General features: G+C 43.6%; 1 protein-coding gene and 1 non-coding gene across 2 annotated transcripts; one reads left to right on the top strand and one right to left on the bottom strand.

Moving 5' to 3' along the window:
* Positions 1-24,160: 24,160 nt before the first annotated feature.
* LOC126285351 (UDP-glucosyltransferase 2-like) lies at positions 24,161-129,729 on the bottom strand. Its single transcript, XM_049984668.1, has 6 exons — positions 129,644-129,729; positions 81,225-81,474; positions 66,768-67,351; positions 50,159-50,381; positions 39,986-40,205; positions 24,161-24,693 (listed from the first exon to the last, which is right to left on the bottom strand). Exons 1-6 carry the CDS (start codon positions 129,647-129,649, stop codon positions 24,393-24,395), a joined length of 1,584 nt encoding a protein of 527 aa, XP_049840625.1. The 5' UTR covers positions 129,650-129,729; the 3' UTR covers positions 24,161-24,392.
* On the top strand, positions 74,426-74,500 carry Trnas-cga (transfer RNA serine (anticodon CGA)). The gene has a single exon. It is a non-coding gene; the product is annotated as a tRNA-Ser (tRNA).
* Positions 129,730-144,179: the final 14,450 nt, after the last annotated feature.

Raw genomic sequence — 144,179 nt, 5'->3', positions numbered from 1 at the left:
TGGTTTCACTGTAGGCTGATGGTTGGAAATGCTTGAAGATCATGGTGAGAAACAAGAAGACACTTGCAAGGGTCATTTCAGACATTGTAACAGATGGACTAGGATGATTATGCAGAAGACAGTGCAGCAAAGCGACCAATGCTATGGGCAGAAAATATGCATGTGTTTGAAAATGGGATAACAGCTGAACAGGCAAGTACTGAAATGACTCCACATGAGGGTCTTGCTAGGTAAAAAGCCTTATGGGACATTTAAAAGTGTTCTGTGTTGCATGCTGCTTACGAAATACCGGCAAATGAGAATCTAGAACTCATCATCAAGAATGCAAAGAAGAAAGACAGGATCTCATGATTTTGTAGTACTCCCATCTGTACAACACAGAGAATTTGGTACTGCTCAAGTAACTACGGAAATTGTATAAAATTAGCGAATACCGCCTAGGAATTATCAAAAAAGTGGCTCTGAGCACTATGGGACTTAACTTCTGAGGTCATCAGTCACCTAGAACTTAGAACTACTTAAACCTAACTAACCTAGGGACAACACACACATCCATGCCCGAGGCAGGATTCGAACCTGCGACCGTAGCGGTAGCGCGGTTCCAGACTGTAGCGCTTAGAACCGCTTGGTCACCCCGGCCGTCAACACTGGTCATTTACGGCTGCTAGATCCATTACATTTGTACGGAAGGCAAAAGGTCAGCTTACTGACTGTCTCCTACACGTGCATGTATTTGCCGTTTGGTCAAGAGAACCAACCACTCATTTAGTTTTATTATAGAATTAACTACCTCTCGCTTCTTGGTATGAACTTAATCTACAAGTGCCGAGAATTTTGGCAATATGACACATTTTTGGGTACGTAACATACCAATTGTCAAATTGTGTGTGGAGCCAGATGGGTGAGAATAAAACTTCTGTGATCGTGGAAACCTTAGTTTCATCTCTGGCTTACGTAATCAAAAAATCGCGAAGCCATAATATTTATATTTTATGGTTTGCTTTGACTATATTAAATGAATATGTAACGGCCTCTGAAGTGGACAGAAACTTTATCAATAGGTAACATTTCATCAGGATACATCCTTTGTTGGCAGTTTTCTATGTAAAGTTCCCAAATGAAGCGTACTGGTTCGCTCGCTTCACTTGGCCTCCCCAGTCCGTTTCTGTTTGAATCTCACGATTGTGTGTATCTAAAACTCTGCGAACTGAAATTGTGGACAAGTGAGAAGGATTGACGAAGTTGTCGTGCTATGGTGGATTAGAACATTCAAGATTCTGCCTACACAAGTAATAATCAGGAGTCCATAAACTGTATTCATTTCCTATAACGTAACACTCTGCCATTTTTTCTTGATGTTAGCGGCGCGCCTATTTTTAAATTAGTACAACGTACGATCTCCTTTATCATTATTTGAGAGATAAAATAGTCCCATGCTTTCTTAGGAACGACAGTTACAGTCTCTCTTACTGGACCAGTTTCAGCACTGCTCACTACATGTTCGTATCTGTCTTGAGCTTAGATCAGCGCAAAATCGCAGCTTTTCCAAAGGCGTAATTCGCCCTTGGTGGCGGACAAAAATGGAAAAATAGTTTATGCAGCGTTGTCGAGAGCTACAGTAATTTTCTCTGTGGTCGTCCACATTACGCTGGGATTGCTTAAACTATTAACGGAGCGATAGACAATCATTCCTGTGTGATTACAAGAAAGTTTGTAATCCAGGGTCAAAGGTAAAGGCGCGAGGACAAATGTCCGCTCTTACCCACCTTTGCTGACTCCTATTCTCCAAAAACAAGGCAATGTCTTGTGGTGCAGTTCTATTATACTCTCGCTTACGGTATATTACACGGTCACATTGATACGAGCACTCAGTCCTCCCAGTTCAATTCCGTCTCCCAGATTAAAGAGACAACTAAAGCGGAAATGCAGCGTACTATAGTTTAATCCGAGTGTTAGTTTAGACAGTCGCTTGAAGAGGAAAGGCAACATAGTATTCAACACACACACACACACACACACACACACACACACACACACAATTTTAGCTTTTGACCGGGACTATGGTCAAAATGGACCCAGAAATATTTACAATAGTTCCACTCTCCTGGTTCCAACCAGGATTCAGGGAGGTTTCTTTTGATTGTAAGGCGAATGCCGGAACTGCAATTCTCTCCCTATTATTCCCAGTTCGGAGTCCACTACCTGCCTGCTGATACATTTGGCTGAAAATAAGAAAATTTCGTCGACAACAACGCTCCTAACCCTCAGGAGTAAATAATGAAAGATATGAAAATAAACGCAATTCTACTTGACTTGCACTAATCCCTGTAATATTCAATCACATTGCCGGAGTGTTAAGAAATGATAAACTATGCGGAGATCATTATCTGTATAGAATTAACCCCTGGGTTCATAACAGGGATCTTCTGGAACCGGCAGCTTTTGTTTTATCAATAAACTACATTAAAAATTGTTACTTAAGTTCGTGTACAGTGAAGTTCTTCGCAATACAATTGACTTTCTTTAGGAAAAATATTATTTAGTGCAACACTGTTCAATTATTTTTCTTTACTAATCATGTAATGCTACATGTTTGTGGAATAGTTTACTTCTCTTTAGTCTGAACTGCATGTTATACTGGAAAGATTGCTGACAAAAATTAACAGTTCGGCACTATTATGCGTGAAAAGTCAGAACTACAGTAAAAGGTGCAGTCAAATCTTGTTTTGAAATGTAAGCGTGCTTCTTGACGACAAAAATGTTTCTGATGAACACAATTTAATTTCACAAACAGAATAATTATGCAAGATACTAACATCTTTTACTTATAGCAGGAATTCCGCATTATCTGTTAGAAGCAAAAGCTCATCATCTGAAGTCAGCACAAGTGATCATAATTTTGAATTACATCGACAGTTTCTAAATGGGCTGAAGACGCAGCTCTATTTGATCACGAAGAAAGTTGTTGTTCAGGAACCGACGGTTCTCACGATAATGAATCCACATCTTCTAACGTCCCACGTGAACAAAACAGCGAAGAATCAGCTTAAACAGATTAAAAAGTGCTTATTTCTTGATCGGTCGTCATGGGACTCAATGGAGTAAAACATCACCACCAACCAGCAGAATTCGTGTACATCATGAAAACTGCACCTGTATCCATTACCGTCACATACACGCTCTGTTCGAGGAGACTATTCAGGGTGACACGGTATACAGCCCGCTTGACTCCCAAAGAACTGGGACTTTTGTATGTTACGTATGGTTGTTTCAATCACAGAAAAGACTTTATCCAAAATAGTCTGTAGTCTGGAAGATGAGATATATTTTCTGAATAGTATTCGGAACAGTGTCGATTTTGTTCAAAACTTCTTCTAGGTTTCGAGAAAAATCTGTGTTTTAATATTTGTAAATCAATTACGGTTTTCTACATTTTACGATTTTTTGAAGCGGATAATTAGGTTGTATTTTGCTCCAAGCAGCCATTTATGCCGGTCGATGATAACCAGAACATGCCGTAGGCTAGGTCTCACGGTGTCTTCTGACGTGGATGGAAGAAACGTACTCCATATCTTCCTCAGCATTTTGCGGACTCCTGTAGGTAAGCTTGAGACAATTATTTCGATAAAAGAATCTTTGTTTTACTACACAGTATGCCAGTGTAAAAACAACAGTGTATACGCACCCAGAAAAGTCTACCGGCGAAGTGACTGATGGAAATAGCTGCGTCGATTGAAATCGAATGCCGGCAGTGGGTACCAAATTTAGAGAGGAGACAATACCTCAGTATATGATTACAAAATTAGTTATTCGTAATATTTCAGCTATCGTTCGCTTAGTTTATTACCATTGCTCTAGTAGATATTGGTGCACTGAACAGTGTTGTCTCCTAGACCACGTTAGCAAGGGTCAGAAATCAGTTAATTATAAGTCCATGTCATTTGGTTTCTTTCGATTTGCTAAGACCCGTCAATCCCCTTGGCATGACTTTTCTGACAATGAGCTTATAATTCGTGCACAGCAAGCAAATCTTTCGATTTCACTCTTGTGAGTAAGGTTGGTTGGTTGGGTGTTTGGGGGAAGGAGACCAGACAGCGAGGTGATCGGTCTCATCGGATTAGGGAAGGATGGGGAAGGAAGTCGGCCGTGCCCTTTGGAAGGAACCATCCCGGCATTTGCCTGGAGCGATTTAGGGAAATCACGGAAAACCTAAATCAGGATGGTCGGACGCGGGATTGAACCGTCGTCCTCCCGAATGCGATGTGAATAAGGAAGAACCTTGTTAAATACGTAGTCAGACGCAAATTTAAGGTCACAATTAGACAATTTAGTCTGTTGTCCATTTCACATTTCCGGAATATTATGTACCGGGTGGGAATAATTAAAGTGCAGCTACTCAAATGGGTCCAATGTGGGCTGTAGTTATCGTATGGCAGCGAAACCTGGTAGATACTCTGACGCGTTAATGAGGAACTGATTTACGCTGAAAAAATAAAATAGATCCAATTTTGGCCTCAAGGTAAAAGTCTAGCGAAAAAAATAGTTCCAATTTTGGTCACAAGATAAAAATCTGGTGCTTGGAATGGAAGTAAGACATATAGAAATGTATCCGAATGTAATAGATTAAGAACGGGACGTGGACAGAAAACGAAAAGAGATAATGTTGATTTTAGTTCCTACAGCAGTCCACACTGCTCTCTGGTCTGAGATTCTCTTAAAGCTTACACATCGCAGGCAGCGCGAGAGCAATCTATCGAAATTACATCTGCTCAAGTGCGCTAGCGACAAATTCCTTAGTCATGGACCTCTTACATAACGCTCCACTGGGGGATAAAAATTTGGCAACGATGTAACCTCCCCACACACACACACACACATATATATATATATATATATATATACACTCCTGGAATTGGAAAAAAGAACACATTGACACCGGTGTGTCAGACCCACCATACTTGCTCCGGACACTGCGAGAGGGCTGTACAAGCAATGATCACACGCACGGCACAGCGGACACACAAGGAACCGCGGCGTTGGCCGTCGAATGGCGCTAGCTGTGCAGCATTTGTGCACCGCCGCCGTCAGTGTTAGCCAGTTTGCCGTGGCATACGGAGCTCCATCGCAGTCTTTAACACTGGTAGCATGCCGCGACAGCGTGGATGTGAACCGTATGTGCAGTTGACGGACTTTGAGCGAGGGCGTATAGTGGGCATGCGGGAGGCCGGGTGGACGTACCGCCGAATTGCTCAACACGTGGGGCGTGAGGTCTCCACAGTACATCGATGTTGTCGCCAGTGGTCGGCGGAAGGTGCACGTGCCCGTCGACCTGGGACCGGACCGCAGCGACGCACGGATGCACGCCAAGACCGTAGGATCCTACGCAGTGCCGTAGGGGACCGCATCGCCACTTCCCAGCATATTAGGGACACTGTTGCTCCTGGGTTATCGGCGAGGACCATTCGCAACCGTCTCCATGAAGCTGGGCTACGGTCCCGCACACCGTTAGGCCGTCTTCCGCTCACGCCCCAACATCGTGCAGCCCGCCTCCAGTGGTGTCGCGACAGGCGTGAATGGAGGGACGAATGGAGACGTGTCGTCTTCAGCGATGAGAGTCGCTTCTTCCTTGGTGCCAATAATGGTCGTATGCGTGTTTGGCGCCGTGCAGGTGAGCGCCACAATCAGGAATGCATGCGACCGAGGCACACAGGGCCAACACCAGGCATCATGGTGTGGGGGGCGATCTCCTACACTGGCCGTACACCTCTGGTGATCGTCGAGGGGACACTGAATAGTGCACGGTACATCCAAACCGTCATCGAACCCATCGTTCTACCATTCCTAGACCGGCAAGGGAACTTGCTGTTCCAACAGGACAATGCACGTCCGCATGTATCCCGTGCCACCCAAAGTGCTCTAGAAGGTGTAAGTCAACTACCCTGGCCAGCAAGATCTCCGGATCTGTCCCCCATTGAGCATGTTTGGGACTGGATGAAGCGTCGACTCACGCGGTCTGCACGTCCAGCACGAACGCTGGTCCAACTGAGGCGCCAGGTGGAAATGGCATGGCAAGCCGTTCCACAGGACTACATCCAGCATCTCTACGATGGTCTCCATGGGAGAATAGCAGCCTGCATTGCTGCGAATGGTGGATATACACTGTACTAGTGCCGACATTGTGCATGCTCTGTTGCCTGTGTCTATGTGCCTGTGGTTCTGTCAGTGTGATCATGTGATGTATCTGACCCCAGGAATGTGTCAATAAAGTTTCCCCTTCCTGGGACAATGAATTCACGGTGTTCTTATTTCAATTTCCAGGAGTGTATATATATATATATATATATATATATAATGTAACCTACCAACAGTTTATTATTCCGTAACCTCACAATAATAACGTGACTAACCTCTCAATAAAATTGTGGGTCACTTATAACCTTTCAATAATTGACTGTGAATCTAAACTGGTAAATTTTGACGTCAGCAGCGCTGCGTCATGGCCCTGAAAATACATTCTGAATAAATTGAAAAATCTTACCTCAATGAAGTCGCCGGATAACGCACATATATCTGCTCCTATAAGAAATTTTTGTGGCACAGCCCAGTGCAATGCTGGCCGATAGATTTGTCATGTATAAAAAGAAACAATTGATTTTTCTTTACAATAATCGGGATGACCATGGATTGGAGAAATTAGTGAATTCTTTAAATGAAGGTGAATGTCTAAAGTTACTTTTTAAGAGAAAGATTATTATTAACAGATTTTTAAAAACATTTACATGGGACTTGATATAACAAGTGGTTGCGTGAGGCTGCTTTAACTTTATACTACAACGCTCAGGCACCGCTCCCCACGACTGGCCCAGCCAACTCCATACACACGACTGCTAGCTATTACTTACTCCTACTGGCACAGTTCCTACTGCATACAACACTACTATTTGGTCTGAGAGTCTCTTATGGCTTACACATCGCAGGCAGTGCGTGAGCAATCCATCGAAATTACATCTGCTCGAGTGCGCTAGCAACAAATTCGTTAATCACGGACCTCTTATACGGGACGTGGACAGAAAACGAAAACGACAGAGAAAGAGATAATGTTGATTTTATTATTAACCGACGCTTATACAATTCATTCAGCATGAGCACAGGAAACGTCAACGAGATACTATCTGTAACACGACGTTATCAAAAATTGCTCGCAGCAGTTCCAGTGGAATTTTTGCATCGTTTTCCGGTGTCTGTCCTTCAGAGGAGGTAGAGGACGAACGTGTTCCTCGCAAATGCGTTCTTTTAGAGATCCCCGGCGTCGAAATTCTCATGGATCCAGATCAGGTGATGTTGCAGACCGTGCACCAAGAAAACCTCTAGAGGTAACACGTTCGTGGAAGCTCGCATTACGCCGATCTTTCACTGGGCTAGGGACACCAGGTGCTGCCCCAGCTTGCACGAAAACAGTGCTTTCCACACTGTTGCGCTCTTCCAAAGCAGGAATCGCTTGCTGTACAAGAAGGTCTCGATAACGCTCAGAAGTCACCGTACTTCTTACAGGCCGTATGGGTGTATTTTCTTCAACAAACGGCAAACCGAGATTGAAGATGCTTGTCAACGCACACTGCATAGTCACATACGGTAAGTGCCTTGGCTCTTCTTGCACAACACGGGGTTTAAGAACACCACAACTTCGGCAAATCTGTGTTTACACTGCACCCTGTAGAGTAAAACGTACCACGTCACTCCATAAAATATTGAATATTGCCAGGGCACATGTCGTCAATTTTGACACGTGTCAGAAACTGAAGAGAGAATTCAGAAAGCTTCTGTGCATCATGAGGTTTCAGTTGCTGCCCGCCTGGATGTCTTACGGTTAGTAGAGTAAAATATACCGCAAGACTTTCCATATTGTTCACCATGGAATGGACAGTTGTCTCGTCACAACACGAGCACTACCTCAACCCACAACACGCGGTGCACGGTCAGTTGCAGCAACAACATTCTGGTCGACAGCTTCCATGGTGACAGAATGCCTTCCTCTTCCAGATGCTACACCAAGCTCACCCACGTTTTCGAATTTTAGTCTCACCCTCCTTAAACCTTTTAACGACGTCGGGCCTTTCCACGGACCTTTCAGCCGGTTATAGGGAGCACAGATACTGCTGCCGCTTATGTAAAACAGTTTCACTAACAGCGCACGATCTCTCTTCTCGGTTGACAAAAGACAGCGTGGATGTCACACAGCCATGAAAACAATGTACAGCCTCAGATTTGCACTTCATGGCCACATCTACATCTACATCTACATCAACGTGATTACTCTGGCAGAGGGTTCTATGAACCACCTTCATGCTGTCTCTCTACCGTTCCACACTCGAACGGCACGCGGGAAAAATGAGCACTTAAATTTTTCTATGCGAACCCCGATTTCTCTTATTTTATTGTGATGATCATTTCTCCCTACGTATGTGGGAGCCAACAGAATGCTTTCGCAATCGGAGGAGAAAAATGGTGATTGAAATTTCATGAGAAGATCCCGCCGCAGCGAAAGACGCCTTTGTTTTAATGATTGCCACTCCAATTCACGTATCATGTCTGTGACACTATCTCACCTACGTCGCGATAATACAAAACGAGCTGCCCTTCTTTGTACTTTTTCGATATTATCCGTCAGTCCCACCTGATGCGGATCCCACACCGCACAGCAATACTTCAGAATAGGGCGGACAAGCTTAGTCTAAGCAGTGTCTTTCGTAGACCTGTTGCACCTTCTAAGTGTTTTGCCAATGAATCGCAGTCTTTGGTTTGCTCTACCTACAATATTATCTATGTGATCGTTCCAGTTTACGTTATTTGTAATTGTAATATCTAAGTAGTTACTTGAATTTACAGCCCTCAGATTTGTGTGACTTATCGCGTAATCGAAATTTAACTGATTTATTTTAGTACTCAGGTGAATAACTTCGCACTTTTCTTTATTCAGGGTCAACTGCCACTTTTCGTACCATACAGATAGCTTATCTAAATCGTTTTGCAATTCGTTTTGATCATCTGATGACTTCACAAGACGGTAAATGATAGCATCAGCTGCAAATAATCTAAGACGGCTATTCAGATTGTCTCCTGCGTCGTTAATATAGATCAGGAACAATAGAGGGCCTATAACACTTCCTTGGGGAACGCCGGTTATTACTTATGTTTTACTCGATGACTTTCCGTCTATTACTACCAACGCCTTCGACAGGAAATCACGAAACCAGTCGCACAGCCGAGGCGATATTCCTAGGCGCGCAGTTTGCTTATGAGACACTTCTGAGGAATGGTGTCGAAAGCCTTCTAGAAATCTAAAAATATGCAATCAATTTGACATTCCCTGTCGATAGTAGAAAGAGCCCCAGCTGGAACTTATTTGTTCCCCAGCGTAAATCGGTTCGGCATTATCTCATTAGCGTACCTATCAAGTTTCGCTGTCATACGCTAATTACAGTCCACACTGGATCTCTATGAGTAGGTACAATTTAATTATACGGCCCTGTTAATGGACGTTTCATCTGAGCCGGAACATTATATCATTAGCAGTCAGGCAAGTTTCCAGTCACAATTGAATTGAAAGGGTGAGCAAACCACATATTAATATGTACAAATAGGTTTCCGAGCACTTTTGATCAGATCGTTCATGTAGTACTGATTGCTGCTGGTTGAAAGAACGCGTAATCAAAAATCAGTAAAATGTATCATTAAAACATTGAAATATAAGCTAGACGTTTATGTAAGAAGATAGAAACAAGAAAACGGAAAGTTAGCTGTCTGCGCACTTAAAATTACAATACTACACATACAGCAATCCAGATGTACAATGTACTGATGCGATTAGATTGTTCAGGAAGTATTTTACTTTACAAAAAAGATACAGGTTTGAAAGACATCCGTACATAGTACTTTTTTACGTAGCCTTAGTAATTTCTGGTTTACACTGACGTGACAAAAGTCGTGGGATAGCGATATACACATATACAGATGGCTGTAGTATCACGTACTCAAGGTACCGAAGGGTATTACATTGGCAGAACTGTCGTTTGTACTTAGGTGATCCACTTGGAAGGTTTACCGATGTAGTTTTGGCCTCATGACTGGAATTAACAGACTCTGAATGCGGAATGCTAGTTGGAGCTAGACGCATGGGATATTCCGTTTCGGAAGTCGTCAGCGAATTCAACATTCCGAGATTCACAATGTCAAGAGTGTGACGAGAATACCAAATTTCAGGCACTACCTCTCACCGTGGATAACACAGAGACCGACAGTCTTCATTTAACCACTGAGAGGAGCGGGGTTTGCGTAGAGTTGTCGGTGCTAACAGACCAACTTCACTGTGTGAAATAATCACATATATCAGTGTGGTAGCCTACAGCGCCTCTCCTGGGCTCGTGATCATATTGGCTGAGTCCTAGACGACTGGGAAACAGTGGTCTCGTCTGACAAGTCCCTATTAGTAACAGCTGGTGGTAGGGTTCGAAAGTGGCGCAGACGAAGCCATGGGTACACCGAAGTTGTCAACAACGCACTGTGCAAACTGATGGTGGCTCCAAGATAATGTGGGCTGTCTTTATACGGAAAACTGAATGGAAATGCAAACAATCCTGTCAGAGGAACATCTGCAACTGAGTATTACACCAGAGGCTGAAAATGCCGCTACAGTTGTAAATCCGTGAGATGGCGCCTGAAACCATGCGGCCACTCCGCGTGGCTGTCAGGAGATCTCCCGAGTCTCTAGTCGCTATCATTATATCATCTTTTAACTGTTAGTGGTTTTGTGTGTCAGCCATAATTCATTGGGTCGACAGTGTAGCAGACTGTGACTAACAGTGCTCCCTACAACGCGAAAAGATAAGTACCCCATATAGAAATTTATGAAAAGTGTTGTCATTTGGGTACCAACTACCTCCCGACATGAACGTGTCGATGAAATATTGGAATATGGCCTGGCTAATTTATGTAGTCCTGGCTGAGGTGAAATTAATGGCTCTCGTTTTGTTATTAGTTTCAGCTCTTAGAGTCTTTACTTTTTATAACATGGCATATATAAACAAAACAGGCTAGAGATTTTGACAGCCGTCACTGTACTTAATTCCACGATTTCTCACTATACGGAAATATTAGGGGAGACTCCAAGATTCTCCAAGGAATGTAGTAACGGAGTGAAGCAAGTCAATGTTTGGAACACTGAACCTTGGGGAATAGTGAGGTTCGAATCCCAGTCCAACTATTCCAGTTTAATATTTCCGTAGTTTCTCTTAAAACCCGTAAGGCAAAATCAGGTGTGGTTCTCTTAATAAATGAATACTACATACCGACTCTGGGAGAGACTCTTTAGAATGGATGATGGTGGAGAGAAGAAATTCAAGAGCCTTTCTGACTTAGCATGTACAACAAGATTACCCAATTCTTGATGCTGTTGAGTGGATTTACACCAGCATTGGCAAGGGCAGGTGATCTTGTCATTTCATAGAATAGTTATTCAAAATACCCAGAACTCTTTCCTACATAAACGCATCGACTATCTGAAATAAATGCAAATTGAAGCTATTAATGTACTTTGTCGTCTCACATGTTTAAGATAAATATTGTATAAAACTTGGCATGCGGCATAATAAGCAGTTTTTGTCACACTAGAGCTAAACAAATGGAGTCATACCTTTTCCTCTTCATCATTTTCAAGAGTAAAAGAAAAGACGTGTCTTTTACGTACTTTTCCCATAGCAAGAGAACTGCTGGATAAACACATAACCTTTAGTCAATACTAATATTTTTACAGTTAAAATAGGCTGTTCTCATTTCCAGGGTTTCCTCATTATTTTACTTGTGCTGCTAAAAGTTACTTGGTTTTGTGCCCTGCTTTATCGTTTTAGCCACAGGGTATGCTTTATAATGCTTATACTTTAGAATGATCAAAGCGTGTTCTATGTTTTATGGAATACGCTACTATCATCACTCCTTGTAATTTCGAGAGTAAGCGCTGTAGCCGTATCAACTATCTGATGCTGTGTTTGAATATTTATTTAATCTCTTTGTGATATACTGTGGACTATTTGCTTATACTTTTTTGTTACTTTGAAATATGCTCAGAAAGAAACCCGCATTGTTTCTTGCATGTCCCGTGTCCTCTCTGACAGATTAATATGTGATCAGGAGATGGTTCAAATTGCTCTGAGCACTATGGGACTTAACATCTGAAGTCATCAGTCCCCTAGAACTTAGAACTACTTAAACCTAACTAACCTAAGGACATCACACACATCCATGCCCGAGGCAGGATTCGAACCTACGACCGTAGCGGTCGTGCGGTTCCAGTCTGTAGCGCTTAGAACCACTCGGCCACCCCGGCCGTCTAATCAGGAGACCTCGACGTTCTTTTTTCTTCTCGCTGAACTTTAATTATTATACCAAATTTTTCTTTTGTTTCCTTTGCTGCTTGCTCAATGTAAAGATTGAATGACATTTGGGATGGGCTACAACCTGTCTCTCTCTTCGCAACTACTGCATCCCTTTCATATCGTTCGACTCTGGTTTCTGTGCAAGTAGTAAACACTGTTTTTCTCCTTGTATTTTATTCTTGCTACTTTCAAAATTTCAATGCGCATAGTCCAGTCAATAGTATCAAAAGTTTCTTCTATGTATGCAAGTTCTTTAACCGTAGGTTCGTCTTCTTTTTACCTATCTTCTAAGATAAATCTCACGAGTTTCTACATGTCTCCGGAAACCAAAACTAAACTCATCTTTCCCAAAGTCGGCTACTACGTCTTTCCATTCTTCTGTAAATAATTCGTGCCGATATTTTTCAACCACGACTCATAAAACTGATGGAGCAGTAGATTCACACCAGTCAACAGCTTCCTTCTTTGGTATTTAAATTATTTAATTCTTCTTCAAGCCGGAGAGTGTGTTCCCTGTCTCACATCATTTGCGCGCCAGATGGAATATGATTGCGATCATCGTCTCTTGCAACTACCTCAGTAATTCTTATGGACTGTCGCTCTTCAACATAGGCCTTTCAGTGCTCTGTCAAATTCGTCTCGTAGTATCATATCTCCCACCTCATCCTCAGCTACACCTACCTGAGCTCTCGATATTCACTCAGCTCCTTCTCTTTTCTCTGAAGGTGCCTTTAATTTTCCTGTAGGTGTTATCTTTCTTTCCTTCAGTTATCCACTTTTATACAGCTTTGAATTTGTCCTTCAGGCATCCCTACATTGGAATTTTGCATTTTCACACGTCTGGATTCCATTTCACCTGCTTCATTTCGTGCCTTTTTAGGTTTTCTGCCTTCACTACTTGTTCTCCAAAACCTACCAAGTGGTGTTCCGCAGTGTTGAGACCAACGTGACCTAAAGTTTCCTCCGAAATTCAGGACCCTTTCGTTCTTTCAGTCTGTTCAGCCCCATCTTAATTTCCTGCCTTTTTGGAATTTCTTCAGTGTCAATCTGCAACTCAAAACCAATAAATTATGCGCTATTATGTGCTATCTTGCCAAAAACAGACATTTTGAGACCTTAACTGTGTAGAAAAAGTAGGTTGCTTCTTTCAGAGAATAAGAAAGTAATCAGCCACTATTAATAATGCTGTGTACTTAAGTAAACAGCGCCGTAACCGGTGTCGAACAGACACGTTCGTCTTCAGACAACTGTTTACAAGATGCACGTTTGTTCGAAGTTCGTGTTTTACTATTTATTTGCCCGTTTGGTGAAGTGTTCTCGGGGAGGTGGTGCCCTACGGTAAAAAAAATAAAAATAAAAAATAAAATAAATAAAAAATTAAAATAAATAAATAAATAAAATAAAATTAGAAACGACGTATTTAAACGAAACTATCATAGCGATCTAACACAATGTCAACAAATATATACTACTCAACAGTAGTAGTACTTACGTCGATAATGCCACGTAACTTCATTGGAGCGTTGTTTGTTTGCATTCACGAAACACAACACTTGAGTACATATAGCACTGAGGTGATGCGTATATAACCACACTGTGCAAAACTCCACACGCATATCAGTAAGTTTTGCATATGGGAAATCTTTCTGCACATTTCTCATATAACAAAAACGTTTTGGTGTGTGTGGTTTATTTTGCTCTGAAAGAATCAAACTACAATAAATTACAGTAAGAGTCCACACGCTGGTCCTGGAAATATCTCACAATTTGAAACTGGTTACGAAATCTCTTTATTACCGTTGTACAAGTAACATGAAACATTTCAGTGTCCACACGTCTCTACCACATAAAGTCTTGTTTCATGATTCTCAAACCAAATGTTAGCGATTATTAAATTATGCTCTGTGCAAAATCCTAACAGCTTCCTCTTAAGTAAATTTTCTCAAGTCCATATTCATCTACAAATTTTCCTTCTGTTTCTTTTACTGCTACCGAATTCTACTCTCCCATCACAATTAAATATTCCTCTCCATTAACTACTTGAATTATTTCTTTTATCACATCATATATTCTTTGAATATCTTCATCATTTGAGGTACTACTAGGCATATAAAAGTGTATTACTGTGGTTGGTACTGGCTTCATGACTGCCTTGGATACAATGATGCATTCGCTATGCTGTTCGTTGCAGCTTACTCACATTCCTGTTTTCTTATTCATAAACAGGCTTCCAGCTGCATTATCCCAATGTCTGGCCTGTAGTCACTAGGCCAAAAGTGCTGTTCTCCTTGTCACCGTTCTTCACTAATTTCCACTACGTCTGATTTCAACTTATCCATTTCCATTTTTCAATTCACTAACCTCTCCATCCGATTAAGGAATCCAGTATTTCAAGCAATGTCCCGTCTTTTGCGAATCTTTCCATATTCACGCATCTGTTGCACCCAACAGCCTCTATCATTTTCTGTTGCTGTCTGTGTTTGCCTCTTCAATGTTTCGCCTCCTTTACTCCTCCTGGTGCAAGGTTAACTATTCCTGGATGCCGTAGGAGAAGCCCTGTTAATCTGTACCTTCCTCTGATAAGCGTTTTCTACAGACGCCTTTGCTCACCTATGTTGTTTAGTACTTATTCACTTCGTACTTCATGTACCCAATAATTTTTAAAATTCGTCGACAGCAACAGACTTCAAATTCTTTCCGTTTCTTATTCCATCGACTCCTTTCTGTTGGCATAACGTACTTATAAATACAATAGTCGTATGACATGACTGGCTGAGAGTCCCCGCTAGTGGCAGCAGCGGTGGTTATCGATATGTAGTGACTGTTGCCCTATCTTTGGGGCGACGTCGTGGTTCTTCCGGGTCGTGTGAGTCGGCAGTTCAGTTGGGGACTCAGGAGGAGACAGATCCGTGCAGTGCCAGAACACGCCGGGTCCACTGGCGGCACTCATGGACTGTCGGATGGAAGGGCTGTGGTCACGAGGGTGCACGGCCTCGTGGTAAACCGGATCCTGCAAGCTTTAAGATGAGTGCACTAGAATTCAGGTAGTGAAACCTCCACCATTTTGATATCTCGTGATTCTGCAGTGACTTGGGTTCGTGTTGCTGGTCGTAGTGTCGCCGAGGCGAAGAGCAGCGAGTGGAGTGCTTGGGGAAAGCGGATCTCATTAGCTTTCCTCGACTTCTTATTACAATTTTCTGCTTTCAGCTTGTTACAGCTTGTTAAGTTCAACCAGCGGTATTTTTCCTGCCTGGTGGCCGCTAAAGCCACAGTTACATGCCCGGGGGGTTGGTGTATGTAACGGCAGTGTAAGTTTCCTCGCCTTGACGCTGCTGTTCGGCAAGGAATGTAGTTTTGACAGCTTTCTTGATTGTAGGCCGGTTGGTGATTTTTCTCTACTATGGTAGTAGTGATTCCTTTCTCGTTCCGGGCGCTCTAAACACTATTCTGGGAACGTAGTGCAGACCGCCGGTTTCGGCTTTGACGTAATGTTCCATCGTTGTATTTGGTTTGTCGGACGTCAGGTAGCTTTAGCAAGGTATCATTAGTCATTCGTTGGACTGCCACTAGTCTGAGTAACCGTCTTGTGAAGTGAATGCTACTCTTGGCTGCGTATCTCATCGCTCAAGAAAGTGTTGTTCTCAGAGGTTGATTCCTGGAGCACCGTCTGTGACTGGTCCTTGTGTTTTATTATTGTATTTTTTGTTATAATACCTTGTAATGCCTACATTAAAGGTTATGATGCCATCTGCTGTGTTTGTGGTTACGTACCTGTAATATTTTAATATTTGTAAGTTGTTAATTGAAGGGAGTTCTTAAACATTCTTAATTTATTGCCATCCCTGGGGTATAAGGCCATCAGCCGTGATCACAGTGGCTTGTTTTTAAAACGTTATCTGTTGTATCTGTATTTTAAGCATAAGGACTGTCTTACAAGGTTTACCATTAGTTTATTTCACCCGTTTGGTGATCAGTTGCTCGTTTTTTTTTTTTTTTTTTTTTTTTTTTTTAAAATTAACCTTTGCTATTGTGTTTCCAAATTTTTTTAAATATAATTGCCGTTCCAAGCGTGTAAGGCCTTCAACCGTAATTGTGGCTATTTGCCTTAAAATTTTAATTTGGCATCGGTATTTTTAGCAGTAAGCTTTAAAACCTTGTTTACTGCCATGTGTGGCGTCGGATGCCTTCTGCTGTGTTTATGGCAATTTACCTGTAATATTTTAATATTTGTAAGTTGTAAATTGCAAGGAGTTCTTAAACATTCTTAATTTATTACCATTCTTGGCGTATAAGGTTGGTTCAAATGGCTCTGAGCACTATGGGACTTAACATCTGAGGTCATCAGTCCCTCAGAACCTAGAACTACGTAAACCTAACTAACCTAAGGACATCACACACATCCACGCCCGAGGCAGGATTCGAACCTGCGACCGTAGCAGTCGCGCGGTTCCAGACTGTAGCGCCTAGAACCGCTTGGCCAATCCGACCGGCTGGTGTATGAGGCCTTCAGCTGTGATCGCAATGGCTTGTCTTTAAAATATTATCTGTTGTATCTGTGTATTATGGTGACAGCTAATTTGTAATGCCCTGAAAACGTTATTATTTTAAATAAATTATGAATAATCCGCCTCGATTGCGAAAATTCCCGGTGTTTACCCAGGTTTCAACGTGGATAACCACGCCTTCTTCAGAACAAAATAAAAAACAGCTTGCCTAAATGGGCATAGTCAATTTCTAAAATGAACACCCACAACGGCAGGTTCCCATAAAATTTATTAACATTACACGGTACATCCGTACCAAGTCAATAACATACTTGAGTTAAGTAGTGTTATTGACTTTCCAGGCGTAATAATTGATAATATTCTTCTCGGGTATGCAGCCGGATCATAACGTCTTCATGACACAATATTTCCTCGGTCCAACTGGCCGCCATCTTCAGGTGAGAGTGCTGGTGCACGATCTCCATTTGGCCAGCCTAGATCCTTGGAAAAGAGCATGGTTCGATCTGAGCCATCTAAAGATGCTCGTTCGATTTTGGGTGCTTCACTGTCCCAGTCAGACCAAAACATCCACCCCTTCTCTGGCGCCACAGCAGTCGCTCTTGGTTCACCTAGATCTGCATACCCGAGAAGAATATTATCAAGTGGGTCGTTTGGTAAAGAGTATGCTAAATTGTCAAACTCGCTGGTTCACTTATTGCGAGGCCTCATTGATCTTTCTACGGAGTAGCTTACCTATGTTTAGAGTCTTTTGTGGTTAACAGTCCGATTTGAACACAATGCCAACGCGTTAGGCGTTTCACAAAGTGTCATTATGGAATTATTATACCCATTAACTCGCGGGTTGCTGATTAGCATTTTTTGATGGTACTCTCAGATCTTCATTAAGTGCACTTCGGAAGAGAATAACACAGCTTCAATTATGTCCTCGAGTTAAAAGCTAACTTGACAATAAATGTTTTTGACGAGTACAATGTATTGATGGGAACTTACCTGATTATTTTGAGAGGGTTCGCACCGCTGCGATCCCTTAGAACTTCCGATCACTGAGTTACTCATTGTTGGCAATGTTCTTGATGGGTAAACCCGAGGATCGTTCACTAAACTCACTTCGCTGGCGTACCTTGATGAACTGCCTGTTTCTATTGAAGGGATGAGCTTAGCCGATTAATGGCGTAAGAAAACAGAGAATGCTCTTCCTCATTTTTATCGGCATTTTGAGAGTTCATAAACAGTCCCTTATGTTGAACCCAAAGTGATGAGCCGTTATCAGTTTGGTAGTACAAGGCATGTGGTGCACGGTCAAGCGGGTCAGCATTCGAACAACTAACGCCAGAAGCTCAGCATTCTGAAATTTTCATGATCTGTTAAGTTGGTGGGTGACGTTCTTTGCGGTTAACTTGCTCTTGAGGTGAGATTTTATACACGGTATTCGGCTTGTTCTTCATTGTGGGAATAACGTGTTCTGTCCCAGTGTACGTATTGCTCTGTGTTACTGGCAGGGGACTTCTTTTGTTAATGTAGCGAGGGAACAAAGTCACTGGCTTGATCTTGCTCATTTGGAAGCAGAAAAAGGTAGGAAGCTGTTGCACGTACTTCATGGTTCCCTAATGTTTTAACCGACAAATTTACTAGTAAAACTGAATAAAGGATCCTTTTCTGTTAGGAAGGCTCCCTATAGGTTACCCCCTCCCCCCAGAAGATGAGGGTCCGTAGGGGAATAATCAATGGTATGAGCCGGCTGCTGTGGCCGAGCGGTTCTAGGCGCTATAGTCTGGAACCGCGCGACCGCTACGCTCGCAGGTTCGAATCCTGCCTCGGACAAGGATGTTTGTGATGTCCTTAGGTTAATTAGGTTTAAGTAGTTCTAAGTTCTAGGGGACTGATGACCTCAGAAGTTAAGTCCCATAGTGCTCAGAGCCATTTGAGCCTTTCAATGGTATGGTTCGTGAAGGGGTTAATATGGCCTCCGCCTCGTTGCGACGGAATCTTCTCACGAAATTTCAGTCACCAACTTTCTCCTCAGAATGCGAAAAGATTTTGTTGACACCGACCTACATAGGGAGAAACAATAACCATGATAAAATAAGGGAAATCAGGGCTCATACAAAAGATATAGATGTTCGTTCTTTCCGCCCGCTATACGAGTTTGGAATAATAGAGAATTTTCAAGGTGGTTCGATGAACCCTCTGCCAGGCACTTATATGTGATTTGCCGAGTATCCATGTAGATGTAGATGTAGATGTAGTAGGCAGTACAGTAGAAGAGGATTGGACATGTCTGGAAAGGGCCATCACTGAAGTTGGAAAAGAAAACATAGATAAAACGAAGGAAACTGCGAAGAGGCAATGGGTAACAGAAGAAATACTTCAATTGATTGATGTAACGAGGAAGTAAAAAATGTTCCAGGAAACTCAATAATAGAGAAATACAAGTCGCTGAGGAATGAAATAAATAGGAAACGCGGGGAAGCTAAGGCGAAATGGCTGCAGGAAAAATGTGAAGACATCTAAAAAGAGATGATTGTCGGAAGGACAGACTCAGTAAACAGGAAAGTCAACACAACCTTCGGTGACATTAAAAGCAAGGGTGACAACATGAAGAGTGCAACGGAAATTCCACTGTTAAACGCAGATGAGTGTACGGATAGGTGGAAAGAAAGCACTGAAAGCCTCTATGGGGGCGGGGGGAGGGTGATTTGTCTGATGTGACAGAAGAAGAAACAGCAGTCGATTAAGAAGAGATGGGGGATGAAGTATTAAAATCAGAATTTAAGAGAGCTTTGTAGGAGTTAAGATCAAATAAGGCAGAAGGGATAGATAACATTCCATCAGAATTTCTGAAATCATTGGCGGAAGTGGCAACAAAATGACTATTCGCGTTGGTGTGTAGAATGTATGGGTCTGGCGACATATCATCTGACTTTCCGAAAAGCATCATCCACACAATTCCGAAGACAGCAAGAGCTGACAAGTGTGAGAATAACCGCACAATCTGCTTAACAGCTTATGCATCCAAGATGTTAACAAGAATGATATACAGAAGAATGAAACAGAAAGTTGGGATGCGCTAGGGGACGATCAGTTTGGCTTTAGGAAAGGTAAAGGCACGACACAGGCAGTTATGACGTTGCGGTTAATAATGGAAGAAAGACTAAAGAAAAATCAAGACACGTTCATAGGGTTTGTCGAACTCGAAAAAGCGTTCGAAAATGTAAAATGGTGCAAGATGTTCGAATATCTGAGAAAAGTAGGGGTAAGATATAGGGGAGACGGGTTATATACAATATGTGCAACACCCAAGAAGGAATAATAAGAGTGGATGACCAAGAACGAATGCTCATATTAAAAAGGGTGTAAGACAAGGATGTAGCCTTTCACCCCTACTGTTCCATCTGTACATCGAGGAAGCAGTGATTGAAATAAAAGAAAGGTTCAGGAGTGGAATTAAAATTCAAGGCGAAAGGATATCAATCATACGATTGACTGATGACATTGCTATCCTGAGTGAAAGTGAAGAAGAATTACATGATCTGCTGAACGGCATGAACCGTCTAATGAGTACAGAGTATGGACTGAGAGTAAATCTAAGAAAGACGAAAGTAATGAGAAGTAGTACAAATGAGTACATCGAGAAAATTAACATCAGTCTTGATGGTCACGAAGTAGATGAAGTCAAGGAATTCTATTAACTAGGCAGCAAAATAACCAATGATGGAAAGAGCAAGGAGGAGATCAAGAGCAGACTAGCAATGGGAAAAAGGGCATTCCTGGCCAAGAGAAGTTTACTAATATCAAATACCGGCCTTAATTTGAGGAAGAAACTTCAGAGAATGTGCATATGGTGCATATCATTGTATGGTAGCGAAACATAGACTACGGGAAAACAGAAGAGAATCGAAGCATTTGAGATGTGGTGCTACAGAAGTATGTTGAAAATTAGGTGGACTGGTAAGCCAAGGAATGAGGAGGTTCTGTGCTGAATCGGAGAGGTAAGGAATATGAGGAAAATACTGATAAGTAGAAGGGACAGGATGATAGGACATCTGTTAAGACATGACGCAATGACTTCCACGGTACTAGAGGGAGTTGTACAGGGCTAAAACTGTAGAGGAGGGCAGAGTTTGGAATACATGCAGCAAATAATTGAGGACATAAGTTGCTAGTGCTACTCTGAGATGAAGAGGATATCACAGGAGAGGAATTCGTGGCAGGCCACATCAAACCAGTCAGAGGACTGATGATAAAAAGAAAAATCTTTAATGCATTTATAATTTTTGAATCTTACTGCGACCACATGTGTATTTGCCTTAAGTGTGGTATCGAGGAATGGGGCAACGTTGTATGGTTGTATCCTTGCAGCTTGTGAGAATTTTCTCCGGCCTACTTTTACATTTGTTAAAGTGGATTAAATACTTACTATGTTTAATGCTTTAATAATTTTAGAATTTTGCCAAACTTACATTTGTATTTGCCTTGCGTGTGGTATTCTGGAATTGGGCCAAAGGTTTACTGTTGTCCTCGCATAGTCTAAGAGGGCTTTGTTAGGTGTTTTGTAGTTAAATCACTCCTTTGCTCGTCTCATTGTCTGTGGACTGGCGCCTAAGGTCTAGCTCTGAATATTTTGTTCCACCTGTGCACTTGCACTATGATCTGATGTCTGCCTCACCAATTGTAATTTTTTTCATGTTTGATGTTCTGACTTCTTGTGAAAGGAAAACCTTGAAACGTGATTAAAGATTAACTTGAGGTTCAAGTGGAATTTTATTCCTTTAAGTTTGTTGTTTCAAAGAAAAAACATTTATGGTTGGTGTTCTGTAAGGTTTGTATTGTTGTAAAGCAAAATAGACGTTTATGAGTGGCGTTCTTTAAACTTTGCATTGTTATAAAAAAGAGACAATTATGCTGTGGGTTCTTTAAAAGCTTGTGTTGTTCTAAAGAAAAGAGAGACATTTCTGCTTGAACCTTGTAACATGTTAGCAAAGAGTTTTGACGTTCAACGAATTTGGTTATTAGGATAGGCCTTGAAAAACTGAACACAGATCACTCGAGAAAACAGGAAGAAGTTGTGTGGAGCTATGAAAAAAATTAGGAAAATATACAAACTGAGTAGTCCATGCTCACGATAGGCAACATCAAGGAAACTATGAGTTCACGACCGCCGTGGTCCCGTGGTTAGCATGAGGAGCTCCGGAACGAGTGGTATGAGGTTCAAGTCTTCCCTCGAGTGAAATGTTTAATTTTTTATTTTCAGACAGTTATTTTGCGACGCTGCACAGGTACACAGATCAGTATTGTTTACGTGATCGTGTGTCAATTATCAAATTTAAGGCACTCACACATAATCAACTTCGCTCTCCAAAATTCCAGCACATATTCAGATTTGCTTATACGGATGCAGGATTTGACGGTCTATACAAGGAAAAATTTGAAAACGTTAAAAACATGTGTTTTGGCAGAGCACTGAGAATACTGTGCGACTGTAAAACTGTTTCATTCATTTGTTCCAGTTTATGTGACAAACACTTGTGTTTTCATCACTTTTTTTGGGAGTGATTATCACATCCACAAGAAAAGCAAAATCGGGCAAGGTAGAAGAATCTTTTTACCCGTTCGCCAAGTGTACAAGTTAGGTGGGTCGACGACATATTCCTGTCATGTGACGCACATGCCGTCACCAGTGTCGTATAGAATATATCAGACGTGTTTTCCTGTGGAGGAATCGGTTCACCTATGACCTTCCGAGCAAATGTTTTCGGTTCCCATTGGAGAGGCACGTCCTTTCGTCTACTAATCGCACGGTTTTGCGGTGCGGTCGCAAAACACAGACATTAAACTTATTACAGTGAACAGAGACGTCAATGAACGAACGGACAGATCATAACTTTGTCGAAAATAAACTCTTCACTTTTTTTCTTTTTCTTTTTTTTTCTTTCGTTTTGTTCGATATAGTTCGTTGCCTTTGGTCTCGGCGGGACGTCACATGACATCCCTTCAAGTTTATCGTTGATTCCTTAACTCATTTTTTTTTATTACAGAGAGCACGCAGCCCTCTAACCGAACACGCTGAGCTACGGTGCCGGCGTTTTATAATGAGCGTATGGCATTGGTGGCCGGGAGACCCCTCCCGGGGCGGTTCGGCCGGCGCTCCACAAGTTCTTTAACGCCACTACGGCGACTTGCGAGTGAAAGAGGATTAAATGATGATGAAAGACACACAACATCCAGCCATCTCCAGGCAGAGAAAATCCCTGAGCCCGACGGGAATCACTCGAGGGAAGACTTGAACCAAGGACCTCTCGTACCGCAGCTGCTCACGCTAAGCACAGGACCACGACACTCCTGAGCACACAGTGTCCTTGATGTTGCCTATCGGGAGCATGGACTACTCACTTAGTATATTTTGCTTATTTTTTTCATAGTTCCACACAACTTCTTCCTGTTTTCTCGATTGATCTGTGTTTAGTTTTTCAAGGCCTATCCACTGTGCCAACTTACAACTAAATCTGAGGGGGGTGCGATGGGGAGGTTCCCTTGTAAGAAACAAGCTACATTCAATAAATATAATTGAAAGGAGAAACAGCCTTGGTCGTATTTTTTTATTATTCGCAAACTCGATTTTCGGTCACTAAGTGACAAAAAATGGCTCTGAGCACTATGGGACTTAACATCTTAGGTCATCAGTCCCCTACAACTTAGAACTACTTAAACCTAGCTGACCTAAGGACATCACACACATCCATACGCGAGGCAAGATTTGAACCTGCGACCGCAGCAGTCCCGCGGTTCCAGACTGAAGTGCCTAGAGCCGCATGGCCACCGCGGCCGGCCCTGTAAGATACAATTAAAATTGTTAGGCACTGGTATTAACAATTTTAATTGTATCTTACAAATCGGTTTCCGCTCACTTAGTGACCATCCTCCTGACAAGTCAGTCAGCTCTAAGCTTGTTGATACCAGTGCCTAACAATTTTAATTGTATCTTACAGCACTGAGGATGGTCACTAAGTGACCGAAAATCGATTTTACGGATAATAAAACAAAAAAATACGACCAAGGCTGTTTCTCCTTCCAATTGTATCCATTACCTGGTCGTGGTGCACAGAACACTCCATGGAGTCGCCAATCAATACATTCAGTGAATCTCCCAGCCCTTCAACTTCTACCTGACTGTTTGTGCCCTTTATCTTGGTACCTATCCTTTTGGCCATATCAGGCAATTCTGTTGCATAAATAGAAACTGTTACGTTTATTTAGTTTATATCATTCATACACACAGTAAATTTTGTTTCTTGAACAATAGGAGATGGATGAGTAATAATGACAATACAAATAATGATAAAAATTAGCTCCACTGCTTGTCCGTTAAGCAGTGCACACCTCTTTGTTATGGATGATGTAAAGCTCGTTGCCGCTTGTGTGTGTGTGTGTGTGTGTGTGTGTGTGTACAGAAATGGCGGCCCTAGTCCCTCTTGGGCCTGTTCTTGCCCGCTGGCTGCGACCCCAGCGCCGCCCTGGCGGCCCTGTACAGAGCTCTGACAGAGAGCGCCACGAGCAGCAGCAGCGCCCCCAGCAGCAGCACCAGCGCCGCGATGACGTCGAGCAGCAGGTACTGGTACCACGCCAGGTCCAGCGAGGCCGACCTCATGTGGTACGCGCCCTTGTGCCGAATCACGTACTCCGTCCAGTGCACCGCAGTCTCCATCGGCTTCTCTGGCCGGTCGTGGAACAGCACGGAGCGTTTCTCCGCGTTTTGTTTGTACCTGCCAAATATTTCGAGATTAAAGATGACACCGTCATCAGCAGACTGTTCTTGGAGTATGTAGTACTGCAGATTGTGTAAGGTGTCAGGCAAATCCAACACATTCCATGAAAACCCTGACATGGTGGCAAATCCGGCAGTATGTCACATAGCTCCAAATAAATCCTGACATTAAATTAACCAAAGTAATACGATCAACGAGTGAGCAAACGGAATACCAAAGACTAACACAACAACGCCTAATGCATGTCATACCTTCAAACTGTGAAACAGATGCAGTTCCGAGGGGAGAAACAAGAACAGAAGCAGAGAGCAGAGTCGTGTAGGCTAGAAGGCCCTACGATAAGGGACGGACACCCACGTCGCCAGCCAACCGCCAGGACCACCCCCCAGCCCGTGTTAAAAGATAGAGCCCTCCAGAAGAACAGTATAGATCTTATGATAACACTAAAAGGGAAACACCAGTGTGAGACTATACGCGTCTGTTACTTTGCAAACATTAAAAACATTGCCCCACCATGAAAAGTATAACGTTTCTCATTGGATAGACAGAAGTTTTGTAGGTGTAGGTTAAGGTTAACATCTCTTTTATGAAACTTAACTTAAACCTAGATTATAGATGTGATATGGCATAGGTCATCCTTTGATCCATTGTAGATCTTGGAAACCCATTCATGGAATATTTGTTCACATTTTTGTTGTGCGCAGTTGGTTTTTATCATCCTGTATTAATATATTTCCTTTTATCAACAGTACAGTTTATAAACAATGTTTTGTGAGTAGAATACAAATTTCAATGGTGAACTTAACTGCTTTTTCGATGTTATTTTACCAGCTAACTAAAAATAGGAAAGCCTTGAACCCCTTCCACTAAATTTAGTTAGTATTAAGATTCATTTACAGGGAGTGCAGTGGAGCTGACGCTGAAATCATTAAGTATTTGATTATATCATCGCTAGTCTCACTGAACTCTTCTCAACTCTACATGTCATGTGTGGTCTGGCGTCTCCTTACCAGCAACAGGTCCCAGGTTCAAACTAGTCAATTTCCTAAAAATAAAAATAAACGCTCAGAGCGTCGTTGCGCGAAAGTGGTAGGGAGAGACGACTTAGAACAAACAGACACCATGCGTAATGTTAGAGATGGACGAGTAACATCGTTTCTGAGCCTCGTTGTGTTTCCATATGAAGAAGGGGTTGGTCTCAAGATACAGAGGGAAGAGGCAGCTCACTAGGCGATGACTCTGCAGGCGTCTTCTAGAAAGCCATTCCAGATGATGATCTAGGGACCAGACTGCAGGCTTGTTGCCCTTTTACGTCAGCGTAATGTACACTAGACAAGCATAAGGTGTAGAAAATTTATGTCCCAAAAGAAAATAATATTGGTAGATATCAGAAAACTAAACGTACACAATACTACACACAAACTCTTTTAGGAAGGAATACTTTGAAACGTTTGTTTTATGGAACAACAATGAAGATTGCTATCAACAATTTGATTGGAGAGAATGCGAATCTGAACTGGCCACCCACAAGTGTGGATAAGAACATGGCGAAAGCAAAGATTTCAAAACGCTAGGGAAAGAGTCTCCAAGTGTGACACACTTCACTCTGTGACCTGTCCTTCAGACAACGTCTAGAATGTCTCTCAGTGTTCTTCCAAAGGAGTGGCCCGTTGGTGGGCGCTGGTCAGCATTAATTGGATAGCCTTCGGCGTGGTGGTACGCCGTTTCTGAATTTTATGCTCCTCAAGGCGCCCTCTAGAATCCCTCGTAGTTTGCTGCCAAAGGGGTGGTATAGCGGGAAGTGTTGGCTACTGTTGGAGGCTCTATGGTATCGCTGGATGACGTTTCCGAGCAGTATAACCCACGAGACACCTTATACAACCCCCCGCGCCTGCCGGAGTGGCCGAGCGGTTCTAGGTGCTACAGTCTGGAACCACGCTACCGCTATGGTCGCAGGTTCGAATCTTGCCTCGGGCGTGGATGTTTGTGATGTCCTTAGGTTAGTTAGGTTTAAGTAGTTCTAAGTTCTAGGGGGCTGATGACCACAGCAGTTAAGTCCCATAGTGCTCAGAGCCATTTGAACATTTTTGAACAAACCCCCGCAGCTTGTCGAAACTGAGAGAAGCTAGAAAAATCGTCCTTACCATCTACAGGCAATGACCTTCCCCAGTAGCTAAAAGTCTGATTCAAGGTAGCCTAGAAGTACGTAAAACGAAGGAATACAAATTACCTCTACATAGTGCGTGCTAGGGGGTTACGAGCAGAATCGTAAGTCGTTCGGTAAGAGGAGTGATTGGAAGTAAGAGATACGAAGCTGCAACCTGTAAAGTCTACGAAATTGCTGTGCAGCATCTCCTTCAAGCCCCTGAGGTGTTATGTTTTCCTGATAACACCCTTATGGAATGAGTGTTGCCTTTTTACTCACAGAGATTGGAAACAGGTGGCAGCACTTGCAAAAGTTTTGACACTGTGTCTGAATGACTAACATTAAAATTTTCAATGAACTCGTGAAATATTGCAGTCCCACATCGTCCAGGATCCTTATCCATCCTATTTGTTTTGAATAGGTATATGATTTACACAAGTTATGAATGTGGCACCATTGAAGGTAGTCCAGGTCACGCAGTGTGTATTTGATTGCTCAGTATGTGCACAAGCAGTCTCTGTGGGAAGGCAGACATTGATAAACAGAAACATAAGTGAAAGAGCTAGACAAAACTGAATACTTAATATAACAGCAGACGAAGTGTTTTAGTAAGCTCAAGAACACCTTGACAGACACTGAAATTAAGTATTGTATCATGAATGATAAGTATAGGTAGTTTTATGGTGGCTCCTTGTCAACCAATGAACGCGCCAAATTAGTCAGTGGAGGGATGTGAACAGAAATAACACCACGTGGCAGGCTGGAACCACGAGAGATGATCTGGATCTGACTGTTGGTCGATTTGGCGTCAGATGTGTCACTGACGACTAATGATGTACTACAGATGACAGTAGATTTAATTTTATGTATTATAACTGGGTTTGCTTCTATAATTTAAAACTGGTACTGGTATGGCGTTAGGTGACAGAAGAATACGATGCAGTGGCAGTAACTTGCGTAAGACGTCATGGTCTCCTGACCTTCATTGCTTACATATTCCGCCCTCACAATCATATTCCGCACATCAAGACGCTTCATTCGAACGCGAAGTCGATAAGATCAAGTCAATGTTGTATGAATTCATGTAAACGATATGCAAATAACAAGTGCACACCGGGGTTGAATTACTCGAGGCTGGTGTACACACATACATTCCAGACACGATGGTCACAGGAGCTTTTTGTTCAAAAGAGGCAGACCACACACCGGGAGGCCGGTCCCATCAGAGGATGAGTCAACCTCGGCCGCCCATGGAGCAGACAGCGTGTGCCCAAGTGAAAGGGGGAACAACCCTGTGTTCGGCTTAAAAGCAAATTCTGCTACATTGTGTGAGAGTGTCTAACCTGCACATTCTTTACACATAGCACGCAGTTTCAGAGATTTTAACAGGGAGACAGCAAACGCCAAATGCAGATACTACAGTTTCTGGATTGGTAGCCTTAAACGAAACGTCATTCTTCTGTTTTAGAAGAGCAATGCTGATTGGAAGACGATATTTCTGACGCCTTGAGCTGAGGGAGTAATGGAAGAGACCGAAAGATATACCCCTTCACGTCTGGCGTGGAGAGGCGCCGTTCCGTTGTCACTTTTCACACACGACAGCCTTGACCGTGCCTAGCAACATTCTAAAGGATAATTATTCAAGTTGACTAGGCGCGCCTCTCAGCCATTCTGTGAAGTCAATAACAATCTTAAACTTTATATAGAAACTTCATTAGCGAATCCTATCCTTGAGAGGTAACTTAACATTCCGAAAAGAACCAGGATATAACTTGTTCAATTCGTAACTGAAATGAAATGGCGTGTGACGAGGGCCTCCCGTCGGGTAGACCGTTCGCCTGGTGCAAGTTTTTCCATTTGACGCCACTTCGGCGACTTGCACGTCGATGGGGATGAAATGATGATGATTAGGACAACACAACACCCAGTCCCTGAGCGGAGAAAATCTCCGACCCAGCCGGGAATCGAACCCGGGCCCTTTGAATTGACAGTCTGTCGCGCTGATCAGTCATCTACCGAGGGCGGACAATTCGTAACTAAAAGTGCCATTGTGATTTCTCAGAATTTTTGCAAAATAAATAATAATTTTCGTTAGTTTCATGTCTTTCTTACACTAACTAGCACTACTCTAGTACCTAAGCATGCCACTAGTAACCTAAGAAATTGTGAATTTTTGTGTCATTTCCTCACAGTGGATGACTCCAGAAGAAATTTATTGCTGAAAGTTTTTCAGGGAATTTCTCTGTAGAACGTTAGGAGCGTCTGTCTGACTTCTGTAGTAGTGTGGGGGTGGAAATTGCATCTTGCAGGAGCCACAGAGTAAAGGGTACATCGCAGATTAATCCGTTGCACAGAATAACAGAATAGCATATCAACCCCATGCACACTTGTAGTAGATGCTCTCCTTGGTGGGGGGTTGGATACCTACCAACTGTGACGAAAACTGACCGTAGGTGTAGATATAAGACAGTAATTACTTTTGCAATAAAGTAGATGAAGTATGTCATTAAAAGTTAACACTGTAGAAAACCACACTCACTCAAAAATAATAATAGATAATACACCAGTTGAGCAGGTCTCCAATTTTTTAGGATGCGACATAAGCTATGATATTAAAATTTTGTAAAATCATGGCTACGTCTGTACTGCTATATGGAAGTTAGTCATGGATCCCTAAAGCGCCATAAAAATAAACTACAAGCAGCAGAAATGAGATTTTTTAGGAGACGGAGAGTGGTATTATGAGGGAAGACAATATAAGAAGTGAAGATATTAGGAATGAACTATATATTTATAATATTAACGAAAAGATTGAAGAAAATAAAACATTATGAAAACATCACCTATAAAAAATGAGTGCCGAGAGGATCCAACGTCTGCTCATGCTGTACCAGCCAAGAGGACGAAGGGGAGTTGGAAGACACATAACGAGGTGTCCGTGAAAAGCGAAGACGGAACAGGCAGGCACAAGTGCCTAAACCTTCAAGTGCAAAAGACGAAGAATTGCAGCATTGTCACAGCTTGTTTTAGGGATCTAAAAGCCTGAAATGAGATGTTCGTATATTGAATAGACTCGCGAAATCACGACCTTTTTATATCGTATGGACACCTTGGCATATATGGATGTGAATGTTCTGATGAAAAAAATAATGATGGGATGATCACAAAGGAGGGGGCTGACACGTGTTTCGAGAAAGTCAACCGCTTGGGGACAAACTCCTAAGGGCCCTGAAATTCCATCGGGTTTCCAGCCGTAACATAACGCCATTTTGACGCAATATTTCGGCGGTGACGAAGACCAGAAGAAGTGCTTCACTATTTCATGTATAACAAGACATGCTTCCAGAATGATGTGGCGCAACGATGGAGGTGAAAAACAGCAGAAAATTTCACATCTGTGTAGTTTCTGCAATTTGACATACCTCAACGTTACCATAAGACTTTCATAAGCTCTTATCGATTTTCTGATTCCAGTGTCATTTCTCCATACACACGATGTAATGTACTGCAACAATCCAAAGGATGTCTCCTCGTCCTAGCTAGTTAAACAGTCCTATTTTTTAATTTTTAGTTCCTTCAAAAGATTAAGATAAGAAAGCGTTACATGTTTTAGAAGCAACCCTTATGTGCGCCCGCCCCGTGCCGATATTTTTCTTTTTATAACTTCCGAAATAATAGCATTAGACGGAATAATTACCTTACAAGCAAATATAATTAATTTGGCTACGGTCAGATAATATTCTGCCGTATCGGACTACTCATTTACGACTCTGGGAAAGATGCGTTGTGGTTGGAGGTGTAAATGCGACATAAATACTGCAGACCAGATGTGCAGACATTCATTGCGAACACGGTCTGCGTGTAAAGGGCCCTTTACTAGTTGCTAGCGGTGCAGACCTCCACTGTGTGACAAGCAACCTGCGTGGATTTTGATGTGTCTTCCAACACAGACACACACACATAGGTGATAAATATATGCAGACTGAAGTGACAAATGAAAATTTAATTTGTACCAAGACTGGGGTTCGAGCACATGTCTCCTCCTCACTAGGCAGATGCGCTAACCAATACGTCATCCTGGCACAGTGGCTTCACACAACTGCAGGAACTATCCTAGCATGGCTCCCTACAGAACGAGGTGGGGCAGTGGTTAGGACACCGGACTCGCATTCGGGAGGGTGACGGTGCAAGACCGCAAGTGGACAACCTGATTTATGTTTTCCGTGATTTCCCTAAACCACTTCAGGCAAATGCCGGGATTGTTCCTTTGAAAGGACATGGCCGATTTCCTTCCCCATCCTTACCTAATCCGGTGGGACTGATGACCTCGCTGTTTGGCCCCCTCCCTCAAACCGACAAGCCAACCATGGCTCACTTCTCAGTCTTAATTTCGATTCACGCCTCAGCCAAGTTGGTGTTCCCCCTAAACTGAACAGCATTTTAATTAAACCACCTATGCCTGGCTTCAGTTAAAACTTCCAGGCTGAGAGGCCGTGGTCGATGTATAAAATTTGCACCTGACGTTTCGTCTCCATCTGCGGGAGACATATTCTGAGGTCGTCTGGCTACTGCCACTGAGGCTCTTTTTTTCCCTTTATTGTTGTTTTCAAACTTGTTTACAGGCAGGCCTGCAGCAGCATACTACGCCGCTCTTCGGCCGCAGAGAAACATACAAGACAGAAATGATGACAATGTGAGATAAAAATACGATAGACATATAAACGGAGACAAACACATTTGAAAACACATGGAGCCGTTCACGGGCGTAGAGTCCAAGATAAAAGTTGTTCGGACACTTGGACACAGACATAGACCAAAATAGTCACACGCAAATGTAGGTGCACAAAACGAATATCACTGAACCACTTAAGCACAAAACGACGGCACACACAGAAACACGAGGCGTCGATCTCCGGCTCGCAAATGTTCACTAACTGTGTATGAGTCCGGGGACCTGCCAAGAAAGGAGGAGGGGGGTGGGTGGGAGAGTGAGAGGGGAGAGCAGGCAGAGGAGAGAGGGGGAGGGGAGGAAAGGGGGGAGCCCGGGGGAAGAGGGGTGGAGGATGGGGACGGGGGAAAAGGAAAGAGAAGGGAGGGAGGGTGCCTAAAGGAGAGGACACAGGAAGTGGGGGTGGGGAGGATCAAAGTTGATAGGAGGGGTAGATGGAGGGGAGGAGGACATCATCAGGGAGGGGGAGCTGGCAGAAGCCACCTTGGGAGAGGTTAGGAGGGTGGAGAGATGGAGATCGGGTGGGACATGGGAATACAGGCACGGCAGTGGGCGGGGGTGGGAGAGGATGGGCGAGACAAGTGGGTGAGGAGGGTCGAGTTTTCGGGAGGTGTACAGGATCCGTATCCTTTCAAGGAAAAGGAATGAGATCGTACAGGATCCATTTGGGGGAGGGGAGATGGATGCGATAGGCGAGGCAGAGAGTATGGCGTTCAAGGATTTTATGGGGTTTCTAAAAGATAGGGGTGGCGGAGATCCAGGCCGGATGGGTGTAACAAAGGATAGGGTGGATGAGGGATTTATAAGTGTAGAGGATGGTGGAGGGGTCCAGACCCCACGTACGGCCCGAAAGGAGCTTGAGGAGACGGGGTCGGGAGTGTGCCTTGGCTTGGATTGTCCAGAGATGGGGGTGTCCAGGAGAGGCGACAGTCGAGGGTCACACCAAGGTACTTGAGGGTGGGGGTGAGGGTGATAGGACGGCCATAGACGGTGAGATAGAAATCAAGGAGGCGGAAGGAAGGGGTAGGTTTTCCTACAATGATCGCCTGGGTTTTGGAGGGATTGACCTTGAGCAACCACTGGTTGCACCAAGCAGTGAACCGTTCAAGATGGGATTGGAGAAGGTGTTGGGAGCGCTGCAGGGTGGGGGCAAGGGCAAGCAAGGCGGTGTCTTCGGCAAACTGGAGTAGGTGGATGGCGGGTGACGGCGGCGGCATGTCCGCCGATTACAAAAGGTACAGAAGGAGGGAGAGGATGGAGCCTTGGGGCACACCGGCAGAGGGAAAAAAGGTGTAGGAATCCGTGTTATGGTTGGCCACTGAGGCTCCAGGTACTCTCGCATTTATAGAGCGCATAGTGGCCACCACAATGCGTCACGTGATGCCGACAGTATGCCTCTCTTTGGAAGGCGTCATCATTCTCGATTAAGAGTAATCATTCTGCTGGCGCAATGTCGACATCCAAATTTTGTCTACCTTTAAAACTTCCTCTTTTCTATTAAAATCGTTATGGTGTTTGTGAATCTCTATTGCTTCTCTATACGTGCGCGCACGATGATGGGCTGTTCGTGCTAGAACACTTGTTTCATTAAATTTAATTTCGTGGTTCACATCTCGAAAAACATGCCCGGCTATGGCCGATTTTTCAGTGTCCTAAGCGACAGTTTCTTTTATTTTCGGATAAGCGGGTGTTTACACTTCTTTTCGTTGTTCCAATATAAACTTGTCCACAACTACATGGAACTTTGAATACCCCAGGTGGTGCTAGGGGGTGTCGGGCGTCTTTTGCAGTTCTTAAATATTCATTAATCTTCTTGGCGGGTCTGAAGATTGTTTCGATCCCATAATTGGCCAGAACTTTCCCGAAACGGTCCGTGACTTTATTTATGAACGGTGAGAAGACTTTTCCAGTAGGTGAACATTGTTGCTCTGGACTTCTAGCTTCTTTTCTTCTTTGATGGAGGGCTCGATAAATTTTCTTGCTGGTATATCCATTTTTCACGAAGGCTGACCGTAAGTGATTTATTTCATCTTGTAAGTAATCCGGCTAGCAGATTTTGTTGGGTCTGTCCACCAAGGTTTTCATGACACCTGTTTTTTGCCTCGGATGATGGTTAGATTGCTTGTGGAGGAATCGATCCGTGCGAGTGTTCTTTCTATATACCATGTGGCCCAGCGTACCGTCCACCCGTTTAATTACCGACACATCCAGGAAACTGAGTTGACCGTTGCTCTCTTTCTCCATCGTAAACTGTATCTTCGGGTTGATACTGTTCAGATGCACCAAGAAGACATCAAACTCTTCTACACCATGACTCCACACTACAAATGTGTCATCAAAGTAGCGGTACCACTTAGCAGGCTTTTTACTGGCTGTCTGCATCGCTCGCTGTTCGAAGATCTCCATAAATAAATTGGAAACAGCTGGGCTAATAGGGCTTCCCATCACCACCCCGATCTGTTCGTAAAACTCGTTGTTCTACTGGAAATAAATTGTCGTCAGGCAGTGTTTTAATAAAGCCATTATGTCAGTCATAACAATATCTGCTGTTTATGAAGTAGCTTCGTTTACAGGCACCATGGTAAACTATGACACTACATCGATGTAGCAACACCTGGGATATACAAAATTCCATGCAGTTGTGGACAAGTTTATATTGGAACAACGGAAAGAAGTGTAAGCACCCGCTTAGGTGAACATAAAAGAAACTGTCACTTAGGACACTTTGAAAAATCGGCCGTAACTGAGCAAGTTTCTCGAGATGGGAACCAAAAAATTAAATTTAATGAAACAAGCGGTCTAGCACGAACATCTCATTATCATGCGCGCATGTATAGAGAAGCAATAGAGATTCACAGACACCATAACAAGTTCAATAGAAAAGAGGAAGTTTTGAAGTTAGACAAAATATGGATGTCGACGTTGCGCCAGCAGAATGATAATCGATTACTGTTAATCGAGAATGACGCCGCCTTCCAAAGATAGGCATACTGTCGGCATCACGTGACGCAATGTGGTGGCCTCTATGCGCTCTATAAATGCGAGAGTACCTGGAGCCTCAGTGACTCCAACAACCAGGCCCATTTCACCTTCTCCCGTCTTGACACCCTTGTCTAAGTCCCTGTCATGGCGCGACAGCACCGTATCCTTTTCAACAACATCCACTCCCTTCCCGCCAACAAGAACCTCTTCGTGCACACCCTTGCCACCCACCGCGTGGATGCCTTCCTCCTCAATGAAACTTTCCTCCAACCCCATCACACCGTCCACACGTCGCCCTACCTCCGTCACCGCTCCGATAATCCCCTCCCGATTGGGCGTGGCGGAGTTGCCATTGGTCACCACCGCCAGATCCCAGTACGGCTCCAACCTCTCCTTCCCGACCCCACCGAACACCTGATCCTTAGTTTCTTCTTCCCTGGCCTAACCGTCATCTGCGCCACCATCTATGTCAGCCCTAACGTCCCTATTCCCTTCGACTTCCTCTCCCACACTGACCATACCTTCTCCTCCTCCATGATCGCCGCCGACCTCAACATCCATAGTCGTTCCGCCACCCAGTTACGGCGGTGGCATCGATTCCTCTCCTCCCTTCAAGGGGACCTCATCTCCATCCCCCAGCACACCCGTCCCGAATCCACCTCCACTCCCGATGTTATCCTTTCCTCCCCTAACCTCCTTGGCCGCATAACGGTGGATGTCCTGGAACCTATTGGTAGCGACCATCTCCCTGTCCTCCTCACCGTTTCCGACGGTCGTCGCCCCCACCCCAACCCTCGTAATGACCCTCCCCCAAAGTATATCCATGACTATTCCCGTGCCAACTGGAATGCCTACCGGGATACCCTCTCCACCCAGGTCGATAGCCACCCCTTCACCTACCGCCACCCTTACGATGTAACCCATGCCGCCTCCTTTCTACAGCAGACCTTGTCTGAGGCCGTGGAGGCCCACGTCCCTACTGTCGCCATCCACCCCCACCGTCCTACCTTACCCCCACAGGCCGTCCTCCTCCTCCATGAATCCCGTCGTCTCTACCGTGCCTTCCTCCACACGCGCGACCCGGACACACTCCGACGCCACCGGCAACTCCAGCGACACATTCGTAATTTGCTCGCAGCCAAGAAACGCCGGGACTGGCGACAGACATGCACCCGTTTGAATGCCACCCTACCTACCAACTCGTTCAAGTTCTGGTCAGCCTTCCATCGCCTTACCAGAACTAAGCCCTCCCCCTACTATCCTCTCCTCCATGATGATCACCCTTAGTAAGGCCAATCACTTTGCCTCCTACCTCTCCGATGTCTTTTCCATCCCCGACGATCCCCAGTTCAATTATTCCCTCTTCCCGGATGTCCGCGATCGAACTGACACCTCTGTCCCTCCCCTAGCGCCTAGTTTCTAGTACTTGGACAACATTGCACACACAGAACTCAATGCCACTATCACTACACAGGATCTCATTGCTACACTCCGCACGAAACGCAACACCGCTCCTGGTCACGATCGTGTCACCTACCCTCACCTTCGTGAAGCTCCTGTCTCTTTCCTCTCCACCCTGGCCAGGCTCTACAATGTAGTCTTGTCCACCGGTTACTACCCCGACCTGTGGAAAACCTCATGTATCCTGATGTTCCTTAAACCTGGTAAACCGCCATCTGCCGTCTCCTCCTACCATCCCATCAGCCTTACCTCGGTCTTCAGCAAGGTCCTGGAATCTATCCTCACCCTCCGCATCCACCAGCATCTCCGCCAGCACTGCCTCCTTCCCATCACCCAGTGTGGCTTTTGGCCATCCTTCTCTTCCAATGACCTTCTCCTTCACCTCACTCATCTCCTTTCTGAACAGCTTAATTCCCGTCGCTCTGCAATCTTCCTCTCCCTGGACCTTGAACGTGCTTATGACCGCGTATGGCATTCCGGTCTCCTCTTCAAGCTCCAAACCTTCGCCCTTCCCATTAATTACGTCCGTCTGATCGGTTCCTTTCTCTCCCGCCGTCCTTCCTACGTCACCATCCATAACACATATTCCTACACCTTGTTTCCCTCCGCCGGTGTGCCCCAAGGCTCCGTCCTCTCCCCCCTTCTGTACCTTTGGTATACGGCGGACATGCCGCCGCCGTCACCTCCCGTCCACCTTCTCCAGTTTGCCGATGACACCGCCTTCCTTGCCCTTGCCCCCACCCTGCAGCGCTCCCAACACCTTCTCCAATCCCATCTTGACCAGTTCACCGCTTGGTGCAACCAGTGGTTGCTCAAGGTCAATCCCTCCAAAACCCAGGCGATCATTGTAGGCAAAACCACCCCTTCCTTCCGCCTCCTCGATTTATATCTCACCGTCTATGGCCGTCCTATCGCTCTCACCCCCACCCTCAAGTACCTTGGCGTCACCCTCGACCGTCGACTCTCCTGGACCCCACATCTCCGGACAATCCAAGCCAAGGCACGCTCCCGTCTCCATCTCCTCAAGCTCCTTTCCGGTCGTACGTGGGGTCTAGACCCCTCCACCATACTCCACACCTATAAATCCCTTATCCGCCCTAACCTTTGTTACGCCCATCCAGCCTGGATCTCTGCCCCCGCTACCTTTTACAAATCCCTCCAAATCCTTGAACGCCATGCTCTCCGCCTCGCCTATCGCATCCGTCTCCCCTCCCCCATGCGGATCCTGTATGATCTCATTCCATTCCCCCACCTCCTCCTCTTCCTTGAGAGGCTACAGATCCAGTACACCTAACGCAAACTCGATCCTCCTCAGCCGCTAGTCTCGCCCATCCTCTCCTGCCCCCGCCCGCTGCCGCGCCTGGGGTATTCCCACGTCCCACCCGGTCTCCATCTCTCTACCCTCCTTACCCTCTCCCAAGGCGGCTTCTGCCAGCTCCCCTCCCTGATGATGTCCTCCTTCCCTCCATGTACCCCTCCTACCAACTTTGATCCTCCTTCCCTCTTCCTGTCTCTGTTTCTTTGTCATCCTCCCTCCCTCATCACTTTCTCCCCACTCCTCCCCAGGGCTTCCCCTCCCCTGTCCCTCTACTCCTTCTCCCATGTCCTCAGTCATTGGCGTCTTTGTTCTCCCCTCTCCACCCCCCCACCCCCCGCCCTTCTTCCCCCCCATTGGCAGGTCCCTGGACTCGCACACGCTACGTGGACTCTCGCGCGCCGGAGATCATCGCCATCAGTGTCTCGTGTGTGCCGTCGTGTTTAGTGTTCAGCGTTCACCGTCGCACTCCATCGTTCACCTGTGCCATGGCCGTCTTCCATGTTTGTGCGTCGTGTCACCAGTTTTAAGTGTGGACTATCGTCAAGTGTGAACGGCTCCGTGTTTGCCTTTCTGTGTCAACTGTTTTCTTGCCCACCGTTCTGTAACCTATGTGTAATCTTTTTCTCATCTTGTATCCTCTGGCTGAAGAGCAGCGTAGAACGCTGCTGACAGCCTGCCTGTTGTACAGGCTTTAAAATTACAATAAAGAAAAAAAGAGCCTCAGTAGCAGTAGCCGGACGACCTCAGAAGATGTCTTCCGCAGATGGAGACGAAACGGCAGGTGGAAGTTTTATACATCGACCACGGCCTCTCAGCCCGGAAGTTTTAACTGAAGACAACTCCTGCCGTGAAAGTCTACATTGTGTCACCTATGCCTGGGTTTCGGGCAGAAGCCCCCTTTCATTCGATGCTGAGGAACTGTTCCAATACAGTCAGAGAGCCTCCGTACGGCTGTTTGAGTTTAGGGGGTGATATCAAGTGGGCTGAGGTGACCCGCCAGGATAGCCAAGAGCGCTAACGCGCTGCTTCCTGGACACGGGTGGTCGCGCAGACCCCAGATCGAATCCACCCGGCGGATCAACGACGACGACCAGCCTGGATGTGGTATTTTATCAGTTTTCCACATCCTCCTAGGTGAATAACTAGGACCACGTCAGTTACACGACTCGCAGACATTTGAAACACATTCACACTATTTCACGATTTACGCTAGACGCAGAGAGCTGGGGTACACTAATTCCGTCCTGGGTGGGGGGGGGGTATAGGGTGGTGGCAGGAAGGACATCCGTTTACCCCTTAAAAATTAACCATGCAAAATCCGTCCTTAATCCTGCCGACCCTGCGCACAATGCGGGATAAAGGCAGTAGCAAAAGAAAGAAAGAAAGACCAAGTGCGCTGAGGCGTGAATGGGTTCAAAATGTTTCAAATGGCTCTGAGCACTATGAGACTTAACTTCTGAGGTCATCAGTCGCCTAGAACGTAGAACTAATTAAACCTAACTAACCTAAGGACATCACACACATCATGCCCGAGGGAGGATTCGAATCTGCGACCTTAGCGGTCGCTCGGCTCCAAACTGTAGCGCCTAGAACCGCACGGCCACTCCGACCGGCAGGCGTGAATGGGAACTTGGCTTGAGAAGGGAGTTGTGCCAGCGTATTCCACGCAGTTGTGCAAAGCCACTGTTCCAGGTTGGCATACTGGTTAGCCCATCTACCTAGTGAGCGAGAGACCCAGGTTCGAATCCAGGCTTTGATACAATTTGTTATTCGTCGTATTCGTGCACATATACATCAACGTGAATTTATACTCCAATTTGGGACCACACATAGACACAGAGTGTGTAAAATTTGTAGAGAAAGTTCACAGACAGAAGCGTGTAGAAGAAGGTTGTTGTTTCCAGAATGAGATTTTCACTCTGCAGCGGAGTGTGCGCTGATATGAAACTTCCTGGCAGATTAAAACTGTGTGCCCGACCGAGACGCGAACTCGGGACCTTTGCCTTTCGCGGGCAAGTGCTCTACCATCTGAGCTACCGAAGCACGACTCACGCCCGGTACTCACAGCTTTACTTCTGCCAGTATCCGTCTCCTACCTTCCAAACTTTACAGAAGCTCTACTGCGTAGAGCACTTGCCCGCGAAAGGTAAAGGTTCGTAAGTTCGAGTCTCGGTCGGGCACACAGTTTTAATCTGCTAGGAAGTTTCAAGGTGGTTGTTGTTTGTTGTTTTTTTGGGGAAGGAGACCAGACAGCGAGGTCTTCGGTCTCATCGGATTAGGGAAGGACGAGGAAGGAAGTCGGCCATGCCCTTTGAAAGGAACCATCCCGGCATTTGCCTTGAGCAATTTAGGGAAATCACGGAAAACCTAAATTAGGATGGCCGGACGCGGGATTGAACCGTCGTCCTTCCGAATGCGAGTCCAGTGTCTAACCACTGCGCCACCTCGCTCGGTCTGTGTAGAAGAAGGTACCTTCAGTTGTAGCTGAAAGTGATCGGAGATGCCTAACATTACTTGTACTTTCAAATAGTTGATTAACAGAAAACTCGTGTTTTCCACAAAGGAGTTTTCTGCCAGTTAATGATATTCATATAAACAGAACCTGCAAATACAGTGCAAGTATCCCCACACTCCTGAATGATGAACTACTTACTTGGGGTTGGTCAGAAGTTCGTTGAGAGCCCTCCCGAAGGACTCTTCAGTCAGCTCACTGACCCTAAGTTTCATTCCGAAGCCGCCGGCCTCCGCCCTCGCCATGTTGGCGTTCTGGTCGCCGAACACCGGGATCCCCAGCAGCGGCACACCGGCCGATATCGCCTCCTGTATGCTCATCAGCCCGCCGTGCGTGATGAACAACTTCATGTTCTTGTGATCTGCGATGGAAGAAACACATGTCAGACACAGTAACGAGTCCAGAAAACGTGTGTAGCGGATTTTACTGTGGAATTGATTTATAGTGACACAAGGTTACCAGCTTATTTTTGGTATTCGAGAACAGTGATGTAAGTTCAGCCTGCGACTGTGAAAACAATAGGTTTGTTTATAAATAATTCATCTGCTACCTGTCACGATTTTCTTTGTTTTATTTTTTGCACGACACCTTTCGGGAAATGAGTCCCATTTTCAAGTGTGTTTTTGTGTTTGTTATGCCATTTGTAGTTGATGTTGTCGATCTGTGAGAGTCTCCTCCATTTCGTTGACTTTACTGCAATATATAAGAAAACACCCCCCCATGAACCATGGACCTTGCCGTTGGTGGGGAGGCTTGCGTGCCTCAGCGATACAGATGGCCGTACAGTAGGTGCAACCACAACGGAGGGGTATCTGTTGAGAGGCCAGACAAACATGTGGTTCCTGAAGAGGGGCAGCAGCCTTTTCAGTAGTTGCAGGGGCAACAGTCTGGATGATTGACTGATCTGGCCTTGCAACATTAACCAAAACGGCCTTGCTGTGCTGGTACTGCGAACGGCTGAAAGCAAGGGGAAACTACAGCCGTAATTTTTCCCGAGGACATGCAGCTTTACTGTATGATTAGATGATGATGGCATCCTCTTGGGTAAAATATTCCGGAGGTAAAATAGTCCCCCATTCGGATCTCCGGGCGGGGACTACTCAGGAGGATGTCTTTATCAGGAGAAAGAAAACTGGCGTTCTACGGATCGGAGCGTGGAATGTCAGATCCCTTAATCGGGCAGGTAGGTTAGAAAACTTAAAAAGGGAAATGGATAGGTTAAAGTTAGATATAGTGGGAATTAGTGAAGTTCGGTGGCAGGAGGAACAAGACTTCTGGTCAGGTGACTACAGGGTTATAAACACAAAATCAAATAGGGGTAATGCAGGAGTAGGTTTAATAATGAATAGGAAATTAGGAATGCGGGTAAGCTACTACAAACAGCATAGTGAACGCATTATTGTGGCCAAGATAGATACGAAGCCAACACCTACTACAGTAGTACAAGTTTATATGCCAACTAGCTCTGCAGATGATGAAGAAATTGAAGAAATGTACGATGAAATAAAAGAAATTATTCAGATAGTGAAGGGAGACGAAAATTTAATAGTAATGGGTGATTGGAATTCGAGTGTAGGAAAAGGGAGAGAAGGAAACGTAGTAGGTGAATATGGATTGGGGCTAAGAAATGAAAGAGGAAGCCGCCTAATAGAATTTTGCACAGAGCACAACTTAATCATAGCTAACACTTGGTTTAAGAATCATGAAAGAAGGTTGTATACGTGGAAGAACCCTGGAGATACTAAAAGGTATCAGATAGATTATATAATGGTAAAACAGAGATTTAGGAACCAGGTTTTAAGTTGTAAGACATTTCCAGGGGCAGATGTGGACTCTGACCACAATCTATTGGTTATGACCTGTAGATTAAAACTGAAGAAACTGCAAAAATGTGGGAAATTAAGGAGATGGGACCTGGATAAACTGAAAGAACCAGAGGTTGTACAGAGTTTCAGAGAGAGCATAAGGGAACAATTGACAGGAATAGGGGAAAGAAATACAGTAGAAGAAGAATGGGTAGCTCTGAGGGATGTAGTAGTGAAGGCAGCAGAGGATAAAGTAGGTACAAAGACGAGGGCTGCTAGAAATCCTTGGGTAACAGAAGAAATATTGAATTTAATTGATGAAAGGAGAAAATATAAAAATGCAGTAAATGAAGCAGGCAAAAAGGAATACAAACGTCTCAAAAATGAGATCGACAGGAAGTGCAAAATGGCTAAACAGGGATGGCTAGAGGACAAATGTAAGGATGTAGAAGCTTATCTCACTAGGGGTAAGATAGATACTGCCTACAGGAAAATTAAAGAGACCTATGGAGAGAAGAGAACCACGTGCATGAATATCAAGAGCTCAGATGGCAGCCCAGTTCTAAGCAAAGAAGGGAAGGCAGAAAGGTGGAAGGAGTACATAGGAGGTTTATACAAGGGCGATGTACTTGAGGACAATATTATGGAAATAGAAGAGGATGTAGATGAAGACGAAATGGGAGATACGATACTGCGTGAAGAGTTTGACAGAGCACTGAAAGACCTGAGTCGAAACAAGGCCCCCGGAGTAGACAACATTCCATTAGAACTACTGACGGCCTTGGGAGAGCCACTCATGACAAAACTCTACCAGCTGGTGAGCAAGATGTATGAGACAGGCGAAATACCCTCAGACTTCAAGAAGAATATAATAATTCCAATCCCAAAGAAAGCAGGTGCTGACAGATGTGAAAATTACCGAACTATCAGTTTAATAAGCCACGGCTGCAAAATACTAACGCGAATTCTTTACAGACGAATGGAAAAACTGGTAGATGCAGACCTCGGGGAGGATCAGTTTGGATTCCGTCGAAATGTTGGAACACGTGAGGCAATACTGACCTTACGACTTATCTTAGAAGAAAGATTAAGAAAAGGCAAACCTACGTTTCTAGCATTTGTAGACTTAGAGAAAGCTTTTGACAATGTTGACTGGAATACTCTTCTTCAAATTCTAAAGGTGGCAGGGGTAAAATACAGGGAGCGAAAGGCTATTTATAATTTGTACAGAAACCAGATGGCAGTAATAAGAGTCGAGGGGCATGAAAGGGAAGCAGTGGTTGGGAAAGGAGTGAGACAGGGTTGTAGCCTCTCCCCGATGTTATTCAATCTGTATATTGAGCAAGCAGTAAAGGAAACAAAAGAAAAATTTGGAGTAGGTATTAAAATTCATGGAGACGAAGTAAAAACCTTGAGGTTCGCCGATGACATTGTAATTCTGTCAGAGACGGCAAAGGACTTGGAAGAGCAGTTGAACGGAATGGACAGTGTCTTGAAAGGAGGATATAAGATGAACATTAACAAAAGCAAAACGAGGATAATGGAATGTAGTCAAATTAAATCGGGTGATGCTGAGGGAATTAGATTAGGAAATGAGACACTTCAAGTAGTAAAGGAGTTTTGCTATTTAGGAAGTAAAATAACTGATGATGGTCGAAGTAGAGAGGATATAAAATGTAGACTGGCAATGGCAAGGAAAGCGTTTCTGAAGAAGAGAAATTTGTTAACATCGAATATAGATTTATGTATCAGGAAGTCGTTTCTGAAAGTATTTGTTTGGAGTGTAGCGATGTATGGAAGTGAAACATGGACGATAACTAGTTTGGACAAGAAGAGAATAGAAGCTTTCGAAATGTGGTGCTACAGAAGAATACTGAAGATAAGGTGGATAGATCACGTAACTAATGAGGAGGTATTGAATAGGATTGGGGAGAAGAGAAGTTTGTGGCAAAACTTGACTAGAAGAAGGGATCGGTTGGTAGGACATGTTTTGAGGCATCAAGGGATCACAAATTTAGCATTGGAGGGCAGCGTGGAGGGTAAAAATCGTAGAGGGAGACCGAGAGATGAGTACACTAAGCAGATTCAGAAGGATGTAGGTTGCAGTAGGTACTGGGAGATGAAGCAGCTTGCACAGGATATATATATATATATATATATATATATATATATATATATATATATATATATATATACACAGGATATATATATATATATATATATATATATATATATATATATATATATATATATATATAAGTTATCGTAATGAAGCAGATTCTCACACATCGCCAGCATCAGATAGAAATAGCATAACAAAAAAAGCACTTGAAAATGGGAATTATTTCCCGAAACGCGTCGTGCTAAAAATAAAATAAAATAAAAGAAAATCGTGACTGGTAGCAGATGAATTATTTATAAACAAACCTATTGATGTAAGTTCTATTTTCATTTGGTGTGTCACACCGAAGAGCCAAAGAAACTGGTACACCTGCCTAATATCGTGTAGGGCACCCGCGAACACGCAGAAGTGTCACAACATGACGTAGCATGGACTCCACTAATGTCTGAAGCAGTGCTGGAGGGAACTGACACCATGAATCTTGCAGGGCTGTCCATAACTCCGTAGGAGTACGAGGAGGTGGAGATCTCTTGTGAACAGCACGTTGCAAGGCATACCAAATATGCTCAATAATGTTCAGGTTGGGGAGTTTGGTGGACAGCGGAAGTGTTTAAACTCAGAAGAGTATTCCTGGAGCCACTCTGTAGCAATTCTGGACGTACAATCACAATCTCAAATATCCTCATATACAACAATATCCAAATATCAGGCAGCAGCACAGCAATATCCACGAACATAATCCAGACAAACGCAGTTCTACAAGGAGATCTCATTAGCCTAACGTTATTCAACATCATGACCGCACACATCACAGACATAATCAGAGACCAAGAAAATTGCTCTGAGCACTATGAGACTTGACACCTGAGGTCATCAGACCCCTAGACTTAGAACTGCTTAAACCTAACTAACCTAAGGACATCACACACATCCATTCCCGAAGCAGAATTCGAACCTGCGACCGTAGCGGTCGTGCGGTTCCAGACTGAAGAGCATAGAACCGCTCGGCCACCCCGGCCGGCATAATCAGAGACACCTCCGCATCACTTATTCCCTGTGTGGACAACATGACAATAGGCTCAGAGAATGCAGAAGAGCTCCAAGGGGTCCTCAACAGGCTCACATCCTGGGCGGAAATAAATAGATTGCAAGTAAACCACAGCAAAACCAAACAAACGGCTTTTAGGAAAGAAAGGAAACCCTGCACAATAAACCCTTGGAGGTAGTGCCAAAATTCAAGTGTCTTGGTGTCACCCAGCAAACCATCCTGTCACCCTTCAGTAACAATGTGAAAGAAAGAGCGGCTGCAGCAATAAAAGCCATCTATCACATCCAGCAGCCGCAACAAATCTCACTGTATGCACCAATGTTACTGTTCAAGACAGCTATTTTCCCAATAGCTACCTATGGCATCAGAATCATACGGGAAAAACTCACACTTAGCGACCTCTCAACAATAAAAAAAAGTCAAAGATCGGTACATGAAAAGGATTCTAGGCATCGAGAAATCGGCATACTCAAGGAAAACCACTTCATCGACGACATAAAAATGTGGTATTGGCTGCTAAATACCAAGCCCTACGAGAAAGCACGTGCGAACGAACTACCATCCCACAGATGTTCGGGCTCACATGCGGTTTCTCTTTGTCGCAATGTCTCGGCTCAAACTCGTCTGGGGGTTGAACCACACGTGTCGCATTACACGCCCTAAATAAGACACTTGTGACCCTTTGGTTAAATTGTCTGGCTGATGGCAAGTTTGCGAAATACAGAGTTGACACAACATATAACAACAGTCATAATAATATCGGAACTAAATTAACCACCCATAAAAGATGTAGGCCACGCAGTTGCGATTTAGATAGCATAAGCAAACTAATAGCGAAAGTGGTCGTATTTAGAGTTACTGTTACACTAGAGCGCACATCCATTTGACCAGATCATTCACAATCACATCGCGATAAACAGTACCCCACCTCGATATTTACACGAAAAGTTAAGATTTCACACCAGGCGCGCGGCTGCTCACCGCTCAGAGACTAAGCCCCTCGACACCACACAACGCGACATTTTCCAAGTCGTTTCACTTCCTGGCTACGTAAAGGCCGACTATCCGCTTTCGCGTCTTCACCAGCACTATCTCTGCCCGTCCCCGGCCGCGTTTCCCGCGCGCCGAACATCCTCGCTCAACTGACTAGGGCAGTTCCCTTTCCTGAAGCCGTCCATCTGATTGGCTACAGCTTATTCTAAATTATTATATATTTTGAAATATTTAAATGAACAAAGCTTGACCACTTTCGCGTTCTAAATAAAGTAACAATAATACCCATTACATAATAAACGTTAAATTCTTTTGCATGACACAAATACAATTTCCTTCTTAGCTTTGAATGCCACGGCCAGTAGCTTTGCAGCAATGTGCTTTCTGATAAATGAATAAAGAACAAAAGTAACTATTATGCACTAAACTTTACAATAAATATTCTGTTACCTAATGAGTCGATAAGGTGTCATACTGTCATCCTTCAATGTGTTTTGTGTGGAACAAATGATGATCTGATGCGTAAGTGAAAATACTGGTAATTTAAATTGACTATATCTTTTAAACAAACAAAGCTACAGAGTTGATATTTACAAAGTTTCTCATTTTAACGAAGCGCTGCTATATGAAATGTCGATCGTTAAGATCGACCACAGCGTTCAGATTTCAGCATTCAGATCTTTATTACAAAATTTGTTAATTTCACTTTAACAGTAAATCCTAAACAGTATTCAAGTTTAATTGGGATTACCATGAAAATTTATGGAGGATGGCACATTAAAAGTACTGTGGCTTGATTCTCTGCACTACTACGGAATTAATAGTTTTCGTAAGTGTTTCCCTTTATAACCGATCTTAGGTCCGCCATATTTATCACTGCTACATCTCCTTGGCCACAAAAGCCTTCTACTGAGTTTTCCTATGACGTAGGTTCTCGTCTGTCTCACTCGGACACTACAGTGCTTAGGCCTCAACAGACAATAGACGCCTATGAGTTTCCCCATCTCGTGGTGAATCTGCGCCCTTTGTGGCACACGGTCCTGGACGAGAGGGTTCGTTTCACAGTTCCTGAGGGCTGACTCTTTCGGCCATGTACTTAAATGAGAGCGAAACGCTCCGTAACTCACACACGTCAAACCCTCACCGAGAAGTGCAGAGCCATCTGGCCCGATTTCTACTCAGCAAACGATATAATGACGGACGAATGGAAACAAGAAAAGTACAGGCTACGACAGGTATTAACGCTTGTAAATAATAGATTTCAGCTATCAGTACTCGTTTTCAAATTTTATTGGCAGATCTAGATTTCAGCTAGAAACTAGCCATTCTCAATCCACAATAATTTTTGATCAACGCATGTAATGCCTGTTGGTCGGGCTTCATCCACTGTTTCGTTGTAACATGGCGGACGATGTTTTTCCATTATCCCTGTTTGCGGAGTAAATCCTCTTTCTATACGGTGCTTCGGCTGCCTTGGTTAAGGACGTCTCAACCACACGAGTACCAACAATTTGCCCACGTTCGAATGCACTTAGCACCGACACAGTGCGCACAGAACTACACAGAACACTCTTCCGGTCACGGCTGACACTTGCAACGTATTGAGGACATTGCACAGGTTCTGTTCGTGGTTAAGGAAAACAGCGCCACGAGCAGGATTCCTTAGTAACTACATTTATGATCAAGCATGCATTTCTCGCCATGTTTCCGTATTTTTGTCCACCCTTTGCAGTTCAGGAGATATGACGTCATAAACATCGAGATACGCGATAAACTAGCTTCTGCTTTAAGACGCAACGCAGATTACCCAGTTCGTATTCATCCAGTGTTTCGTGATCACAGCACTTAGACACTTAACTAACGTCAAGCACAATTTCATATCTTTGCTAAAATATTTCTCGCTTACATGCTTAAATTATTCACACTAAATCATTTGTAATCAGATGTTTGAAGCTATTTCTTACGTGCGAGTTTGAATCTTTAAGGCATCGGGATTTAATGGTTTTGTGGTGTTCGAGTATCCTACGCACGGAAGAGTGGCGAATCTACAGTCGTTAAACTCACAATCCTGTACTTTCGTCGCACAAAACATGAAAAGCCTAAAATATGACCCTCATACTTTCAATAACTGTGAGAATACTTAAGAGATCGTGAGCTCGCGAGAACAGTCCAAAACAAGTACCAAGAGTGTATTCCGAACCGTATAGCAAAGTAAAGACAACATGTGATAAACTCAGTGAAGTCACAGCTTAATGCCTTAATGAATAAGCTACATATTGTATATAAACTTTGTGAGACGTGGCGGTCATATTCCGCACTTACACTGAAGAGCCAAAGAAACTGGTACACTTGCCTGATATCGCGTAGGGCCCCCGCGAGCACGCAGAAGTGCCGCAACACGACGTAGCATGTACTCCACTGAAGTAGTGCTGGAACGAAATGACACCATGCATCCTGCAGGGCTGTCCATAAATCTGTAAGAGTACGAGGGGCTGGAGATCTCTTCAGAACAGAACGTTGCAAGACATCCCAGTTATGCTCAATAATGTTCATGTCTGGGAGTTTGGTGGCCAACAGAAGCGTTTAAACTCAGGAGAGTGTTCCTGGAGCCACTCTGTAGGAATTATGAACGTGTGGGGTGTCGTATTGTCCTGCTGGAATTGTCCAAATCCGTCGGAGTGCCCAATGGACATGACTGGATGCTGGTGATCAGACACAATAATTGTACGTGTCAGCTATCAGAGTCGTATCTAAACGTGTCACGAGTCCCATATCACTTCAAACGTACACACCCCACTTCATTACAGAGCCTCCACCAGATTGAACAGTCCCCTGCTAACATGCAAGGTCCATGGATGTATGATGTTCTCCCCATACCCTACACGTCCATCCGCTGGATACAGTTTGAAACGAGACTCGTCCGACCAGGCAACATGTTTCCAGTCATCAACAGTCCAGTGTCAGTGTTGACGGGAACAGGCGAGGCGTAAAGCTTTGTGTCGAGCGTCTTCAAGGGTACAGGAATGGCCCCGAACGCCCATATCGATGATGTTTCGTTGAATGGTTCGCACGCTGACACTTGTTGATGGCCCAGCAGTGAAATCTGCAGAATTTGCGAAAAGGTTGCCCTTCTGTCACGTTGAACGATTCTCATCAGTCGTCATTGGTCCCGTTCTTGCTGGATCTTTTTTCGGCCGCAGCAATGTCGGATATTTGATGTTTTACCGGATTCCTGATATTCGCGGTACACTCGTGAAATGGTCGTATTGGAAAATGACCACTTCGTAGCTACCTCGGAGATGCTGTGTCCCATCGCTAATGAGCCAACCATAGCAACACATTCAAACTCACTTAAATCTTGATAACCTGTCATTGTAGCAGCAGCGACAGACACTTGTTGTCTTATATAGGTGTTGCCGACCGCAGCAGCGTATTGTGCTTGTTTTACACATATCTTTATTTGAATACACATGCCTGTACCAGTTTCTTTGGCCCTTTAGTGGTTCAAATCGCTCTGAGCACTATGGGACTTATCATCTGAGGTCATCAGTCCCCTAGAACTTAGAACTACTTAAACCTAACGAACCTAAGGACATCACACACATCCATGCCCGAGGTAGGATTCGAACCTGCGACCGTAGCGGTCGCGCGGTTCCAAACTGAAGCGCCTAGAACAGCTCGGCCACACCGGCCGGCGCCCTTTATTGTGTATTATCTTATTACATATACCATTTGATTTGTTTCAAAGTACTTATTAACTGGATAATTCCTGTACAGCAGTGTCATACATAATAACAGTGATCACTGTGGTAATCCGTTACCCCTGCCCGTCGTACAAGCTGACTTTTCTAAACGAATATACATTCCGAAACAACAAACATATTTCTTATTTTCACCCAGAATTTTAATTTACCTATTGTTACTACGGCCTAACGTGTTTAGTGTAACTGAAAGTGTTTGTCGAGTTACAGTTACAGGTTATGTGGCCCTACTAACAGACCCCGATCTCTGCCCGTCTTGCAAGCCAGGACAAACATACCGATCTCAAGAAACGTTTCAGGACACAAGGAAATATATATACAAGGGCGTAGCATAAATTCATTATTATTATATCATATCATTTTCTCATCAGTCCCACAACTATCATTATCCCAACGACTTCATTTATCACAAATACTGTCATTATTTAAAACTATTAAAGTGCGAAAGTATCGCACGGGTGCCGTTTTACTTTTTTCTGTTTTATGTACCCTTAAACCCCAATGTCTTCATTAAATGTACCGGCGAAAATGATGAAGTTTCATCTGTTCTTCTATCACGAGTATAATTTTCTCTTGTGTACTTACTGAGCAGATCATTTTGGGGAAACCATTTGCTCAGTTTTACGTTCCCTGGCTGGTTGGGCATACTTTCCAGATCAAACTTCCACAGTACTTTCTGCTTCAGTTTGGAGAACACGCTGAGAATCGCCTCCTTTTGTTTCTCGGGAATGTCTGAGCTCTTGATGTTGCTGCCCAAACTGAAGAATATGACTCCATCTTTTGCGTCATCCATGAACTTCTGCAGGTCCTGGAAAGTTAAGAAATACATTACTACATTATTACAAATATGGATAACATAAACGGAAAAAAGAATAAAAAAAACTTCAAGCCCCTTGGGTGCACTTGTTTCTGACCTTACGATTATGTGTGGTGAGATTTACAAGTTAAGTCTGTGATGACTATCTCCTCTTTATTCATCCATTTTTTTCCTGAAATTCGCAGAGACCCTCTCAGAATCATACAATACTTTTCACTATCTACCAGAGACTGTAGTAATTGCTTTTATGACATTTTTATTGATTTTCTAATTGGTTTACTGAAGCTGAGCAGGTGGCTGGGGTCAAATACAGGGAGCGAAAGGCTGTTTACAATTTGTACAGAAACCAGATGGCAGTTATAAGAGTCGAGGGGCATGAAAGGGAAGCAGTGGTTGGGAAGGGAGTGAGAAAGGGTTGTAGCCTATCCTCGATGTTATTCAACCTGTATATTGAGCAAGCAGTAAAGGAAACAAAACAAAAAATTCGGAGCAGGAATTAAAATCCATGGAGAAGCAATAAGAATTTTGAGGTTCGCCGATGACATTTTAATTCTGTCAGAGACAGCAAAGGACTTGGAAGAGCAGTTGAACGGAATAGACAGTGTCTTGACAGGAGGATATAAGATTGACATCAACAAAAGCAAAACAAGGATAATGGAATGTAGTCGCATGAAGTCGGGTGATGCTGAGGGAATTAGATTAGGCCATGAGACACTTAAAGTAGTGAAGGAGTTTTGCTATTTGGGGAGCAAAATAACTGATGATGGTCGAAAAAGAGAGGATATAAAATGTAGACTGGCAATGGCAAGGAAAGCGTTTCTGAAGAACAGAAATTTGTTAACATCGAGTATAGATTTAAGTGTCAGGAAGTCGTTTCTGAAAGTATTTGTATGGAATGTAGCCATGTACGGAAGTGAAACATGGATGATAAATAGTATGGACAAGAAGAGAATAAATGCTTTCGAAATGTGGTGCTACAGAAGAACGCTGAAGATTAGATGGGTAGATCACATAACTAATGAGGAGGCATTGAATAGGATTGGGGAGAAGAGAAATTTGTAGCACAACTTGACTAGGAGAAAAGATTGCTTGGTAGGATATATTCTGAGGTATCAAGGGATCACTAATTTAGTATTGGAGGGCAGCGTGGAGGGTAAAAATCGTAGAGGGAGACCAAGAGATGAATACACTAAACAGATTCACGAGGACGTAGGTTGCAGCAGGTACTGGGAGATGAAGAAGCTTGCACAGGATAGCGTAGCATGCAGAGCTGCATCAAACCAGTCTCTGGACTGAAGACCACAACAACAACAAGCTGAGCAGATTACACCTTCGGTTCTTCCTTTTTTTGGCATCAAAAACTATTTCTAAAAGCCCTCGAGTTATATTTTAGTTGTGTACGCATTGAAATACCAATCATAAAAGTAATAATTAACACCAATAATAATAATATGACTTATTTAGTATTTTTGCAGTAACAGCTGTGTTTGCAAGAGTAGTAGCGCTTTTCCTTTCGAGCACTACTGCAAACAATGTATTTTTGTGTATCTAATGTTTTGGATGTATTGGCCCCGAAATTATGATTAAATCACTGTAATGTTGTGATATATCAGTCAGATAACAATAACAATAATCAGCCACCAGTACAAAATCAACCAAAGGTACCGTATGTGAGAATCGTGCTCAGCAAAGAAGACATCCGCAGCATCAGAAAAAATATGGAAAACAAGGTGAATGGTGGAAATACCTTCAAGGCCCAGAATGCCTGTGTCATCCCGTCATCAGACACGCTGCTTGTTCTGGATTCTGGCAGTGTTCGATATTGTACTCAGGAAAAGAATAGAAAAGGCATGGAGAGTTCTTACCCGTTTCAACACCGCAATAATTCGGACATAGTGTGGTTAACCAGGAAATAGGTGGTAGAGACGTTTTGGAGTTGTCAGTTCGGAATAGGAAAACATGTACTAGCGGACTATGTGGAAGAAAGAGATGGACGTAGCTGTTGAAAGTAGAACAAACGATGGATCAGGATCGGAGAGGACCTATACAGTCTCAGTTGGAAAAGTAGCGCAATAAAGCATCTCGGCGGGCACATGAAAGCAATTTGCATTTATAAAATGTCTACCTGCTAACTATAAGTAGATATCCTGGGATCCACCTACACCATATCTAGGCATCTTAGAAGTATCCGTTGGTGATAAAATATGAAATCCTGGGAAGTGTTACTGTCTGGTGTATTTCGCGTTTGCTTTATGCCAATTGATAATACTTACGCTTATTCTAATGATGATGATTTACGCCGTTGGAAATCGAGAGTGTAAGAAATATATCTGAACTTTACAAGTGAATCGTTCAAGAACTGAAATTTCGATACAGGATAAGGAGAAAGTGGTTATGCTCTGGTATGGTGCAGAGATAAATTATCTTGATGTTCAGATAAATTAGGTTATTATCAGACAACTATTCAGAGAGAGAGAGAGAGAGAGAGAGAGAGAGAGAGAGAGAGAGAGAGAGAATATTAAAAGTCATCATCGTCATCGTCATCATCATCATCATCATCAAACACCTGATATCAACAGCTGAATAAAGGACTCCTCTATACCTGCTGGACTCGTGTGCATCCACGTTCCACCTGCACATTTAATAATTTAATGAACCCAACTTCCGTTAGGTCGCTCCCTCGAGTTTTTCCTTTCAAATGTAATCTAGCAACAGCTTTGTCGACTCACATTCCATCCATCCACCTGGCTGTGAGTCCCACAAAACCACCCATCATTATCGTTACAGTCTCATCCACGAAGCATTTGTTTGTTTTCCTCCTTCTGCAAGTAATTCCCAACAACAATCTCTCATCTGCTCGCTGACCAACATTCAGTTTCTGACTGTTTTCGTACTAAGAGCCCATGATTCATTACCGTTGAATCCAATCTGGCAATCGACGTTGTTTGTAGAGAACTGCTCCAGAAGAAAAATCGGTGATATTCGTAACAAGTACCCTCTGCCACACACTGTAGACTGAAGTTTAAATATAACTGGTCAGTGCTTCCTTCTGTCACATGCTGTAGAATACGATACTCGCAACAAATTCATGACACGATCTAACAAAATCGAAACCGTAAATTTGAAAGCATAATTCATTCTTATATTTTTCATAAATAGAAATATCATATAAAATCGACACAGGATTTATTTCCAATGCAGTTTGAAATTGTAGTTTTAATTTAAAATAACTGTCATTACTCTTATATGCATAATCTATTCTGGAGACATTGGTTAAATACGTAATGGTGTTCATTGTAACTGAAGACATTGCAATATTACGAAAACAACAAATAGTATACAAAAATATAATTTCGAATTGTTTGTCTCAGAGGGGGACATCCAACGATACGACACGCCACCACCACCCCGTGCGTCGGTGGCGGTGGTCAACTTTGAAACTTACAGTGGGAACCCCCATTTTTTTATTACAAGCTACTATTCAACTGCAAAATCTACGTGCGTTTTGTCCGAGCCATTTTCTTTGTTTCGCTACAGACGGCGCTGTAATCGGAGGAATACACAATCCTGATTTACCACATATTACGCAATGTCTCTTCAGTGTCCAATGACACGTGGGATCGCACCTCCATGCTGCGAGGACAGTACAAGCCAGTGTTTCTATTTCGTAACTTCTAACTGGAAACACTATTCCCAACGTTGCATTCGTCCGACATAACAAAGAGAGACTAGTCGACGCGCCACCGTGGCCTTGTAGGGAACTACGACGTACCATGAGAGGCAGTACACTGCGGCCGGAGCTCACGTACCGTGCAGTCGTAGAACAGATGACGGCTCTAAGCATTACAACACTTGCGCAATGTTTACTGCGTGCATACCTACCTATGATTTGGACAAGAGGCTTGCAAGTGGACGATGAATGTTGCAACCATAGGAGAAAATCCTGAAATGATCCTGATTTACAGAAACTGTAGGAGAAATATTGTTTGCTGTTGCCTTGCATGTCGAGCGTTTTCCAGAGAAAGCTCGCTCTCGTTCATTCTTTTACAAGATTGTGAACGCCTTTGTGCCTGATAGCAGCGTACAGACTGAGAAAAGGAAATGAAACAGACGTCTTACAGAAGAAGCTAATGGAATAGACGAACAAGCGGCAGTACACTACAACCCACAGATAAGAGCCCGGCAATTACTCAGCGATTACAGTGTGTCCGTCGGTAGTATTGCCACAATACTGCATACCTGTAGGTATCATCCATACCACATGACACTGCATCATGAACTTCATGCCGCCGATTTCCATTACCGAGTAGTGTTTTGTGAATGGGCACGCCAATAAATGCGGAGGACCCTCGCGTTCTTTGCCAAAATACTACTTTCCGATGAGTCTACATTCACAAACCATGGTAGAGTTAACCAGCATAACATGCATTACTGAAGTATGGTTAGGCGCCACTGGTTACGGCAAGTAGACCATCAACGTCCTTATTCGCTTATTGTATGGTGTGGTGCCGCGAATGGGTCGCGCATCTGAGTAGAAATGCATAAGGATGCATAAGGTGAACCTGCAGGAAAGCCACCTAACGTCAGCCAGGGCGCTGGGAAGCAAGAGAGGTTGCGTTTTTGTGGCAAGGGACGCTGGAACTAGTGACCAGCTACGACAGAATGTTCTGGAAGGACGACAGGACACGGGAGACGAGCGTGATCGCGGGGGATTGCATCAGACGAGCCTATATGAGCAGGGCCACTGGTGTTGCAGGGGGATTCCTTCGACAGTTGCCTCAAACGCTGGACCTGTGTTACTCTGCCCTCGGGACGGGACTTACAGGGTGGCGCACGAAATGTGTTACCATTTTGTTTTTGAATATAAACTTTATTGTCAATACAATCTGAAAGGAACATATACTACAATGAAGAGCCGTCCATGGAGATTTGTTCTAACTCAGCACATGCTCAGTATGTCCACCATTTCGTTTCCTAACTTCCTTCAAACGAACACTGAAGTTAGTGATTATTCTACGGCACCTGTCTTCCGTAATTTCACTGCAAGCTTGAAGAATAAGTCTTCTGAGCTCCATTGAGTCACGTGGACGTTTCGGGAAAATTTTTTCCTTTAGGTACCCTTAAAGAAAAAAGCCACATGGATTGAGGTCTGGACTACTGGGGGGCCAATTTTGTCCTTCATTGAAGTGACCTGGAAACCTGAGTGAAATGATCCGCATGTCGAAATGCTCGTGTAAAAACTCCAACACAGTGTTTGCAGTATATGGCCTTGCTCCATCTTGCATGAACCACGGCGTGTTGAAGGGAAAGGCAGTAGAAAGAAGCTGTGGAATGAAGCTATTGCGAAGCATGCTTAAATAACGCTCGCTGTTCACAGTTTCTTCAAAGAAAAAGGGTCCAATAAGTCCGTGACAGGAAATTGCTGTCCACGCTGTAATCCTCGGAGCACAACGTTGTCGTTCATGAAGCACTTGTGGGTTTTCAGTGGCCCAAAAGCGTACATTTTGTTTGTTAACCACACCGTCTAAATGAAAATGCACCTCGTCTGAAAACCAAACGTCGTTGAGAGTTTCTTCCCTATCCTCCGCCAACTGAGCAAACAGTAGTCTGCTGCTTGTGTTCTTCAGTGAGCTTCTGTGCACAGGTCAACTTGTATGGCTATATATGGAATCACTTTTAAGAATGCGTTGAACGGAGCGTCTGGATATTCCCAGTTGCACTGCTGCCTTTCTACACGATTTCCCGGGACTTCCCTATACAGCAACTCGTACCGCTTCAATATTCTCCGGCGAACAAACAGGCTTAGGCCGAGGTCGCTTCGCTTCGCTTCCAATACTGATCCTTCCTGTACAAATTTATCGTACAGCCTGTGGATGGTCTTCTTGCAAGGGACCCATCGTATGTTAAACTGTTGGAGAAAACGCCTCTGAGTCACAACAAGGCTTTTCGTTTCATGAAAAAGTAACACAATTGCCGATCGTTGCTTTGTCGTCAGTCTTCCATTGTCGCCATTGCTGCTTACTAGTCTCCTAGCGGCAGTATCATGAATTACACGTCATTTCGTAACTCATTTGTTTTTTCCAAGCTCTGCTAGTACTTAGCTGCACAGGCTACATGCAGGATTGCACAGCTTACTTTCAATGTGTTTGTGCCTCTTAGGGTTCGACAGTGGTCTTATCCTACCTCGTGTTTCGACTCAGTTATTTCATCAGAGGTATACGTCCTTTATCGCACCGAATTGCCTTATCTGAGAAGAATTTCCAGCTTGTTTTCCAACACCAGGACTTCGAGTTGGACGAGACACCTCATTACTGGATTAAGAGTCTAGCTCCTATCCTGATCCGCTCGCATTGAACTACAGACACGACAGACGATCCAGTGTGAGGTTGGCACAAATCAGGCATCCCTTCTAAACACTACTATCCATTAAAATTGCTACACCACGAAGATGACGTGCTACAGACGCGAAATTTAACCCACCAGAAGAAGATGCTGTGATATGCAAATGATTAGCTTTTCAGAGCATTCACACAAGGTTGGTGCCAGTGGCGACACCTACAACGTACTGACTTGAGGAAAGTTTCCAACCGAATTCTCACACACAAACAACAGTTGACCGGCGTGCCTGGTGAGACGTTATTGTGACGCCACGCGTTAGGTGGAAAAATGCGTACCATCACGCTTCCAACTTTGATAAAGGTCGGTTGTAGCCTATAGCGATTGCGGTTTATGGTATCGTGAAGTTGCTGATCGCGTTGGTCGAGATCCAATGACTGTCATCAGAATATGGAATTGGTGGGTTTAGGAGGGTAATACGGAACGCCGTGCTGGATCCCAACGGCCTCGTACCACTAGCAGTCGAGATGACAGGCATGGCTGTAACGGTTCGTGCAGCCACGTCTTGATCTCTGAGTCAACAGATGGGGCGTTTGCAACACAACAACCATTTGCACGAGCAGTTCGACGACGTTTGCAGCGGCATGGACTATCAGGTCGGAGACCATGGCTGCGGTTACCCTTTGCGCTGCATCACAGACAGTAGCGCCTGCGATGGTGTATTCAACGACGAACCTGGGTGCACTAATGGCAAAACGTAATTTTTTCGGATGAATCCAGGTTCTGTTTACAGCATCATGATGGTCGCATCCGTGTTTGGCGACATCGCGGTGAACGCACATTGGAAGCGTGTATTTGTCTTCGCCATACTGGCGTATGACCGAGCATGATGGTATGGGGTGCCATTGGTTACAAGTCTCGGTCACCTCTTGTTAGAATTGACGGTACTTTGAACAGTGGACGTTACATTTCAGATGTGTTAGGACCTGTGGCTCCAACTTTCATTCGATCCCTACGAAACACTACATTTCACCAGGACAATGCACAACCGCATGTTGCAGGTTCTATACGGGCCTTTCTGGGTACAGAAAATGTTCGAATGCTGCCCTGGCCAGCACATTCTCCAGATCTCTCACCAATTGTAAACGTGAGGTCAATGATGGCCGTGCAACTGGCTCATCGCAACACGCCAGTCACTACTGTTGATGAACTGTGGCATCGTGTTGAAGCTGCATGGGCAGCCGTATCTGTACACGCCATCCTAGCTCTGTTTGACTCAATGCCCAGGCGTATCAAGGCCGTTATTACGGCCATAGGTGGTTGTTCTGGGTACTGATTTCTCAGGATCTATGCACCCAAACTGCGTGAAAATGTAATCACATGTCTGTTCTAGTCTAATATATTTGTCCAATTAATACCCGTTTAACATCTGCATTTCTTCTTGGTTTAGCAGTTTTAATGGCCAGTAGTGTAGGTGTTGTCTTTTTGTGGAAGACTTAGCCTTACTGTTCTTACACACAGTACCGGCGTTATCCAAGCCACGGATTGGAGGAGTAGGTTTAGGACGACTTTAACTTTTGACAGTACTCAGCTCGAAGTCAGGAAAAGACTGACGGCTTTGAGCAATCAAACTGAGACGAGGTGTGTACTGAGGCGAAGAAAGAAGAAGACGACTTTGACGGGCTGGGTGTGTCCTTCACGGCGCGGGTTCGACACGCGGGAAGCGGTCGCCGGCGAGGCGTAAACAGTACGCAGCTCCAGAGGGGGAGGCGGCGTTAACGGTCTTCGGGAGGGCCGCAGAGGCCCGTCAGCTGCTGGAAGCAGAAACGAGGCGCATGGGTGCGAAGCGAGGCAGGCGGAAAAGGAGGCGTGGCGGCGAGCCGACGCGAGCAACGAGAAGCGGCGCACGAATCAGCGCAGACCACAGAGACACTTAATAAGATAAGACTAATCTTGTTGGTACAAAATGCCACAGTCAGGGCAGGCAGAATCAAGCAGTAATAAGACTGCGCTACACATTAGTTTGAGTCATCCGTAAAAGTTGTTGCCTTAGCCTTTTGATGGTAATAAGTATTCTCTACAGACGAATGGAAAATCTGGTTGAAGCTGACCTTGGGGAAGATCAGTTTGGATTCCGTAGAAATATTGGAACACGTGAGGCAATACTGACCCTACGACTCATTTTAGAAGCTAGATTAAGGAAAGGCAAACCTATGTTTCTTGCAATTGTAGACTCAGAGAAAGCTTTTGACAATGTTGACTGGAATACTCTCTTTCAAATTCTGAAGGTGGCAGGGGTAAAATACAGGGAGCCAAAGGCTATTTACAATTTGTACAGAAACCAGATGGCAGTTATAAGAGTCGAGGGGCACGAAAGAGAAGCAGTGGTTGGGAATGGAGTGAGACAGGGATGTAGCCCCTCCCCGATGTTATTCAATCTGTATATTGAGCAAGCAGTAAAGTAAACGAAAGAAAAGTTCGGAGTAGCTATTAAAATCCATGGAGAAGAAATAAAAGCTTTGAGGTTTGCCGATGACATCGTAATTCTGTCAGAGACAGCAAAGGACTTGGAAGAGCAGTTGAACGGAATGGACATGGTCTTGAAAGGAGGATATAAGATGAACATCAACAAAAGCAAAACGAGGATAATGGAATGTAGTCGAATTACGTCAGGTGATGCTGAGGGAATTAGATTAGGAAACGAGACACTTAAAGTAGTAAAGGAGTTTTGCTATTTGCGGAGCAAAATAACTGATGATGGCCGAAGTAGAGAGGATATAAAATGTAGACTGGCAATGGCAAGGAAAGCGTTTCTGAAGAACAGAAATTTGTTAACATCTAGTATAGATTTAAGTGTCAGGAAGTCGTTTCTGAAAGTATTTGTATGGAGCGTAGCCATGTATGGAAGTTAAACATGGACGATAACTAGTTTGGGCAAAACGAGAATAGAAGCTTTCGAAATGTGGTGCTACAGAAGAATGCTGAAGATTACATCTGTAGATCATATAACCAATGAGGAGGTATTGAATAGGATTGGGGAGAAGTTTGTGGCACAACTTAACTAGAAGAAGGGATCGGTTGGTAGGACATGTTCTGAGGCATCAAGGGATCACTAATTTAGTATTGTAGGGCAGCGTGGAGGGTAAAAATCGTAGAGGGAGACCAAGAGATGAATACACTAAACAGATTCAGAAGGATGTGGGTTGTAGTGGTGTACTGGGAGATGAAGAAGCTTGCACAGGATAGAGTAGCATGGAGAGCTGCATCAAACCCGTCTCAGGACTGAAGACCACAACAACAACACAAATTTCAGCTGAACGAGTTTCTAGGCAACTGTGATAGTGCGCTTCAGTCAGTGGCCCCTGAACAGCACGGTGTGTTACTGAAGTTTTTTAAGGCGCGCATAGTGGGTGCGGCTAGAAGTAAGTTATTAGTTAAGAGACTTTACAACCACTTGGTCCGTTGTACGTGCTATACTTGTAGAAAATTACGCTTGTAAACGCACGATGGATTACTTTGCGTGTAAACTGTTTGTAAGCCGCCAGGAAAAAATGGTTCAAATGACTCTGAGCACTATGGGACTCAACTGCTGTGGTCATCAGTTCCCTAGAACTTAGAACTACTTAAAGCTAACTAACCTAAGGACATCACACACATCCATGCCCGAGGCAGGATTCGAACCTGCGACCGTAGCAGTCGCACGGTTCCGGACTGCGTGCCTAGAACCGCGAGACAACCGCGGCCGGCCCGCCAGGAAAGAAGTGAAAGCACTGCACAGTGGGGTTCACGTATTGACGCGTTACATCATTTTAGAGAAGCCATTCAAGGTGTGATGACATAGGCTGAATTGGCTGGGAGTATTGCGCTAGTGTTGAAATTAGGAAGAGCATTGTTCATACAGGGACTCTATGACGACAGAATGAAAACAATGGTGAGGGATAGAGCAGAGCCATTGACATGGCTGCTACGGAGGAAAGCGCGATAGCATCAGCTAAAGAGAAGCCGACCGTGAGAAATATGGTTAGAACACCGAGGATGGACAAGGCTAAAAGTCAAACATGTTATAATTGTGGAAAGCCAGGGCACATGGTAAGAGACTGTCGTGCACACTGACGTGTACGAGTTTTCGAAAAAGACACGGATAGATGGCGTCGGGAAGAGAAAGAAAATACAGACAGGCTAGCGAACTTTGAACAGGAAAGGGCGGACAGGCTGGCGGAGATAAATAGAGACTTTAAGAGGCACTCTAGAGAAATAGAGAGTTAAGTGTACTCAGTGTAATTTGTCAGGGCACAAAGCACCGTGCACATATTCAAGTGATGTAATAGTGTTTTAAATGCAGCCAGAGAGGCCATTACGCAAGACAGTGTAACGAATGCCCGTGGTTGGCGAAACGGAAGAATAAGAGGCCGGTAACCAGGAGGAGGCGCAATGAGGCAGTCGCATTGTGCCATTGTGCATTGTTTACTGTAGACTGCACAAGTCACAAATAGAAACGATTTTATAGAGTTAGGGTGCACAAAAGGAAAAATAAATCCAATGAAGTTTTTAATAGCTAGTGGGGCACAAATAAGTTTGGTAAAAAAGGAAAGTCTGTGGAACATTGGGAAATGTAACCCAAGAGACGGTATTAGGATAAGGGGGAACGCTAATACCGTAGCAAAAACAGAAGGTTCAATAGTGTTGGAATTGCAGATTGCAAGTGATCTGTTTGTAAAACATGCAGTTCATGTTATAGGGACAGAGGTAGATTGCTGTTTGAAGGTCTGCTAGGGAGAAATTTCCTAACAAGACAGAATTTCGTGATACATTGTGGAGAAAAATGTATATGGCTTCGTGGAAGGCGAATTGAGAACGGCATGGGAACGTCAGTCTACAGGGAGAGAATCCTGTAGAAACAGTTATAATGGTAGCGCGATAGGAGCCGCGGAAAAGAGATGTACTTGTTCCGTTGCGATCGGAGCCGCGAAACTGAGAAAAGACAGATCGAACACGGTCGAAGCCGGTTCGATGGCAGCGGTAGCAGCGAGAAACAGCTATTGTAGTGAGAAGGCGGTTGGAGCCGCCAAGCAAACGTTTAAATATTCGTTTGCGGTCGGAACCGTGAAACGAAGTAAACATGTAATGAGCGCAGTTGGAGCTGGTTCGATAGCGGTTGGAGCCACAGGAGAAATAAAAGTCACGTCGAGCGTGGTTGGGACCGGTTCGATGGCAGTAGAATCTGCAGAACAGTATGAAAATATGGTTACGGTTGGTGCCGTGACACAGAGGTTAAGTAAGTCCGGGCGAAAAACCGCAAGAGCGAAAGAAAAGAGGCAGGGAATATTAATACCCTAGAGAAGAGATAATTCTTAGAATCGATGTCAATACAAGGAATGAATCACAGGTAATTATTCCTAAACAGGAAATAAATCCTGGAATTTATGTACCAGAAGCGCTGGTACGAGTTAAGGAGGGGACTTGTGTAACTAGTGTATTAAACACAACGGATGAGAGAATATCTATGAAGTGTCCGGTGTTAGTGACAGAGAAAGTGCCACCTGAGGAGGTGTATAAGGTATGGCAAGTGAAGACAGAAAAGCCTGAAGTGAAATCACGGGCTAGGGGTTGAATACAAAACCTAACTCCAACACTTGGAGCAAAATTAACCAAATGTGGTATTCATATGGATCAGCCACTATGAAAAACTATTGTGGAGGTACAAAGCCCCTCGCAGTACAGGGAGTACAAGGGGGGTGACGTCTGAAAGTAACAGAAAACGACCTGTATCAGCGTGGAGGCTGCAGCTTTCCGGTTTCATTGGGCTGACTGGCGACGGTTCGCGGCGACATTTCACTCCTGAGAGAGCGGCTAGGTGAGGGAAGAGTGTGACATGTACAGGCGAGGGGTAAGAGTTGACACTAGAGTCACATCTACAATTTGTCAGCTCATTACGGTATGTGGTGACAATGCCGACGGTGTTTTTCCCCTAAGAGGTGAAAGGGATGCGGTGGAAAGTGTCGCATCCATAATTTTCGGGGTCATTGAGGTGTTTCGTGACGGTTCTTATGGAATTTCTTGCGTAGGAGTGTGAAAGAATAAAAGAGTAATAAGAAATCGACGATTAATAAATCAATAACCAATAAATAAATTAACGACGACTCTTACTGATGATTCCTAAGTTTTTGGGTTGGTAGTTTTTAATATTTCAACGCATTTCTAAAAGATACAACTTAATAATTTCTAGTGGTCAAAATAAATGTTAGATATTTCCGAAACTTTGATATTGAAGTTTGTGATCCAGAAATACGTTATGATATCAATACACTGGTTTGTTTGTAATGTAAACAGTCCTCCGGGCGGATTAGCCGTGCGATCTAGGGCGTCTTGTCACGGTTCGCGCGGCAGTTTGGTCCCATAGTAACTTAACACTACCGTAAATAGTCCACGTTTATACTGGAAGGGGGCACTACGTGCAATCTATGGAAACTGAGTGACCTGTGAGTACTGGAGTACATGTGTCATTCTGAGAGTTGCATTGCTTCAGGATGGTTGGGGCAACAACAACGTACGATAAGAAACACCATACAGTCTCTCTAATGAAGCAGAGAATGAGAAATGTGGACGTCGCAGCAAATTTCTCTGTGAGTCAAAGCATAGTCTCTAGAATGTTGAACATATTTCTAGTCAGAGGGACAGCTGAGGATCGTCACAGCAGTGGCTGAGGAAGGAAAACGACAGGTGTGCAGAACCGATATCTGGGTATAACAGCGAGGAGAAACCCTCAACACACCACTACACGTCTGCACCAGCAGTTCCGAACTGCTACACCAGTGCAGGTGTCGACACAAACGATACGAAGTACGCGGCAAGAGCAGGCGTTACGTGCCACAAGGTCTCTCAAGGCTCCTCCTCTAAATGGAACTGGCAGAGGGACTCGTGTCGCAGGGGCACGAAACCGCTCTTGGTATACTTCGCTCTTTTCTGATGAGATCCGTATGAGTCTCCACCCTCTGACTATATTGCAATATGTGTGTGACGGCGTAGACCACCACCATTACCAAGGCGGTTCAGTGATGTTTTGAACTGGGATGGCCGTAGGGCACCCGCTATGCTCATACTTGGGAGGATGACTGGTGTGAAGCATAGGGACGATATTTTTGCACTTGTTGTCGCTCCATTTGGGGAAAATATTATAGTGGGATTCAGACCGATGGCCGATAGCGCACCCCCCCCCCCCCCCCTCCCACCGTCGCAATCTTGTGAACACCTTCCTAGTGGAGCACAGAATCAGTCAGGTGGAATGACCTCGACATTATCCAGATCTCAACTGCGTTGATAAAGCATGGGCTAGTCTAAAACCAGCGGTTTTCAATTGTCCTGTTCACCAGAGGCCTTACGGGGCACCACAGAGGCCACTGGGGAGGAATGTGACAGTATCCAACAGGCTTCTCTGGACAGTTTGGTTGGGGCTGGGTTGGGTTGTTTTTGGGGGAAGAGACCAAACGGCGAGGTCATCGGTCTCATCGGATTAGGGAAGGACGGGGAAGGAAGTCAGCCGTACCCTTTCGAAGCAACCATCCCGGCATTTGCCTGGAGGGATTTAGGGAAATCACAGAAAACCTAAATCAGGTTGGCCGGACGCGGGATTGAACCGTCGTCCTCCCGAATGCGAGTCCAGTGTGACAATTTGGTAAAGAATATGCCCAACCATATTCGGAAGTGTCTCCAATTACGAGGAGAGCCAGATGGTTTATAAACAATGTCTTATGCAAGATGACAGTGAAGAGAAACTGTAATGTTTGCATTGGAATATTTTGTAAGTTTTCCTTTTTTTTCCTTTGTTTGCCTTTATCTTCTTCATTTTTGTTTTGTAGAACTGAGGAGCGTTCCTGATGGAACATAGTTTTGTTTCCTGTTATGTCCAGTATTGTCAGTAAACCTATATGTAACGTTTATTTTGACTACTGCACTTTAAAAAAAATGTACATAAGCTAAGTTCATTTTTACAGTATAGGCTGATTTCATTCCTTTACTTGTCTGATGTAAACTGGAATAAAGAAGTAACTGGTCAAACCCGAATATTGAAGGATTTTTTTTTGTATGTGAATTTCTCGCTGTAGTTTAGAGCCTTCCACTGTACTGAGTTACTTATTTCAATACGCTATTTCTACCCTCTTTTTTCTTATTACAATCACATAAATTATGCGTGTAGCGACTCACGCCACAGGCCTTGTGTCAGAAAATGAAAAGCAAAGTAAATAAAATACCGGGTCATCAAAAAGTCAGTATAAATGTGAAAACTTAATAAACCATGGAATAATGTACATAGAGAGGTAAAAATTTACACACATGCTTGGAATGACAATGGGTTTTATTAGCACAAAAAAAAACGAAGAGTTGCTAGACGCGTGAAAGATCTCTTGCGGGTGTCGTTTGGTGATGATCGTGTGCTCAGCCGCCACTTTCGTCATGCTTGGCTTCTCAGGTCTCCAGACCTCAGTCCGTGTGATTATTGGCTTTGGGTTTACCTGAAGTCGCAAGTGTATCGTGATCGACCGACATCTTTACGGATGCTGAAAGACAACATCCGACGCAAATCCCTCACCATATCTCCGGACATGCTTTACAGTGCCGTTCTCAACATTATTCCTCGACTACAGCTGTTGTTGAGGAATGACGGTGGACATATTGACCATTTCCTGTAAGGAACATCATCTTCTTCTTACATTACGGCCTCTGTAGGACAACGGGTAGCCCCTTCGTGGACTGCATTTTCCTCTTCTTCTCCAAGAACGTCTTCATTCTTTTTCTTCTCTCCCGCTCGTCTTCCGAGATCTTCAGTTTCCGTTTCTCGTGTCGGCTCCACTGGTGACACTCTAATCTTTTCCTGTATTCTTCTCTGTCATTGTTCTCCGGCATATTGGTCGATGTATATTTGTTCCCACAATTTTTCTTTCCTTCGACTTTGATCCCCAATTCCAACCAGTCCTTCCAAAGCTCAACAGCCCACTTGGTTCCTGTCTTTCCCCTTGTCCTCCCTGTTGTTTCCCATATTCTCTTCGTCTATCTGTCCATACTCATCCTAACTACATGTCCAGCAAACCTTGCCCTTTGAGCCTGATTTTTCTGGATATTGTTCTCATGTTCTGGTACAATTCTTCCCTAGGTCTTCGCATCCATCTCTCTCCACCTCTTTTGGGATCTAATATTTTTCTCAGTATTTTTCTCTTTTCTTTCTCTAGTTGTTCTGTCCAATTTCTTCCTAGTGTCATCGTCTCAGCAGCATATAATACTGCATTCCTCACCGTTGCCTTGTAGTGGCGTAACTTAGCCTTTGTGGATATACTCTTTTTATTACATATGTCTCTCGTCATGCAGAAGGCTGACATCTTCTTTATCCTCTCTGTTATTCCCTCCTTGCTCCTGTTCCTTCCTGTTGTAAATTCTCCCAGATATTTAAATTTGTCCACCATTTGCACAGTGCCTTCGGGTGTTTCCCTGTCTGCAGTGGTATTTAATGTCTTTGTCTTGTTATAGGCGATCCTCAGTCCCACCTTTCTGGCTACCTTACTTAAGTTGTCAAGTTGTGTCTTTGCGTCTTCTTCCGTCTCACTTACTATTGCTGTGTCGTCTGCAAAGGCTAGGCAGTCCAGTTGAGCCCTGTTGTCCTTTTTGTCCCCACACATGGGTCTTTGGTATTCCCATTTCCTCGTTTATTGCTGTCCACTGCCTGATCACTTCGTCCAGTGCTATATTGAACAACAATTATGACAACCCATCTCTCTGTTTAACACCAGTCTTGATCTCAAATACTTCTGACAGTGACATCATCTTTGCTTTGTCCTACTTTGTTATGCTAATTATTGCTATTCTGATCAGATGAAGCGCCATCTGTCGGACATTTTTTTTTGAAAGTTTGTATTTTTTTGGCTCAAATAAAACCCCATGTAATTATAAGCATGTGTGTCAGTTTGTACCTCTCTATCTACATTATTCCATGATTTATTCAGTTTTCAAATTTGTACTGACTTTTCGATCACCCAGAATTTTCCCGCTTACCTGTGGCAGCTTCTTCGGAGGCTTGATGTGCATGCCTCCAACCTCTATTATGTTGGGCACCAGAGGCCGGGGGTAATAGAAGCTGACATGAGTGTTCACCAGCAGGAGTGACGTGTTGCGCTCCAGGTCTGCCAGGGACGGCATGTCGGGGTCATTGAAATGCTGGCGAACGATGGAGTCCAGTGACGGGAGGTAATAGAACTGGCGGTAGAACCTGAGGAAGTTGCCGAAGAGCGAGTTGTGCATGCGCTGCAGGAAGCCCATGCCGGAGCTGAGGGGCAGCATGGGCTCCGGCAGGTAGGCGTGTGGGAAGGGGTTGCCCACCATGTCGGTCATCCAGCTGAGGCCGCCGCCCAGCGCCACCGCCCCCACCACGGGCACGCGGTACTTGTGGGCGAGCGCCAGGTAGCAGTCGTTCGAGAACACCTCGATCAGCAGCAGGTCGAACTTCCTGTCGCCAGATGTCACCAGCTGCTTCACGCCCTCCGTCTCCATCATGGCGGCGCACAGCCGCTTGCCGACCCCGGACACTATCAGCGCTTCGATCACCGCTCCTGCGTCGCCGACCTCGAAGAAATTTGGAGCTGTAAGGGTCAAGAAGTACTTTTGAGCTGCTTATACCCCAGTGTTAATTTAAGTCCACAATTAAAGTATAAAATCGTAAATACACTCCTGGAAATTGAAATAAGAACACCGTGAATTTATTGTCCAAGGAAGGGGAAACTTTATTGACACATTCCTGGGGTCAGATACATCACATGATCACACTGACAGAACCACAGGCACATAGACACAGGCAACAGAGCATGCACAATGTCGGCACTAGTACAGTGTATATCCACCTTTCCCAGCAATGCAGGCTGCTATTCTCCCATGGAGACGATCGTAGAGATGCTGGATGTAGTCCTGTGGAACGGCTTGCCATGCCATTTCCACCTGGTGCCTCAGTTGGACCAGCGTTCGTGCTGGACGTACAGACCGCGTGAGACGACGCTTTATCCAGTCCCAAACATGCTCAATGGGGGACAGATCCGGAGATCTTGCTGGCCAGGGTAGTTGACTTACACCTTCTAGAGCACGTTGGGTGGCACGGGATACATGCGGACGTGCATTGTCCTGTTGGAACAGCAAGTTCCCTTGCCGGTCTAGGAATGGTAGAACGATGGGTTCGATGACGGTTTGGATGAACCGTGCACTATTCAGTGTCCCCTTGACGATCACCAGAGGTGTACGGCCAGTGTAGGAGATCGGTCCCCACACCATGATGCCGGGTGTTGCCCCTGTGTGCCTCGGTCGTATGCAGTCCTGATTGTGGCGCTCACCTGCACGGCGCCAAACACGCATACGACCATCATTGGCACCAAGGCAGAAGCGTCTCTCATCGCTGAAGACGACACGTCTCCATTCGTCCCTCCATTCACGCCTGTCGCGATACCAATGGATGCGGGCTGCACGATGTTGGGGCGTGAGCGGAAGACGGCCTAACGGTGTGCGGGACCGTAGCCCAGCTTCATGGAGGCGGTTGCGAATGGTCCTCGCCGATACCCCAGAAGCAACAGTGTCCCTAATTTGCTGGGAAGTGGCGGTGCGGTCCCCTACGGCACTGCGTAGGATCCTACGGTCTTGGCGTGCATCCGTGCGTCGCTGCGGTCCGGTCCCAGGTCGACGGGCACGTGCACCTTCCGCCGACCACTGGCGACAACGTCGATGTACTGTGGAGACCTCACGCCCCACGTGTTGAGCAATTCGGCGGTACGTCCACCCGGCCTCCCGCATGCCCACTATACGCCCTCGCTCAAAGTCCGTCAACTGCACATACGGTTCACGTCCACGCTGTCGCGGCATGCTACCAGTGTTAAAGACTGCGATGGAGCTCCGCATGCCACGGCAAACTGGCTGACACTGACGGCGGCGGTGCACAAATGCTGCGCAGCTAGCGCCATTCGACGGCCAACACCGCGGTTCCTGCTGTGTCCGCTGTGCCGTGCGTGTGATCATTGCTTGTACAGCCCTCTCGCAGTGTCCGGAGCCAGTATGGTGGGTCTGACACACCGGTGTCAATGTGTTCTTTTTTCCAATTCCAGGAGTGTAGTTACCCTACTAAGTTCCGCCATTGATCCTCTTCTCGGGCTTACAGGTCAATCTTCAAGTCAAGTCGACAAAATATATCGACAGCCAGGTGGATCATCGAAGTATTGTGTCGACTTGATTTGATCTGACTACCTGACAGGAGTATCAAGTTATTAAGGCCCATCCACACGCAACGATCTGTCTGCGCACATCACATCTGGGCAGACAGATCGTTTCTTGTGGACAGAAGATTTGCACCAACCTGAGGTGTGTGCAAAGCTGGAATTAGGAGTTGGAGGTTTGAGCGAAATCTCTCAAATCTGTGGGTTCAAACCACATCTGCACAGACAAGTTGGAGCGTGTGGACAGGAGATGGCCGCAAATCTGGCGTGAAACAGCTGTTTGCTCAGTCTAGTGTTTGTGTTTGTGCACACAGGGCATTAAAATGGCTGATACTCGTCAGTGTTATCGAGAGTTTGTAAGTGAATTCATTGAAATATATAGAAACCACCCATGTTTGTGGAAGTAGTGACTGAGACAAAGAGACAGCATTACACAATGCTCTAATTGAAAAATTGCGGGTAGTATTTCACTCAACTCTTATTTCGATATTGCAGTTGAAAATTCCAAATCCTTGTAGCTCCTTCGTGTTGCTAGGAATCTTAATGTTACCGCGAGCCGTTCATGAGGAGAAATTGTCCTTCTCTATACAAGTATTTTTTCTCATGATATGAGAGTTTACAAACTTTAAGAGATAATTATACGTTTCGACATCCATCCGCAAATAATTTCGCCAGTCGTTAGGTTCACCTGCAACTCTCGCAGTAAATTTACGTGAGAAGACTGCTTTCGCTTTAGCAGCCACTGTCTACACCATTTTGACCGCTTTTTCTGTTTCCTGCGGTTGGTTTGGATGTTTTTTGCAACACAAGTTGCGAACACAGCCCATAACACAACTTCCTCCATTTCTGTGTTTCAAAATAACTGAATTAAATTTTTGACGCTTACGGGGAGTGTAGTCGCTTGCCACTGGTATTTCTTTTCTACACCGACAGATGCCGGGCGAGTAGTAGATTGGGGTTTGTGCCGTGTGAACACACCACATTTGCAGCGATCTTTTGCATGTACAGACATCTGCGCCGATGTCTGCGCAGACAGATCGTTGCGTGTGGACCGGGTTTTATATCAGGTAAGTTTACAAAGTCACCTGTTCCGCTATCATTTAATTGTGCGTAATATATTGTAGTTGCTCCGCATTGGGTGACAAATTATATTGTGGTGGCCTCGCTGTGGGAGTCAATTTATGTGGTGACACTTGTAAGGCTACAAATATCGATACCACCATCATGTATCGAGTCTTACCCTTTGTCATCTCTGCTTAACTGGAGAGCACAAGAAACGTGGGGGATGTAGACAGGATCCATAGTTTGTTTGAAAAACCAGCTCCTCAAACGAAGAAGTGTGAGCCAGCACCACTGGCGCGAATAAGGGTGTGAAGTATTTATTTTGTGGTTAATATTCCGAATACGACGACCGAATGGAATATTAATGGCCAATGGATAACTGCAGTGAAAATGTGAAAAGTGCGATTATTCATGTTGGGACGTATTTTAGAAACTTGTGGTTTAATAAATTCACTGTCATGCATACTGTTTAATTCCAAATTTCCTTCTCATCGTAGTATGTTTTTTCGACCAGTTACATTGAGAGCGGCAACAGAACACCGAGAGACACAGGTCACATAGGCACTCGTTTATAGCAATTATTATAATGATTCCAGAATGAGATTTTCACTCTGCAGCGGACTGTGCGCTGATATGAAACTTCCTGGCAGATTAAAACTGTGTGCCAGACCGAGACTGGAACTCGGGACCTTTGCCTTTCGCGGGCAAGTGTTCTGCCAACTGAACTACCCAAGCACGACTCAACGCCCCGTCCTTACAGCTTTACTTCTGCCAATACCTCGTCTCCTACCTTCCAAACTTCACAGAAGCTCTACTGCGAACCTTGCAGAACTAGCACTCCTGAAAAAAACGATATTGTGGAGAGATAGCTTAGCCAAAGCCTGGGGGATGTTTCCAGAATGAGATTTTCACTCTGCAGCGGAGTGTGAGCTGATATGAAACTTCCTGGCAGATTAAAACTTTGTTCCGGAACGAGACTTGAACTCGAGACCTTTGGCTTTCGCGGGCAACTGCTTTCTCTCTAGAGCACTTGCCCGTGAAAGGCAAAGGTCCCGAGTTCGAGTGTCGGTGCGGCACACAGTTTTAATCTGCCAGGAAGTTTCTTATTATGATGATGCATGTATCTGGCGAGTGGGTTTTTCGGAAATACTATCTACAGAAATTGCAGTGCCCAATCAATAAGACAGCCAACACGAGTCGAAGCAAATGAACAGTCCACCAAATCATCGGAAACAAACGGGAAAATTATACCCTCTTCTCCTGTCGCCTGGATATAAGATTGCTGGACGCTGTACTGCTGAAAAGACATCAGCACATATATAATTCACAGAGTTAGTAAAGGCAATATGGAGAGTAAAGAAGAGATTTGTAAAGGAAATATAGACCCACGAAGATTAAAACAAAGAAATGCATTCCTAGTACATACTTTTCGCTAAACGAAACTTTAAATAGCTGTCTGCTACATCTCACAATCGCTTGGCTTGAGTGGAAGCTGAATTGCACATTCAGCATTCCATTGTGTAACATGAATGCGGTCGCACTACTTCATTATAAATGTTCTGCAAGCAGCTCAATGAGGTGAGGTCTCGTGCAGTGACAAGGGCCGACTCTGGTGTCACTGGAGGCCATGCGGGGATGTGTAGGAGAGGTACGGGCTTTCATTACACCCAGAAGCAGCTCGCATGCAGCTACCTACTCACACTAGACACAGTTACAAAAAACAGGAAGAATGCAGCATTCCATGGACCCAGTCTTTGGCCACAAAATGTCATGAGATTCGACAACATCAACGTAGGAAAGATGATTTTATAGCTGCATTCTCGGAGTTTATATGTCGAGAGATATTAAAACGTTGTTATTTTTGTTCCCGACTCCATATGTGCTTGCTGTACAGATAAGAAAGGAAACCGTTTCAAATTTTTGTAGCTCAGAACATCTCACGGGCTCCCACAGCAAACAATGCATTAAAACTTTCGTAATAACGAGTAGAACTTTGAACAACAGTAGGATAATTTTCTCACTTCCAAACTTACCCTATCGAAGACAGTCTCACTGTTCATGAATCGATGGATATAACTTTTTGTCGATATTTGTGTAATTCTCAGCTTTCGCTGGGGTGCTGCCTTTTACTGTATTAAGTCTTATTTCGATTCTTTTGTCCTGTTGGATAGTTATGAAAACATTCAGTATGCTTTTTATACAAAAATATGCACATTATGAAAAAGTGGCCCTCCAGCTACTTTTACATTCAATCAGATAAAAGCAATTATTGATAACAATTCAACTTAAATTTTACGCTAATGCTTGTATCTCTATTTTTCTTATGTACGAAATTAATGTCTAAGCATTGATATAGGGAAGTGTTTGGTAATAAATAGTTACCATGTGGCGGCGGACTCTATGTCTTATGTGGAGGTTATGACTCCACTCAATTAAATTCTTCTCACTTTTATGGGATACCGTCGTGTGTTAAAAATATAATCTGAAGGACTATGTAATGAAACGTTTGACAGGTGCTATGCTTGGATTAAAGGACAACGGTAAAATAAATCAGCAACAGTAAAAGAAAATTTGTGGAAGATAGTGCCACAGATATGATACACGCAATGGGGTGGCAATTATTAAAACAAAGGCATTTTTCGCTGGGACAGGAGCTTCTAATGAAATTTCAATCACTGACTTTCTTCTCAGAGTCTGAAAATATTTTGTAGGAGAAAACCTACGTAGGGAGAAATGATCGTCATAACAAAATAATAGAAATCAGAGTTAGCACGGAAAGATTTTGTGTTTACTTTTCCCGCACCCTGTTCGGGGATGGACAGTAGGGAGAGATCTTCAAATGGTTCGATGAACCCTCTGCCAGGGCCTGAAGTGTGAATTGCAGAGTAATCATACAGATGTGTTTTTTCACTCATTTAAAAATCGCATCCCGGAAAAACAATTTAAAAAGATTTGATAACTATATTTCAATCCTGAGAAACTGAAGCCAAAATAAGTACAGACCGATGTTTTATGTAGTGTGATTCAAAAATAACAGTACACCCTTCGCTGATGTAATGTGCGCATATAAAACGGTGAAATGTTAAATACAGTTTTGTCTGAAACCACTTCATTTCCGATGGTTCAAATGGCTCTAAGCACTATGGGACTATGAAACATCGCCTTTGACAAATTAAGAATAACTGTGCTGGTAAACCTCTTACGTTATTTGATTTTCAAACAGCTGAGCAAAACTGAACGTACTCTGACATTTCTCTCTTTCCTTATACTGATAAACAGTAAACTGACACACAATATTTTTTTTCGCGTAATGCTATCTGACTTTCAATAATCCCTACAAAAGAATGGCCCTGACTAACAATAACCCATACCTTTCATGAATCACTTACCTCACAAAAATCTTCGTTACTCGAACTACTGCAATACAGCGAGCGCCAATACTGCCAGCTAAATAAAAGATTCTAACTACTGAAGGCACTAACTACTGATAGGCATACAGTTAGCAAATGAAAGATTTTAATGGAGAACAAAAAATGTATTTACCTTAATAGTGTTCAAAAGTAACAATATATCAGTTCATGACAACCGGTCTTACAAATTTCGTTTTTCTGACGGACACAAGTCCAGATCGTCCGCTCTCAAAACTCTGCCATCTCTCTCCCCACATCCACCACCGCTGGCGGCTCACCTTCAACTGCGCAATCCTACACGCTGTTCACATCCAACTGCCCAACACTACAATAGCGAATATTCCAACAATGCCAACCAGTCACAGACTGCACACAGCACAGTCAGTGATTCTCAAACAGAGCGCTACGTGGCGTTACCAACATAAACACCTAAACAGCCTGAAACTTCCTGGCAGATTAAAACTGTGTGCCCGACCGAGACTCGAACTCGGGACCTTTGCCTTTCGCGGGCAAGTGCTCTACCAACTGAGCTACCGAAGCACGACTCACGTCCGGTACTCACAGCTTTACTTCTGCCAGTACCTCGTCTCCTACCTTCCAAACTTTACAGAAGCTCTTCTGCGAAACTTGCAGAACTAGCACTCCTGAAAGAAAGGATATTGCGGAGACATGGCTTAGCCACAGCCTGGGGGATGTTTCCAGAATGAGATTTTCACTCTGCAGCGGAGTGTGCGCTGATATGAAACTTCCTGGCAGATTAAAACTGTGTGCCCGACCGAGACTCGAACTCGGGACCTGCAGCGCTCACTCCGCTGCAGAGTGAAAATCTCATTCTGGAAACATCCCCCAGGCTGTGGCTAAGCCATGTCTCCGCAATATCCTTTCTTTCAGGAGTGCTAGTTCTGCAAGTTTCGCAGAAGAGCTTCTGTAAAGTTTGGAAGGTAGGAGACGAGGTACTGGCAGAAGTAAAGCTGTGAGTACTGGATGTGAGTCGTGCTTCGGTAGCTCAGTTGGTAGAGCGCTTGCCCGCGAAAGGCAAAGGTCCCGAGTTCGAGTCTCGGTCGGGCACACAGTTTTAATCTGCCAGGAAGTTTCATATCAGCGCACACTCCGCTGCAGAGTGAAAATCTCATTCTGGAAACATCCCCCAGGCTGTGGCTAAGCCATGTCTCCGCAATATCCTTTCTTTCAGGAGTGCTAGTTCTGCAAGTTTCGCAGAAGAGCTTCTGTAAAGTTTGGAAGGTAGGAGACGAGGTACTGGCAGAAGTAAAGCTGTGAGTACCGGACGTGAGTCGTGCTTCGGTAGCTCAGTTGGTAGAGCACTTGCCCGCGAAAGGCAAAGGTCCCGAGTTCGAGTCTCGGTCGGGCACACAATTTTAATCTGCCAGGAAGTTTCATATCAGCGCACACTCCGCTGCAGAATGAAAATCTCATTCTGGACCTAAACAGCCTACTTACAACTTAACATCTGAGGTCATCAGTCCCCTAGAACTTAAACTACTTAAGTAAGAGTTATCACAACAAACATTGTCGAGTGAAGGCACTGACCCATGCGTCTGCCAAAGTGACTTCAGACGGATGCTACACAAAATGTTTCAATATGTACCATGTATAAAGTTGAAAAATAAGAGAACAATAGCAAAGGGGCTAGGGCAGCTGATGGAAGTATTTTATATTAATTAGCGTATCGCATAATGCAGCGGGCCGTTGTGGCTAGGAGCTTCAGTCCGGAACCGCGCTGCTGCTATGGTCGCAGGTTCGAATTCTGCCTCAGGCATAGATGTATATGTGTTGTCCTGATGTTAGTTAAATTTAAGTAGTTCTAAGTGTAGGGGACTGATGACCTCTGATGTTATATCCCACAGTGCTCAGAGCCATTTGAACCATTTGGAATAATGGAGTTTTTACCAGGAATGATTTGTAGTACAATTTGTTTATTATTTTCAATCACAGCATTTTTAGTGTTCCTCTGTCACCAGTTCGCTGCTCGAGCCATAGAGGAATGCAGAGCGTATTTCACGAATTTCTTCGCTGCAGTTAATGCGGCTGTTTTACATATGTCCGTTTTTGTAAACAAACTGTGCGGTTTGCGTCCAGATACAGCCGACAACTGCTGCTGGTGAGCGCTGCGGTCGCAAATTACGATGAGGAACACGCTGTGTCCAGTGAGATGCAGCAAGTCGTTTTAGATCATGCAGCTGCCACAGTGGATATTAGATTTCGCTTGCTTCGTGATGAGAGACACTTCCTATGTGAGGACGGATTTAGTAAGCGGATGGTCAATGCACTACAGTCGATTCGGCTTGTAATTTTTAATAGACGTTTTCAAAGTGGTAATGATGGCAGATTATGATGACCAAGGGAAGGCCTTCCTCAATAGAGCTATAGTTGTTATTGTCTTCAGTCCCATGACTGGGTTGATGCCACTCTCCATACTACTCTATTGTAGTAGCCTCTTCACGTCTCAATAGATACTGTAACTTATAAACTTCTGAATTTGCTTACTGTATTCGTCTCTTGGTCTCCCTCTATGATTTTTACCCTTCCACTCTTCCCTCCAGTACTAAATTGGTGATCCCTTGACAACTCGGAATATGTCCCACCAACCGATCCCTTCTTCTAGTCAAGTTGTGCCACAAATTTCTCTCCTCACCATTTCTCATCAGCATCTCCTCAGTAGTTATGTGCTCTACTCACCTAATCTTCAACATTCTTCTGTAGCACCACATTTCAAAAGCTTCTATACTCTTCTTGTCTAAACTGTTTATCGTCCATATTTCATTTCCTTACATGTCTACACTCTATACAAATACTTTCAGAAAAGACTTTTTGACACTTAAATTTATGCTCTTATGTTAACAACTTCCGCTACTTCAGAAAAGTTTTTCTTGCCAATGCCAGTCTACTGTTTATATCCTCTCTATTTCAGCCACCACCAGTTGTTTTGCTGCCAAAATTGCAAAACTCATCTATTACTTTCAGTGCGTCCTTTCCTAACATGAATCCCTCAGCATCAACTGATTTAATTTCGACTGCATTCCATGATAATCATTTCGCTTTTTTTATGTTCGTCTTATATCCTCCTTTCAAGACGCTGCGCATTTCGTTCACCTGCTCTTCCAAGTCCTTTGCTGCCTCTGACAGAATAACAATGTCATCAGCATAGTTTTTGTTTCTTTTCCTTGTACTTTAATTCCTACTCCAGATTTTTCTTTTGTTTCCATTACTGCTTGTCAGTGTACTGATTGAGTAACGTTGACGATATGCACAAACCATGACTCACTCCTTTCTCAACCAATGCTTCCCTTTCATGCCCCTCGACTCTTATCATTCCTGTCTGGTTACTGTACAAGGTGTAAATAGCCTTTTGCTCCCTGTATTTTAGCCCTGCTACCTTCGGAATTTCAAGGACAGTATCCCAGTCAACATTGTCAAAAGCTTTCTCTATGTCTACAAATGCTACAAATGTATGTTTTCCTTTCTTTAATCTGTTTTCTAAGAAAAGTCGTAGGGTCAGTGTTGTATAGTGTGTGCCTATATTTATCTGGAATCTTCTTTCTGTCTTTTCTGATCTTCCCAGATGTCGGTGTCTACCAGTTTTTGAATTCTTCTGAAAAGAATTAGTGTCAGTATTTTGCAACCATGACTGATTCAGCTGCTAATTTGGTATTATTTACACCTACCAGCACCTGCTTTCTTTACAAAGCAGGAGAGATATTGTTATAAAATATAAAAGTGCAGGGAACCTTTGTTCTAGCACAGCTTGTCCAAGAAAGTATGTAAGAGTGTAGCTGTGAAGTTTGGGAAGTAGGAGAGGAGCACTGGGGAAACTGTAGCTGTAAGGAGTGGGGCGAAGGGGTGGCTTGATATTGGCTGGATAGCTCAGTGGTTAAGAGCATGACCACAGAAGGAGAGGTTCTGGGTATGAATCATGGTCTGATATACAGTTTAGGGGAGAGTGAGGCACAGTGAATCACGGGGCACAATGAATCACATAGCATAATTTCAGTATAATGTGGTAAATTATTTTTTTCTCTGTGCATATGTTGTCAGTACAGCTCTACCGACTGCCATGTTTTCTGCAGTATCTAGTTCCTGCCATTAGTGTTGTACTGGTGATGTGTTAGTTTCGCGACAGTGAAGTAATTTTTGGAAACGTAGACAGATTGAATTTTGTTCAATCCTTTGTCACCAAATTTTAAACAAAGTAAGTCATTGTAACAATATCATACTGTATTTTAATGATATTGATCTTCAAACATTAAGAATGTTCATACATAACCTCACATGAGCTCTCTTTGAACTATGTTCTGTTGGGGCACATTGAACCAAGCTCTCTTGGGGCACAATGAGCCATGGTTCATTGTGCCCCAGGGTGGTCCATTGTGCCCCAGAAACCTTTTAACTGTCCAATACAAGCACTCTGTACTTTGTTTCCTTAGCATGGGTAACAATATATGTGTAGGTATTTAATGCTTTTAAATTACAGACGTTCAGCATTTCTGTTTTATATTATCAGGTTTGAAGGTGGGTTGTTCACTCCGCAGGAAGACAAACAAAGGTCAAAGTGACCATGATGTTATGCAAGAAGCTGTACAAGATGTTCTTAATAAGGGCATGCCAGTTCGCCAAGCACCTAAATCTCATTCAATATCTTACCCTAATCTTCGACGATATGTTCAGAACGTTAAATGTGGTTTCAGTGAAAGATTGACAACAAACTATGACAATCGTAAGGTATTTTCTGTGGAACAGTAGAAAGAATTAGTGGAGTAGTTGTTGCAGTCTTCTAAGATACGATTTGATGTTGACACTAAAACATGCAGGCGTTTAGCAAGTGAGTTGGCTATCTAAAATGGTCTGAAATGTCCTAAGAACTGGACGGACAGAATGGCTGGTGTAGACTGATTCTATGGGTTCATGAAACGAAATCCCAATTTAAGTATCCGAACCCCAGAGGGCTGCAGCTTGTCCAGAACAACGTTCTTCAATCAGTAAACAAAACACCAGTTTACTATGTGGGAAAGATTTTGAAACTGAAGGATGACGCAGTAGACTATCAGGTATCATTTTTGATGTGGGGAAGATTTTGAAACTGAAGGATGATGCAGGAGACTATCAGGTATCAGTTTTTAGAAAAAGTGAAAAAAATGGGAGGTAAAGGATGAAGCTTTTGTTCCAGATAGCAACATACTTTACATGCTCCCACGACCTGCTACTGATGGTGTGACAATGACACAAAAAACATATTTCAAATTTGGAATCAGCTTCGATTCCACTGATGTTTGGTAATTTCAAAATAAGTTACATGATTGTGTGGCTAAGATTTAATTACATGATTCACACGTGAAATATATGTAAACATTATGTTTAAAGTACATTTACACTTCCTTTGTATGCTAAATAGGTTCTTCCAATGAACCTATTTAAAGTGGTTCAATGTACCCCACATGCTGGGCACAATAAACCATTTACCAAATTTACTTCAAAGGCATGCAGCTAAAAACAATTAATGACAATGCAAATCATATGAGGCCATTTGATACTTAAATGATTAAACTGTAACATCTGCAAATCACAACTCTGTGGTAAAATTATTGGATGAGTAACATGGAGAAATATTTTTTATGGTTCAATGTGCTTCGCTCTTTCCTAATCTGACGGGAAGTTTCAAGGCAGAGCACCCTTCAGTGCAGTGAGACATTCGTTCTGCTTTTCTTTTTTGAGATTTCTCGTTATATTTCGGCAGGGGTCTCCAAACGTTTTAGTCCGTGGGCCACATTGACTCCTCCATGAAGTCATAAGGGCCAAGATCTTCCTAGTGGGATTAAAACACCGTAGCACTCCATGATCACCGTAATGTAAGGCTAAAGGAAAGATGAAATCGTAAAAATCTAAGTTTGTGGAAAAAGCTAGCACTGAAACAAACTACAATTTTTATTTAATTACATAATTTTGATTGGTGGACGTACCTGACCGAAATTTTGACGTATTTTATTCTGGCGAATTTAACCGACAGAAAAGTATGTCACTGCACATTCTTCACGAAAGCGTCCTGCAAAGTTAACGAAATCTCAAAATCATTGTTAGCAACACTATTACTGCAAGACGTAACAGAGGTAGAGTATGTCGACGCACTGTTATTTCAAACGGCGCAACAATAAGTTTAGTTATGTAGTCTTGTAGCGAGTAGCAGAGCCAATGTCGCGGTGTACTGGTCACGATAGACCTCGAAACTCAATTGTTGGCAGTATAGGTACCACCTCAAATACACTACTGACCATTAAAATTGCTACACTACGAAGATGACGTGCTACAGACGCGACATTTAACAGACAGAAAGAAGATCCTGTGATATGCAAATGATAAGCTTTTCAGAACATTCACACAAGGTTTGCGCCGGTGGCGACACCTACAACGTGCTGACCTGGTGAAAGTTTCCAGCCGATTTCTCATACACAAACAGCAACTTTGCTTGGTGAAACGTTGTTGTGATGCCTCGTGTAAGGAGAAGAAATGGGTACGATCACGTTTCCGACTTTGATAAAGGTCGGATTGTAGCCTATCGCGATTGCGGTTTACCGTATCGCGACACTGCTGCTCGTGTTGGTCGTGATCCAATGACTGTTAGCATAATAAGGAATCGGTGTGTTCAGGAGGGTAATATGGAACGCCGTGCTGGATCCCAACGGTCTCGTATCATTAGTAGTCGAGATGACAGACATCTTATCTGCAGCCACGTCTCGATCTCTGAGTCAACAGATGGGGTCGTTTGAAAGACAACAAGCATTTGCACGAACAGTTCGACGACGTTTGCAGAAGCTTGGACTGTCAGCTCGGAGACCATGGCTACGGTTACCCTTGGCGCTGCATCACAGAGAGGAGTGCCTGCGATGGTGCACTCAACGACGAACACGAGTGCACGAATGGCAAAACGTCATTTTTTCGGATGAATCCAAGTTCTGTTTATAGCATCATGATGGTCGCATCCGTGTTTGGCGTCATCGCGGCGAACGCACATTGGAAGCGTGTATTCGTCATCGCCATACTGGTGTATCACCCGGTGTGATGGTATGGGGTGCCATTGGTTCCACGTGTCGGTCACCTGTAGCTCGCATTGACGGCACTTTGAACAGCGGACGTTACATTTCAGATGTGTCACGACCCGTGGTTCTACCCTTCATTCGATCCCTGCGAAACCCTCATTTCAGCAAGATAATGCACGGCCGCGTGTTGCAGGTCCTGTACGGGCCTTTCTGGTTACAGAAAATATTCGACTGCTGCCCTGGCCAGCACATTCTCCAGATCTCTCACCGATTGAAAACATCTGGTCAATGGTGACCGAGCAACTGGCTCGTCACAATACGCCAGTCACTACTCTTGATGAATTATGGTATCGTGTTGAAGCTGCATGGGCAGCTTTACCTGTACACGCCATCCAAGCTCTGTTTGACTCAATGCCCAGGCGTATCATGGCCGATATTACGGCCAGAGGTGGTTGTTCTGGGTACTGATTTCTCAGGATCTATGCACCCAAACTGCGTGAAAATGTAATCACATGTCAGTTCTAGTATAATGTATTTGTCAAATGAATACCCGTTTATCATCTGCATTTCTTCTTGGTGTAGCTATTTTAATGGCCAGTGGTGTATTTGGCGGGCCGGATACCGGGGAAGTATGGTCAGCTAACGCGGGCCGGTTTGCCGGCCCACGCGGGCCGGTTTCGGCCCGCGGGCCGTAGTTTGGAGACACCTGTATTACGGGATTGAGTTTAGGAGTGATAGGTCGCTTACGTTGAGGTGCGGCGCCCTGCGTGGCCTCGAGGCTGATGTGCTCCCAGCCGGGCGGCGGGTTCTCCTCGGGGAAATAGGCGATGACGGTGAGGCGGTGCCCGCGGGCCACCAGCGCGTGCAGCAGCTGCCGGAAGACGTGCCAGTGGCTCTTGCTGGGGAAGGGGAACGCTGCCAAGATGTCCGCCGCCTCGCAGGGAGGCGCCAGCGCCGACAGCGCCATGGCGGCGGCCACCGCAACCACCAGCACGACCTGCCGCGCAAACACGACAGGCAAGGCGTCACTCGTCGAGAAATAGTAATAGTCTACCGACAGCGAAATTCACGTACTAATCTACTTTCCTCACGTACTGGACTGTCTAATACTGACACACACTGGTTACGGTTACTACAAGCCACACCACAAGTTGTGAAACGGGGCCAAAATTCTAGTAGTTTACTGTCGAGTTGACATTTTCACACACAGATGTTTTATTGATATCGTATATGTGGTGTGCGTACTGTAAGACCTCCGGTACACACACCATCAGATTATTTGGCTTGTCGCTCTAACGAAGTAGGCGGGTGTCAGCAATATGTCACGTGTCTTACTGTGGCGTGTTTATCTTCTGCCATTAGGTCAGACGCTTGAAATGCCACTTGCACGCTTAGAGTAGCAGATTGACGCTGACCAACTTTAAACACAACTTGATTAATTTTCACAGACATTTTTTTAAAATAATAAAAATCATAGACATTATGTAACTTGATTTTGGATGATGTTACCAATTGACTATCTGAAGTTCCTTTGGGTCTTGGTTCGTTAATCTTACTCTCACATGTCTCTGATACTTGACAAAGTGTCTAGCCATTTATCTTCATGACTATGTACAGGAATATGATAATCGTATTAGGTGCAGACTGAAACTTGACTGTAGACTGGTACAGACTAAAACAGACTAATGCAGACTGGTGCAGACAAATGCAGATTGGTGCAGATAAATGCAGACCAATGCAGACTGACTAATCGGAGGTCTGTACACTTATTATAATACCTCGAATGTTCAGGTATCACTGCGCGAGTGTGATCCGCGAGGAGAAAAGGTTCTACGTTCGCAGCAATCTCATTGGCTGCATGAGTAATTAATACGCGGATCGCCAGAAGCAGAATTTGGTCCATCTCTAAGACAGCGCCACCTCATAGTGCAGTGACAGACGAGCGCTATGCCTGCGCTGTTGTGCTTAGCGGGGCGCTCTAGTCGGAAAGTTGTGTACGCGCTGACTACGCGGAACTATGTACACAACATCATAGAAACCAGCAGTACAGCAATAAACAGCCTTTTAAACACGCCGGTAACGGCAGTCAAGTAATTTACAGCAATGCAACAGTGTAAATTACTTTTAAAAACAGCAAGTCATTTATAGCAATACAACAGCTTAATTTTAAAAAAAAGAAAAAAAAACACACACAAGCTAACAGAATCGCAATAACAGCCTTTCAAAACATGCCGCTAATGTCAATCAAGTAATTTATAGCAATACAACAGTTTAAAAAAAATTAAAGAACATTAGTAAAGAGGCTACTAAAGTAAATACAGAACTTTGTTAATAAAGTACGGGGAGGTAGTGAAGCTACCAACACCGCCACAAAAAAAAAAAAAAAAAAAAAAAAAAGAGAGAGAAATCAAAGGTCTCAGCGAACACACGATTACTGGCAAAAAGAAATGGAGGAATTTAAAAAAAGTTTTCAAACAAAAGCGTCCTGGAATATCATTAGAACATAACAGATATGACGGACGCTCAGGCTAGGCAGAATACTGACCAATTTAAATACGCCCGTAAACACAATTGCCACTCTCAGGCTGGTCACTGCACCGACTTTTAGCCAGTCAAAACTTGTAATAAGATGGCTTAACTTGCTGACAGAATTAGAGCTAACCTCGTGCTAGGATACATTACACCACACAGTCCTGAATGAGCGACCACATGATCAACCAACAAGAAGCATGAATTTACTCATAACACACGACTGAATAGCGAAACAATTGAACTCCCAAAACTACACCTCCCATCAGGCAGTAACGAGAGGAGGAGGAAAGATACTGTCTTCAATTACACCGGTGCCGGGGACAGGATATCCGATCGCCGGAGGCTACAAGGCAGAAGAGCCACGGGTTACGCAAACTTATTACTTAATGATTAAACCTTCCACTCACTTAACTTGCAGTTATGCTCGAACAGGCAGTACACGACCTCCGATGGCAAGGATCCACACATCCGACCGCGTACGCGTCGCCAGCGTACCCAACACGCCACGGTCACGCGGCAACACGCTCTGTCACCGGAGTTCACGTCTTCTCTGCAACGTTAACGGGTCGTGACCGCTCCTTCATGTTCGGTGTCTCCTTTTTTGAACTCCAGTGTTGAAACGGAGGACTTAAAGAGGGTTGTTAACGTCCCACCAAGATGAAATGGACAGCAACTACTCGTGGGGCGATGCTGTGTAGAACCAACCCGCGGGGAGCTCTTCTGTCATCTCCACCCGCTCGATACAAACAATCGACATACATCACATGGCGACTCTGTAAAACCGACAACGCCTGGTCTGCGCTGGGGAGCCACACTGGCCTCCCGTGTCCACCAGACTCTCTCTGCACGCAACGCCCCTACTTCCGCGCCACCACACGAAGTTACCACCGGTCAAAGATCTCACTTCCTCCATAGCAGTTTCCCGGAAGCAAAACGCAGATATCGATAGCACTGAGGGAAAAGACAACCAAGCAGCTACTTACTGATAGACAACATATCAAACAAACATATCAGGGGAAGAAAAGGAAAACCAATGCAATTTAAACACAAGGTGTAACACGGCTCAAATACTTTTAAACTTCTTTCTATTATCGATAGGGTCTATATTTCCACCACTTCCTCGCTCAGTCAGTAATTTCATCACCTTTGCTGACTGTCTGTTACTTTCTGTGTTGCAAACTGCCTTGCAATACTCTGACGGAAAAAATTGCAACGCCAAAACAATTAATGTGGAATAATGAAATTTCAGGAATGCATTTGCGTACCTAACACATTTAAGTGATTAACTTTGCAGGATCACAGGTTAATGTAAGTGCGAGATAAGCTATTGCAAATGGGAAGTGCTGGTGCATTAATAAGCGGTGTAACCGCCATACTGTTGAATGCAAATATGCATTGTTGTACCGGTGCCGGCTGTCAATTTGTAGGATCAAGTTCCATGTCTGTTGCACTTAGTCGATCAATACAGGGATTGTCAATGCTGGCAGTGTATGACGCTGGAGTTGTCCAATGATGTTCCGTATGAGCTCGATTGGAGACAGATCTGGTGATCAAGCAGGCCAAGGCGACATGTCGACACTATGTAGAGCACGTTGGCCTACCACAGAGGTATGTGAGCGAACGTTATTCTGTCGGAAAACACCTCCTGCAATGCTTTTCATTAATGGCAGCGCAACGGGTCGAATCACCATGGCTACGTACAAATTAGTAGTGTCCGTGGGATAACCACGAGAGTATTTCTGCTGTTATACGAAATTGCACCACAGATCATGCCTCCAGGTGCAGATCCAGTGTGTCAGCGTGCAGACAGGTCGGTTGCAGGCCGTCAGCTGCCCCCTTCGAACCAACACACAGCCAGCACATCCCCCGGGGCAGACCCAAATTCCACTAGAAAACACAACATATCTCCACCCTGCCCTCCAATAACCTCTCGCTTGACACCATTGAAGTCGCAAATGGCGGTGGTTTTGCGTCAGTAGAGTGACGCTACACGGGGTGAGGCTCGGAGCGCTCTTTGAAGTAAGGAATCTGTAACAGTTCGTTACATCGCCGTGAAACCAACCGCTGCTCAAACTGCTCTCGGAGATGCAGTACGATGCAACAGAACCATATCCCTAACATAGCCCTTCCCTGACGGTAGTGCCAAGTAGAGTTGTAGCGATTCGTGAATGAGTCATTCATTTGAACGACTGGCACGGATCCCACACTGATGAGCAATACTCAAGTACAGGTCGAACGAGTGTTTTCTAAGCCACTTCCTTTGTTGATGGACTACATTTTCTAAGGAGTCTCCCAATGAAACTCAACCTGGTACCCGCCTTACCAACAATTAATTTTATATGATCATTCCACTTCAAATCGTTCCACACGCATACTCAGAGATATTTTACAGAAGTAACTGCTAGCAGGGTTTGTTCCGCTATCATATAATCATACAATAAAGGATCCTTCTTTCTATGTATTCGCAATACATTACATTTGTCGATGTTAAGGGTCAGTTGCCACTCCCTGCACCAAGTGCCTATCCGCTGCAGATCTTCCTGCATTTCGCTGCAATTTTCTAATGCTGCAACTTCTCTGTATACTACAGCATCATCCTCGAAAAGCCGCATGGGACTTCCGGCACTATCTACTAGGTCATTTATATGTATTGTGAAAAGCAATGGTCCCATAACACTCCCGTGTGGCACGCCAGAGTTTACTTTAACGTCTGTAGAGGTTTCTGCATTGAGAACTACATGCTGTGTTCTGTTTGCTAAAATCTCTTCGATCCAGCCACACAGCTAGTCTGATATTCCGTATTCTCTTACTTTGTTTATCGGGCGACAGTGCGGAACTGTATCGAACGCCTTCCGGAAGTCAAGGAAAATGGCATCTACCTGGGAGCCTGTATCTAATATTTTCTGGGTCTCATGAACAAATAAAGCGAGTTGGGTCTCACACGATCGCTGTTTCCGGAATCCATGTTGATTCCTGCGAAGTAGATTCCGGGTTTCCAGAAATGACATGATACGCAAGAAAAAAACATGTTATAAAATTATACAACAGATCGATGTTAGAGATATGGTCCTATAATTTTGCGCATCTGCTCGACGACCCTTCTTGTAAACGGGAACTACCTGTGCTCTTTTCCAATCATTTGCAACCTTCCGTTCTTCTAGAGAATTGCGGTACATGCCTGTTAGAAGGGGGGCAAGTTCTTTAACTTACTCTATGTACAATCGAATTGGTATCCCGTCAGGTCCAGTGGACTTTCCTCTGTTGAGTGATTTCAGTTGCTTTTCTATTCCTTGGACACATATTTGATGTCAGCCATTGTTTCGTTCGTGCCATGAGGAGCTGTATGCTCCTGCAAAAACACTTGGCAAGCACGCACCCACTGTGCGTGATTGTTGACAACGGTGTTCACGAGAATGCACAGTCGCAAGAAGAGGAATCTCCGGACGGCCACGTGGCTCTACCGAGAGGGAAGTCCATAGTCTTCGGCGCATGGCTGTGGCGTCTTGTGTTGGTTAGAAGGAGCTCAGTTGAGGGCCTGCAGCCAACCTGTCTGCATGCTACACACACTGGATGGTTCTACACTTGGATTTATGGTCAGGGGTGCGATTCCATATGCCAGTAAGGACGCTCTGGTGGTTATCCCACGCAGCCTGATTGCAAATCTGTCAATCTGGTGATTTGACCTGTCGTACTGGCATTCGTGAACCGCATTCCAGGGGGAGTTTTCCAACAGGATAACGCACCCATACATACCGCTGTTGTAACCCAACGTGCTCTGCAGAGTGCTAACATGTTGTCTTGCCCTGTTTGATGACCAGATCTGTGTCCAGTCGTGCATATATGGGAAATTATCGAATGACAATTCCAACGTCATCCACAGCCAGCATTAGCAGTCCCTGTATTGACAGGCATGGAACTCCATCCCACTATCTGACATCCGGGAACTGTACAACACAATACGTGCACGTTTGCAGTTTTGAATTCAACATTCTGACGGTTACATCGGTTACGAATGTACCAGCAGTTCACGTTTGCAATGGCTTATCTCACAACTGTGATCTTGCAAGGTCAGTCACTTAAATATATTACCTACACAAATGTACTTCTGAAACTTCATTGCACTATATTGATAGCAATTTTTCCCGTCATTGCATTCCTATACACCAGCCTAGTGCATGCTGAGGAAAAGAAATGTGCGAAGTGATCACTGGAAAAATATTCATCATCATCATTTAAGACTGATTATGCCTTTCAGCGTTCAGTGTGGAGCATAGTCTCCCTTATAAAATTCTTCCATGATCCCGTATTCAGTGCTAACAATGGTGAATCTTCTGATGTTAAGCGTATTACTTCAAATTCATTCTTAACCGAATCCAGGTACCTTCTCCTTGGTCTACCCCAACCCCTCCTACCCTGTACTGCTGAACCCATGAGTCTCTTGGGTAAACTTGCTTTTCCCATGCGTGTAACATGACCCCTCCATCTAAGCCTGTTCGCCCTGACTGCTACATCTATAGAGTTCATTCCCAGTTTTTATTTGATTTCCTCATTGTGGACACGCTCCTGCCATTGTTCCAATCTACTAGTACCTGCAATTATCCCAGCTACTTTCATATTCGTAACCTCAACCTTGTTGATAAGGTAGCCTGAATCCACCCAGCTTTCGCTCCCATACAACAAAGTTGGTCGGAGCATTGATAGGTTACAAAATTTGTGAGGCTTGGAATGGTTAGTAAAATTTCAAATAATGTTAAGACAATAAGAAAATTTCTTGTCACCACCCAATAAATGTGTACGATAGCGTTCGAGATTAAAATAGAAAGTGGGCGTAGCAATTAATAAATTAGCTAGGTGTGCAGAAAAGGGGATTGTTTTGAAGCTTTTCAGATTCATTAAATCAGAAATATATCAGCATTCCTGTATTTCTTTCCGTCTAGTAGGGTAAAATGTGCTTCTCTTATTGGCTAGTGGAATACTATTTTTCTTCGACTTAATTGAAAATCATTTCGTCCACATTAACGAACATTTTGAAAAGCAAATGGCAATCTTATAACCCAGTCACGACAATAATGCTGCAGAGACATTTCATGGAGTGAAAAACAACTGGCGGAGCAGAAATCTGGCAGCGAAATTGTTATTTAAGTACTCGACGCTGAACTGTGCAACAGCAATCAGGAGCGGAACTGGGAAACCAATTAAACAAAAACCAGATTTTGGAATACACGTACAGATAGTATGCTATGATCCAAACTTTCCATTTGCTAATGACCAGAAAACAGGTTGGAATCGCCAAAGCGACTCACAAAGGGAAAACTCCCCATTGCATCCCCCCTCAGCTTTAGTGTAAGTGGGCCTAGTTGACAGCTGTGAAAGACTGAACACAGATCAAGGATTAAAACAGGATGAAGGTGTACTGGACTGTGAAAAAAAAAGCAAAATAGCAACAGTGAACGGTCCAAGAACATAAAGTGCAATATGCAGTAGCCGGCAGCAGAAATGCCGTCGTGGCTAAGCGGACGCCGGCACGGTAGCTCAGCGTGTTCGGTCAAAGGGTTAGCTGCCCTCTGCAATAAAAAGAAACTGAGTTAATGGATCAACAACGAACTGGAACAGGTGTCTTGCGACGTCCGCCCCGAGCAGATGAAACGAACTAAAAACGAAGAAAATGGGATTAAGGAAAAAAGTGGTTACGGTGTTTGGCTGCCGAGCGGGCGAGCCGTGTGCGGCCCTCCCTGGGGCCAGTCTTTCTTTTTTCCGCTGTTAGCTTTATTCAAACTTGTGTCTGTGTCGTGGTGTAACGTCTGTTTGCAACAGCGAGATGTAGGTAGGGCTCTATAATGACACTTGGTTTTGCACAACTACTCCAGTAGCAGCCGAAAGGAACTGGTTTTGAATGGAACCGTCAACGTCTGGTGACAAGGCGACAAGTCAACTAAAACCTTCAACGGAAAACACGTCTGGTGTGTCATACACGGCATTAGCGATAGTACGTGTGTCATGTGATAGAAATCTGTTATCGTCGCACCTAATTTGTACGACTGGTAAGGGCGTGAGGTCAGCCACCTTGCCCGATATACACACATCAAAAGAAGTTTTGCATCACCTCTATTCCTAACAGTTCTGGAAACTGTACAGAAAACTGGAATAGAGATGAACATAAACATCATTTCCGCCCTTTTTATTGCTCATGAAGTTTTACTACCATACAGCGAGACCTTCAGACATGGTGGTCCAGATTGCTGTACACACCGGTACTTTTAATACCCAGTAGCACGTCCTCTTGCATTGATGCGTGCCTGTAGTCTTCGTGTCATACTATCCACAAATTCATCAAGGCACTGTTGGTCTAGACTGTCCCACTCCTCAACGGTGACTCGGCGTAGATCCCTCAGAGTGGTTGGTGGGTCTCCTCGTCCATAAACAACCCTTTTCAGTCTATCCCAGGCATGTTCGTTAAGCTTCATGTCTGGAAAACATGCTGTCCACTCTAGTCGAGTGATGTCGGTATCGCCGGCAGGTGTGGCCGAGCGGTTCTAGGCACTTCAGTCTGTAAACGTGCGACCTCTATGGTCGCAGGTTCGAATCCTGCCCCAGTCATGGATGTGTGTGATGTCGTTAGGTTAGTTAGGTTTAAATAGTTCTAAGTTCTAGGGGACTGATGACCTCAGATATTAAGTCCCAGAGTGCTCAGAGCCATTTGAACCATTTGATATCGTTGTCCTGAAGGAAGTCATTCACAAGAGATGCACGTTGGGGGTGCGAATTATCATCCATGAAGACGAATGCGTCGCCGATATGCTGCCGATATGGTTACACTACCGTCCCGAGGATGGCATCTACGTTTCGTACAGCCGTTACGGCGCCTTCCATGACCACCAGCTTCGTACGTCGACCTCACATAATCCCACCGCAAAACAGCATGGAATCTCCACCTTGCTGCACTCGCTGGACAGTATGTCTAAGGCGTTCAACCTGACCGTGTTGCCTCCAAACACGTCTCCGACGATTGTCTGGTTGAACCCATATGCGACTCTCATCGGTGAAGACAACGTGATGGCAGTCCTGAGCGGTCCATTCGACATATTGTTGGGCCCTTCTGTACCGCGCTGCATGCTGTCGTGGTTGCAAAGATGGACCTCGCCATGGACATCGGGAGTGAAGCTGCGCATGATGCAGCCTCTTGTGCACATTTTGGGTCGTGACACGATGTCCTGTGGCTGCACGAAAAGCATTACTCAACATGGTGGCATTGCTGTCGGGACTCCTCCGAGCCATAATCCGTACGTAGCGCTCATCCACTGGAGTAGTAGCCCTTGGGCGGCCTGAGCGAGGCATGTCATCGACGGTTGCTGTCTCTCTGTATCTTCTGCATGTCCGAAGAACATCGCTTTGGTTCACTCCGAGACGCCTGGACTCTTCCCTTGAAAAAGCCCTTCCCGGCACAAAGTAACAGTGCGGACGCGATCGAACCGCGGTATTGACCGTCTAGGCATGGTTGAAGAACAGAGAACACGAGCCGTGTACCTTATTCCTGGTGGAATGCCTGGAACTGATCGGCTGTCGGACCCCATCCGTCTAATAGACGCTGCTCATGCATGGTTGTTTTCATCTTTGGGCGGCTGTAGTGACATCTCTGAACAGTAATAGGGACAGTGTCTGTGACCACAGGCAACGTCTGTCGTCAGGAGTTCTAGGACCGGGGTGAGCAAAACTTTTTTGGTATGTGTAGATGTGATCAGTCCCAAGGAAATTACGAAAACATAATAGTTTGTCACATGAGCTGCAACAAATGATTGCAACAGTTTCATAATCACACAATTTTTCTGTGTTCTGTCAAAACATGTGGTTTTATCGTTTCTGAAGTTGCGTTCTTTCGTTGTAACATAGTTCTAACGCGCTTATTTGTTTAAGTGCATTATCTGAAAACTACCTTGAGCAGTTAAACAGAGACTGACTCGTGGCGATAACATATTAGACCTTCTGGTGACAAACAGGCCCGAACTATTTGAAACAGTTAACGCAGAACAGGGACTCAACGGTCATAACGCGTTTACTGCATCGATGATTTCAACCGTAAATAGAAATATTAAAAAAGGTAGGAAGATTTTTCTGTTTATCAAAAGTGACAAAAATCAGATTTCAGAGTACTTGACGGATCAGCACAAAAGTTTTGTCTCAAGTACAGATAGTGTTGAGGATCAGTGGACAAAGTTCAAAACCATCGTACAATACGCGTTAGATGAGTATGTGTCAAGCAAGGTCGCAAGAGATGGAAAAGAGTCACCGTGGCACAACAACCGAGCTAGAAAACTGCTGCGGCAGCAAAGGAAACTTCACAGCAAACATAAACATAGCCGAAAACTTGCAGACAAACAAAAATTACACGACGCGAAATGCAGTGTGAGGAGGGCTATGCGAGAGGCGTTCAATGAATTCGAAAGTAAAATTCTGTGTGCTGACTTGGATGAAAATCCTAAGTAATTTTGGTCTCATGTTAAAGCGGTAGGTGTATCAAAACAAAATGTCCAGACACTCTGTGACCAAAATGGTACTGAAACAGAGGATGACAGACTAAAGGCCGAAATACTAAATGTCTTCTTCCAAAGCTGTTTCACAGAGGAAGACTGCACTGTAGTTTCTTCTCTAGATTGTCGCACAGATGACAAAATGGTAGATATCGAAATAGATGACAGAGGGATATAAAAGCAATTAAAATCGCTCAAAAGAGGAAAGGCCGCTGGACTTGATGGGATACCAGTTCGATTTTACACAGAGTACGTAAAGGAACTTGCCCCCCTTCTTGCAGCGGTGTACTGTAGGTCTCTAGAAGAGCGTAGCGTTCCAAAGGATTGGAAAAGGGCACAGGTCATCCCCGTTTTCACGAATGGACGTTGAACAGATGTGTAGAACTACAGACCTATATCTCTAACATCGATCAGTTGTAGAATTTTTGATCACGTATTACGTCCGAGTACAATGACTTTCCTGGAGCTAGAAATCTACTCTGTAGGAATCAGCATGGGTTTCGAAAAAGATGATCATGTGAAACCCAGCTCGAGGTGTGCGTCCACGAGAGTCCGAGGGCCCTAGACACGGGTTCACAGGTAGATGCCGTATTTCTTGACTTCCGCAAGGTGTTTGATATAGTTCCCCACAGTCGTTTAATGGAAGTAGGAGTGATTTCAGGTGTGCCGCAGGGTAGTGTCGTAGGGCCGTTGCTATTAACAATATACATAAATGACCTTGTGGATAACATCGGAAGGACACTGAGGCGTTTTGCGGATGATGCTGTAGCATATCGAGAGGTTGAAACAATGGAAAATTGTACTGAAATGCAGGAGGATCTGCAGCGAATTGACGCATGGTGCAGGGAATGGCAATTGAATCTCAATGTACACAAGTGTAATGTGCTGCGAATACATATACTCAAGGTGCCCTCCGCCACACACCGTCAGGTGGCTTGCGGAGTATGGATGTAGATGTAGATATTTTCATTTCTGTGAGACGTCTATGTGGTGTCTCGCCTGCTCTCACTATTCATAAGATTTACTTGCGACAGTCACGTTATTTTACGACGTGACTCATATTCTTTAACCAGTGTATAGTACAACTGCCCATATTACAGAAAGGGGACAAACATTTCAATGACCGGACGGACAGTTCGTAATGTTGTTGGAAAAAAAAAAGCACGTGGGAGTTTCGAACACGGCTCCCCCGCTTGGCAGTTCTACACCGTGACCACCTATGACGCCGTAGCTGTTGCAGGATGCTCTTTATTGCACTTCTTCTTCTTGGACCGTTCATTGTTTCTACTTTGCTTTTTTTTTCACCATTCAGTACAGCTTTCTGTTTTCACGCTTGATCTGTGTTCAGTTTTGTAGGGCTGTGCACTGGGCCATCGTACTTCAGTACAACCTTAACTAACGCAATATAGTTATGAACCTGAAGGATCAGATTAGTGAATCACTTTAACCAACCGAACCCCCCCCCTCCCCCTTCCCCCCTCCCCCTTCCCCCCTCCTCCCTCACCCCCCCCCCCCCCCACACACACATACAGACAGAGCCTAAAATGTGCCTAATAAGAATTGCGAAGTTTCTGTATAATCAGAGGTGGCAGTTTGGTTTGTAATATTTGACACAGAGAGCATGTTACCTAAGGACTTGTACAGAGGTGGCCAAAGTTGATATTGTTGACGCGTAGTCGGACCGTGGTGACTAGGGAGCGTTTCCAGTTTAAGCATGTTTCAGTATTTTAACCTTCACCTCGGCTATTAGACCATTATCAGATCAAGCATTTCATAGTACACATGGACTCAGGAAAGCTTCACACAACTGTTTACCTTTTTATTTTGAAGCAGTGACTGTAAGGGAACTATTGTCAGAAGCATTCACTTCTTCCGTTTTTATGACCAGACTAACTTAGCGCCTGCTGCTTCGCTCATGCAGACTGTACGGTCTGCACAGATTCTCTTTGTTTTTCTTTAATCGAATTTTTTCGTTCGCAAATTGCAACGCCTTCTACACTTTTAGTGCCAAATTAAGGGTTTAACAGTTCATCTTTTCCGAATGTACTTCTGTCGAAAAAGCGATTCTTATACCCTGAGTCCAACGTTTTTGTAAATCATGCCTTTTGCATTCTTGTAGTGATCTTTCCGTAGAAACTTTCATTTCCCTTCTTTGTAACTAACAGGGAAGTGAAACACCAGTTTTCATGGATTTTCTAAAATATTTTAATACATCATTTGTAACGGCTTTATGTGAGCCGCTACATGGTTCTATGAATGTTAAGATCAGTGTAGCCAACCAGTGTGTAGAGTTTCTAATACTACTACGTTGGGTCGGAGAGGCATTAGTGGCCACTGGTCAGTACCCGTTGTGAGGTTGTCATAACGTCATAAACTTGAAACCGACCCAAGTGAAGATCCTCCATGTTAGTTACCCCATAACATTCGCTTCTGGTAGTTCGATTCCGTGTACCCGTGAAGTGTTTTGATAAAAAATGCCGGATTGCGTCGCTTACTGGTGTACTAATCGCTCTGAATGTAGTCTAAAGTTTAAACAAATCACATTTCATTCGTAAGTGGACTTACTGAAGCGCTATTTTCTTATATATACTTGAAATTCTGATGCACTGTAAAGTTTTACAGTATGGTTTTATTTCTGTGATTTGACATTATATTTCCTATCAATCCAACGCGAAGAACTCTCTGGAGGTGAGCAATACACTTGGTTTTCATTGTTTGGTTATTCACAAGTAACTGAAAAGTCCTGGCAAGAAATATCCTGGAAATGGGGACTAATGTTTTAAAATGCGATAATTTAATATAAAAGTAAACTTCAGTAAAATGTGTGGAACACCTGTTACAGTGGTTAAATTATAAGCACTTAAAGGGTTACATACTTATGCTATTAGGGTAATTGCAAATTTTGGTGATATACATCTGAGTAAATTAGCTTACCACGCCTATTTTCATTCTCTGCTTTCCTATGGCAACATATTGTGGGGTAACTCATCATTGAGTAAAAGAGTATTCATTGCACAAAAGCCTCAAATCAGATTAATTGCTGGAGATCATCCAAGATCATCCTGCACACACTCATTTAAAGAGCTAGAGATCTTCACTGTAGCCTCACAAAATATATATATATATATATATATATATATATATATATATATATATATATATATATATATATATTCACTTATGAAATTTGTTATTAACAATACGAACGAATTCAAAAGTAATAGCAGTTTACATGTCTACAACACTAGGGGAAAGGATGATCTTTAGTACTCAAGGTTAAATCTAACTTTGGCTCAGGAGGGGGTAAATTATGCTGCCACAAAAGTCTTTGGTCACTTACCTAATAGCATCAGAAGTCTGACAGATAGCCATATAGGATTTAAAAGGAAATTAAAAGAATTTCTTAATGGCAACTCCTTCTTCTCATTAGCCTAATTTTTGGATATAGTAAGTGGGTAATTTCCCCAACGCCCATAAAAGAAAAAAGAAAAAAAAAAGAAAAAAAAATTGAGTGTCATGTAATATTTTGTGTAAAGCAATACCTTGTATAGACACCTTTTATTAAGGTGACACGTTCCACATCGTTACAAAGTGTCGTATTCATGATCTATGGAACAAGTACTAATCTAATCTAATCTGTTAAAGCAAAGTTCCCTATCTATGTCCAGGCTACTTAGATCATTACATTAATGACTGTGTTGTCGTGTTACCCTGTAAATTGCTGTTATTTGTCACACTGATTGTGACTTGGTAGGTACAATTTAAAAACAAAGCAGATGTGTAAACTACAATGGGCCTGACAATCTTAAATTACATTCTTCCCTTCGTAGTTTAACGAATCTTTCACTTTGTTGATATGACAGCTGGCTTGTGTATATGATCCCTGCATTGATCTATCGGACACCAAAGAAAATAAGGCAAGTTTTTTACAAACTTGAGTATTTAAAATTTGCATTTGACTTGAAAATGCAATGAACACAAATCGGTACCTCCAAACTATCGATCATTGCTTTTCGAGTTCTGGCTTTATCAATTATCGACACAAACACAATTAAAGTGAACTTCTCTTCTCGGTTATTTGAATTGTATATACAAAAAGGAATTACAGTACTAAGGCCAGAAGCGTCATATTTTCGTTTCATATTACTGTATCGAATACGCATTTAAGACCAGAAAAACGTTCGAAGTTGCCTTCCTTATGCTGTATTGTTCACTGAAACAGTGTAACACTTAGTATATAAAATAAGTATCGCGTGCACAAGACAGAAATAACGAAGAAGAAGAAAGTGTAAACACTCGTCTGCTACTGTTTTGGGGGATCCAAGATGGCGGCAGGCCTCGTCCACTGGCTTCAAAACAAGGTACAGCCTAAGTCTGTAGCGCTATCTCCCCTTATTCTACCCCCATGTGAGGTTGGTACAGGTAGAAATCGCCTGCGCTCTCTGGGACCTTCTGCCCACCGTGTGTGGACCCCGGACGTTAAAGACGATTAGGTTACTCTTCCCTAGGTCGCCGGTGGGTACAGATGCTCTGAGTAACATCCCTGTCTGCTGAATTAAAATGTGTGAGAGCTTTGTTTGAGTTCCCGGTAGTCACTCTGGTGCATGGCACTGATAAGCATGCCGCACCAACCAATTCAATCAGGGAACGGTGTTAATTTCAGTAGCATTCAGTTCATTCGATGATATGTTTTGTGCAACAGTAACTTGGCGTGGACGAGCGGGGCCACCACAAGATGTACAGCTTTCGTTAGTTTAGCGTATTAGGTATGACTGTGTCATGTGCTTTGTGGAATGCTAGTGCTGAATTTTATTTAATTTACCGTCCAATTTGTATTTCATTCCCACGGATTTAGTAGCCCGTAGTGTGGTGCACCAAGTGTGTTTTTTTGTACACCGTGAGGCTTCAGTTCGACATGAACACCTGTCGTGTTCGAATTGACGCCTCAGTTTCATGACGTAGTAGATGTGCTCTGGTTTGGTAAATTTATTTACAAAATTACGGAGCTATACGGTATTTTAAATGTGGACTTTGTGCTCTAAAATTGACCGTTAAAGGCAGTCGCGCCATGACCCAGTGAGATTACATATGGATTGGAGAAGCTTTTTTTCTAAATTCTATCTTTCGTTGTGTGCGTGACCGATGTGACATGGTGTGTGTGATCTTGAGAAATCGTATCCAGTAATTAGCAGTCTTTCCCCACATGTTTCAGTCCAGATGCTGCGCTGTATAATGTGTCATGTGTCGATGCGCGCTCTAGCATCCCAAGTAACTGTATTTTAACTTCTGTGTATGTGTGTGTTACTGCTAATAAAAAAATAAATGTGAATTATTGTTAAATGCTTTGCTATTACATCTCACAGCGCCATTCCGTTCCCTACCCAGGACCCTTAAAATCAGTCAGTTTGCACCTCCTTTTAACAATGTTTCAGCAGAATGTATCATGATTATTGGATTGCTGTTTTATTAAATAATCAAATGATCAATGAGGTGGCGCCTTTTTATGAGTTTAATTAATTAATATTTAAATAAATTTGACCCACTAATCAGAGATTTTTTCTTTGGTACTTGTTGCAGGCAAGCAAACGTAGCCTCTAATTGCAGAGTCATTCTTGGGATTTAGGGAACCAGTAAAGAGATATTTTGCGTAGCTTACATTACCTTACCAGAACCTTGCAGTAGTAAAAGACGACAGGTATAATTCAGAGTAACGAAATATTTTCTTAAAAATATTCTCCCAACTAGGGATTGAATTTCTAAAACGAGTTCCACACGTATTTTTTAATTTCTAAGTGAGAAGTCAAATACCGATCTTCGTAGATATTAAAATGGTCTAAGTTTCCTTTAATTTACGTCTATGGCCACAAACCATTTTGTTAACAGATTACCGGTTTCCGTCTTTAATGACCATCATCAGGTTTGCCTCACCATTTTTAAGAGCACAAATGTAAATTATGTCAGCAACACTTTCCATTATGGACTATGTATTGTTCTTAAGCTGTATACAGTTTGCGAGTGTACTTATGTTTTTCTCATTTTTTGCTGCAGATCTGATGACGGCCATTAAAGAGCGAAACCGTTAAACTGTTAACAAAAAGTTTGTGACCATAGACGTAAGTTAAAGGAAACTTATTACATATACGGGTCACTATTTTTAGCGACGATGTCGCAGTTTGTGAAAATGAAAATGCTCTATTAGTCCTTCAATACTTATTTATTTAAAAAAATACTTTCACCCACTATTTTCCCCCTTTGTGTTTGAATTTCCAAAAATTTTGAAACACGTGTCTTTTTATTTCTGACAGAGAAATCAAATACTAATTTTCGTAGTTCTAGCTTCAAAAGTGTCTTAATAGTGACATATTCACAAAAAACGTGTCATTTTCGTTTCACCCCCTTAGGAATGTCGATGCCCACAGTATGAGATGAACACTGTCTTCAATATTTAAAGTTCGTATCCTTAGGAATTTGATCTTCATACCTCTTACTTTTTATCTGCACCCCACCCTTCACCCTCCCTCTCACATACATCAGAATTCACAATTGTATGCCAATGTGTACTAAAATAGATACAGAAACCACTGTTGCTGTTTGTATGCATTGACGTTCACTGCTGGTGCTTCCACATATCGGAAAATTGTCATGCAAGTTCGACATTTTCTGAACCTGCAGCAAGGAGATTTTCTTGAAAAAGGAGTATGGGAAAAATGTAACACGATTTATTTTATAGTGAGTCGAGGCATTAGTAGTTGTCTTCAACATTTCAGCTGTCACTTTAGGAGTAGTAGAGGGTAGTCACTTATCAAAATATTGTATGTCGGTCAATGTACCTATGGTGAAGGTAGAGAAATATTTACGTTTGCAATGGTAGTTTGTGCTCAGATTTGGAAAATTAAAAAAAGTGGAAAAAGGAGAGAGAGAGAGAGAGAGACAGAGAGAGAGAGACAGAGAGAGAGAGAGAGAGAGAGAGTATGTGTGTGTGTGTGTGTGTGTGTGTGAGAGAGAGAGAGAGAGAGAGAGAGAGAGAGAGAGAGAGACAGTCACAGACAGAAGGCAGGGAAGGAATTTGGATTGCGTCAGAATACGGGAATTCGTTATGAAATTTATAGATTCAGGTGCACACTGCACGGCTGCTTGTTAATTTTTGACTCGAAATTGCGGCATCACTCATTTGGTGACCGGTGGATGTACGGTTTCGGCAGTGTTCTTTCGACACCTGAGCTGTTTCAGGAATGCTTGATAACTACACAGCAGTAATGAACACACCTGTGATAGTTTACTGGGTTACTGTTTGTCAGAATGTCATGGTATTGTAAGTTCTTGCTGTCCTCCCTACTGTGATATCCAGTGTTCTGCCTGCCTCTGGCTCACTCCCCACAACTGCGCTCTCTGGAACAGTCACTTTTTTTTTGTCCCTGTGTCCATCTTTTGTAGGGAAAAAACCTACTAATTTCCCATGTGGACACTGCTGTAGATACTGCTGTGCAGTGAAAGAACAAAAAGACAGACAAGACCTAAAAGAGATTTTGTATGAATTAGGAACTATTAAATGGCGAAATGAATGCCAAAATAAAGAAAAAAGAACTATGGGCCACTGAAGTAAAAAAGTAATATTTTGTGCATGCTGTACTGATATTTTCCTACGCTGTCAGAAGCAAATGTACTGGTTTTTAAACTGGGTCGTAGTTAATCTTAAGGCAACATAGGTATATATGCCGTATCTTTCTCGCCGAGAATGCTCACTGGTTTATTTTACTATAGTGATTTCTTGGTTTAATGTTTATAAACTGAAGGTGTGGAACACATACCAATCATATATGTGAATTTACTTTCGGTGCTGCACTTGCTCGTTTATCAAGACTAGGGCACAAACCTTTCATTTAATACTGAAGAACAAAATTTATCCCTAAGCTTAGTAATTCATCGTAAACTAGTTTCAGTGTATTTTCCTTTTCTATTGGTGCCACAGATATTATTCTGTATATTAGCGTCATAAAGAGTGCATTTATTTGTAGATCATCTTGGACTACAATTAAAATTGGAGATCTTGACAAGTGTTGACAAGCGAAATTAATTTTCTGTTCTTAGACAATTGTTCCAATTGAACTATCTTCACTTCAACCTAAGGTTGTAACTGATGACGGTCAGAGATATAATACTTCATAAGCAATTGTCTCACATAAATTGTAGTGAGTTACTGCCACATTCTAGTCTTACTGAAATTCAAATAGTCGCGTTCTTTCCAGCAAGTACACTATTTTAAATAAATATACACAAGAATATAATAATTCCAATCCCACAGAAAGCAGGTGTTGACAGATGTGAAAATTACCGAACTATCTGTTTAATAAGACACGGCTGCAAAATACTAACGCGAATTCTTTACAGACGAATGGAAAAACTGGTAGAAGCCGACATCGGGGAAGATCAGTTTGGCTTCCGTAGAAATATTGAAACGAGTGAGGCAATACTGACCCTACGACTTATCTTAGAAAATAGATTAAGGAAAGGGAAACCTACGTTTCTAGCATTTGTAGACTTACAGAAAGCTTTTGACAATGAGGACTGGAATACTCTCATTCTAATTCTGAGGGTGGCAGGGGTAAAATACAGGGAGCGAAAGGCTATTTACAATTTGTACAGAAACCAGATGGCAGTTATAAGAGTCGAGGGACATGAAAGAGAAGCAGTGGTTGGGAAGGGAGTGAGACAGGGTTGTAGACTATCCCCGATATTATTCAATCTGTATATTGAGCAAGCAGTAAAGGAAACAAAAGAAAAATTCGGAGTAGGTATTAAAGTCCATGCACAAGAAATAAAAACTTTGAGGTTCGTCGATGACATTGTAATTCAGTCAGAGACAGCAAAGGATCTGGAAGAGCAGTTGAACGGAATGGACAGTGTCTTTAAAGGAGGGTATAAGATGAACAACAAAAGCAAAACGAGGATCATTGAATATTGTCGAATTGAGTCGGGTGATGCTGAGGGAATTAGATTAGGACATGAAACACTGAAAGTAGTGAAGGAGTTTTGCTATTTTGGAAGCAAAATAAGTGATGATGTAGACTGGCAATGGCAAGGAAAGCGTTTCTGAAGAAGAGAAATTTGTTAAAATCGAGTATAGATTTAAGTGTCAGGAAGTTGTTACTGAAAGTATTTGTATGGAGCGTAGCCAAGTGTGGAAGTGAAACATGGACGATAAATAGTTTGGACAAGAAGAGAATAGAAGCTTTCGGAATGTGGTGCTACAGAAGAATGATGAAGTTAAGATGTGTAGATCACATAACTAATTAGTTGGGGAGAAGAGGATTTTGTGGCACAACATGACTAGAAGAAGGGATCGGTTGATAGCACATGTTCTGAGGCATCAAGGGATCACCAATTTAGTATTGGAAGGCAGCGTGTGGGGTAAAAATCGTAGAGGGAGACCAAGAGATGAATACAGTAAGCAGATTCAGAAGGACGTAGGTTGCAGCAGGTACTGGGAGATGAAGAAGCTTGCACAGGATAGGGTAGCATGGAGAGCTGCATCATACCAGTCTCAGGACTGAAGACCACAACAACAACAACAACAACCCGATTTTGAAACGTAATCTCTTCAGCGAATATGCATGAAGTTATGCCACGCACATCAAACGTATGACATTATATGATAATAAGTTACTGTGGGTGAAGACAAAAAGTGATTTACTTGAAGCTGAAATCAAGAAAATATCAACAAAATTATTAGATCATCAAATAATTAATGCAGAAAAGAACATTCACAATGATGATGGCTTATTCGTCTGGCGCACAACTATCGGTGACGTGACAGCAATGTCTGGTTCTCCACGTCACGTATCTGCGTCAGAAAGCTCGGCATTGTTGTGCCTGCTTCCACTTGTGTATTAAACAATTAAAGATAGTCAGATAGCACAGACATATTTATCATTGTAATTTGAAGTTCGTAGAATGAGTAATGGGTCTTTGCAACAGGACATGCTGTAATCTCAACATACGTCAGCACAACACGCACTTTGGCTTTGCCTTTCTGTGAAAGTGGGTGATTGGCATCCAATACATGCTGTTTAATACGTTTTTGCTGTACAAGTGACACTGTGCACTGCATACTATATTCTGACAGTCTGTTGTTGCTCCGTGACAGTGTGGAAAATATTACTGTTTTTTCGGTTGTCCTTCAGGTCAGTGAATCAGTCTGGCCCTGTTTCACCCCCTTAGGGACAGAATTTCCAAAAACAGTGAGAGACGTATTTTTTTAAATTTGTGATCTAGATGTGAAATGCCAATTTTCATATATGTAGCTTTAAAAATACTTTAGTAGTTCTTTAACAACGATTTATTTTCAAAAAAAATCTTTCACCCACAATTTCATCCCCATGTTGTTGTGGTCTTCAGGCCAGAGACTGGTTTGATGCAGCTCTCCATGCTACTCTGTCCTGTGCAAGCCTCTTCTTCTCCGAGTAATTAGTGCAACCTACATTCTTCTGAATATTCTTAACTGTATTCATCTTTCGATCTCCCTCCTTTTCCTTCAGTCTTGAATTGGTGATTCCTCGATGTCTTAGAATGTTTCCTACCAACCGATCCCTTCTTATAGTCAGGTTGTGTCACAAATTTCTTTTCTCCCCGATGCTGTTCAGTACCTCCTCGTTAGCTACGTTGTCTACCCATCTAATCTTCAGTATCCTTCTGTAGCGCCACTCTTCTTGTCTAAGCTATTTATCGTCCATGTTTCACATCCGCACGTGGCTGCACTCCATACAAATACTTTCAGGAAGGACTTGTTGATTCTTAAATCTATACAGATACTTTCAGAAAGGACTTCCTGACACTTAAATCTACACTCGATGTTCAAAAATTTCTCTTCTTCAGAAACGCTTTCCTAGCCATAGTCCGTCCGCAGTTTATATCCTTTCTACTTCGACCATCGTCAGTTATTTTGCTTCCCAAATAGAAAAACTTATCTATTACTTTAAGTGTCTCATTTCCTAATCTAATTCCCTTAGCATCACTTGATTTAATTCGACTACATTCCACTATCCTCGTTTTGCTTTTGTTGATCTTCATCTTCTATCCTCCTGTCCGTTCCGTCCAACTGCTCTTCCAGGTCCTTTGCTGTCTCTGACTGAATTACAATGTAATCGGCAGACCTCAATATTTTTATTTTTTCTCCGTGGATTTTAGTTCCTACTCCAAATTTTTCTTTTGTTTCCTTTACTGCTTGCTCAATATGCAGATTGACTGACATCGGGTATAGGCTATAATCCTGTCTCACTCCCTTCTCAATCACTGCTTCCCTTTTGTGCCCCTCTCGACACATCCCCATATGGGTTAAATTTCCAAATATGCTGAAACACGGATTTATTTATTTCTCATCGAGGAACCAAATCCAATTTTTCGTAGGGCTTGGTTCAAATTTGCATTAATGGCGACATATTTTCAAAAGACCTTTCATCCTCTATTTCACCCACTTGGGGGTGTAAATTCGAAAAACCCCTTCTTAAACGACGCCTACAGAATAAGATCAACACCCTCTCTAAATTTCAAGTTTCTGCCCTTAGGGTTTTGGGAAGGTGATGACAGTAACAGTTAAGAATGACCATCAACTTGGACATGTTAATATTTTTCTAGATGTGTTCGTGTTAGTCGTTCGTAGTTAATACACAACTATATCACAGCAGTGTTTAAGTTATTTTTTACTGAGCCTTCGCATACCACTTGTCTATTCAAAAATTTAAATGCGGTTATATGGATACGCATTGCAGTTTGTGTGATTCGATTATTTGCTAATGGTTTAATGGCGCTTGGCTTACTCGCATCACACCTAACGAGTTTTGTTTACGTAATATGAAAAGCACCGTGATTTCTTCTAGCTCATCTTGTTGCAGAAGAATATAATCAAGGTGGGCATGGCTACACAGGTGCAGGTTCAGACATTGTTTAATGCGTTTGAGGAACAGAGAATCCAGAAGGTCAGATTTGTAGGCTTCACAGAGACTCCGTGAAGCTCGCACGAATATAAACCCTGGAAGTCCAAATACGGAAGTGGCACAGTCTTACATAATGCTTTCGCATAGGTAATTATAAGTATAAAGTTTACAGAATATCATGTTAAGTTCCAGAAAGAGTCTAAGAAAAATGTAATCTGAACTTTAATACTTTGGATCACAGTCATCTCACAAAATTAGTTTCGTGACGATACCACCAATATAGCACCTGCAGGATGAGATTTGATATCTCGTTAATAAGAAAAAACTCTTCAAAAAGGTGATACGAAAGAGGTATCTTATCGCTGTTCAGCGGTATGCGGCTATCGCTCATCGATGAGAAGGTTACGAGATCGCCAATCTTGTGATGTGGTCTCGATAGTGCAGAAAGCAGAAGTTGATTGTCAGCAACTACATCAGCTGGGCCAAGGTCCCTCTCTTAATTACAGTCACACAATGTAAAACTGGTTTCAGACCTGACTTTCGCCGGCCGTATAGGAAGCGAAATGTACAGTTCCTACGCCAAATCCAAATGAGCGCTGGGTGTAACTTTAATATTTGTTTTGTTTTTGTTGCTTCAAATAGGGAAGAAAATGAAGCTGTCAGTTGCCCGAGTGATAATATATAGTAGCCAAAACAATACCAGCGTGGAAAGCAGAAATAATGCTAGTTCCCCTGAATCGTCAGTGATTCCCCCAATTCACTCATCTGGATAGTAGGCATTGTTTCGCTGTCTGATTCTATTCTTACGATTAATAATGCATGTTAGGTAATTTACCACCTGTTCGCGATGTCGACCAACTGACGCTATCACGGTGTACGCTTACCGCTGTCTGACCGACTATGAACGTGTCTGCATGAAGGAAAAATGGAACAGAAGACATTCGAAGTGCCTATGATGTGTACAAAAGGATGCTAAAATTAAGTGGAGGAGGTTCTCTGCAGAATCAGCAAGCAATATAATTTGTGGAAAAGCGACTAGAAGGTAGGGAAGGCTGAGAGGACGAATGAATAGAAACAGTTTCTACGGTACCTGATGGAGACGTACATGGCAGAAACTGTTGGGAATGACAGAGACTGGAGTATACACGCCTCAAAACTGATAACGTTGTTTGTGAGTCCTAAACCGAGATAAAGAGCTTGTCCTGGCACAGGCACTTGTGGTGGGCGTAATCAAACTATTCGGAAGACTGATGTCCCTTCCCCATAAAAATGAAGGTTCCACCTCTCGTCTACTTAAAGATGGGTCTCTGACTCTATTTATTTTGGCATTCAATTAATATACCGTGGTTTTTTAATTTGTCTTAGATTTAGAAAATTTATATTGATAATAGATGTTATATGCTAGGAGGTACATACTGTTTCACCCATCGCCACAAAGATACTGACACTATTGGTCTGGCACCTGGGTGTTCTGTTTATTGTGTTATATATTTATTTATTATGTTATGCAAGTATGTCAAATTTGGTACGACTTAATGTTCTAAGTTGGCAACGGCCTTGCTGCAATGGTGACATGGACTCCCAACAAATCACCGAAGTTAAGCGCTCTTGGGCAGAGCTATCACTTAGATGGGTCACCGTCCTGTTTGCCCCGCGCTGTTTTCAAGGGGGTGCAGTCACTCCTTGTGAAGCAAATTGAAAAGCTATTTGATTGAAAAGTAGCCTTTGCGGTAACGTAAGCTGACAACGACTGGGAGAGCGGTGTACTGACCACATGCATCACCGTATATGTGTCTGATAAAGCCTGTGGTCTGAGGATGACGTGGCGGTCGGTCGGTGCCGTTGTGACTTCAAGGCACGTTCGGACGAAGTGATGTACTAAGTGGCGAGCCAGTGTTCCACATTAAGTGGAGCTGTGCAATGTACGCGAATGTGAGCGAGCAATTTGGCATCCTAGAATTGGTACGAGGGGAGGTGAATTTGTTGTGCAGATGAAGACTATCCCGCGTGGCCTGGCGGGTGTGACAGCAGAAGCGACCGGCAATGCCCGGCTCCAGGTGCGGGGATGTGGAGCCAGTAACAGCAAGCTGGTGAAACTGGGGCTGGGGAGTTTGGATAGCGGCTGCCCTCTTAAGAGAACCGGCGATACATCAGCTATGATCGACTTCCAGACAGGCTGAAAGATGGGTTCTTACAGCTCTTAAAAATTCAACAATAAATCAGAGTCGAGTACCAAAGCAGTTCTGAATACATCTACGATCTCAGAAAAATAAGTGATACCAATGAAACCGGTGGCCGAGAGGTTCTGGGCGCTTCAGTCTGGAACCGCGCGACCGCTATGGTCGCAGGTCCGAATCCTGTCTCGGGCATGGATGTGTGTGATGTCTTTAAGTTAGTTAGGTTTAAGTAGTTCTATGTCTAGGGGACTGATGACCTCAGACCCCATAGTGCTCAGAGCCATTTGAACCATTTGAACCAATGAAACAATAATGTTTTCAAAGTACAATAGTTAATCATTTACAGTGAATAAATATTTTCACAATGAACCTTAGAATTAACAACTTTTAAACACTTCATGCCATTTCAACAATCGACATCTCAGATGATAACATTGCACTACCGATATCACCACTGAAAGCCATTCATCTGTATTTTATTTATTGACATATGGTGTCTTTTACATCTTTTTTGTGCAAATATTTGTCAGAACATCGTATTCTTCACAATAACACAGAAAATCAATGCAGTATGAATACCTCATATCTTGTCATATTTCTGAATTTACATAATGATGAATTTACATAATGAATATATTACTGATTTTTCCAGATATTCACTTATTGATTGATTACAATTCCTAACACAAAATGATGATAATTTAAGAAGTGGTCAGTCCCATGTATTAGCTGACGCCACTATTGTAAAGAGTGCCACAAGACGATACTATCACCCAGACGTAAGTAATCGTTTAAACAATGTTTAACTACAATCTGTTGTCATTGAACGTGAGAGCACCTGCACAAGAATACTAGCTTATTTATGTATATACAAACTATTATTTATATGGTTATTTATGTAGAGACCCTGCAGGATCACACAAAGCATTTTGCCTCATTTGAGCATTCTTTCCTATGTTAACGATTCTCTCATTTTTCCTCCATAAAGTCTCTTTCTATATGCAGCCCTCTTTGTTCCTGGTTTCTTTGGGACTTTATTCTCTGACCTAATATCCCACTGGTATATGTTGACTCTGTATATTTTTCTTTCTTCTGTTTCTGTTGGATCTGTTTGTGCTTTTTCTGGGTCAAGTTTGACATGTGTGATGCATAGTTTTGTTAACTTCACCCTTCGTAAGTATGTCAGAATTTTGTTGGTGATTCTTGTTGGTGGTTCCCCAAGGACTTTAACCTTATTTTTCTGAGGTTTGCTGCTACGTGTGACATAATTTCTGTTATTTTCATACAGTGCAATCTGTGTAGTGTAATTTCTATCCCTCTTCTGTCAGTCGTGGACCGAGAATTTTTCTTTTGATTTTCTGTTCTTCTTTCAGTATACCTACCATATCGCTTGTTGTTTGGCCTGTTAGTGTCTCACTTGCATATAGGATTTGAGGCTTGATTATTGTGTTGTAATGTCTGGTCTTTGCAAGGACACGCATTTCTTATTATATGTGTCTTGTGTTTTGCTGTAAGATCTCTTCATTATTTTTGTAGTAGACTTGATTTCTGTGAGATCTTTTCTCCTCCTGTAGGTTCGAGTATTTCACCTAGCTATTTAAATATGTAACTCTGTTTATCTCGCCCTACTTGACTATAATTTAAGTTTGTGTGACTTTGAGCAAAATAATTCAGACTTTCGGAAATAGATTTGCATGTCTACTTTTTCTGCATATTCTTTCAGTATTTCTGTTTGTTTGTTTGCTGTTGTTTCTTTATCCGAGAGTAGGCCCAGATAGCCTGCGAAAGCTTGGTTTGAGATTTTTGTCTTGTTTCGGGATCTCCTAGTCGTGTTGGTTTCCAGTGTCCTTTTATTTTCAGTTCTTCTTCCCTTTCCCTCATTACTTTGTCGAGCTATAGATTGAACAATAGCGGGAATAATCCATTGCCTCGGCTTACTCCAGTTTTGATCATGAAGGGGTCAGAGGTTTCAACAATGAATATAATTTTCTATGGTGCACCAGCCAATGTCTGTCTGATTAGTCGTAGTGCTTTTGGATCATGTCCCCGTTCTTCTAAGACTCTGAAAAATGACTGTCATATGCTTCCTTGAAATCTATGAAACTGAAGGTGATTTGAATGTTCCTGATAGTCTTGTATTTTAGAAATATTTTCGGATTGATTATTTGTTCCGTGGGTGAATGGCTAAGGCGGCAGCCTTTCTGGTGTTTCGAATTTTATGTTCTATCTGTTCTTGTGTTCTCTGGAGTAAGCAAGCTGAAAAAATTTTGTAGACGACTTGTAGCAGGGAGATCCCTCTATAGTCGTTCAAATTCACTCTTCTCCTTTCCTGGGCAGCAGATGGACAAGTGCACATTTCCAGTCGTCAGGAACTTTTTCTGATCGTCAGATGGCTGTGATTATTTGTGTACGTTCCTGTAAAGACTTTGGTCTGAAGTTCTTTAGCAGTTCTGCAGTGACAGATTTATGTTTATGGTAAATGATCCGAGTGTGACTGAAAGTTTATAACATATCTTTATTTAAATATTGTGGTAATATATTGATTTAGTGCAGAAAGTGGTCAAGTTGAGACAAATAATGTCTGTAAAACATTAGAGCGATGCATTTTTGTTGAGACCGCCTTCAGCCAATGAAGAAGCAGACAGTGGTGGAACACTGCTGATGTCAAGTGGAGACAGAAGTGGAGACAGGCATTTTCCGACCAGTGCCCTCAAAGGGACGAGAAGGCACTTCATGTCGAGTTCTTGAAGAAGCAGCCCTGCACGTGGAATCTGGCGGCATTTGGTCGTGTAGGTGATAGATTCTAGTTGGTGAATCGCCACTGTTACAATTAACTTCTGGATGTGCCTAGTTATTGCGAGGACCGAGTGTGATCCAGTTCGGATCCCTCAACTTTTTGCGACTGAATTTCAGAACTGAGAAAAAACAGACAATGAATTGCTACACGTTGTCTCGCGTGCATTAATTTGTAAATCGCCATGTTGAACTCTGAACTTTTTTGACCTGGCGAATATTTCGTGTGTTGTTGATAACGAAATGGTCTTAGTTTCCACGAGTCTTTGATGACTATTGACCTTGGAGATTCTGCTATAGGTATCAAAATTCTCTTAACACAACTTTACTGTATTTAATAACATTAATGCTGTTTGCATTATATCTGGTACCGTAGGACCATTTTCAGGTTATTTGAGTCTTGCTTATTTGAATAAACATTATTCAACACAATTGTCTGTTGTCTACATCAATTCCAGGCGTTAGAATAGAATGCTTTTTATTAAATTATTCATTTATGTTTTATTTTTTATTCCTGTATATTTTATTAATTCGCAATTCTAGGCAATGCAAAGACTATTTGACTGAGGGATAACAGATTCTGGTTATAATTTGCGGCGTGTTAGCTGCTCGGCATGAAAGCAGGTGTGTGGGGCTCGACCCTGCTACATTGTCAAGCTAATCTTTTTAAACAGAGCCATGCATAGCCCAATTACCTACAGTACTACCAACGTCAGATGAATTCGCAATTGCTTTGATTTGCTCGTATGTATTGTTTGTAAGAGAGCTGCTACTCAGCAAAATACCGCTAGCTGACTTCGCATTAGTAACTTTGTCCGCGCAGTTCATCATCCTCGTCAGCTGTTGCAATAACGATAGGTTGAAGTTTTGTCAATGAGTGCGTGAAATCTACCTACAATGCACCGCTCCTTCGTTGGAGCTCAAACAGTTATAGAAGCGTGCATACATACCAAAGAATATTCTTTAAGCACTGCTAATACACCCAGAAACACTCACATTCTTCATAAAATTAACTTCCGTATGGCTGCAGTCCCTGTAGGAGAAATTGCTTGAGTGATGCTCCTCCGGTTTACTTGTTTCGAGGACCATAAACTGGAAGGTCGGGAAGCTAGAGTGGGTGGGGGGGGGGGGGGGGGGGTGAGGGTAAGTAATAGCTGCTTTTCTTTTCAACACTTCTCTTTCTTTTTCTTTAGGCATAAGACGACGTATATACTGTGAAAATGTGTATTTCAGTAACGTTCTGCTTCTACGAAATATGTTTTTCGCAAGTATTTAATTAAATGTGGAGCTTGATTGCATGTATTTTGTTTCCCAATTGGAAACCGTGGTAGTTATGTCTCCCGAGTAATTTTCTCGGGATAACGGCAAGTTTATATGAAAACGGGAATGTCCCAGCATAACAAAGTCGTTCAAGTCTATGGCCATATTGATGTTTCCATGGGAGTTGGCTAGAATTGCCATACTGTCATCTTCGATGACGTTATTGGTTTGATTTTCAGTAGCTACAGTCACTTGATCAGCCATGTTTACATACTGAAGAACTTTCTGAGTGGAAAACTGCACACGCGAAAGCAGATTTGAAGTCACGTTAAATATATCGTTATGCAATCAACAGTTGCTGAATATTAAGTCGTATGATAATTTAAACACTAAAATAGATATAATAAGGACAAGTAGAAACTCCAAAAACAATACAATGTACGCAAATTATTGGAATCATAATCGTAATCACGTCATGTTGGTTCTTGTTCACGAGGAATGGGCACCACATGCGTGATGCCAATTTGGAGAATGAATTAACTTCTTTCGCAACAAAAGCACGGACAAATTTCAAGCGGTATGTTTGAAACACACATTCAGGATAAGCCTTAACAAAGGGAAAGTAACGTCTTTTGATGCAAAACAGTTTACGAAATGCTAGAATTTGATTTGTTTATCAGCTTTCACTTGTGATCGTTCATGCTGCTCCTCTCTGTACGCTTTAAATTTTGACCGTTAGTCTTATTCCATGTGGATCTAACAAACTGGAGCAATATTCTAGAATGGATCGCACAAGTGCTTTCTAAAAGAGAACCGATATTGGTTTCCCAGTATCCTGCCACCTACTATATTAGGACCGAGCCTATTTGATCCTTATATTAAATTTCCCTACGAACTATTACAACCAGTCATTTGTATGATCCACAAGTTTATATTGGGAGTCGTTAACACTGTAGTCATAGGGTACTACGTATTTTCGTTTTGCGAAGTGTGAAACTTAGCTCACCCCGTTCGTCCATTGGAGCCGCTGCCAGGGAAAGGCGCCCAGGTTGATATGCAGTGTTCCATGGCCTTAGGGAGCCCTTGTGCACTGTTCGGCACTATCGGAATACCAGATTACCGATTATAGGTCCTGGTTTGTGACTGAATTCAGAACTTCTTTGAAGGAATTCATTTATTTGTAACTATGTTTCCCCTTTGTATTGAGCTGAGGTACACTATGTGATCAAAAGAATCCGGACACCTGGCGCCCTCCATCCATAATCCTGCAATTTAGTATGGTAACGGCCCTTTCCTAGCCTTGATGACAGCTTCCACTCTCGCAGCCGTACTTTCAATCAGTTGCTGAAAGGTTTCTTGGGGAATGCAACCCATCTTTGACGGAGTGCAGTACTGAGGACAGGTATCGATGTCGGTCGGTGAGGCCTGGCACGACGAAGTCGGCGTTCCAAAACATCCAAACGGTGATCTCTAGGATTCAGGTCAGGACTCTGGGCAGGCCAGTCCATTACAGGGATGTTATTGTCGTGTAACCACTCCGCCACGGGCCTTACATTAAGAACAGGTGCTCGAGCGTGTTGAAAAATGCAATCACCATCCCCGAACTGCTCTTGCAGTGAAAAGCAAGAGAGTTCTTAAAACATCAATGTAGGCCTCTGCTGTGATAGTTCAACGCAAATCAACAAGGACTGCAAGCCCCTCCATGGAAAACACGACCACACCATAACACCACCGCCTACTGATTTAACTATTTGCACTTCACACGCTGGCAGTTGACGTTCACAGGGCATTGGCTCAAATGGCTCTGAGCACTATGGGACTCAACTGCTGTGGTCATTAGTCCCCTAGAACTTAGAACTACTTAAACCTAACTAACCTAAGGACATCACACACATCCATGCCCGAGGCAGGATTCGAACCTGCGACCGTAGCAGTCGCACTGTTCCAGACTGCGCGCCTAGAACCGCGAGACCACCGCGGCCGGCTCACAGGGCATTCGCCATACCCACACTCTGCTATCGGATCGTCACATTATGTACCGTGATTCTTCACTCCACACAACGTTTTTCCATTGTTTAATCGTCCGATGTTTACGCTCCTTACATCAAGCGAGGCATCGTTTGGCATTTACCGGCGTGATGTGTGGCTTATGAGCAGCCGCTCGACCATGAAATCCAAGTTTCTCACCTCCCGCCTAGCTGCCACAGTACTTGTAGTGGATCCTGATGCAGTTTGGAATTCCTGCGTGATGGTCTGGATACATGTCTGCCTATTACACATTATGACCCTCTTCAACTGTCGGCGGTCTCTGTCAGTCGACAGACGAGGTCGGCCTGTACGCTTTTGTGCTGTAAGTCTCCTTTCACGTTTCCACTTCACTATCACATCGGAAACAGTGGTTCTATGGATGTTTAGGAGTGTGGGAAGCTCGCTCACAGACGTATGACACAAGTGACACCCAGTCACCAGAGCACGTTCGAGGTCCGTAAGTTCCGCAGAGCGCCCCATTCTGCTCTCTCACGATATCTAATGATTACGGATGCCGCTGATATGGGGTACCTGGAAGTAGGTGGCAGGACAATGCACCTAATACACTCCTGGAAATGGAAAAAAGAACACATTGACACCGGTGTGTCAGACCCACCATACTTGCTCCGGACACTTCGAGAGGGCTGTACAAGCAATGATCACACGCACGGCACAGCGGACACACCAGGAACCGCGGTGTTGGCCGTCGAATGGCGCTAGCTGCGCAGCAGTTGTACACCGCCGCCGTCAGTGTCAGCCAGTTTGCTGTGGCATAGTGGCATACGGAGCTCCATCGCAGTCTTTAACACTGGTAGCATGCCGCGACAGCGTGGACGTGAACCGTATGTGCAGCTGACCGACTTTGAGCGAGGGCGTATAGTGGGCATGCGGGAGGCCGGGTGGACGTACCGCCGAATTGCTCAACACGTGGGGCGTGAGGTCGCCACAGTACATCGATGTTGTCGCCAGTGGTCGGCGGAAGGGGCACGTGCCCGTCGACCTGGGACCGGACCGCAGCGGCGCACGGATGCACGCCAAGACCGTAGGATCCTACGCAGTGCCGTTGGGGACCGCACCGCCACTTCCCAGCAAATTAGGGATACTGTTGCTCCTGGGGTATCGGCGAGGACCATTCGCAACCGTCTCCATGAAGCTGGGCTACGGTCCCGCACACCGTTAGGCCGTCTTCCGCTCACGCCCCAACATGGTGCAGCCCGCCTCCAGTGGTGTCGCGACAGGCGTGAATGGAGGGACGAATGGAGACGTGTCGTCTTCAGCGATGAGAGTCGCTTCTGCCTTGGTGCCAATGATGGTCGCATGCGTGTTTGGCGCCGTGCAGGTGAGCGCCACAATCAGGACTGCATACGACCGAGGCACACTGGGCCAACACCCGGCATCATGGTGTGGGGAGAGATCTCATACACTGGCCGTACACCTCTGGTGATCGTCGAGGGGACACTGAATAGTGCACGGTACATCCAAACCGTCATCGAACCCATCGTTCTACCATTCCTAGACCGGCAAGGGAACTTGCTGTTCCAACAGGACAATGCACGTCCGAATGTACCCCGTGCCACCCAACGTGCTCTAGAAGGTGTAAGTCAACTACCCTGGGCAGCAAGATCTCCGGATCTGTCCCCCATGTTTGGGACTGGATGAAGCGTCGTCTCACGCGGTCTGCACGTCCTGCACGAAATGCACGAACGCTGGTCCAACTGAGGCGCCAGGTGGAAATGGCATGGCAAGCCGTTCCACAGGAGTACATCAGCATCTCTACGATCGTCTCCATGGGAGAATAGCAGCCTGCATTGCTGCGAAAGGTGGATATACACTGTACTAGTGCCGACATTGTGCATGCTCTGTTGCCTGTGTCTATGTGCCTGTGGTTCTGTCAGTGTGATCATGTGATGTATCTGACCCCAGGAATGTGTCAATAAAGTTTCCCCTTCCTGGGACAATGAATTCACGGTGTTCTTATTTCAGTTTCCAGGAGTGTATGAAAAACCTGGTTTTCGAGGTGTCTGGATGCTTTTGATCACATAATGTATGTGTTTGCAATACTTGTCCAATGCAGCTGTGATCCTGACCTGGGAATAATTAATCTGCTACTGTCATTGCTACCATTACTTTGTCTGTTGATTAAGCATAGTGAAATGTTTCCTCAAGTGTTAGTGGATTTCATGACTGTTTTGGCTCATTAGCGCTGACGATTTTATCGCTGACAACAGGTGGGTGTGATTTACGTGTCTATAAATTGCCAGAGACGCAGACTGTGACATCTTGAGCAGCAACACCAAACATCTGTTCGGCAACAATGCCCAGCCCATAACTCGTTCACGTAGCTTGTGAACAGGTGGCGGCCAGTTCTCTTTCTAACATACTTGTGGAAGAGAGTTTTCTGAAATACAGACAATTCCAAAGTTTTACACCGGATCGCAAGCCAGCGGTTCTAGGCGCTACAGTCTGGAACCGCGCGATCGCTTCGGTCGCAGGTTCGAATCCTGCCTCGGGCATGGATGTGTGTGATGTCCTCAGGTTAGTTAGGTTTAAGTAGTTCTAAGCTCTAGGGGACTGATGACCTCAGAAGTTAAGTCCCATAGGGCTCAGAGCCATTTGAACCGGATCGCAAACTACCACACCTTGTCATTTTTATCGAAAGTTTCCGAGGTATACTGCCAAAATCGTGGAATCATAAACAGAAAATACAGTTTCTCACTACCCATATTCAAGGTGATGGAGCCTTATGGGAAAGTGAAGTAATAGATTATTGCCATACTCATGAGGAATTCGAGAAAGCTTTTCAAATAAGTATTAGTCAGGAAGAACACAAGAACATTTAAGGCGTGAGGTGTATAGTAAAGCAGGTAGACTGCGTAAATATTTTGAGAAGTATATAAATAAGACGAAATATTGGGATGAAACAGTGTCCAAACAAGAAGTCATATGGGTTTTAAAATAAAAATTACCAATCTCAATAAAAGAAAAACTATTTCATGTACCAGACTTAGACGTTTTCATGTCAACGCTTGATTCTATTGACCTGTTGCATTAGAAGTGAAATTGAACGGGGGCAGTAGTGCTCAAGTATCAAACAACAACAGTAATAAGTATTTCCAATATCACAACAAAAACGGTAATGGTAACAAAAATGGGATTAGTTCGCCTCAATCTTACAATGGTAATAATAACCTAGGAGAAAGGGATGGAAGAAATTCTCCTAAGTATAATAAGAGGCGTAGGCAAAACAACAGATATCATCCAGGGTACGGAAATTACAATAGTAATAACAATAATCAACCAAAGCGCTGGCAACTGACACCACAGCAGTCAAACAGTAATTGGCATCCTAACACAGGAACCAGTACACAACCAGCTGGCGCTCCTGCACCGCCGAACAGTGCCGCTGAACACAATAGTTCTGGACAAAACTGGAGGCAACAGCCACCAGTAAGAGTTATAGAGGTGGTGGGCAACGCTACACCCAGCACCACAGACGCGTTAAACTAAATGCGACCTCTTACAGCCCTCATATGGCGGTCGCGGAAGAAACAGGGGGAAACTGTCGTGAGAGCGTGATTTAATAAGATGTAACCTGAGCGATGAACTTTGCGTAGAAAACCAGTTGAGTAAACTAACAGAAAAGGAAACAATCCAAGCTGCATTGCGCGCAGTAGTTGTCGGAATACCAACCACAGTTACTGTTGACACGGGCGCGGCTACAAATTGTATGGCATTAGAATTCTGTAATAAGATTTGTGAACTTCGGACACCACATACTTTGCCGGTACACAATTGTATGATCATTAGTGTGCAAGGAAATAAGTGAAAGGGAGCAGACTCATGTATTAGCTGAGGCAGGTAATTGGAGCTATAGAGGGCACATTCCTGGTTTGTGGAGGTATATCAATAAGCTGCATATGGGGAGCACATTTCTCACAAGAAAGAGATGCAGTAATTGACCTTCCTTGTGGCACGTCTTTATTAAAAGTGAATGGGAAGGAGATAGCGCTACCACTCATTATAAGCAAGGTGGTACACAGAAAGTTATACCAAGGTGTCCGAATCAAATACGTAAAACCAGAGGTAATTTTATGTGACAATCGATTTCCTATATTGCCAGATCAAACACAGTCCAGTCAACAGCAATTTGATGTACAGTCTTGCAGACAAGAAATACAAAGAAAAGTTTATGAATCAGTTTATTTTAGTACTGTACAGCCGACGAACTGATTAAACTTTTAAACAAATATATCTGTTTTTGATGAAACGCCCGGCATAATTAATGGATATGTGTATACAATGCAAGTGAAGCCTTACGAAACATTTTGTCACTCTACCTATTCTGTCCTGTGGGCCAACAGAGAAGCTGTATCACATGAAATCTGTCGCATGTTAGAATGAGATACTATAGAACCATCCTTGTCACCATATAGTAGTCCACTACTTGCAGTGGCTAGAACAGGATATAAAGAAATATTTTGCTGAGTAAACATTTCCTAGAGTTGATATACCTATGTAAATATTATGAGAATTTGTAAATATATTAGTAAGTAAGACATTTCACATAGTCCTAAGACAAATTTATTTTCTTCATGTCCATAAATAGATCTTAAATAAGCCTTTTGCTGAACAACAAATTTTTATGTTAATAGTATAAGTTCAGGAATAATCTTTTAAGTAAATTAATTTCATTAATATTATGAAGAGAAAAGTAAACAAGAAACTTGTTTTGACGTAATCGTAGCAACATTTTTCATGGACGCAATTGTTTCATTTTTTTGCTATGCAGTTCTAAGTAAAGAAGGTAAAGCAGAAGCAATACAGATGAAAAGTTTTTTTTATCAACAGATTTTAAGTTTGTACAGATGCAATGATTTCTAGCGTAAAATAATTTTAGTGTTTATGCCTAACATAGTTTGTAAATATAAACAGCAAGCTACTGTGAGTCGCGCTTTTCAAGTGAATTAATAAAACTACTGAGATTTTAGTCCGATAGTAGGGAAATGGCAACATTGTGACATAAGCAGATTTGTATTCCGCACTATTCCTCGCGACGAATTTTAACGACACACACCAGTTCGTGTAGGTAAAAACAGTGATGTCCTTAGCTCCAGTAGTAATGAATAAACTCGCATTACGTACTGAAAAAGCAACGTAAAGCTTGGCTTCACTACCGTAAACAACCACACAGAGAAATTAATGTGGTGGAGAATTGTAGGAGACGATTTAATCGCTGACAATAGACACTGCGGTTGCAATGAAATTAATATCTCTGTAATTTGATTATCTATGTTATTTGAGCGAACAAGGATTCGCAACATTTTGTTTTTGCTCTTCATTTTCACCCATTGTCTGGCACGGTCGTACAATGTATTGCTTGGTCTATGTTATGTAGAGATATTGTTATTTGTGCTCATTTTGCCTAACAATAACTATTTCATTTTATTGTGTTTGTTATAAGAACTAATCATACCTTCTTTCCTCAGCTTTTTCTTCTTCGTAGATTTGATAATTAAATGTGGCTTACTTTGTGTAGGGATGACTGTTAGTGAATGATCGCATATTAACGGCACCAATCAGGGTAATACGTTTGGTTTGCTTTCAGAATAGAACCTAAATCTAAAATTTCACTTTTCACAAAACGAAGACTGATAACTTTTAGGCGTAAATCATGTCCCAAAATTATACTCGCCAACAGACAATCCCCATAGAGGAGCCTAGCTACAAAATATCAATCATTAATTATTATAGTGGTAAATATCTGGCAAACTGCATTAAAATTTCAATATTTAAAAATATTGTTATATAATTTTTCAAGTACGTAATTTTCTTGCTCTAATTGATGACTGACTTAACCAAAGATAATTTTAATTTGATTCAGACTTGCATTTGAGTTCAAACATTTTAAAAGCCAGAATAATATAAAATTAAATACTAATTTCAAAACCTAATAATAACAAATAATAATGAAAAGGCACCATCAACATAGAAATGGAGTGAAGCAATGCTGTTAGGAGCGCGGCCAGATGTAAGACGGCTGAATACATGACGTAAGCAACGGTATCAGTACTTACGAGTACTATCAACTGATATCGCAAGGGAGCGTGAAACAGCAAAGCCGACTTTGTAACACAGACCTGCTTTTTGGGATGCCGACGGGACCCCCATTTAGGAAAATGCATGTTAGTGCATCTATGTGGACAATATTTCCGGTTTTCATTTGGTAGTACCCGAATGCAAGTGCGTACAGGTCATTCTGAAATATTTTGGGCTCCTAGATGTAAAGGGTGTTTTGTGTAATGTACTGAGAATTAATGAGATAGCGTAGACAATAACCGCCCAGTTTATTCGCTACTTGTGTTCCGAAAAGTAATTAACAAAACAATGTACAGAGTATATCATAATTAATGGCGTAAACGCACACAGTTGAAAGTAGGCGACAATAGAAGCAAAGAAGTCGCAGTAAACATGGGCTCTAAAACGTATAGCTTAAGAGCTGTGAACTCTTCTTGATCTTCAGTACTGTGAAACAAATCTCGTCTACTGCGAGCTCTTTGTTTTCCATATTTTCTAAGGGTAGTATGGACCATAACAAGAAAGAAACGCGCCCAGTAAACATACGCTTTAGAATGCATAGCTTAAGACCTGTGAGCATTCAGTAGGTGTGTTTCAAAGTAGCGAAGATGGACAAGTGCTCTTAGCTATTAAAGTATAGGTCCTAGAGTTTATGTTTACTGGACGTTTTTTTCTTGTTTTGGTCTGTACCACTTGCTTCCAAAACATGGAAAGCAATGAGATTGTAGTAGAAGAGATTGGTTTTACAGCGACCAAGGTGAACAAGCTCTTAAGGTATGTGTCGTAGGGTCTATGTTTACTGAGATCTGTATCAACTGTATGCGTTTACGCAGTTAACTGCGATACACCCTGTCTAGGAGAGCGGTGGCGCTGTTCAGTACACAGACTTCAGGAAAGGAGTGTCCACTGTATCATGCAATCTTCTGCATAAGAATTAGGAAATAACGATGTTTCGTCTCATATCTCGAAAGCTGGAATCAGGTTGTCTCGCAATGTCACTGTCAAAGTGCCAGGAATGCTACAGATTTCTGTTTGGGATCCGTTACTTTGAACAATATAAATGTCAGTGATCTGACACTATACATGGTTTAAAACTTTTTCTCTTTGCAGATGAAACAATTGTTGTTGTGACGAAGTTCAAGCGGAATTCAGCCAGGGCGAGGGAGACGGGGCAGAGGAGTAATCGTGAGCAACATGGTTGCTGAGAATTGTCGGTCTGACGTGAGGGCGTCGCAAAATGATGATATACTGGGACCAAGTCATTTAACGCATTCTGAAAAAGGAAACATACTTACGTAATTAAAAGAAACGACGCTCGTTGTTAAGGAAAAAGGGATAGACCTTCTTGATAAAATCCAACAAATGAGAGCTCTCTCTGTCCAATTTCAATGGGGCTCAACTAGTATGAACAGATCTAAAGTGGTTTTCTTAAGGCAGTGAAGAAATGTTCGAAGATAGTGGAGTTGCGCTGAATACAGAGGCAATTAACGCTAATGTGACGTAGAACACGCAACCGTAACACACTATATAAGAGATTCTACTTAAAAAAAGAAAACAGACAGCCTCAAATAGGCATTAAATGTACAAGCAAACATGTACCGGATTCTGAGTGTTCATCGCAAATATTCCGCATGCGTGTTAATCCACTTTCGCTGTACTTTAGGATCTCCTAAAGTGCTATGCAGTCAGTGAAAGTAACTGAAGCACTTGGTGTTAGTTCTTAGAAACGTGTACTGCCCCACTATTGAGTCGGCAGATTCAGTTTGTAAGTGCTCCGAATAGTAAAGGCTAGAGGGCTCGTTCATTGTTCATTATACTTTTCTTCAAACACAACAGTTTCATGTTCAGTCTCCATCTAAGTAAAACATAATCACAGCTCTGAGCAGCTACATAGCTTTATTGTCCTCAAGTGTAAATTTTGTCCATCTTCCGGCACCAAACAATAGAGTGCCATTGGTGACTTTAAAAGACAAGCAATTATAAATCGCCTCAAGACAGATGTTACAACTGCAAAACCGCTCGCGGCGCATGGTGCACCTTAAAAGTTTGAACCGAATTTGTTGGTCGCTTTTTTGTCTTGAGTGTAGCGTACAAAAAACGAATGTCGTGGCAGAGTAGGGGAAGGCCCGGTAGTATCGGAAAGTGGACTGTATCCGGCAAGATCTGTTCCTAAACTGTACCACCACCGGCAGCAAATGTCGCACAACTTCAGTGTCAGCGATGGACGAACGCCGGCCGCGGTGGTCTCGCGGTTCTAGGCGCGCAGTCCGGAGCCGTGGGACTGCTACGGTCGCAGGTTCGAATCCTGCCTCGGGCATGGATGTGTGTGATGTCCTTAGGTTAGTTAGGTTTAAGTAGTTCTAAGTTCTAGGGGACTAATGACCACAGCAGTTGAGTCCCATAGTGCTCAGAGCCATTTGAACCATTTTTGATGGACGAACAAGTCAGACCACGCGATTCTGTATTAAAACAACAGTGAGTTTCGGAAAGGCAACAAGTTGTCTGTTTCTAGTGAGATAAAATTTGCAACGCTGTTTTTATTGTTTGCAAGTAAGTTATGTTACATTCTTGTTGTATCTTTAGATACGACCAGTGCTCTCTTTCTAAAAATAATTTTACGGGTCCTCTCACACTACATGTAATGCAGCGACAAGTACTAAAGATTTTTCAATATAATAGATTACTTAACAGTAAAACTACATTGTAGTTAACGTTTGATGAAATGTATTCGCAGTTGCAAATACGAACAACCATCAGCTGTATAACGGAATGATGACAAAATTTACGTCGGACCGGGATTCGAACTCGGATTTCCCCCTTTACGCCAGCGGTCGCCAGAGACAAACTTCCATTCATTGTCGTTTCTGCCTCACAACCTGTACTCATGTACACAATGTCTAATTCCCGTACAGGGGAGGACATTTTAATTGCAAGTCGCTGCCTGGTTCGTTACAAAGCTGAGGGTTGGCCGTATTTGCAACTGAATACATTTCATCTGTTCAACAACGGCTTCAGTCCCTACAGTGCCTGATCATTTGCACATGCGTGGCTTTAAGATGTAGCTAACTCTTGCACATAAGACCTACCTCGTTCTTCTTGACAACATAGGCACTGCGATAACGTAATTAACATTACCTGGCATTATAACAGTTCCCAAACATATAGCGTGACAATTATTGAACTATATGAAATGATTCCAGAATGAGATATTTTCACTCTGCAGCGGAGTGTGCGCTGATATGAAACTTCCTGGCAGATTAAAACTGTGTGCCCGACCGAGACTCGAACTCGGGACCTTTGCCTTTCGCGGGCAAGTGCTCTACCAACTGAGCTACCGAAGCACGACTCACGTTCGGTACTCACAGCTTTACTTCTGCCAGTATCCGTCTCCTACCTTCCAAACTTTACAGAAGCTCTGCTGCGAAACTTGCAGAACTAGCACTCCTGAAAGAAAGGATATTGCGGAGACATGGCTTAGCCACAGCCTGGGGGATGTTTCCAGAATGAGATTTTCACTCTGCAGCGGAGTGTGCGCTGATATGAAACTTCCTGGCAGATTAAAACTGTGTGCCCGACCGAGACTCGAACTCGGGACCTCTCATTCTGGAAACATCCCCCAGGCTGTGGCTAAGCCATGTCTCCGCAATATCCTTTCTTTCAGGAGTGCTAGTTCTGCAAGTTTCGCAGAAGAGCTTCTGTAAAGTTTGGAAGGTAGGAGACGGATACTGGCAGAAGTAAAGCTGTGAGTACCGAACGTGAGTCGTGCTTCGGTAGCTCAGTTGGTAGAGCACTTGCCCGCGAAAGGCAAAGGTCCCGAGTTCGAGTCTCGGTCGGGCACACAGTTTTAATCTGCCAGAAAGTTTTATATGAAATGAATTCGTCATAAGATCTCAACGTTCAAACTGCACTGTTGGCCACGGAGCATGATGGAAATTAGTATGCGCATGCGTGGTTTAGTTTAACGACGAAGCTCACTTCATTTGGATGGGTTCGCGAATAAGCAAAACTGTCGCATTTGGAGGACAGAGAATCCGCATTTCGCGATCGAGAAGTCTCCTCACCCTGAATGGGTGACTGTGTGGTGTCCCATCTTCAGTCACGGAATAATGGGTGCCATATTCCTTGATGGCGCTGTGGCTACCGAACGGTGTGTGAAGGTTTTTTGAAGATGATTTCATCCACATTATCCAAAGGGGCCTGATTTCGACAAGATGCGGTACATGAGAGACGGAGCTCGAGCCCATTGAAGCAGGAGAGTCTTTGATGTCCTGGAGGAGCACTTTGGAGACCCCATTCTGCCTCTGGAGTACCCAGGGGCCACTGGCATGGGCCGTCATGTTCTCCGGATCTGAGCGAACGCGACTCCTTTTTGTGGGGCTATATTAAAGACAAGGTGTACAAAAATAACCCCAAAAGCATTGTTGAGATCATCAACAGCATCGATGTTCCGACGGTTCGGCAGTCCGTGCAGAATTTCGGTATTGGTCTGCTCCACATCATCGCCAATGATGGCAAGCATGTCGGACATGTCATAATCTAAATCCAATATCTGTAGTGACGTTTACATGTTGAATAAAGTTTGTGCACGCCGTAATTTGTAGCTAATTTACGTTTTTTATATACGAGGGTTGGAAATTAAATAGTGGCAAGTACTTATTCACAACCGATACAAAAGAGTTACATGTTTGCACCTGTTACTGTCCTTCAAACTAGTCAGCAACGTTGTTTAGAGCCCGTTGCCAACGATGTGGAAAGCGTAGTATACCGTTAGCAGAGCCTGTTCTGTTGATGGTGCGAATGGAGCCGTCTACTGCGTGTCGAAACTCTGGAACAGTTCTGAAGCGAATGCCGCGAAATGGTCCCTTCATCTTCGGAATCAAATCAAAGTCAGAAGGACTTAAGTCCGGGGAGTATGGTGGATGGCACAGTACTTCCGAGTCCCATCGACCGAACAGAGCAGCCGTAGCTTGCGCTGTATGCGCCTGCTCATTGTCGTGCAAAACGATGGGCTGGTATTGCAGATAGTGTTGCCGCTTCTTTCGCAAAGCATTATGGGTTGCAACGAAAGTCGAAAGTGCGTCAAAGCCCCAGTATGGTGAAAGTTATGGTGACTCTCGTGTACGACTGTGATGGTGTAATCCTAAAGCATTACGTTCCTCCACGGCAGACCGTCAATACACAATACTAGTGTTGGATTTTGGAGCATCACCTGCGATTAGTTTTTTGTTTGAAATGATGAAACAGTCATTTTTTCCCAAAATGTGATTTCTGGATCCAGTGGTGGACGTTCTGGGCTATCATTAAACTTGTTACCGTTCACTATATTTTTGACTTGGGTTCAGTATTCATGTTTAACTTTCCCGTTATATCATCCACCGACAACGTCGAAATTCTTGATTTTTCAGACGCACAATTATTATTGTGAAGTTCTAACTTTTTAGATGCAGGACAACAAGTAAAATAGTTTATTATTTAGCATCTCATCTTACTTTAACCGATAAGCTAATTTGCAGTGAACGGCAAGACACACCGCACAACCACGCATACAACCAACAAGAGGGGGGACAGTAAGTGTACAACGAAGTATGTCGTATCTCGTGTGGACAGCACAAGTACGTAGACGCATGACTAGCTGACAGCCATATAATTGTCAAGTACGGTTGCCTGCTGTTACGAAACGTCTGAAAAAAATTAAATGTTTGGCTTTTTCCTCCACAGAGTGGACAACACAGATACCACAAAAGTTGATGTTTTCAAGTTTTCTTTTCGAGTATGGGGAAATGAAAACATAATGGGATGAAAATAACACGAAAAATGACGTAGAAAAAGTCTACTTTCTGAAATGACATCCAGGGAAGCGAGTAAAAAATATTCTGTCAAGAAGTAGAGGAGGTGGTAGACTTAAGAACTTTGCGGGAAAACAGAAGTGACCATGAAGTGCTTTAGGAAAAACCGAGATCTTTTCTTCTTTTTTCTTTTTTTTTATCAGAGGACCAGTTCATTCCATGTAAGCACAGCTAACATTACTATGGAACTAGTACCAGCTTGCACAGTGCCTTGATGACAACTTGGGTTCATGGCTTCGTGGGGTCTGCGCCACACTCGAACCTTACCATCACCTCTTACCCACTGAAACGTGACTAGACCACGGTTTTCCAGTTGTCTAGACTTCAATCGATATTGTCACAAGGCCAGGAGAGGCGCTGCAAGTAATGTCGTACTATTAACAAAGGCGTCAGTCACCTGCTGCCATAGCCCATTAACGCCAAATTTCACCGCGCTGTCTTAACGCACACGTTCGTTGTAGTCCCACATTGATTTCTGCGGTTATCTTACGCAGTGTTGTTAGTCTGTTAGACTGGCAACTCCAAGCAAACGCCGCTGCTCTAGCAGGTAAGTGAAGGCCATCGGCCGCTGCGATGTCCATAGTGAGAGGTAGTACCTGAAATTTGGTATTCGTGGCACACTCTTGACACTGTGGATCTAGCAATACTGAATCCCCGAACGATTCAAAGTTCAAAGTTTGTTAATTTCCGCCGCGCGGCCATAATCACGTCGGAAACCTTTTCATATGAATCACCCGAATAGAAACGACAACTCTGGCAATGCACTGTCCATTTCTACCTTCTGTACGTAATACTACCGCCATCTGTATACATGCACAGCACTATCCTATGAATTTTGTCACCTCAGAGCGTCGTGCCTCGCAAAAGGAGCTGCTGATTGGGCCGTCGGGCGGAGCTCTGAAGTTCGCCGCCAGCCACAAGTGCGACCCAACAGCAAACCCCATGTCGCCGCCAGTGTCGGGATTACCTACTGAGTTCATGTTCAGCGTTGATGTACAAAAGTTCTAGTATGGAATTCGAGTGGATCAGTTTGTAGTTACAGTTTACAGTGGAGATCGGCCTGCGAGACTTAATCTACAAGTGGAGTCAGCAACAGCTTCGCATAGCGAGAGGTATTTACTACAGTGACTGATAGTGTGGCATTCCTGTTGACATTACATTCCGAACACATGAATTGACAGGCCACAGCTAGTTGTATCTTTCCGCAAGCACTTCCAGCGAGTTGCTATACAACTTAAGTTAAACATCGCACCTCAATAAAAGGTATATCTGTGCGTCACTAATTCGTTTGAACTGCCACAATTCCTTCGTCCACTTCAGACCACCTAAACCTGATACAACACGTGGAAGCCTCTCTATCCAAACGACCGTGCACATCGGAGTGCATATATAGTACTGGGTGGTTACAATTGAAGAGCGGCTACTCACAGGAGTCCATTGTGTGCTGTGATCATAGTACGGCAGCGATACTTGGTAGATATTCTAATGTGTTAATGCAAAACTGATTTGTGATGGAAAAAACTAACAAGGAGACGGCGCGATTGTGGGGTCGGGGATTTGTCCGCAATTTTGTGTGGTGAAAGAGGACCCCTAACACCTCACCTGGTTAAAATATTAGGATGCACTACCTGGAAAATCCCGAGAAAAATAGATCCAAAGTTTCTTAGGTGCCATATGAGTATAAAATGTTAGTATACTGCCGAGCAGGCGTCTGGCCTCGGCGTTTAGGGCTCGGGTTCTTACGCCAGAGGTCTCGTGTTCGATTCCTCCTCTGCCACGTTTTTTTTCCTTCTGTTGCTTGCAAAATTTCAGCGCATTGTTACAGGAGAATCGTGAAATTAATTCCCGGGAATATTGTATAAAAATTCATTCTACAATTCACCATCAATTATCGTCACCAATATTCCGAGACATGATTTAATATGCTTGGTTTGCCTCAAAATTGTCAGAAACTCTAAACATTTTCGTAAATGTTAAAATGGTTCAAATGGCTCTGAGCACTATGGGACTTAACATCTATGGTCATCAGTCCCCCTAGAACTTAGACCTACTTAAACCTAACTAACCTAAGACATCACACAACACACAGTCATCACGAGGCAGAGAATATCCCTGACCCCGCCAGGAATCGAACCCGGGAACCCGGACGTGGGAAGCGAGAACGCTACCCCACGACTACGAGATGCGGACCGTAAATGTTAATGGGGCATGTATTTGTATAGATGTATTGCAAACGCCCTGTGATTGTAAAAAATCTGCTTTTATATGTTGCGCAAGATGTCGCAAAAATTATTGCTTTGTTTGTTTTTACCATAATTACCACTGCAGTTCTTGTTTATAATTATTGTATGTATGAAAATTGAACGTTTCCCAAACGACTTTGTTATTCTGATTAAAAAGGCAATGTTTCTCTTCATATACGTTACAATGAAAAATGGAAAACCCACCGCCATGAATTATGTTGTTGGACAAAAAGAAAGTAATTTTTATCCAATAATGTAACTAATTTCTTGAAGATAATGTAGGTTTGGGAAACTTTCTGAATAATTGGTGGAATAACCAAAGGAAATGAAACAGAAGAAAAAAAAAGTGCCAGCGGAGGAATCGAACACGAGACCTCTGGCGTAAGAATCCGAGCCCTAAACGCCGAGGCCAGACGGCGGCTCGGCAGTTTGCTAACATTTTACACACAAACGGCACCTAAGAAACTTTGGATCTATTTTTCTCGGGATTTTCCGGGTAGTGCGTCCTAATATTTTAACCACGTGAGGTGTTAGGGGTCCTCTTTCACAACACAAAGTTGCGGACAAACCCACGACCCACGGGGGTGCCGTCTCCTTGTTAGTTTCAGTTTTGGCTGCAAGACGCAAATCTGGCGCTGTGAATACAACAAAGACGTATAGAAAAAGGTTCCATATGTATTGGGTTAGGAATGGGACATGGACGGAAAAGGTCAAACATGTGACAAAGCAAAAATGTTGATTTTATTGTTAACTGTCACTTACACAATTTGTTCAGTGTGAGCTCTGGAGACGTCGACGAGGCTCTGCATTCGTGAAACTACATAATCAACAGTTGCTCGCAGCAGTTTCGGTGGAATATGAGTCACGTGTTCCTGTGTACTGGTATTCAGATCAGGTAGAGACCAAAGGTGTCCCTGATAAACGCGTTCTTTTAGATATCTCCAGAACCAGAAGTCACATGGATTCAGATTACGTGGCCTTGCAGGCCACGCATCTGGAAAATCTCTTGACATAACACGTTCGAAGAAAGCTGCACTAAGCAGATTTTTCACTGGGCCAGTGACCTTAAGTGTTGCCCCACACAGCACGAAAAGAGTGGTTCCTACACAGGTGTGCTTTTCCAGAACAGGAAGCACATGCTGTACAAGGGAGTTTCGACAACTTGGAGACGTCGCAGTACACATGACGAACCCTGCGGATGTGCTCCCTTCAAAGAAGAACGAACCGAGTGTAAAAGTGCACTCACATAAGGTTAGTGCAATAATTCTGAGTGCACAACAAGCCGTTTAACAGAACCACAAATTCGGCAGTTCTGTGTATTCACTGCAACCCTTTAGTGTAAAACGTGCTTCGTCACTCCATAGAATATTGCCCAGCTAGATGTCATCAACGTCGACCCGCGCCAGTTACCGACGAGCAAATTCAGGAGGTTGCTACGGATGAAATGGTTGCAGTAACTGCACCGTCTGGATCGTGTAGAGGTACCAGTGTGAAATAGACCAAGATCCGAGTACCAGCGCACAACAGACCGGGCAACATTCGGTACTGTTGATCATGGGATGGACAGTTCTCGTAACATTCTACGAGTTCTAGCACTACACGGGTCACGTGCTGCATGGTCAGTTACAGGAACACCAATCTCGTGGATAACTTCGTCTACGATAGGACGCCTTCATCTTCCAGGTTCCACACCAAGCTCACCCTCTCCTCAGACCTCTTATTAGGCGATACTCCATCAATGCAGCACTGCCTGTTTCTGGCAGTATGTAACAGCGCGCGGTGTTCCTTATCGTTAGCCATACCGTTCGCTCACGTCACGGCTTATAAAATAACAGCTTGGATGCCATACCGTCATACCAACAGTGTACTGCGTCAGATAGGCAACTGGTGAGCAAAATTGGAACTATTTTTTTTTCAGCGTTAACGCATTAACGTATCAATTAAGTTTCTCTGCCGTATGATAATTACAGCCCATATTGAGTCTCCGTGAGTAGGTGTACTTGGATTATAACCATCCCGTTCTTATTTTAGTTTAATTTTAATAATCATTTACGGTCCAATTAAAGCTTTTTGAAACAAAAATGACGTTTTTTACGCGTTAAAACTTCATGCCCGACACAACCCTTCAAAAATTTAAACGACCGAAATGAAAACGCTCGAAAAAGTACACAATAACAAGCGATAGCATATTCTCTTGACACTGAGTTTTAGAAAGAAGTAGCATATCATATTCTGCATCTACATCTACATTTATACTCCGCAAGCCACCCAATGGAGTACCTCGGGAGGTATAAGTAGGGGAAGCAATATTTTCGATACCTCATCCGGAAACGCACCCTCTCGAAACGTGGACAGCAATCTACACCGCGATGCAGAGCGCTTCTCTTGCAGAGTCTGCTACTTGAGTTTGCTAAACAATTAATTTTACATGATCATTCCACTTCAAATCGTTCCGTACGCATATTCCCACATATTTTACAGAAGTAACTGCTACCACTGTTAGTTCCGCTATCACATAATCATACTATAAAGTATCCTTCTTTCTATGTATTCGCAATACATTACATTTGTCTATGTTAAGGGTAAGTTGCCACTCCCTTCACCAAGTGCCTATCCGCTGCCGATCTTCCTGCATTCTGCTGCAATTTTCTAATGCTGCAACATCTCTGTATACTACAGCATCATCCGCGAAAAGCCGCATGGATAGTCGTATTTAGTGTTGTCCTCGAAACTGCATCAAAAGCCCGTACCGAGTTACTGAGCGTCTCTCCTGCAGAGTCTTCCACTTGAGTTTATCTATCATCTCCGTAGCGCTTTCGCGATTACCAATTGATCCTGTAAAGAAGCGCGCTGCTCTCCGTTGGATCTTCTCTATCTCTTCTGTCAAACCTACCTGGTACGGATCCCACACTGCTGAGAAGTATTCAAGCAGAGGGCGAACAAGCGTACTGTAACCTACTTCCCTTGTTTTCGTGTTGCATTGCCTTAGGATTCTTCCAATGAATCTCAGTCTGGCATCTCCTTTACCGACGATCAACTTTATATGATCATTCCATTTTAAATCACTCCTAATGCGTACTCCCACATAATTTATGGGCTCAATTGCTTCCAGTTGCTGACCTGCCATTTTGTGGCTAAATGATAAGGGATCTATCTTTCTATGTATTCGCAGCTCATTACACTTGTCTACATTGAGATTCAATTGCCATTCCGTGCACCATGCTTCAATTCGCTTCAGATCCTCCTGCATTTCAGTACAATTTTCCATTGTTACAATCTCTCTGTACACCACAGCATCATCTGCAAAAAGCCTCAGTGAACTTCCGATGTCATCCACAAGGTCATTTATGTATATTGTTAATAGCAACGGTCCTACGACACTCCCCTGCGGCACACCTGAAATCACTCTTACTTCGGAAGACTTCTCTCCATCGAGAATAACATGCTGCGTTCTGTTGTCTAGGAACTCTTCAATCCAATCACACAATTGGTCTGATAGTCCATATGCTCTTATTTTGTTCATTAAACGACTGTGGGGAACTGTATCGAACGCCTTGCGGAAGTGAAGAAATACGGCATCTACCTGTGAACCCGTGTCTATGGTCCTCTGAGCCTCGTGGACAAATAGCGCGAGCTAGGTTTCACACGCCCGTCTTTCTCGAAACCCATGCTGATTCCTACAGAGTAGGGTAGCCTGCGGGCACGGACGAAGGCGCCGAGGCGGTCGCAACACCCAAGCGCACTGCGTGTAACTCACCTTCATGTTATCGGAGCTCAGCTGGCGGCGAAGCGGGAACAGCAGATAACGAGCCGTCTCAGCGCTGAGCCTACTTAGCGGCAACTGCTGGCGGAAAGGCGCGCTCCTTACCGGTTTATCTGCAAGTCGGCTGTTATCTGGCTGGTGATAGGTGCTCAGGGTGACTCGCGTTTCGCAGGTGAACTTTAATACCTTGCCTACTGATGTGGGATCTGGCTCTTCCATCACTGAAGGATTACTTATTGCCCCGACAGAATTTATTTACACGTCGTCGACTAATAACAAAAATACGATCACATGGATGATCCTCACAAAACCCGTAGAATTTTCTTGCAGTGTACTGGACAACAGGTAGTCAACAAGAGCTAAAATAACACTGACCGTGCTCCAAGGAAGCGTAACAGGACCTTAAAGTTCTTCCTACACGCAAGGGATTTATCTGATCGCGTCAACAGCACAATTAGACTGTTTGCAGAAGATGCTGTTTATTGTCGTCGTTGGACAGTGGCAAGGATATTCAGTAAGACTTGAAACGAACCCCTCGAGCGTGAGGTCGCAAGTTCAATCCTTAGGAAGTCCCATTTGAAAGTGTTGTATTGACAATTACGACAGGAAAAATATTAGCTGCTGATGTCTCAACTTGTCCACCAGGACGGTGGGAGGTGCAGAGATCAAACGTCTATGGGATGAATGTATTACACTTCACAAAATGGACATCGTAGACATTGAAGAAATGTTCAAAACAAATCATTAACTTGCACCGTGAACACCGAATGAAAAATCGCACGGCCCGTGATCACAAAGGTTCACAACATCAAGATCGAAGGTGATCTTCTTGGGAGTTACAAACCGTGCAGAACAGTCAGCTAGGTAATCCTCTCTTAAATGGTTCAAATGGATCTGAGCACTATGGGACTGAACTGCTGAGGTCATCAGTCCCCTAGAACGTAGAACTACTTAAACCTAACTAACCTAAGGACATCACACACATCCATGCCCGAGGCAGGATTCGAACCTGCGACCGTAGCGGTCGCGCGGTTCCAGACTGTAGCGTCTAGAACCGCTCGGCAACCCAACCGGCTTCCACTCTTAAAGAATGAATATATAATCGTATTGGTGATGAGAACGGATGGTGTGTGATGGGATTCAACTGAATGTGGAACAGTGTGTCGTGGATCTTATCGTGATGCCGGCTGTCCTTTAGCCGGCCGGAGTGGTATGTGTGTAATGTCCTTAGGTTAGTTAGGTTTAAGTAGTTTTAAGTTCTAGGGGACTGATGACCTTACAAGTTAAGTCCCATAGTGCTCAGAGCCACTTGAACCATTTGAACCGGCTGTCCTTTAAGGCGTACCGGCAGATAGTGAGACACTATGTTTTATAGGTACGGAAAAGAAAAATCCACAGGCTCAATTTGTCCAGTGGTTCCACGTGGTATGAACTACACTGACCACCAACTTTTCAGGAGAGATTGTATGCTATAAAGGAGTACATTTTTATACGCAGACCACGAATAAAGCAAAACCAAGTTATATTGCCCACCTGTTGACCGAAATCAGTGCTCATAACGTAATTTTAGTTCTGTTATGCCCACTTTTCCTATCGTGCTTGCTGTGACGTAAATATTCCTGACTGCCATTACTAGATCAGGTACATGAGAAATAATCGTCGGGGACAGAGCACCTTCAACTTCTCGCAGCACAATAAATAAGTTTTCTAGCCAATTTACCATCCCGATTAACAGTCGGCGTACTTGTATATGAATGTGTTAACACAATGACGTTAGTTGACCTTGATACGACTCTCGTGGTACCTCTGATTTCAAGGGTTCATTTCAAATGCATTTACTCTTCAAATCCTGACCCCTCAGATTTGAAGACAAATTTCTTACTGAACGATGCCATAAGTTTGTTTATCCCATTTACAAATTTTCTGGCCCATTCCGCAATTTGTCATTATCTTACGACTTCCAATCCTGTATCAGTGTTTCAAGTTACATGGAGAACGTAGTAGGTCACTATCATGCACATGCTGTAAATTGTACTGAGCATACTGAAACGCGCAAACACTAGTTTTTGTGACAAGTGCGACTTGTGCTTCATTGAATATTCGTAGCTTTTTCCTCTTCCCTGTACGGTCATATTGATGTGGTCTTAACCGAAATGTCTCATAATTGTTCCTTTTTTTTACTATACTGAGGATGATCTTCCACGTACGTTATTATGTTTGAAACATCCCCTTGGAACGCAGGAGGAGCTGGCCACTCTTCGCGAACAGCTGAGCGTGTTGATGGCCGCGGTCAGCCGTCTTCAGGCTGCTGCCTCGGAGTGTAGCGGCAGTGGGGAGTCTGGTGCGTCGCAAGGTACACCCCAGGTGTTACATGCTTCACCCACTGTCCCTGCTGTCGAGACATCTTCGCGGGTACCGGGCGCGGTTGGGCCACCCTCTCCCCAAGGGGAGTGGCGGGTTCAGCGGCGTTCGCGGCGCACGAGGCGGAGGGTCAATGTGGAGGCTAGCCGTGTGGCATCGCCCGCTCTGCCTGTGAGTGGACATGTGGCCGCTCCTTCAGCAAGGTCCGAGCAGGCACACGAGGGGAGGGGTTTATTAGTTATTGGGAGCTCCAACGTTAGGCGGGTGATGGAGCCCCTTAGGGAAATAGCGGAAAGGTCGGGGAAGAAGGCCAGTGTTCACTGTCTGCTTGCCGGGGGGTCTCATCCGAGATGTGGAGGAGGCCCTACCGGCGGCGATAGAGAGCACTGGGTGCACCCGACTGCAAATTGTTGCTCATGTCGGCACCAATGACTCCTGCCGTCTGGGTTCAGAGGTCATCCTCAGTTCGTACAGGCGGTTGGCGGAGTTGGTGAAGGCGGAAAGCCTCACTCGCGGGGTGGAATCAGAGCTAACTATTTGTAGTATCGTTCCCAGAACCGATCGCGGTCCTCTGGTTTGGAGCCGAGTGGAAGGCTTAAACCAGAGGCTCAGACGATTCTGCGGAGAGCTGGGGTGCAAATTTCTCGACCTCCGCTATCGGGTGGAGATATGTAGGGTCCCCCTGAATAGGTCAGGCGTGCACTACACGCCGGAAGCGGCTTCGAGGGTAGCGGAGTACGTGTGGAGTGCACATGGGGTTTTTTTAGGTTAGAGAATTCCCTCCCTAGGCCCGACAAGACGCCTCCTGAGACGCGGCAAGGCAGGAGTAGGCAAAATGCAACAAGGAATAACAATATTAATGTGCCAATAGTAAACTGCAGGAGCGTCTATATTCAAAGATATAGTAGCAACAGCAATTGAGATATTCATACCTCATAAATTGGTAAGAGATGGAACGGATCCCCCGTGGTACACAAAAAAGGTCCGAACGCTGTTGCAGAGGCAACGGAAAAAGCATGCGAAGTTCAGAAGAACGCGAAATCCTGAAGATGGGCTAAAATTTACAGACGCGCGAAATTTGGCACGTACTTCGATGCGAGATGCCTTTAATAGGTTCCACAACGAAACATTGTCTCGAAATTTGGTAGAAAATCCGAAGAAATTCTGGTCGTATGTAAAGTACACAAGCGGCAAGACGCAGTCAATACCTTCGCTGCGCAGTGCCGATGGTACTGTTATCGACGACTGTGCCGCTAAAGCGGAGTTATTGAACGCAGTTTTCCGAAATTCCTTCACCAGGGAAGACGAATGGAATATTCCAGAATTTGAAACACGAACATCTGCTAGCATGAGTTTCTTAGAAGTAGATACCTTAGGGGTTGCGAAGCAACTCAAATCGCTTGATACGGGCAAGTCTTCAGGTCCAGATTGTATACCGATTAGGTTCCTTTCAGATTACGCTGATACTATAGCTCCCTACTTAGCACTCATATACAACCGCTCGCTCACCGATAGATCTGTACCTACAGATTGGAAAATTGCGCAGGTCGCACCAGTGTTCAAGAAGGGTAGTAGGAGTAATCCATTTAACTACAGACCTATATCATTGACGTCGGTTTGCAGTAGGGTTTTGGAGCATATACTGTATTCAAACATTATGAATCACCTCGAAGAGAACGATCTATTGACACGTAATCAGCATGGCTTCAGAAAACATCGCTCTTGTGCAACCCAGCTAGCTCTTTATTCGCACGAAGTAATGGCCGCTATCGACAGGGGATCTCAAGTTGATTCCGTATTTCTAGATTTCCGGAAAGCTTTTGACACCGTTCCTCACAAGCGACTTCTAATCAAGCTGCGGAGCTATGGGGTATCGTCTCAGTTGTGCGACTGGATTCGTGATTTCCTGTCAGGAAGGTCGCAGTTCGTAGTAATAGACGGCAAATCATCGAGTAAAACTGAAGTAATATCAGGTGTTCCCCAGGGAAGCGCCCTGGGACCTCTACTGTTCCTGATCTATATAAATGACCTGGGTGACAATCTGAGCAGTTCTCTTATACTGTTCGCAGATGATGCTGTAATTTACCGTCTAGTAAGGTCATCCGAAGACCAGTATCAGCTGCAAAGCGATTTAAAAAAGATTGCTGTATGGTGTGTCAGGTGGCAGTTGACGCTAAATAACGAAAAGTGTGAGATGATCCACATGAGTTCCAAAAGAACTCCGTTGGAATTCGATTACTCGATAAATAGTACAATTCTCAAGGCTGTCAATTCAACTAAGTACCTGGGTGTTAAAATTACGAACAACTTCAGTTGGAAGGACCACATAGATAATATTGTCGGGAAGGCGAGCCAAAGGTTGCGTTTCATTGGCAGGACACTTAGAAGATGCAACAAGTCCACTAAAGAGACAGCTTACACTACACTCGTTCGTCCTCTGTTAGAATATTGCTGCGCGGTGTGGGATCCTTACCAGGTGGGATTGACGGAGGACATCGAGAGGGTGCAAAGAAGGGCAGCTCGTTTTGTATTATCGCGTTATAGAGGAGAGAGTGTGGCAGATATGATACACGAGTTGGGATGGAAGTCATTACAGCACAGACGTTTTTCGTCGCGGCGAGAGCTTTTTACGAAATTTCAGTCACCAACTTTCTCTTCCGAATGCGAAAATATTTTGTTGAGCCCAACCTACATAGGTAGGAATGATCATCAAAATAAAATAAGAGAAATCAGAGCTCGAACAGAAAGGTTTAGGTGTTCGTTTTTCCCGCTCGCTGTTCGGGAGTGGAATAGTAGAGAGATAGTATGATTGTGGTTCGATGAACCCTCTGCCAAGCACTTAAATGTGAATTGCAGAGTAGTCATGTAGATGTAGATGTAGATGTAGAACTGCTCTCATTAATAAACGGTCACAACGCCCATATAGTACTAGGAACAGAAAGTTGGCTGAAACCAGACGTAATCAGTAATGAAATCCTAAACTCGGATTGGAATGTATACCGCAGAGATAGGCTGGACAGTGAAGGGGGAGGCGTGTTTATAGCGATAAGAAGTGCAATAGTATCGAAGGAAATTGACGGAGATTCGAATTGTGAAATGATTTGGGTGAAGGTCACGGTTAAAGCAGGCTCAGACATGGTAATTGGATGTCTCTATAGGCCCCCGGGCTCAGCAGCTGTTGTGGCTCAGCACCTGAAGAATAATTTGGAAAATATTTCGAGTTCATTTCCCCACCATGTTATAGTTCTGGGTGGAGATTTTAATTTGCCGGATATAGACTGGGAGACTCAAACGTTCATAACGGGTGGCAGGGACAAAGAATCCAGTGAAATATTTTTAAGTGCTTTATCTGAAAACTACCTTGAGCAGTTAAACAGAAAACCGACTCGTGGCGATAACATATTAGACCTTCTGGTGACAAACAGACCCGAACTATTTGAATCAGTTAATGCAGAACAGGGAATCAGCGATCATAAAGCGGTTACTGCATCGATGATTTCACCCGTAAATAGAAATATTAAAAAAGGTAGGAAGATTTTTCTGTTTAGCAAAAGTGACAAAAAGCAGATTACAGAGTACCTGACGGCTCAACACAAAAGTTTTGTCTCAAGTCCAGATAGTGTTGAGGACCAGTGGACAAAGTTCAAAACCATGGTACAATATGCGTTAGATGAGTATGTGCCAAGCAAGATCGTAAGAGATGGGAAAGAGCCACCGTGGTACAACAACCGAGTTAGAAAACTGCTGCGGAAGCAAAGGGAACTTCACAGCAAACATAAACATAGCGAAAGCCTTGCAGACAAACAAAAATTACGCGAAGCGAAATGCAGTGTGAGGAGGGCTATGCGAGAGGCTTTCAATGAATTCGAAATTAAGTTCTATGTACTGACTTGGAAGAAAATCCTAAGAAATTTTGGTCCTATGTCAAAGCTGTAGGTGGATCAAAACAAAATGTCCAGACACTCTCTGACCAAAATGGTACTGAAACAGAGGATGACAGACTAAAGGCCGAAATACTAAATGTCTTCTTCCAAAGCTGTTTCACAGAGGAAGACTGCACTGTGCTTCCTTCTCTAGATTGTCGCACAGTTGACAAAATGGTAGATATCGAAATAGAAGACAGAGGGATAGAGAAACAATTAAAATCGCTCAAAAGAGGAAAGGCCGCTGGTCCTGATGGGATACCAGTTCGATTTTACACAGAGTACGCGAAGGAACTTGCCCCCCTTCTTGCAGCGGTGTACCGTAGGTCTCTAGAAGAGCGAAGCGTTCCAAAGGATTGGAAAAGGGCACAGGTCATCCCCGTTTTCAAGAAGGGACGTCGAACAGATGTGCAGAACTATAGACCTATATCTCTAACGTCGATCAGTTGTAGAATTTTGGAACACGTATTATGTTCGAGTATAATGTCTTTTCTGGAGACTAGAAATCTACTCTGTAGGAATCAGCATGGGTTTCGAAAAAGACGGTCGTGTGAAACCCAGCTCGCCCTATTCGTCCACGAGACTCAGAGGGCCTTAGACACGGGTTCACAGGTAGATGCCGTGTTTCTTGACTTCCGCAAGGCGTTTGACACCGTTCCCCAGAGTCGTTTAATGAACAAAGTAAGAGCATACGGACTATCAGATCAATTGTGTGATTGGATTGAGGAGTTCCTAGATAACAGAATGCAGCATGTCATTCTCAATGGAGAGAAGTCTTCCGAAGTAAGAGTGATTTCAGGTGTGCCGCAGGGGAGTGTCATAGGACCGTTGCTATTCACAATATACATAAATGACCTGGTGGATGACATCGGAAGTTCACTGAGGCTTTTTGCACATGATGCTGTGGTGTATCGAGAGGTTGCAACAATGGAAAATTGTACTGAAATGCAGGAGGATCTGCAACGAATTGACGCATGGTGCAGGAAATGGCAATTGAATCTCAATGTAGACAAGTGTAATGTGATGCGAATACATAGAAAGATAGGTCCCTTATCATTTAGCTACAAAATAGCAGGTCAGCAACTGGAAGCAGTTAATTCCATAAATTATCTGGGAGTACGGATTAGGAGTGATTTAAAATGGAATGATCATATAAAGTTGGTCGTCGGTAAAGCAGATGCCAGACTGAGATTCATTGGAAGAATCCTAAGGAAATGCAATCCGACAACAAAGGAAGTAGGTTACAGTACGCATGTTCGCCCAATGCTTGAATACTGCTCAGTAGTGTGGGATCCGCACCAGGTAGGGTTGATTGCAGAGATAGAGAAGATCCAACGGAGAGCACCGCGCTTCGTTACAGGATCATTTAGTAATTGCGAAAGCGTTACGGAGATGATAGATAAACTCCAGTGGAAGACTCTGCAGGAGAGACGCTCAGTAGCTCGGTACGGGCTTTTGTTAAAGTTTCGAGAACATACCTTCACCGAAGAGTCAAGCAGTATATTGCTTCCTCATACGTATATCTCGCGAAGAGACCATGAGGATAAAATCAGAGAGATTAGAGCCCACACAGAAGCATACCGACAATCCTTCTTTCCACGTACAATACGAGACTGGAATAGAAGGGAGAACCGATAGAGGTACTCAGGGTACCCTCCGCCACACACCGTCAGGTGGCTTGCGGAGTATGGATGTAGATGTAGATGTAGAAAAATTAATGAATTGACTATGCTGATAAACCTCTTACATTTGTTTGCTTTTCAAACAGCTAAACTGAACATTCTCAAACATTCACTAAAGTGATACACAATATTTTTAGTGCAACGCAGTCTGACTTTCAGTAATCCCTACAAAAGAATGGCACAGACTAACAATAACCTATACATTTCATGAATTCTTACCTCACAAAAATCTTCGTTACTCGAACTACTGCAGTACTGCCAGCTAAATAAAAGATTCTAACTACTGAAGGCACTAACTACTGATACGTATAGTTAGCAAATGAATGATTTTGATAAAGAACAAACTATGTATTTACCTTAATAGTGTTCAAAAGTCATTATATATGACATCCAGTCTTACAAATTTACTGTCTCTGATGGACACACGTCCAACGTCCAGATCATCCGCTTCCAAAACTCCGCCACCTCTCTCCCCACATCCACCACTGCTGGCAGCTCACCTCCAACTGCGCAACGCTATGCGCTGTTACCAGACAACTGCCCAACACTACAATAGCAAACAACAATGCAGACCAGCCACAGACTTCACACAGCAGAGCCAGTGATTTTCATACACAGCGCTACGTGGCGTTACCAATATGAAAACGTAAACAGCCCACTTACATAGCCCCCACGCTCCCCACAAAAAAATTTACACATTGTTTCGGGTACTGGCCAATACATATATGTTAAAAAAATTTATATTAGCGCTAACAAATATATCCAATGCACACACTTATCGATAGAATGTTGATGAAAAGCTAAAATTTTCTCACAGTCCATAAAGGCAGACCTGATCATTCACCACAATTAATTACAATTTTATGCACGAAGTCTGAGCAGTAAAAGAAAATGCACAAAGAAGTAGTGGATTTCCATGCAGTCTTGAAGGAGTAGTGTTGTCCTTCCAAATGAAAGACAGTGCTGACTCTTGACGTGCAGACAGGTAATGGGTCACAACAGAACAAACCCACAGCAGAGTCAGTCGAAATTTTTAAGAATATTGGTAGGTAGGTTATCAAAGAGCAGACCCACTGTAGTCCTGGTAGAGAGTATGGTATTGGTGGGCCACCAGACGTGCAGGTCCACTGCATTCCTTGTAGAAACAATGGTATTCGTGAGCCATCAGAGATGCAGAACCACTGTAGTCCTTGTAGAGATAATGGTATTGGTGGGTCATCAAAGATGCAGACCCACTGTAGTCCTTGTAGAGACGGCCAGCAGCAATCTGTTGCGACTGTGCAGGTGCACAATCACCATCGAAGAGTTTTGTGGACAATACCACTTGTGCACTAACAAATTTTTTTTGAAATGTCCTTAGAACCAGCAATGCTTTTAACCAGTCCCTTGCTGAATTATTAACACACGTCCAAACACTAACAGTGGCAACTTCTCACATATTGTGCATATACTATGACCAACAGAACTGTGTGCAGTGAAATAAATGCTTACAAGTTACTTAGTTTGATTAACTGGTGTCAATTACAATTTTAAATTTATGACATGAGAATACAATTACAAAGGTACAAAATACATCATCAAAGAACATAATAGTACAGATAACGTTTGTAGTAACACAGGCTTTACAAAAGAATCGAAAACACATATACATCAGTGTTACAGGAATTATAACATAAGTAAATATATAAAAGGTCAGAATAACTTTCGAAACATCAACATGATTATTAAAAGAAAACAGAATAAATAATGTCTAAACATCTTTACAAAGTAAATAGCATAGTATTAGAAAAATGCTACAACATATCTCTTATCAGATAAACACATAAAGACAGGAAAAACACAAATACACAAGGTTACACAAACACCTAGCGGAATAAAGCAAAAGGAAAGGACAGGGTTTGTTTTCAGAGAGACGTCTGGTACTGCAGTCCAACCCAAAACTTCATTTCATAGATGTTTCCTCTCATTGCAACATTTGCTCCTGCAAAAAAAAAAAAAATCCTATCCAACCCTGTTAAATAAATATTTCTCACTGTACAATACTCATTTTGCCCAAATACACTCCTGGAAATTGAAATAAGAACACCGTGAATTCATTGTCCCAGGAAAGGGAAACTTTATTGACACATTCCTGGGGTCAGATACATCACATGATCACACTGACAGAACCACAGGCACATAGACACAGGCAACAGAGCATGCACAATGTCGGCACTAGTACAGTGTATATCCACCTTTCACAGCAATGCAGGCTGCTATTCTCCCATGGAGACGATCGTAGAGATGCTGGATGTAGTCCTGTGGAACGGCTTGCCATGCCATTTCCACCTGGCGCCTCAGTTGCACCAGCGTTCGTGCTGGACGTGCAGACCGCGTGAGACGACGCTTCATCCAGTCCCAAACATGCTCAATGGGGGACAGATCCGGAGATCTTGCTGGCCAGGGTAGTTAACTTACACCTTCTAGAGCATGTTGGGTGGCACGGGATACATGAGGACGTGCATTGTCCTGTTGGAACAGCAAGTTCCCTTGCCGGTCTAGGAATGGTAAAACGATGGGTTCGATGACGGTTTCGATGTGCCGTGCACTATTCAGTGTCCCCTCGACGATCACCAGAGGTGTACGGCCAGTGTAGGAGATCGCTCCCCACACCACGATGCCGGGTGTTGGCCCTGTGTGCCTCGGTCGTATGCAGTCCTGATTGTGGCGCTCACCTGCACGGCGCCAAACACGCATACGACCATCATTGGCACCAAGGCAGAAGCGACTCTGATCGCTGAAGACGACACGTCTCCATTCGTCCCTCCATTCACGCCTGTCGCGACACCACTGGAGGCGGGCTGCACCATGTTGGGGCGTGAGCGAAAGACGGCTTAACGGTGTGCGGGACCGTAGCCCAGCTTCATGGAGACGGTTGCGAATGGTCCTCGCCGATATCCCAGGAGCAACAGTGTCCCTAATTTGCTGGGAAGTGGCGGTGCGATCCTCTACGGCACTGCGTAGGATCCTACGGTCTTGGCGTGCATCCGTGCGTCGCTGCGGTCCGGTCCCAGGTCGACGGGCACGTGCACCTTCCGGCGACCACTGGCGACAACATCGATGTACAGTGGAGACCTCACGCCCCACGTGTTGAGCAATTCGGCGGTACGTCCACCCGGCCTCCCGCATGCCCACTATACGCCCTCGCTCAAAGTCCGTCAACTGCACGTACGGTTCACGTCCACGCTGTCGCGGCATGCTACCAGTGTTAAAGACTGCGATGGATTTCCGTATGCCACGGCAAACTGGCTGACACTGACGGCGGCGGTGCACAAATGCTGCGCAGCTAGCGCCATTCGACGGCCAACACCGCGGTTCCTGGTGTGTCCGCTGTGTCGTGCGTGTGATCATTGCTTGTAGAGCCCTCTCGCAGTGTCCGGAGCAAGTATGGTGGGTCTGACACACCGGTGTCAATGTGTTCTTTTTTCCATTTCCAGGAGTGTATTTTTCATATAACTTCTCAATGCATTCTTTCCCTATTCTTCATAGTTAGTTTCTTATATAGTCTACCCCCCTCTCAAGTTAACTTAAATCTACTTAGCTCAGATGTATAAACTAAGGGACGAGGCAATGCAACGGCACAAAACAATTAACACAAACAGCAATGACAAATAATGCAAATTGGCAAAGCTAGCAGCAATAAACATAAATTAGCAAAGCAAATGCAACATTAAAACTAATATGAGACAATATGCAACAACAAGAAAAATTAATCAGTAGTAAAACTGGCTTAACAGAGTAATACAAAGTGAAATTTAATAGCACTATGCCTGGCAAGCAGCAGCAGCAAATGTAATAACTTATATCTAAACATGACAAAGCTCAAGGAGAAAAAAATATTACAGTAAAGGTAGGAACTGTCTAATATCTACGTCAGATCTCAACACTAGAGTGATGTATCACCTTGACTTACTCTACAAAAGAAGTTACCCAGTCACTGACAAAAAGTTTGTATGCAATTCCTGTGAAGGGAAATGTCTTTTTGTGCTCCCTCGTTTTTTTTTTTTTTTTTGGAAGTAGATCATAAAATTATTATTTACTTGATCTGTAGGCATAAAATATCTGTGTTAGTACATCTATTAAATTTTATTTTAACCAATGCTGCAGTGCAGCTAGAAACTAGATATTAAACGAAATGAGCATAAAACGTCATTCACTAGGCAAATTGCATTTTCAAAGGCAGTAAAAATCTCTCAAACAGAAAGACAATAGATGTAAAAATGTTTCTCGTCATTTCATTATGCATTTAAGTAAATATCATAAATTAAGTGCTCCACAGTGTAATATATGTTTTCAAGTTTGAGCATGTCGTATTTTCGATGCTTTCTACAAAGGAATGGCCTCTTTTTTCTCCACCTAATGGCTTTTTCTTGAGGCCGGTGGGGCAGCTGGGTGCCCACAACGAATTACGTCAAGGTCACTTAGCTTTCTTACCGAAATATTTACGACAGCAGATTGCACTACAGTGACAGTCTCACACGAAAAAATTTCACAGGTCGAGAATTTGCGTTACAAATGTGTAGAAATAAAATCGTATAAATATAATTGTTCAAAAATTTTTGCCGGCATTGTGATACATTCACGCATTTACACACATTTCATAACCCTTAAAGTAGGATTCTTGGTTTCCAACATCGTTTTTCACAAATCAGAATCGCTAAGCACTACTCACTATTTCTTACCTTATTACACATATACATATTCGTCGACACTTCTTCAATATTTCAACATAATAACTACATAGCATAATCAGATTCCTCATATAGCATCAGCTTATTGATCATAAACATACCTCAGCAGCATAATACACATCGTCATTGTAATAATAACACCATAAAACCTCAGCCAACTCTCAAAATCGTCGTAGCTTCCTCTATCAATTTCAAAACCTAAAAAAAATCCTCTGCTCATTTCAATAGTGTCAGCTACCACAAACGTACTTTAAAAATCATGAGCCCATACAAAATACATTAATTATTATGAACAGTTCACAAAGTACAGACAAAATACAATTTCACAAGTATGAAGTTATCCAACTGTGTAACTACGTAAAAATCTGTCACTGACGTAAAAAAAAAAAAAAAACATGTTTGTCTCTTTCAGTTAAATGATCAGATAGCTGTATAATTTATGTGTTAGAGAAACATTGTACCGATGTTTAAAGTTGTATAAGCAAATACCATATTAGCTAGGGCTCCTTGTGCTTGCCAGACACATAGTACACAAAGTAGGCGTGTACTCCCCTGGGGATGTGTAATTATAACCTCAGGTGTTACAGATTATAGCAATGGAATGAAATGTATAAAGGACATCGTTTGTATCATTGTAATTGAAAAACCTTTAAACATAAATGTTTTAAGTACAAAATCAATCACTCAAATACGTGTACTGTAGCGCTAAACTGTGCGTCTTGTTGTAAGACAATCTCTGTCATTACTTAAGGGTAAAAAATGTGCCAAGTGTCGTAATTATCGTCGTCTGTAAGCAAAGTTCTGTAGAAGTCAATGTACTTATCTCGTAAAAAACAAAGAGAATTGCTATACGCTTATTGCAGTGATGAAGTAAGTACTGTACTGTAACGTATTGTTCTGGTACAGAAAAGGCTGTGTCATTGTAGCTATACCACAAAATTACTACTAAAAGATGTTTTCTTTTCCAGAAGAATTCAGAAAAACTGTGCAGATATAAAACAGATACACCGCAAAAGCAACAATGTTAATTGTGTCACATATTAGTAGCGTCGTGATATAGTCGTGTAGCTGTCAAATAAACTAACCACTGTGTCATCCGGTATCTCTCAGCAAGCACTTTAAATCCATAGTGTATTTTCAAGTAAACCAAAATGTTGCAGTAAAATCTCATTAGCAGTACTGGTATATGTTCTTAGTATGGAAGCCTTTTAGTCGTTACGTAATCGTGCAACTAACAAGCAAGAATGTACACACACAATAACACTGTGTCGTCTGTTCACTGTAACAATGCATTCGTAATTACTGTCTAAATATGTTCCTTAGGTTCTAGACTGGATAGTTAATTTTAAAACATAGTTGCATGTTAACAGTTTCTGAGTGTGACAAAGAGTAACAGTAACGTGATGTGAAAAATTTTATGGCGAAGATTAAGTTAAAAAGCAGATTATCTTTCAATATACGGTTTTACATGTGAAATTTGGTGTAAACCTTTACTATTACTAGTATGCAGAGTTTCAACTTCAATGCAATTATCGTGTTGTGTACTTCGGTAAGGAATGCTAAAATTTTTTTCTGAGCCAGACGGCGCACGTGGCTGCCTACGGTGCGAGTCATTGTCTGTCTCTTTGTTGGCGCGCGTCGTTATTGGGATTTGGAGGTCTAACTTCTATAATTTCACCTTCTCGAGAGGGCCCTGCCCTGTTTGAATCTCGCCAGTTCTGATTAATTCAGCTCTGTCGTTACGATTATATCGTCTGTTGTCATGTCGATAGATTCCATAGTTTCTTTCTTGTCGGGAACGTGGCGGAGAACTTCTCCCTGAATCGTAACTGCG

Source organism: Schistocerca gregaria, chromosome 8, assembly GCF_023897955.1.
Source record: "Schistocerca gregaria isolate iqSchGreg1 chromosome 8, iqSchGreg1.2, whole genome shotgun sequence".
Lineage (NCBI taxonomy): Eukaryota > Metazoa > Arthropoda > Insecta > Orthoptera > Acrididae > Schistocerca > Schistocerca gregaria.
This window is presented reverse-complemented; position numbering and strand designations above follow the sequence as displayed.

What these genes read in the sequence shown, in the direction of transcription:
- LOC126285351 (XM_049984668.1), bottom strand. An exon ending in CTCCGAAGAAGCTGCCACAG is followed by an intron (nt 50,382 to 66,767) that starts GTAAGCGGGAAA and finishes TTAACTTTCCAG; the next exon opens with GACCTGCAGAAGTTCATGGA. An exon ending in GAACTTCTGACCAACCCCAA is followed by an intron (nt 24,694 to 39,985) that starts GTAAGTAGTTCA and finishes AATATTTGGCAG; the next exon opens with GTACAAACAAAACGCGGAGA.